This window comes from Cupressus sempervirens, chromosome 10, assembly GCF_028749045.1.
Source record: "Cupressus sempervirens isolate cs-2001-9-10 chromosome 10, ASM2874904v1, whole genome shotgun sequence".
Taxonomy (NCBI): Eukaryota; Viridiplantae; Streptophyta; class Pinopsida; order Cupressales; family Cupressaceae; genus Cupressus; species Cupressus sempervirens.
Genome location: NC_143127.1, coordinates 527,783,023 through 527,927,201, shown reverse-complemented (window position 1 = coordinate 527,927,201; position 144,179 = coordinate 527,783,023).

The window sequence follows — 144,179 nt, the reverse complement described above, 5'->3', positions numbered from 1 at the left end:
ATGGACTTCAATTGAGTATTTTTTTAGATAGGGATGTGAAGTTCATGAGACATTTTTGGAAGATCTTGTGGAGTATACATGGTACAAACCTCTCATTTAGTTTAGCCTACCATGCTCAAGACGATGGACAAACTGAGGTGGTTAATAGGGTGTTGGATAATCTCTTTAGGTTCCTAACAAAGGAATATGGGAAAACATGGAATATTATCATTCTCCAAGTAGAATATGCTTATGATGACAACAAGAACAAAACCATAACAAAAGCCTATTTAAAATTGTGTATGGTATGAATCCAAGGTGTGTATGTGAGTAGAGAAGTGGACATACTAAGGACTTTGCTCAAACTATGAAGGAAATCCAAGATCAGGTGAAGAAGACCATCCAAGATAGAACAAAAAAGTTGAAAGCCAAGGTGGATGAGAAGAGAAGAGACATCTAATTTTCCATAGGGGATTATGTCAGGGTGCACCTAAATGAATCTAGATTGTAGAAAGGTGTACCAACTAAACTATAGATGAAGAGGGTGAGACCTTGTAATATCATAGGAAAATATGGAGCCAATTCATATAAGGTTGATTTTCCATTAGATTTAGGCATTTCTGCTATTTTAAATGTGTAAGACCTAATTCAATTCAAAGGTCCATTACCTAAGATTTCTCACCATAGTCAAGGAGTCAGTGCTAATCTAGAATCCATAGTGGTGCCTTCACTTATCAAGTTGGAAGCTGAAAAGGTATTGGAATCAAGAGTCAAGAAGGCCACTAGACACAAGGTGTACACAAAACACCTCATCAAGTGGAGAAACAAGCTATATTTAGAGGAATCTTGGATTGCTAAGATATATTTTAACAAAGTGGGCATGTCCAAAGATTTCTTGTCCACATGAATGACATAGTTTTTCTTTGTGGGGGAGTATGGTGTAGGGTGTAATGCCCTACCAAGGGATCCAAAAGAATTAACCTAAAATTTTACTAAGTTTGTGAAAGTAATAACAAACATACAACTAAAAACATTCATAAAAAGTTACATTCCTTAAGGATCCCAAGATGTTGAGTCACATTTGATCTAATTAATACTAAGGCTAACCACTACCACATCCACATGAGAGAATAAATAGAAAGTCCAATGTCCATATTACACATTTGTTTCGAGTGCCTCTTGGCAATTAAATTTGAAATGCTCAATCATCCATTGTACATGCCACAAGGTATGAAAGGCTTAAAAGAATGTACATGTGTGAAAATGAAGTACATCATCCTATTCTAATCCATGATGCAAGTGCAATAAAGTAAATGAAACCATTAACATACATGATACATCCATCCATCAATAAATATATAACAACCATTATAAAAGATAACCATCCATCATAAAACACAACTAACTAAGTGCACAGTTCCTCCCAACTATAAATAGCATCATTAGACCATTGTAGGCCCTAACCATCCCCCGCACATAACATCCCAAGTTATCAAAGAGATCATCATTATTATCATAGTAGGAATGTCACTCCTAAAATATACTACATTATATGCAGAAGAAATCTAACATGCTACAACATATGCATAAGAAATCTAATCATGCAAACTAAAGCATAAGATAAGTAAATAACATCATCTATCATATGCTAATCATCAATATAAGGATACGTGTCCATCATCATAAACCAAGAACAAAATGAAGATAGATGCCAATAAAGAATGCTCCAACCACGGTGACTATGGACATATCTCAAATGGTAAGAGTGAAAAAGTACTACCACCCGACTGTGTGGGACCTAAATGGGCCACTCCCATTGCGCTGAGGAGATAATCTCAAGTCCCAAATAGGATATCAAATCACGTAACAAATGTACTCTCTAAGTCTAGGAATCCTAGAAGTATACTAACTGAAAGGTTCCAACACAAACTGACATCTAATCCTAGAGGTACAACAAAGACATGTAGGAAACCTACTATGTAAGCAAGAAAGTATCATCGCATGAATCATGCTAGAGTTACCCTGGTAGTCTCTCAATAGACCCCAACCCCCTAGTGATCCCTATGCAGCCACTAGTATCCTCTTGTATTGATGAGGCATACTATGGAATGTAAGGTCGCAACCAAGTGTTCTCTCTACTCCCATCCTAGTCTGTACTAGCACTCAAGGCATGGGTGAGAACACACAATTATCTTATTAGGTTCATTTAAATCCCCATTTAGTGTAAATTTTTTCACTTATTAAAACAACTTACAATGAGTTACCCTAGCAGCCACTTAGGGCCCTAACCCCCATTGCAAGCCACTTCTTGACACTACAAGTAGATAACCTACCCTAGGCTCAATAAAAGCACAAATCCATAATCACATAAAATCACCCCAATCCTAAACAAGTGACTAGAAATATACCAAAAGATAAACCATAATAAGAACATCAAATCTCCATGAGCAACTGAAAAGCATCCATTGATAATCATGACCACAATAGTTCTCTATTCGCAACTGAAGGTATCAATGATAATCACAATATCCATCAATTCTCAACAAGTAACCGTAAGGAATCTCAAAATAAATCATACTGATCAAAGACTCCAAAATGGTCAAGTCAAATCATTTCACAACATGACAACATCAAGAAATAAATCAACACTTCAGTCTCATCATGGTGACTGGAAAGTAATCCAAGGATAACTGATCGATGACTCAAAAATGGTTAAGTCAAGTGTCTCAAATACATACACCTCAGCTTCACACAAGAAGATTGGAAAGCAATAACAATTAGTAAATACAAACATCTCATAGAGCATGCCATCACATTACCATGGTTGGGTTTTAAAAGAATCGAGACCGAATAATATCAACATGCCATCACATTCACATAACTCCCAAGCCTTTGGTAGACATCCTAATTGGTCAACACTCTAGGACCACCCAAACCCCAAACATGGATAGCATAAAGAACAAGATACAAACACATATTTTAATTTGCTTTTGTAATCACATGGTTAAGCCAAATATTAGGTTTCAATTTTTGTTTTCAAGTACGTTTCAAGTGTATAAGATTCTTGATTTAATGTACAACTCAACCCATTTATTTTTTTGAATAAAATATATAATTATCCCTCCATTATTTTAAAAAAATTCTCTAAAATAATCATAAGATAATTATTTACTAATTTAAATCATTGAACTAGTTCCCATAGACTTTTAGATAAAATCATTCACATTATTCAAAACATTAGAATAATACTTATCAACTTTCAAATAATTAGTTTACAATTTTCTTTAAACACTTCAAGGACAATCATTTATTTAAAATAATCCTCATCGATTTTAAGTAAAATCAATCTCATTAATAATTCAATTATTTAATTCTACTTATTAATATCTCTTTTCTTTTAATTTGCCCTCATTAAAAAATCCATTTACTTAAATTGACTAATAATTAATTACACTTCTTCTACTATTAACTAATCTTAATTAAATTTGATTTAATTAGATTAGTTAATAAATCATATAAAACTAATGCATATTAATAAGATTCTACTTTTATTCGAACCCAAACCCGAATCAATTTCCAAAATTTGATTCTACTAAGGGAAGATTTCAATAATATTTTTAATTCCCATAACTAGATGAAACAATATGCATGCCCAAATTCTAAATTAAAAAATTGAAGATTCATTCATAGAGAATTATTTAGATGCACATAACAGACACGATGAAGATAGGAAAAGAAAGAGTGTAATAAAATATGTGAAATAATCATGAGTGCCTACCTGGACACTGATGCTAATTTGCTATGCCTCAAAAAATTGTAGAGAAGCTCCTCCTTATAGAACCTTCTCCTTTTTAAAAATTCCTTCCTTCTCCAACATTCACAATTCCTCCAAGGACCGAACCCCCCCCCCCCCCCCGAGTGAGTAGGAGTGCTTGTAGAAGCATATGAGAATCACCGTACACACTAGGAGAGCCTCTATATAAAGGCCTCTAAGATGCATCTAGAATGTGTCTAGAAAGAACTAGGAGATAAGCATGACAACGAAGCACATAAATTTCATGATAAGAAGATAAAGATGATGAGGTGTCTAGAATGTTGTAGACACCATGTGCTTAATTAGTACACTAACTCCTGTGTTGTAGACAACACGTGCATAATTAGAGTGCAAACTCCTGTGTTGTCAACATGACAACTCCCAAGAGCTCACATACACCTATGTGAATAAATATTAAAATAATACACTTTAATTTATTAAATTTCTTTATTTAATATTCATTTGACTCCTTTTTAAATTAATTTATTAATTTTAAATCTCATGCACTCACTTTATTAAATCCACTTGTTTTATCTTAATATATTTTAATCACATGCACACATCATGTGATCTAGAATCTTTTAATAATTTTAATATCTTTTCCACTTTTAAATTTTATTTTTGAGACTTAATTGATAAAATAAAAATGAGCTCTAAATATATTATTATTAAATTAATAAATATTTTCACGTTCTAAATTTAAACTTATAACTTTTATCTTCAAATTTAATTATTTTATTTAATTAATAAAATAAAATAAATATCATATTAATTTTCCATTAAATTAAACCATTAATTAAATCTTTTAATTAGGCTTAATTAATAGAAAATACACTAAAGACTCATAAAGTAAAATACAAAAAAACCCATCATAGCAAGACACATACAAAATTAAACCAAAAGGGTTAACATCAAAAATTATGTCATTTGACGTATTCAAAGGGTACTCAACTCAGATACTTGTCCTAATTTTCAATTAGAATAAATGGCATAAAGGGTTGGGATTTGGACTTGAGTATTTATCTCCCCTCTCTTACCATTGAGATAATGCGATAGGGTACGCTCGTCCTAGAAATTTAGGGAAGTTGATACCTAGTACCTACAACCTACATAAAATCCATGCATGTACAAGAACAATATATACTAAGCTAAACAAGCAATGGCAAGAAGTGGTGCATCATGTAGATCCTAACTAGCAGGTGACTATGACTCCCTTCCTTAACCACATCATAAACGCCATACAGAAAGAAAACAAACATGCACACCATACACATGCAAGTATGGGGTACATATCCATAAGAAAACACATATGATAATAAATCATCTAACTAATCATCGTCAACAATTGCAAACACTAAAATAATCATCATCAACAATTGCAAACACTGAAATAATCATCATACATACATGAACTATAAAGTACCAAGTAATCTCGTCATATAATAAACTGAATCTAAAACAATATTTGATAATCTCAAAACTATGCCACTATTAATCATCAACATAAAACTATCCCTAAAAGAGTTCGACAATGATAGCAAAAATGCGAACTAGGGGCAGCTACATAGGGGCATCTAGGTGGGCTCATGAAATATCTAGGGGCACTATGTAGTTTTTTCTTGTAGGGGTACTATCCATACCGCTAGAGTGGTAAAGGAACTAACTTAATCCTAAGTTAAGGTGTGTTAAGTATAGGAAGACTCATTAGGCCTTAGTTGCTCATAGTTGCAAGAATTGTCCATTTGAGGTCAAATAGGGTATTTGTGTGACTTTGAGGAAAGAATGGCCAAACAAGGGATTTAAGGTCCTTTTGAAAAAATTTAAGACCTTATTAGGCTTTTGGTAAAGTTTGGTTGCCTTTGGGACAAGTTTGAGTGCAAAATTCAAAAAGATGTAAAAGTTTCTCAAAATTTGTCAATGTTGTCATTGACAACATTGACAAATTTTTGTTGCATAAGAGAAACTTTATGTATGGGGATTGATAACTTTATGAAATATTTTGTGTTGGAATTTGGGTAAGTATTTAAGGCCATACTTGACTTGATCAAGGAGTTGGAAGATTGTTTTGATTTATGTGTCCAAATTGTATAGTAGGAATAACAATTATAATTCTTGATTTTATGAGTTTTTAGTGTTCCAATAAATTACATGAAGTGTGATAAAAAATAGAAGTGTTATATTAATTAATTTTAAGGTTATTGGTGTTAATAGTTTTTGGTTTTTTAGGTTTGTAGTTAGTTGTGAAAATTCTTTTGTGTTCTGCTAGTTTTCTATCCTAAACTAGGCAACTAGTAAAGATGGGGTCATAGAGCCTCTTCCTATTATAGAATCTACACAAGCTTTTGGGATTAGGAATATGACTCCATATACATATTTTAAAGTGAAGGAGGGCCCCTAGAAAGCAAGGATGATATTTTTAATGTGATGCCCTAGGTGAGCCTGTGTTGCATGGCTAGGGATCACATGAAATTGTAGAGGTGTTAAGAGGGATTAAAAGCATTGATAGCCTCGATCAAAGCTTGGAGTAGGGTATAATCATGAGTGGTGGAGTTCAAACTGAAATGAGAGGCATTGGTGAAGATTAATTGGATGGGAAATCTTTCATCTTGTCTAATGCATGACACTTCTACATCCGAGAGCATCATGCATCATTGTCATATAGGCATAATAAGGAATCACTAGTTGAATGGAGTAGGACCTCATAGATAGGGTCCTAAGGAGAGTGGGGCAATAATAAAACCTATTAGGTCAAGAGAAAGACCTAAGGAGAGACTATAGGAAGCTAGGGTAGGAGCAAGACTAGTGTTACATCACCTAAACTAAATTTGCTCAGCTTACACTGTTTACTTAGACAGGCTTGGTAGACACATTTATTACAAACTCTTCTTCTTGTCTAAGCTTAAGTATCCTTTTAATTTAGCCTTTAGTAGATAAATAGTACATCATATCATCAAAGTCTAGCTTGGTCTTAGTGCTCCTTTTATACACCATATAACTCAACCTTTCTCTAGGTACTCGTGTTATCCTTTCTTTTCAAATTCTCTTCATCAATCAATCAAATGATAGAATTCAGACCAAAAAGAAAATTTTCTTACCAACAATTAGTAGGTTTGACATTAGTGAAAAAATAATAATTATTCCATGATAGGTTCCAACACTTCAACAATCTTCTCATTTTAATAGAAGAGGTCTACATTGAAAAATTTGAAGGATTTACCAACTTAGATGGTAAGAGCAGGGTGTGCAATTCACATAAAGGTTTGTATAGATTTAAATAGACACCAAGGGAATGGTATGAAAGAATACATGTATACTTTATCAAAGATAATATTCATCAAAATAAATAATAATAGTAATATATATTTAAAGGCCGAGAATGATAAAAATCTACAAATTATATAGATATTTGTAAAATGATATCATTTTTAGAGGAAATAATGAGTTGAGAATTGCATTTGTAGATGAGATGAAACATGAATTATCAAATAGATTAAGAGAAAACTTATATCAACTCAAAGGAAGTATCTACATAAGTTAGACTAAGTATGTGAGAGAGATCTTAAAGAGTTTTGGGTTAAAAAACTCAAAACCAATTGGTACTCCTATGGTAAACTAATTGTAAACTATCAAAGAAAAATGACTCTAAAGTGATGGATGGGACACTATATAGATCCATGATTGATAAAATATAGTATATGGTATAAAAAAAATTGGATATAGCACATCAAGTTGCATTAGTGGCTAAATTTTCCTCTAATCCCAAGGAATCACATTTGGTTGCAGTAAAGAGAATCTTCAGATATCTCAAGGGATCTAAAGATTATGGTCTATGGTATGGTCATGAAGAGAATTTCACTTTGAATATGTTTATTGATGTTGATAGGGAAGAACATTAATGGTGGTGTATTCTTTCTCAAGTGATACATATGTATCTTGGATGAGAAAGAAGCAAAATTATACATCTCAATCAATAGATGGCACTGAGTACAAGGTTGTCGTAACTAATTGCACATAAGTAGTTTGGATCAAGAAGATTCTAGAAGAAATTTTTTGGGGAAGGTAATTGAACCAATGGTTAGTCATTGTGATAATACAAGTGTCATTAATATTTTAAAAAACTTTGTGGTGTACTCTAAGACCAAACATATAGCCATAAAGTATCATTTCCTTAGAGATAAGGTTCAGGAAAAGAATGTGAGGTTGAAGCATGTGCCAACTAAGGAACATGTAGTAGAAATATTTACAAAGCCATCACCTAACCTATATATTTGAGTATCTAAAATATAGGTTACGGTTCATTCCCCTACCTAAGATGAACAAAAAGAAGATGTAGTTGCATCAATTCAAAAGTATTCATTGAATATCTTTGTGTTTAAATTGATGTTTGGTGTGTTTGGTACCTTTGGTATTTTTGTCAAAGGGGGAGAATAATGTGTTGACAAAGAGTGGGAATATGCATTATGAAGTACAAATAAGAGAACCCTGGTAAAAGGGAGAAAAATTATTGAAGTAGTGAAAGAAAGAAGAGAAAATATTATGTTTTTTCTAGTGTTAATTGATTATGAACAAGGTTATACAAAAAGTATCACTTTAGGAAAAAAGAAAAGATAGTAGAGAGTGTTTCCATCAATACCAAAGGGGAATATTGTTCAAAAAATTGATATTGTGATGACTTGTAATTTTAGTAGTTTCATGATACAAATTTGATTGCATGACAATTAGTTTTTTTTTGTCAGTGATGTTAACCATTGACCCAAATATTCCTACTATGTTGCTAAGCATAGTTTTTCTTTGAAATTTCATGGTAATGTCAATTATGAGAGAAGTGAGATTCTCTCTAAAATTCTATATTATAATATCTACTATTGAAGTGAAGGTAGGTATGATCGTGTGAGTTGACAATGCAAATGCTAGAACAACTAGTGAGAAGCAATGGGTGATTTGATTTTTTTTTCAAATTTATAATGAGTCAAGTGGAGCGATCATAAGAGATATTAAAAAATACTATTTAGATGATATAGTTACAATTGCAACTCATTAGTGTGATCAATATAGGGATACATGATTGGAAATAGTGAGAGAGTTGTTGAATAGGTTAAAGTGTTTTATGTTGTTAAGTGATAGTGAATGAATTGATGATAGATGATTTTTGCTGAGGTTGTGATGGATTTAGTTGAGTCAATCATAATATGGTGACATGTCTTCATTATTAGAGGTGATGATTGACTAACATCATATTGATGATAGTGTATGGAGAAGATTCAAGAGGAAGCAATTTTTAGTCAAAATATGTTTGACCTCTTGACACAAAATTATATGTAATGCACTATATAGGATGGCACAGTCTTGAAATTTTTTTTTATGGTTTGAGATTAGTCTTGTGGTGTGTCAGATCGCAGTAGGATATTTGACATTCATGTCTATTTCAATATTAGAGCTTGATTGAGGAAGTGGACTTGAAATTTCAATTTGTACTAGTGGAAGATGAATAATGTATGTTTTTTATCATGATTGAACAAGTGTGTTGAAAGATCCAAGTTGTGATCAAGAAAAAGTAGAGTTAGTATGTTATGAAGAGAGTTTGAGCTTTAAAGGATTTGATCAATCATATATAGTGCTATTAGACAAATCATTCTTTCTATTATTCCCTAGCAATTGGAAAAATGAAATTCCTTAATTGGGTTGGCCCTAATAGGTCCTTTATTGAAAATCCTTTAGTAGGGTGACACTTTGATTAGTATTTAAATTCATATAACTAGGCTACTCCTAATAAGACGAAGCTCTAGATAGGTCTAAAGGAAAATCCATTGATCAAGTGGAACCTAAAGGTGTCTTTGTAAATCCTAATAGGATTGAGATCCTTACATGACATACTTTAGAGAGTACACAATTTGCGAAAATTATTTCCCACCTTAATTTTCATCCAAATTGGGTTTTTTTGAAACTAAATCTCAATGTCAATGTCATGGGTGTATTTATGTGTTTAAACTATTCAAATGCTACTATTAAGTTATTCTTGTGATAATGTTTTAAAGGTTGAAAAAATATTTAATCAATTGACTACTTGTTGGTTTTGGAGGATCACAGTAAATATACTTGCATTTCCTCTTGAACATATACTTTCCAAATAGTAGTGATCTCTTATAAAGAAAATAGGTCAAGAAGAGACATTAAAGGGACATGTCTAGTCAATTAATATGAATTAATATAATAATTAATTTACCAGATATAAGCTACCAAATATAAACACTCCCTCTTAACTAGGAAGAATAAACATATGTCCATAGATTACCTCAATATAATATAAGAATATCTTTGATCAAAAGATATTCAACATTTTGGTATCACATTTGATATCATGAGTATTGGCCTCTAGAATATATGATATTCACCTAATACTCCAAGTAATGATATTAAGGGTAATAGCCTCCTGAATGCCAACTCATACAACATTCACCAAGTATGCTTTGAGAAATAGCCTCCTAAACATCAAGTCACACAATACTCACCATGTACTCTATGTAATGGCCTCTTGAACATTAATTTACATAACATTCACCATGTACTCAAAATGTTCATAGCATATGTACACATGTATTCTCATAATTCTTACCATATGAACATTCATGGCCTGTTTAAGGAACTTAATCCACAATGCAAGTAATCTTCTATTGTGATCTACTTGCACATCATAAGATTCCCATTACAATAGAAGGGCATGGTCTATTTAAGGAACTTAATCCACATTGCAAGTAATCTTCTATTGTGATATGCTTAGACATAATAAGATGTCCATCATAATAGAAGGCCATGGTCTGTTTAAGGAACTTAATCTACCATGCAAAATATTTTCTATCATGATATGTTTCGGCCATCATAAGATGTCTATCATAATAGATTAAGTTATTGAAAGATCAACACCTTCCAATAACTTCTAAAAATACAAGTGATAATCATTTGAAAGTCATTACTTCCTAATGATGTACATAGGGAGTGGGCCCATTAAATTGTGCAGTCATACACATGATACCAAAATTTTACATGAGGTCAAGACTCCCTCTGATTCTCATATGATAAAAATATTCAAAAATCAACTAAAACATATCCTCTATCTTCTCCTTTAGATGGATTCGTCAGTCTCCCTTTGAACATCAATATTTTGAGACCTTTGAAGAAGTTCCAAAATCCCTTAGAATCCTATATCAATCCTCCTTTTTTTGCAAGAATATTCTCAAAAAATATCAAGGAAAATAATTCTTATAGTAATAAAAGTTAGTTTTAATAATTATTATCAATAAGAATATTATTGCAGTTTAATTATGAGAACATTAGAAATTTGATCATGTACTTAATTCATTATCAATCAATATTGAATCTATTTATCATAATTTATTTTCATAAACATATTATATATCCATAAATATATTCTAATCACATACATCTACATATAAATTCATTTTAATATAAATATTTCCTTACGATATAAATAATATTCTTAAAAGAAGTCTTCATTCATCACCTTCTTTGATTCTAATACAATGATAACCACTTTTTAAATCAATATTTATAAAATATTTTTCTCTACTCAATCTATCCATAATGTCACCCATCCTAGGTAAAGGACACCTATACTTTATTGTTATCTATGTTATAGCTCTAGATTTTGTACACGCTCTCCATTCTCCATTCTTATTAGGTGCTAATACAATAGGTATTGCAAAAGGACTCAAACTTTCTCTGATCATACCTTTCTCAATAAATTCATGCACCTATCTATTCAATTCTTTAGTTTCACCAAGTGTAAGTCTGTGATGCTTTATTAGGAAAACTAGCTCTAGGTATCAAATCCATACAATGAATTATACTTCTCAAAGGAGGTAATCCATTAGGAACATTACCATAAATGATTTCTTGAAACTCATCCAACAAAGATCTAACCTACAGTGTATGTTCAAGTTCATCTTTTTTCTTAGTCATTCAAGGAATCAAAACAAAGAAAACTTTCAATTTCTTCATATCTTTCACAAACTAAATTCTCTCAACCAAATAAAGTTTTCTATTAGCCAAAATAGTATAGTGATTCAGTCTACCATCACATAAAGCTTTTCCATCATATTGCCAAGATTGTCCCAAAAGGTAATGAAAACAATCCATAGGCATAATAGTTGTCAATCAGGATAGCGACTAATCAAGATGTAAAATCTAGTTATTTTGTTGGAACATGGAAACACTCTTAGGCTATGGATAATCCTATAGTGAAAGTGAATCTTCAATATTGAAATGTCGGTTCCTTTTTTGGTATCACCTAAAACTAAACTTATGCAAGAAAAGGGATCATAAGAAAGTGAATGGAAAAATGAATATTAAATCCTAATGAGATGATACATGAAGGATTTGTATGCAACTCCAATCAAATCGACACAAATTATACAAAATATGAATGATTCATAATACCCAAACAAGCATGTAATTGCAAAAGTGTTTCTATGCAAGGACTCAAAATCTTTTTCTTTGAAAGGAAAACATGGGCTTTACCAATTTTTTGCAAAAAAGAAAAAGGGCACAAATAAAAACCTACAATAACAAGTATCAAGATTTGATAATTCAATAAGGAATATAGCTTGAATAAAGGATAAACACAACATAAAAGAAAATAACCCACAATATTTCACAAGAATATTTGAGAAAGAACTGCAAAATTTGTATAATCAATGCTGAAAAATATTTTCTACAAAGTGTTCTCAATCAACTTGAAAATTTTCAATGTGCAAAAAAGCTGAGCAAGAAAGAAGAGACCTCATAATGAGGTGAAAATACAATAAATAGAGATCAAAACCCTAACTTGGATATGAGAAAAATGCATGCAAAATATTTCTCAAAACTCCTCCAGAGTATAAAGAAACCCATCAAATTTTCCCTCAAGTACCTGTCCAATTGATAGCTACCTCTAATCTACCTCTATCTTTCAAAAAAACATGAAAAAAACCCTTGCTCAAATCCATCAAACAAGACAAAAATACTGCATGTCAACTACTCAATAACTCACCAAAAATAGCACTTAAGTGCTCAATGAGGGCATGAGAAAGTTAAACTACCCTCTAATTGGAAAATTAGTTCATGTAGGATGTATTTAACTGAAAAAGTCTTCCTTTCTTGAAAATGGAACTCTAAGGTCGAACTGGAAGATACTCTAAGTCTCAAAAATAGACTGCCAACTGAACTGATAATAACTTATTCACCTTGCATTTAAAATAATTAATAATATTAAAGGCCTTATAACTTAAGCCATTTAATATATTAATTTTACAAAAGAAATATGCAACTAAATTTAATATTTTTTTCGCATTTTAAGTTATAAATACACTTAAGCATTTTATAACTTTAATGCCTAATATATTAATTTTACAATGAACATGAAAAATATATTGATTATTATATTAATTATCATTATTTAATTATTTAATACACACTAAATAATTGGTAAAACTATTTAGTGAATTATTATATATAGTTAGTAAAATTTATAAATTAATACAAGTCGCTAATATTCTCACTTCATATGCAAATCCAAACTCCTTTTATAAGCTGAAATTTATAATTTATTTTGGGGGCACTAGCAATGAAAAATGGGGATTAAACCCTAAGATATTTTATCTTTCAACCTGGCCACTTCTAGAGACTTTTTCTAGCTATCCTTAGGGTTTGAAGCTCTATGAAATTTTAATTAATTTATTGAAGAAAAAACTTCCAAATTCAATCCATGTGACCTTGGGATCTCTTGGTAAGAGTAACATATATTGATTTATTTCTCTATTTTCCTTAATCACTAGATGAAACAATTACTAATCTTGTTTTGAATTTGATACTTCATTGTATAAACAAAAGAAAATAGTTTTGGGAGGATCTGTATCAGATATTTCTTTACAATAAGTCCTAGCAATGAAGGTCTTTTATTAAAAATGCTTCTTCTAGTAAAAACATGAACATAATGCATATTTTAAGATAAAGAAATCTGTTCTTTAAAAAGGTTTCAATTTAAAGCTTGATTTCTTTGTTTTAGATTTGACTTATTCAAACCTTTGTTTCGAGCAATCATTTTCTCTTTTATCACTTCCATTTTGGATATTCATCTTAGACACTATTCTCATTGAATTTTGAAAAAGTGCCTTAGAAAGGGTTTGACAATGTTGTTTTAACATACTGCCATTTTTGGTTTTTAAATAATGACTATTTTCTTTGCAAAACCCCAAAACTTCCTCTGCTATTTATGAAGCATAGTCTGTAGGAATGATACTTACTAGAAAAGGAGAAGACCTCTGATATTTCTAGTTTGTATTTATAGCTATATACTATTTGTAATGAAGCTCAATATTTGGGCATTAAAAATATTTTTTTTAAAATCTTGCCTCTTTCCTATAAGTGCTGCATAAACAAATTGAAAATCTTATCCTCTATTTTATGTATATCATTTTTTTGACTATTTTCTTACACCTTTAACATCTTTCCATTCTTTCATATTTAATTAAAATATGTATGTCAACTGATTAATTAAAGGGACTCATAAGTTGCATTCATTTCTCTTATATAATGGATAAGATAGCCTTTGGATCAGTGTCTTTGAATCATATGATTCGTTGGAACTCTCTATGTGATTCTTTTAAATAATGGTTATCTTGAATTTACTAAAGCTCAACTTTTTCTCAGATAGACTCATATACAATGAGGATTTTTCCAAATCTAGAATTGGATGTCACTTTAAAAATATACCTCAAATGAAGTTGAGGTAAAACTTGGTCTCTATAGATGAGTTCTATTTTAAATATTTCCAGAACTAGGACTATTGACTGTTTATTTTCTTTGAATTATTTCCTTTGGATTTCTAATAACATATACTTTGAGTTCATTCCTTTTCCTAAGCTCTTCTTTCCTATTTGAATACTGAACATGCTTATGTGGTTTTTCTTTTACTATATTCCATTACGTGGAAATTAATGCATCATTCTTTGCATCTCGATTGTTGATGGTTGTGCATGAATGTTATGCATTAAACTTACTACCTTATCTTTGAACCTAGGCGTTCCTGGCATATGTTTATTTACTTTTATGTTCCCTCCATATCTCATTTCTTTAAATTGACATATAATCTTAAAATTTTGGATGTGCCTATTGTTTCTGTTAGAGATTTCTCATACTTGAGTTACAATACAAGAACATTGTAGAATATAATAACAAATCATTGATAACAATGACAAGATTCATGATAGAAATACTTGATTTAGCACTCTCTATTGTTGGTACATAATATTTTCATGCTAAAATGCAGTATCTATTGTTGTTCACTATTCTTGAATCTATGTACATGGTCATCTTTGTTACTTATGTGTGCAATCATAAAAATTCATGCTATTAAAGTGAAATGCATATATTTAGGTTGCAACCCTTTCCAACTAATGTTGAAAATTGTATCTTTGTAGCTTAGAACATTGCTAGGATTTCTTCATATTTTTCACTCCACTTATCATAGTTATCAATTCATTCTTTTTTGAAATTTTATTGGTGGAATTAAATAGATTTTAAATTTCACCGTGAAGAAATCTTCAAGCCTTTTAAACTATGCTCCAATTACTTCTAAATTGCATCCTTCTTGGATTGAATATGTTTGCTAAGTGTTCATCATGTTTCTTTGTGCCTTATAACCAACAAAATCAAAATTTTCAATAGCTCCTCTCACAAAAATATCCGCTTGAATAACTATGAGTTTATGGTTGATTATGATACTTTTCTTTAACTCGAATTGGGTATGCATTTTATTTTTCTCTATTGTCTAGATGAGTACTTCTTTTTCCTACATATTTAAAATACCATTCATTTTTATACTTTTCTAATGTAGTGTCTTTTCAAGCTATGAATAAATAGAATTGAGCTATATTTGAATGAGTTCTTGTATAGGACATTTATTAACAGAGTTGATTCCATCATACACTAAGAGCTCTTCTATTCATTTGGAGTTCAATCTATTTACTTCCGTATAATTTTCTTGACCTTTTTCCATTCTAAGCTTGTTGATATTATTGTGTTCCCCTACCTCTGACGTAGACTCTTGCTACTTCATTAAAATGATTTTCTGTTTCTACCCAAACATATTCTTGTAAGCTATATAGTGAGATTATAACAATATATAATTAATATATTCTTTCTATGCTGAAATGACTATGTAGAACCATATTCATAATCTCTATATAGATTATTCGCTTTATAAGTCTCTAACCTTGCGTATGTAATATATTCAAAAGGTTGATTGTTTTCCATGATAAATGCTAGTGTATCTCTTGACAACTTATATTAATTTGTATTGAAGATGCAAAACAACAATCTTATGTATTTGATAAATAAAAAAATGTCACATTTAGATAAATATGGATATCTCCTTTCTCTATCATCTTTTGAGAATTCAAATGTGCAAGACTTGAATATCCTTTCTTTGAAAAAACCCAGAAATCATTTTATTAGATTCATTCTTGCAACACAATATGATTGTTTGGATTTTTTTTGTTTTTGAAATAACATCTCTCTTTTATTTTATACTTCCATTAGATGTTCTAATGTCTTTAAGTTGTACTTATTTAACTCATTCTAAAATATATCTCTTTGACACTTGTATGCTTTTCATTTATCTTCTATTCATTTATGTTATGATTTGACACATGCAATCATTTAAACACACTTCCTAAAAATAGATTTAAATTTATTCACCACAACTTCTTTCTTGTTTTTTCCATATTGAAGACCCTATAACTTTATTTTATCTTTTGCAACATGAACTCTCTATGATAAATACTATCATTTTCTTTTTTCTGTTAGAAACATTGAATATCAATTGTTCTGGGCAAATGTCCTAAATAATCATTATGACCTCTTTTTTCTTTTGTACATGTCATTGTTGGATAAATGTGAACCATGTAATTTTTGTGATGTGAATATCAGGATTTAACTGTGTGATTTTGAGTCAAACTCGATGACCCATGTTTCATGAGTAGTGATTCAACATGAATCCATCTCTCATGAGAATAAATGGAACACTTAGCACTCATTGGATCTAGGTGATGCTCACAGGGGTGAAGCACCGGGACTTCCCGGGAGGTCACCCATCCCAGTACTACTCCAGCCTGAGCGCGCTTAACTACGGAGTTTCCTCCACAATTAAACCCAAAGCTTGCAATCCCATTTTTGTTTATGATTCAGCTGATACCAAATCCATATGTTTATGATTTTTTTAATTTATCTCATTCATTGTCTTTGTAAATATATATCATAAACACTTTGGTATATCATTTACAATTGTTTTTTTGATTGAATGCTTATTGGAATGGTAGAATATAATAGCTGTACATAACAATCATTTCTATATGCAAATTTTTGTTAATAATTATTCTCATAATTTATCATAATTCTATAACATTTTATGACTCCTCCTTTGAAGTTTTCTTTTGATTCCTCCAACTATAAAATCATTTTCATGTCTCCTCATTTTGTCATAACATTTATATATTTGATTAATAATTGTAACCCTCTAATGATCCTAAAATATCCGTTTGTTTGAAATTTAAAATTTCCAAAGGCTAAGAATTATATGAACATAGACGAATACCTCAAAGTGTCATGTCTATGCAATTGCTTGAAAAAACATGTATGCACTAGTTGTCTCTTCCTTTAGTATGTTGACCTTTGTGTAAAATAAACACCGTACCTTATCAATAACCTATAACTTTTCTTGTGAATCTGTAATGAGTGAAAGGTTTCACAATGAATGTTGTGTCCCTTAAAAAACCTTACATCCAAATATGTGTTTTTAACCACTCCATGATTCAATTGAATGATTTCATACATGAAACTTGTGTATGTCCCTTTGACCATCTCCTCAAACATTTAGTCTTTGCTTGTCATGCCTCAATTTTTTTACAGGGCAAAAACACCTCAATTTTTTGTTTTTTTTGTTTTTTTTTTGGAATAAATAAATTAGTTAAGACAACATTGAACTTGTCATAAAATAGACATTACATTGAATATAGGAAAGTTGCACTAATTAAGTTTAGACACACCTAGTCAAGTTTGTAGTTACACTATCATCCACTAAACCAATTGAGCTCTAGGTAGCTTTGATTAGTATAATATAGGACAAGATGTTCATAAGATAAGTTAAGACTTCATAAATATTTTCTAGTTAGTCAAAATAGTTAGTGGAAAGGTGCATCCCTATTAGTGGAAGGTTTAACGTCCTGAAGTCACTCACCAAAACCTGTTTTCATTAAAGGATGGGGTAGTACTGACCTACAAATTTCTAAGTGGAGTATCTCATTTATATTGTAGATAGGTCAACTTGATCATCTTGGTATATATATATCAGATGTGTTTGTACTCAATATGTGCCTCGGGTTGAGCTAACCATTATACTACTAGACAATATAAGGTTTTCCATGCATATATACTTATTCGAAGCTATTATATCTTATTTATCAACACATTTATTATCTTCTCTCAATATAGCATTAAAAAAAACCAATATATTGATACAACTAATTTAAATTTTATTATGAGTCCATTTGATTAAATTATCATAATCATATTACTAAGTAATTGCTCGAATATAAGAATATCCTGTTAGTTTACTTTTACGTTTAGTATATATGTTTATAACATTCTTTACATTCTCTTTCCATATATATATATATATATATATATATATATATATATATATATATATATATATATATATATATATATATATATATATATATATATATATATATATGTTGAACTCTAAAGCAGGCAATGTTTATATCATAGCCCTTCAACATCTTGATGCTAAGGGTATCAATTCATGTATGTTATTATATTTTATAGAGATTATTCCTATCATGTATTAGATTTGTGTACGTAGTATTAGTAGTATAGAGACTACTCCTTGAATATATACCCCAAACATAATTGCATCACACCCCTCTGACATCTTTATATTATTCTATTATTTTATTATTATTTTTATCACCCTTGTTACATTTTCTAATCACATAGATTAAGCTATTGATTAAAATCTTTACTAGCTTACTAAAGTGATATATGTCCCTAACACTAATCAAATCTTTAAACATATATCTTCATCTATTTATTTAAACAAAACTTTATTAGGAGTAAGATGGATTATACCATCTTAACAACTACCAATTATTATTATTCTTTTTAAACAAAAATATAATCCTAACCCTAGATACCTAACCCAACACTATCCAACACCTCTTAAATTCTATCCCACACTCTAATTAAATGCACAAACCTTCCTACCCCACTAACTAGCTACCCTAGCAACATATCACTTAGTCATCCCTAAACAATCAAAATCTACATTTTCATACATCAATGCCTACTTTTGTTTACTTTTTTTTTCAAAGGCTTTTTGCTTCCCTTAGCACTTTATTCCATGTCTCAATTTTCTAAGACTTAACTATCTCTATGGGCTAGCGCCTAGGACATGGCAGCCCACCCTCATCATTACCTTTGCTGACCAAATTGCAAACTTAGATGCACTGACTTAAGCTTCTTGGGAAGAGCTTCAACTCCTTTATGAGCTTGGGAGGCGTGAAGGAAAATATGGGTAGGTGGGTCCTTTTCCTACCCCTTTCCCATAAGCCCTCCCTACATTTAGACTAGGTATGAGCGCTTAGTGTCATTGAGGCAACATTTTTTTATGTTTTATTTATTTTTTTGTTTACTATTCTATTGTTGAATGTCCCATCTAGTTGCTAGGTCGACCCTTCCTTGGAAACTCCCATTTTTAATACTGTTTTGACTTCTTATTTGAAATGATAGTGACTGTACCTTAGGTGCTTCTTTTATATTATTTTAATATGTTATGTTTTGCTTGTTACTTAAATAATCTATTATTTTATTTAAAAGATACTATAGTATATTCTCTTATTATTATATTGGTCTGTATTATGAGAAAGGACTTATTTTCCTCTTCCATACAAATTCCAGAGGATTAAAATGAGCACTTCCAACAGTATTTCTTTAATGCTCTTGCATTTTATATTTTCATTTCGATTTCCTTCTCCTTTAGTTTAGGATATCCCTCATAGATTATTGGAGTGAAATATTAGAAGTTATTAGCTTTGTTATTCCAATTTAGATTAATAAGTTTGTTAAATCATGTGAACAGATAACTCTTGAAAAAAAAACATGTATAGAAACCATATGAGTAATCTTAGATGAACCAAACTGAATGATGCAATTCTATGAGTAATGGGAATTGATAATCATTTGCTTAGGAGCCACTATTGTATTCTCCTATAAGAATCCAATTTCTAATATGCATATCCTTAATTATTCAAGAGAATGGAAATAACATTATCATTCTAATACTATTACCTAATCTAACACTTCTGGTTAATTCTATTCTTCCATGATGATTAGAATCAATCTGGCAATCTAAATAGAAAGGAAGAAGCACATTAACTTAAAGCACCAAGCTAACTTAGCTTCACACACACAATATATGTTTCCCATCGATGATTTTTCCTTTACATAAAAAGGTGGTGAGAACTCTTAAGTATGCTACTACAATGAAATACTACTCACTAACTCAGATGTTCCTCCCAATCTTCTCGGCAATGAGAAGCAATCAAATTACTTCTTGCAATGCAATTAACACACACAAGAGAATGGAGTTTTACTCATAGCTTTAACTCAAAATACAACAAGGATAATTTTGTCTCCTATGCACATGGAAAACATTGAGAGCTCCAAGTTGTCAAGAACATCCAAGAAGGATCTGCAGATAAGAAATAAAAATAATGAACCATGGAGGCTCACTTCCCAACCTAGGCATCAAGGAGACCACCCCCGCACTAGGGGAGACAAGGCTCAACTCATGGTACATCCAAACATCATCACAACAACATAAACTAACATGATCACACATTTTGCAACACATTTACAACCCTAACCAAGGTTTGTACAATGATCCACAAATGGAATCATGAACATGGGGTGAAGGTGGGCTTTCAATTAGGAGACTTTCCAAAACATACCAAAGCTATAACGACAATTTTCATGCCCTTTTGGGGCTTTCACAAAAAAACAAGTTTTCATGCCCTTTCGAGGCTTTCACAAACATCCTCTAATCATGCTACCATCAACCAAAGCATACTTCATCAACCTTCTTACCACACCATCATCCTCCTTATTTTCCATAACAAATTATCAAAGAATATGGCATACAATGGAGGCCTTACTCCAAGGTTCTCAACTATATCTCAAGCCCAACTAACCCCTTCACCCAAGGCTTGCTCTTCCCTCCCAAGGGTGAGTGAAGCCTTCACACCCATAAAAAAATTTCAACATCCAAACAAAACAGGAAAATTTAAAAGAAACCCCAAGAAATTTTATGAACAATACACACCCTCACAATACAACACAACACAAGAATCCCAAGAACAATCCTACAAAAAGACACTGTTACAATTTCCAATTTTAGCTATATGATATAAAGAAGGCATGGCATGAAGGACTAACCTGCTTACAAGCTGTGGCAATGGAATGAAGACCTCCTCCTTCTTGGTTTCCAAACTTCCCTTTTCCAATCTCTGTCTGTCTCTAAAATTAGAGAGTGGGTGAATAGTCACTAAGGTTGGCACAAGCTCTCTATAAAGACCTTCCCTTCCATCCTCACCTACCCCTCTTACTTTCTTGTATCTTTCCACCAATGAAAACTTAACCAAGTGGTGTAATGAGGGAAGAAGTCATGTGACGATATGCTTTTCGAATTGGCTTGGAAATGACTATTTTTGAGGGTCCCCTAGGTCCCCTAGACCCACTTATGATTATATTTTGTTGGTAAATAGATTTGTCATAGTAAAATTTTCCCAATGGAGTGTGTGACAAACCGTTCACAATAGTTGGATAAGCCCTTGATATGCGGCCTTCCTTTGTGTTTAGAGGGGCAGCTCCCTCGTATGATATAATTTTGAAGCTTTTTGAATAAAGAATCTAAAACTAAAAGGTGAGAAAGCTCATGATGACAAATGCACCACACGACTCGAAGGCTTTCTCGAACTACTAAATTAAAACCACTAATAACAACAATCAAGATCTATGCTTGAAAACTATTACTAGCACAATGCTGATCCACAGATTCATAAACATCTACACCATACCGTGAGAATGCTCACTACAAAGAGAATCAACATTTCTAACAATTTAGATTTAGAAGAAGAGAACTCAAATTGCACGTTCCTTTATTTTCTTGCATCAAGAACCTAATAGGAATTTTTGATTACAAAGACAAAATCTGTACATACTTTCCAAATATCATCTCCTAACCAAAATTTTAGCATAGTGCTCCCTTTTTCCAAAGCCGAAAAAAGTCCATTTTACAAAGCCAAAAGGTGTCCTTATATAGACATAGAGGTTAATAACTACCTCTTCATGGTTAATTACCACCTCTAAAATATGTAATTTTGGGAGGTTAATTAACCTTAGGAAAATTAACCTATATAAGGAAGACTTTCAAAACAAAACTTTCAGCTAGAATTCCTAAGAATGTATACATATTCAATCATCAATCTTCTAGCTAATAACTCTATCTATCTAGACACAATTGATCTATCTCAAAAAGCCTTGTAAGTATCGAGGATGATCATCATTGATTTATAGTTCAGAATGAAGACATTTTCCATCTTGAGTTTGGCTGTGAAGTATCTATCTTGAATTTCTTCCGACTCTTGTTGATAGGCTAAAATGTTACAATCTTCTAGAGTGACTGCAACTGGCTGAGCTTCATCATAGTTTCAGCATCTAATACATGGTTCTCTATTTCTGAATGAATCTGAACACTGAAGGAATCAAGGAGAAACTGACAATCAACATGCTCAAGGTCACTTACTGGCACCTAACCTGTGATAGTAGAGATTAATTCATCTGTACCTTTTTCTTTTAGTTGTTCGAAAGAAGCTATTAGCTTTTCAAACTTGGTGATCCATTTGCTGATGTTTATCACCTTCCAACCAACACTTTTACTCTAGATATGTGTTTGGTTGTCACTTGGATCAGCAATAATTTTCTCAAGAAGTAAGATACTTGTATCTAACTTGGCCATTTTGTGGAATGCTATCATAGAACTCATTCAATCATTTTATGTTTCATCTTTATATTCACCACACTTTCATTATGAACATTTGATCAAACATATTCCATGTTATCTTTTGATGTCTCAAGTATACGATTTTAGAAGACATTCTATCAAACAGTTTACATACTGGTCATAAAATTACCCATCCTTAGATTGATCCCAGATGGCTTCATAATCAAATGCTTATTTGAATGCTTTGCAAAATATTCAGTCTATTGAGGCACAAAGAGATGACTCTGATGGAAAATTATACATCTAAAACAAAGGTAGATCATGTGGTCTTTTCTCTTTTGTGCATTTGATGCTGAGGCAAAAGATTTTGATTCAATCACAACTGACTGTAAATGTAGGATGACACTTCATAAATCTAAACTAGTCCATTGTTCACTGTGTGGATTATCTTCAATATATTTGCAGATGGAGGTTGTTTCTTTACAAATAGGAAAGAATTTTAATTCATCGGAGCTTTCATTGGATTGACTGCAACAATACGACTTTTTATTATAAGAAAACACTTTCAGGTTAGCTGTATGAACTCTTCAAATCAGCAAAGCTCGTCTCTGAAAATGTAGTACCCCTATTTCTCCTATTCTAACCATCATAGTATTCATGAGCTAGGATGTTGCTGCCATTTGATCTCTCCTTAGACCCCTTTAGCTGCATGCTAGGAAGCACCCACTTCAAACTCCTTCCTACACTAGGTTTGCACTTTCCTTGATCCGTATCAGATATTTTGTAGATAGACTTATCCAATGGCCTAGTCTGAGGACTCTCTAGAGTTTCATAGTTTGGAAGTGAGAGAAAAATTTCAAATGCCTTGACCAAATGCTTTACTCTTCCCTCACCTTGCTCTGGTATGGAAATGATTGCTCCAGCAAGCAACTCATTCACATATTTGACTTCTCAAAGAAGAATTTTAAATATGTTAGAGAAATTTTCAAACAAGTTAATAACTATCTCAAAGAGGTTAAGAAACACACATTTTTGGAGAGGTTAATTAACCTACTCCAAAATGCACTATCATTAACCTATTTGAGAGGTTAAGAAATATGTGTTTTTGGAAGTTATCATTAACCTTTTGAGAGGTTAAGAAAAATGTGTTTTTGGATGTTATCATTAACCTTTTTGAAAGGTTAATGGTTAATGATAGACTTGAAAACACGTATTTTGGGTCTCTCCATTAACCTGCAATAACTTGAGGCTTAGAAGTTAGATTTTAAAAATTTCAAATATTGTGCAAAGCTTGAAACAAGCTAGAGACATGAAGATTTAGAAACTCACAAAAAATTAGAGATAAAATGGCCAATTTAAAGCTTAAAACCAGGCAAGTTTCAAAAATTAATCGAGGCTTATAAAATTGAAACAATTTTATAACTGGGCAATAACTGGCTCTAACTGGGGACAAGGACTATACAGGACAAAGCTTGAATCCATAATGAATAAAATAGTGCCTTATCCATTGGGCTATAAAATAGAGTCATCAGAGGAACCAATTTACAAAAGAGGGAATGAACACCAAAAATGGGACAATAGAAAGAAAAACTAGGCACAACAAAAACTCCTAACTAGACTATATACAAGGCAGGTTTCCCTACCTCCAATGACTCAAGTTATAATTATGCAAATCCATTCACTAGTTGAATAAATACCATGGTGTATCAACATGTAAAAATTCTTAAGCTTCCATGGGTTTGAATATAAGTGTGCTCCTTGAATTCTACCCCTAAAATTCCTAGCATACCCCACATCTTTGGACGACAGAACATATCCAAATAACCAGGCTTCATCAAAAATCTCATACTTCAAAATTTAATCTAGTTCTTGTTGCATGTCATAGATAACTTCATTTTCAAAGAGTTGAAGTATAAGATTCTCAAGTTTTTGAATGCATTTCTGATCTTTTCCTGTGCTTGGCGAACCCTCTTCTTTTTCCATTACCATGATCCTATTTGAATCTTCTATAATATTATTCCAACTTAGATGCACATCTATGTTATATTGAATTTTCTCATGATCTATTTCTTCTTCCTTATCTTCCAAAAGATTATCTTGAAGTCTTAGGTACTGTGAAGCTATACTGATATCATGGTCAACATGGTTGCTCATCACTTCAATTTCCCTTCCATTAATATCAAAATTTTGCTTCTAAAGATCTTTTTGGTGATTAAGGCTCAATGATATCAAACCTTGTATTGTATTGCCTTCATCTAATCTATGACGTGAAGCAACTTGTGAAGTTATCGCCATCAAACCTTGTCTTCGAATACAAACTTGAGAATCATCAACAGAAATGCCTTTCTCTATGAATAGAGTATTTAAGTAAACATTTTCTTCATAGAGAAATTTACCATCCAAATATTTTGAGCACAATCTTGGAGTAAATACATCATAAGAGTTTTCTTCACTGGATTCCTCCATGAGATCCTCTGCTAACTCATTACTTTCTTCATTATGGTTATTCTTCTCATAGAAGTTCTTTGGCATAGAATTTTCTATTTGATGAAAAGACTCAAAAAGAGGATTTCCTTGAACTTTGAATGATCCATAGGAATTTAATTTCACTTCTGTTGGAATAGAAAAACTTGTCTTCATATCCATATAGCTTTTATTTTCAATATGTTCAATGATATCTATCTCCTTTTGAATCATCATTTCTTGTACAAGACATCCTTTATGAAATGTAGAAGTTGGTATGTGTGCTAAAGAATGAAGGCTAGATGGTTCATCTTCTTCTCTTTGAAGCTAATTTTTAAATTTTTTATCAACCAATCTTTTAAACACAAGTTCATTGATGTCATCAAAAGTAAAGGTTTCCATTTCCTCGGGGAAAGTAGATATTTGTAGAAGTTCATTGGTGCTCTTATCTCCATCAATGGTAGTAGTTTTAGATTGTTCTATGACATCTAAAGTATCGATATCATCAATAGATTCATCATCATGAATGGTCATTGAAGGATGATTTAGAAAATTTTCTCCACATAGGAAGTCATCATTTGAAACATCGAGGCACCAAGAAGGAATAAAAGTTGTATGAAATTCACCTTGATCCACATTTTCCTCATCTTCAATCATATGTTGTGTAGTTTCCCGAGATTTCAATATTTCTTTTTCTTTCCCATTAGGATTGAGATGATTGAATAATTTCTTCTGGATTTTGAAATCTTCATAGTCATGTCTTGATACATTTGTAAATCCTTCTTCTCCTATAGACTCTCTTCCTCGACCATCTCCTTCATTATACATAGGATCCTTGTCTTCTTTCAAGCATGAAGATCTGGATGAATCCTTTCTAATATTTGGATTGGAAGATGTTCTACTATCAAGAAAATAATTCTTGCATGGGTCTTCTTTGTCAAGTTCTTGCAGTGTTTGAAGTAAAGAAGGATGTACTTTGTTAGGATCCAAGCGTGCATTTCCATAGAAGCTTTTTAAAAATTCAACTTGATTGGGATCAAAGGAAGTATGACTTTGATGAGCAATAGGTGCAAGTATGGGGACACCTTTTTGACCACCACTATCCATCTTCGCTTGATAAGAATGACTTTTATTATCAAGTTCTTCCTTATGCTCACATGTGGAACTTCCTTCTGAAAATGATTCGGGTTTGTGAGAGAAAAAGTGATTATCTTTACCATCATCTTCATCTATCTTTTTCAAAGTTTGGAGCAAAGATGGATGAATCACTCCTGGGTCAAGCTTTTGTCCACCATAGAAACTTTTCAAGAAGCTTTCCTGCTTAGGATCAATCTGATTTTGCTGAGATATGGGTGCATGAGAGACATTTTTAGTATTCCTCATTGCTGATTTAGATGAAACACATTTTTCAGCAAAGCCTTATTTATCTTTATATGTTGAATCTTTTTCCAAAAAGAATTCTTGATCATGAAAAAGAAAACCATAATTCTTTCCATCCTCTTCTTCAATCTTTTGAAAAACTTGAAGTAAGTGAGGATGAACCATTTTAGGGTCTAACCTCTTGCCGCCATAGAAATTCTTCAAGCATTCAACTTGCAGAGGCTCATCGGGAATCTATTTCTTAGGATATGAAAAGTATTCATCATCACTATCACTATCACTGTCACTTTCAACTTTTCCTTTGTACCAAACCATGATTCTGAGTTTCCACCTTCAATAGAGTCACCAACCTTCATTCTAGGAAAGGTACCTTTTATCAATCATGTTATTGATTATTGTTCAATTGGTTTTGGATATGAGAAAGATTTTTCCTATTTCTTCTTGGGATAACTCAACATCGAATAGACATTACATTGAATATAGGCAAGTTGCACTAATTAAGTTCAAACACACCTAGTCAAGTTTGTAGTTACACTATCATCCACTAAACCAACTGAGCTCTAGGTAGCTTTGATTAGTATAATATAGGACCAAATGTTCATAAGATAAGTTAAGACTTCATAAATATTTTGGATATGAACAAGATTTTTCCTGTTTCTTCTCGAGATAACTACTATTCTTTCAACAATTACAATGTTGTGACCAATAGGAGCTCTTCGTAAGATTTCCCCAAACTCTTCTTCTTCTTCAAGAACTTGATTCACTAGATGATATTATTGAGTACTTCATCTACACCTCTAGGTTAGAGTGTTTAAATCTAAAATAATATCCTCTTGGGTGTCTTGGAAGCCATGGTTTGGTTGGAGAACTGGAAAAATGTTCTCATGTGGTAGCACCATTGTGGTTCATTACAGGCAACTGCCAATCTTTCTCATTTAGTCTCCCCAGTAGAGTTGCCAAAAATCTATTGGTAAATAGATTTGTCACAGTAGAATTTTCCCAATGGAGTGTGTGACAAACCATTCACAACAGTTGGATAGGCCCTTGATATGCGGCCTTCCTCTACGTTTAGAGGGGCACCTCCCTCGTATGATATAATTTTGAAGCTTTTTGAATAAAGAATCTAAAACTAAAAGTTATGAACATCTGGTCCTATATTATACTAATCAAAGCTACCTAGAGCTCAGTTGGTTTAGTGAATGATAGTGTAACTACAAACTTGACTAGGTGTGTCTGAACTTAATTAGTGCAACTTGTCTATATTCAATGTAATGTCTATTCAATGACGAGTTCAATGTTGTCTACTCCTCATCAAATAGACATTACATTGAATATAGGCAAGTTGCACTAATTAAGTTCAGACACACCTAGTCAAGTTTGTAGTTACACTATCATCCACTAAACCAACTGAGCTCTAGGTCACTTTGATTATATAGTATAGGACCAGATGTTCATAAGATAAGTTAAGACTTCATAGATATTTTGGATATGACCAAGATTTTGCCTATTTCTTCTCGGGATAACTACTATTCTTTCAACAATTACAACGTTGTGACCAATAGGAGCTCTTCACAAGATTTCCCCAAACTCTTCTTCTACTTCAAGAACTTGATTCACCAGATGATATTGTTGAGCAGTTCATCTACACCTCTAGGCTAGAGTGTTTAAATCTGAAATAATATCCTCCTGAGTGTCTTGGAAGCCAAGTTTTGGTTAGAGAACTAGAAAAATGTTCTCATGTGGTAGCACCATCGTGGTTCATTACAGGCGACTGCCAATCTTTCTCGTTCAGTCTCCCTAGCGGAGTTGCCAAAAATCTGTTGGTAAATTGATTTGTCATAGTAGAATTTTCCCAATGGAGTGTGTGAAAAACCATTCACAACAGTTGGATAGGCCCTTGATATGCGGCCTTCCTCTGTGTTTAGAGGGGCAGCTCCCTCGTATGATATAATTTTGAAGCTTTTTGAATAAAGAATCTAAAACTAAAAGTTGAGAAAGCTCATGATAATGAATGCACCACACGACTCCAAGGCTTTCTTGAACTACTAAATTAAAATCACTAATAACAACAATCAAGATCTACGCTTGAAAACTATTACTAGCACAATGTTGATCCACAAATTCATAAACATCTACACCATACCGTGAGAATGCTCACTACAAAGAGAATCAACATTTCTAACAATTTAGATTCAGAAAAGAGAACTCAAATTGCACGTTCCTTTATTTTCTTGCACCAAGAACCTAATAGGAATTTTTGATCACAAAGACAAAATCTGTACATACTTTCCAAATATCATCTCCTAACCAAAATTTTAGCATAGTGCTCCCTTTTTCCAAAGCCGAAAAAAGTCCCTTTTACAAAGCCAAAAGGTTTCCTTATATAGACATAGAGGTTAATAACTACCTCTTCATGGTTAATAACCACCTCCAAAATACGTGATTTTGGGAGGTTAATTAACCTCAAGAAAATTAACCTATATAAGGAAGACTTTCAAAACAAAACTTTCAGCTAGAATTCCTAAGAATGTATACATATTCAATCATTGATCTTCTAGCTAATAACTCTATCTATCCGAACACAATTGATCTATCTCAAAAAGCCCTGTAAGCATCTAGGATGATCATCATTGATTCATAGTTTGAAATGAAGACATTTTCCATCTTGAGTTTGGCTGTGAAGTATCTATCTTGAATTTCTTTTTACTCTTGTTGATAGGCTAAAATGTTACAATCTTCGAGAGTGACTGCAACCTAGCTAAGCTTCATCATAGTTTCAGCATCTAATAATACATGGTTCTCTATTTCTAAATGAATTTGAACACTGAAGGAATCAAGGAGAAACTGACAATCAACATGCTGAAGGTCACTTACTGGCACCTCACCTATGATAGAAGAGATTAATTCATCTGTACCTTTTTCTTTCAGTTGTTCCAAAGAAGCTATTAGCTTTTCAAACTTGGTGATCCCTTTGCTGATGTTTATCACCTTCCAACCAACACTTTTACTCTAGATACGTGTTTGGTTGTCACTTGGATCAGCAATAATTTTCTCAAGAAGTAAGATGTTTGTATCTAACTTGGCCATTTTGTGGAATGCTATCATAGACCTCATTCAATCATAATATGTTTCATCTTTATATTCACCACACTTTCATTATGAACATTTGATCAAACATATTCCATGTTATCTTTTGATGTCTCAAGTATACGATTTCAGAAGACATTCTGTCAAACAGTTTACATGCTGGTCATAAAATTACCCATCCTTAGATTGATCCCATATCAGGCTTCATAATCAAATGCTTATTTGAATGCTTTGAAAAATATTTAGTGTGTTGAGGCATGAAGAGATGACTCTGATGGAAAATTAGATGTCTCCAGAGGTAGATCATGTGGTCTTTTCTCTGTTGTGCATTTGATGCCAAGGCAAAAGATTTTGGTTCAATCACAACTAATTGTAATTGTAGGATGGCACTTCATAAATCTAAACTGGTCCATTTTTCACTGTGTAGATTACCTTCAATATATTTGTAGATGGAGGCTATTTCTTTACAAATAGGGAAGAATTTGAATTCATCGAAGCTTTCATTGGATTAGCTGCAACAATATGACTTTTTTTAAGAAAACACTTTCAGGTTGACTATATGAATTCTTCAAATCAGAAAAGCTTGTCTCCAAAAATGTAGTACCCCTATTTCTCCTATTCCAACCATCATAGTATTCATGAACTGGGATGTTGCTGCCATTTGATCTCTCCTCAGACCCCTTTAGCTGCATGCCATTAAGCGCCCACTTCAAACTCTTGCCTATGCTGGGTTTGCACTTTCCTTGATTCGTATAAGATATTTTGTAGATAGACTTATCCAATGGCCTAGTCTAAGGACTCTCTAGAGTTTCATAGTTTGGAAGTGAGAGAAAACTTTGAAATGCCTTGACCAAATGCTTTACTCTTCACCCACCTTGCTCTGGTATGGAACCGATTGCTCCAGCAAGCAACTCATTCACATATTTGACTTCTCAAAGAAGAATTTTAAATATGTTAGAGAAATTTCCAAACAAGTTAATAACCATCTCAAAGAGGTTAAGAAACATGCATTTTTGGAGAGGTTAATTAACCTACTCCAAAATGTGCTATCATTAACTTGTTTGAGAGGTTAAGAAATACGTGTTTTTGGAAGTTATCATTAACCTTTTGAGAGGTTACGAAAAATTTGTTTTTGGATGTTATCATTAACCTTTTTGAGAGGTTAATGGTTAATGATAGACTTAAAAACACATATTTTGGGTCTCTCCATTAACCTACAATAACTTGAGGCTAAGAAGTCAGATTTTAAAAATTTCAAATGCTATGCAGAGCTGGGAACAAGCGGGAGACATGAAGATTTAGAAACTCACAAAAACTTAGAGATAAAATGGCCAATTTAAAGCTTAAAACCAGGCAAGTTTCAAAAATTAATCGAGGCTTATAAAATTGAAACAATTTTGTAACTGGGCAATATATTTAAACCACTAATCCATACTATTACCATGTGGGTAACTTATTTTCACAAAATTAACACTTGGGAAACACTTTAGGTTCTCTAAACTTCCTATCACTTATAACTTGAATGAAGGTGACTCTTCCTAACACTCTTCAAGGTGGGTTAATGGATTTTGTAATGAGGATTAGGCTTAGGTTAAGTGACTTCATGCCAAGGAATCCTATTTGACATGTCATTTATATATAGACAATACAAGTGTCAAATAACTCACACACACACTAAAACACTTTACACATCACGATGACATGTCTCTAATGAGTCATGCTCTCTATCTATAATACTCATGCACAACCAAATTATGAAATAAACACAATACAATGAGGTTTTGAATCTTCCAAAGATTCACCTTGGTTTTATTATGGTCACATAAGAGTGAACCTTGTTTCCCCCAATAATCTCCATGGTTCAACTATCCTGCACACTCAACTTAAACATCAGTAGCTCAGTGAAATAATATAAAAATATGTACAGATAAATGTAGAATGATTCTCTATCACATAATTTGCATTAACATATACAATTAGCTTTCATCTAATTATTTCCTTTAAATATTCAAAACATTAAAACATCAAGGTATGCATAACATTAATCTTTCTAATCACAACAAATTACCGTCCTAAATTTCATCACAATCCTTGTCCATCTTAACAATGAAACATCAAGTCATATCCATTAAATCATTATCAGTAACACAAATTTACATCATGACCTAATTAACTCCTTATCATATTTATTTCATTAGGATCTAGAATAGGGTGCTAGTTTAGGCCTTACATTGCCCCTTCTCAATTTTAGTAGAAGATTCCATGCTTGTTGATGGCATGAAGAAATAGATGTCTTTTTGGCCCTTTTTGTGAACATTTGTCTTTAACATATTGATCTTTATCATCTTTTAAGTATAGTATTTTGAACTTTTGATGTATAAAGTATGAACACATGGCATAAGAATGATAATCAGAATTATATCTAAAAAGGGTTCATTTTGTGATAAAAATCTTTCTTCATGAATGGTTGACATGGGTAGATCTTCTTGCAGCCGAAGAGACTGCAAAAACTGTTAGTTGAATATTTAATGCTTATTCTTTATAAATTAATAAATATAAATAAATGTTTGTAGGAATTTTTGTATGCATTAAATGTTGATAGTAGGAATACAAGCCAAGCTGGAATTAATTAAAAAAAATAGTGAAGGATTAGCGTTGAGGAATTGTTGGTATTAAAGAGAAATATTATGACACTGTTGTAGCTGGAGACTTGGTGGCAAAGTCAGAAGGGACCTGTTTTAATAAATAACAAGCGAGACCTGATAAAGTGGCTGACCGAGAAAGAAAGCATCAAAGTGATTGGTTGAACATGCAAAGAATTGTTGCACGATACCTGGATTCCTAGAAGCTATTTAAGTCAGATAAAAAAGTAGATTTAGCATCCGCTATGCTCTATATTTATGGCAATTTAAGGAGATAACTAATCTCTTTATGACTGCGTGCTTGCATAAGTCTTGAACTGTAACTTACTATCCTTCATGAGGAAGTCATAATTGTAGGAGTCTATTATTTCCTTCCTTTTAAATAAGACCTTGCTTGTATCTACAAGGTTAGGCAGTAAGCAGATTGATAGAGTTGATATACATCTTATTTTCCAAGCTATTGTAATACTACATATTTGAATGAATACATGAATTTGCTGAGTTTCTAAACTTTCGTCTGAGTTGATATTTTCTTCATTCTTTTGTGGGCACCCATGCGGAAGGTGGAGTTTACTTTAGTAATTAGGATTTAGACTCAGTTTTCTAAGTTAAGTTTAGAATTGTTGTTCTTGCAGCCACTAAAAATAGAACCAGTGATAGTTCCTACAATAGCAGGTGCATAGATGTATGGTTAAGTAATTAGAATTTCCTTCCAAGCATTTGATAGTTGTCTTTCCTTTGGATAAACTAGATTTCCTTAATGGTTATTGCATTTAAGGTAGTAGTGACTTTTAGCAAAAACTAGAGCATATACTTTGCAGATATCATCTCAAGTTCATGCTCTTGGATTGATATTTAATGTAGATCAACATATTAATTTGGTAGTAAAGGATGTTCAATCTTGCAATTAAAAAGGTGTTTATTGGCTTGACATTTTTGGCACTGCTGTCGAGGATGGTGTCAGTTTAGTATTCACTATTGAGTCACTTAGTTAGTTTCATTTTTAGTATTTTGCATGCATAGGAGAAGAGACCACCTTGAAAGATTTCTTCCCAACTTCAATTAGGAATATCATTTTTATCCTGACCCTAAAGAAGAAGAAAGAGAAGAAGAAGAACTATTTGAGAACATATTTGTAGAAGTACTAGATCAAGTACAATCACCAACCACATCTAAAGAATCCTTCCATTTGAATAATATTTTTGCTGAGCTAGAATATCAAGATAATCCATTAGCTCTAGTCATTTATTAGCCACCACTAGGAAATCCACAAATCGCAGCTACTCAGCCTACCTTTTCCTTTCCAATCCCTACTCAACAGGGTAACCAAAATCTAAAGAACATACCCTTTGCTGCCTTGCCAAAGTTCTATGGCCTTATTACTGAAGATCCAAAAACCTCTCTCTTTGAGTTTGACATTCTTTGTCGAAGTTATGACTACACCATTGATGCTCATAAATTGAAATTGTTTCCATCAACTCTCAAAGAAGCTGCTTTAAGATGGTTTATGAGTCTAGGTACCAATGCTATGACAGATTGGACAACTATGATTAACCTATTCCTTAATAAATATAAGGAAAATTGCAGAAGCCATGACTTAAAGGAAGATGACATTTTTAAGATGTCACAAAAGGAGGATGAGACTTTGGAGGACTATGTTGTCCAGTTCATGTTTAACTTGCATCACAACATACAACATTAGCATGACAAGAGTATGGAAGCCTTAGAATTAATGGCTAGAGGCAACATTACATAGAAGATGTGGGTTGAAATCCAAAAAAATTGCTTGAACTATTCCAGAGAAACAATAAAAAAGGATAAGGCTTGAGGAACTTCAAAAAACCCTTGGTGCTGGAGTATCTAAGACATAACTATCAAACCTCCTATCAAATTTTAAGCAAGACATCATTAATGATGTTGCTACATAACTAGACACCATGAAAGCATGAAGGAAGAAGGAGAATGCTGATATTATGTTAGCAAAATATTGCCCTCACTACAGAGAAGAAACGTAATTGCCGATGCAAGCCTATTGCTAGTTTGGAATCATAGCATCTGCCTACTAAATTCAAGGTAATTGATGAAGATAGGGAAGCCCTCTATGTCACTCAATGAAGGCTATGGGCTCCAAGATCAGGTATTCTTCAAGACCTACTCCATAATTATGGTGGTAATAGTCAATGGAAACAAAAACATGGTAATTATAATAGTTGGTAACAACCTAACCAAAGGTGACAACAACCTAACCAAGGGTGGCAGCACCCTAACCAAGGGTGGCAACAACCTAACTAAGGATGGCAACAACCTAAGCAGGGTTGGAAGCAACCTCAACAAGGTTGGCAGCAACCCTAGAACTGATAGCAGTAACAACATCAACCAGCCTTGACCTAGCCTCCTCAAAAACAAACCTTAATACCTCCTGCAACCAATACAACCCTTCCAAAATAGCCATAGTTACCTACACAACCTGTGCCTAATCCCAATAGTGCAAAACATTTAGCCTAGCAACAAAGCTATTCCATCACCTTGAATGATATTCATCTATGATCTGGAACAATGCTTACATCACCTCGGCCACCCATTATAATAGAAGTCAATGATACAAATGTTGAGTTAGTTCAAGAACCTACCACCACTATCTCTCCTACAACCAAGAAACCACCATTTCCTAGTAGGTTAATAGAGAAAATTTTTCCAAATGAAAATCAAGCTACACTAGATTTTCTTGAACAACTCAAGAAAATGATGGTAAAAATTTCCTTGCTCGATACAACAAAGGAAGTACCTATTTATTCAAAAGACATCAAATGAGCCTATATTAAAAATCAAGGAAGAAAAAAGAAAGACCCAAAGACTATCCATGTCCTTGGCTAGCTTTTTGATCTTATGCTTGATAACCTCAAGATGCCCAAGTATACAAATCCTAGAAGTCCAGTAGTAACCCTTTCCATTCAAGGAGTGCAAGTGCATAATGTCTTAGTAGACCTAGGAGCATCCATTAATGTAATGACCAAGGAACTAATGTCCAAATTAAACATCATTGGTCTTAGAAAAACACCAAAAATCTTGCAATTAGTAGATAGTTCTACCATTATTCCTAATGGTATGTTAGAAGATGTCATTGTCACATTACATTCATGGGATTATTCGATTGATTTTGTAGTACTCTCTCCAAAAATAAGTATTGGGGGATATCCTATCATTCTAGGATGACCATGGTTAGCAAAAATAGATTCTTTTATTGCATGTTGATTAGGGAAAATGGCTATTTCAAATGGGATGAACACTAAAAACTTAACCTTGTATTCTCCTGCTAAGCCTTTGCTGCATGATGCCCAATTTGTCTAGCCAAATATGGGCGGCTCTGATATGGACATAGATTCTATTAAACAATTGATAATGATCTCAAGGGACTCATTTGTAAGCATTAAAGAAGAGGATGGTATCATTTATTCTATCATACTAAATGAGTATGGAACACAACCTGATACATCTTCTAAACAAGATTGTGTTTTAGAAAGCATTTTGCTTTTATCATCTGAATTTCATTATTCTGAGTTTGCACAACTTCTACATTTACTCCTACCACATGAAATATACTCACAACCAATTGCTTAGATTTCAATGGCTGAAAAAGTAGTCAAAATAACAATTGTTCTAGGGAGAGAACTAAACTTAAGCAAGTCCCTATCTCAAGCACAATGTGATGATATCCTATAGCTATTACAAAAGCACCAAGATGCTTTTTCTTGGGAGTATATAGATATAAAAGATTTGGACCTCACACTCTATACTCATAGGATCTATATAAGTCCTAATTGCAAACCTATGAGACAACCTCAGTGTAGGATAAAACTAGTATTACGGGATATTGTCAAAAATGAACTACAAAAATTACTCAATGTTGGCTTCATATATCCTATTTCAGATAGCCAATGGGTTTCACCATTGGTTATTGTTCCCAAGAAGGGGGGAAAATGGCAAGTCTACATAGATTATAGAGAACTTAACTCAGCTACCAAGAAGGATCATTTTCCATTACCATTTGTTGATCAAGTTCTTGACAATCTTGTAGGAAAGAAGTACATTTCATTCTTGGATGGGTTTAGTGGCTACAACCAAATCTAGATAGCACCAGAGGATCAGGACAAGACTGCATTCACATGTCCATGGGGAACATTTTCTTATGTTGTCCTACCATTTGGTTTGTGCAATGCACCTGCAACTTTCCAAAGAGCTATTATTAGCATTTTTTCTAACATATATGTAGATTGTTTGGAAGTGTATATGGATAAATTCCCCTGTCATGCCCAAAATATAGGGCAAAACACACATAATTTTTTTAATAAAAGTTTGAAAAGATAATTTAGTTATAAAAAAAGATCACTGAGAATGAATACAAACCTCCTAATAAACTATGAGACTACATTTTAGGTAATAACACCTAGAAGACATAGGTTGTTAACCTAAGCGTTTGTTGATAAACCCATTAATTAACTTAAACAACTACAATTTAATTAATTAAAAAAAGACCTATCACAAGATTATTTTCTTAATTTCCAAAGTAAGATCATACATCCTTAGAATAATAGTAACACAAAATCCTCACCAATTATCGAGTTATGAATTCAACACTTAAAGTTAAATCTAATAGTCAACTCAACTTATAACCTGTATTAATCAAAATCAATTTACACTACAATTACACTATCTTTCAATTTAAAGGTAATATGACCACTAATATTAAAATGAACTAATTTACTAATCTACTATTCAACTTTAATTTATACTAAATTTTAACTTAACAAACACTAATAATTATCTCTTTAAACAATTTAAATAAATCGACTAACCTTAAAAGAATGTATTAAACTAATAATAGAAACTAGCTTTTTCAAATTACAACCCATAGCAAAAGATACTAACACTAAAATATTCAATTATTTAAACAAATATAAATCAAATATTATTCTAGCTAACCACTTAAAAATAATTTCCAATATTTACCTATGCTAATTTCCACCAAATTAATACTAACTTAATAACACAAGTTAATAACTAAACTAAATCTATTTAATATTTAAACCTTCATCTACTAGTTTAAACACATTATAACTAATTTTCCATAAATGAGAGTAAAAAAGTCATACCAACTTAAAATAGATTAACCCACTCTAATATTTTTAATGAAAACATATTAATAAGATTATATTAAGAAAACATTCAAGACTAACTAATAAATACACTAACTTATACTAACAATTAACCAAAGACACTAACCTAAGCTCTCACTAACCTACCTACTAACTACCCTTAACTTAATTGACAACTAGACACACCTCCAAGTTGCCTAACCTCTCCATCGTTCCACATCACCCTTCCCTCCTAAGCCCATGCACTAGCATATGGTACTATGAAAGGACGTAGCCACCCACTGCACATATTGACCAAGGAGAAAGATGTGCAGACCAAGGGAAGGTAGGAGGTAAGAGAATTAGTTGCACCTACAAAGAAAATGAAATCTGCAATAAATCAACCTGCACACATTACATTCTACATTCCAAGGCCCACACGTACTACCCTCCACCTCACACTGCCCAACACAAGAAACTCGCAGCCCAAGGAATAAGAAGGAAGCACAAAGGGAGTTCAAAATTGACACCATCCTAGCACCATTCATAAATTGACTTGCTAGGTAGATAGAAGGTGACATGATAGGGGTGCATTGGCCAAGGAAGCCTTGTCAATGCCTGTTGGAAGTGATGGTCAAATTGAGGGTGGCCAAATTATTTTTAAGTTTTATGCACACATTTATAATTCATTATTACTTTGAAGCCATGACTCCCCTATCTTGCAAGACCAACTTGGTGCCCATAGCTGTACTTATGCATAGAGAATTAATGGTTTTCTTTTTTTATGCACTAGGATCATGGAGGTAATGAATAAGATGTCATAGGTGAAGACTTGGAAAGGGTAAAAGGAGTATTAAGAGAAAATATTTTAGTAGGTGAGTTTTAGCATAGAGATATATATCTATTTTTTTTTGCATTATTTATTTGTTTTGAACAAAACCATCTTTTTCTTTATTTACTTAAAGAATTTTGTAATAAAATTTTAAAGAATCAAATGAGAATATTCTCTGTTGCTCCAATGAATTAAATTTTCCTTCTCATACAAATTCCAGAGAGCAATTTTGCTCCTGGGGGTGTATATTTTTTGTAAGGCCATTTCTTTTTTCTATGTGTCAACTTTTGTTTTGCAAATTGATTTTATAACAAGAGGTGTATATTTTTTTTTTCTTATCAATTTGGATTTACCATTTGCATTGTTTAACAAGATGGTTGAACAATTCATTTTATCAACAATGAGAGATTTTTTGTATCTCCTAATACATATGAAATTGGATTGAAATTTCAACATAACAAAATTTCTTTTCCTTAACATAATTGAAACTTGAAGATTGCATAATTTCAAAAACCTCATCATTTAATCTATTTTTCCACACACCTATACATGAATTGAAATAATAGAAGATACAAGGCAAGGAGGTTTTCTCAATCTTTTCTCTCTATTAATCAACTTGGTTCAAGGCTCCATCGAGAAAGAACCAATAAGAAAACCTAATATCCTTGCCAATACATCAAAATTTAAATACATTTTTGCATAATGTTATAATTCAATTGAATTCTCTTCTAGGTCTTTCACAAGAGGTCTTTTCCAATGTCTTCAATGCATTAAGGGAATTCATGAGAAGGACAAGAACTGACTGGGAGGTAAAACAACATATTATGATGAACAATTCAAGCATGCACTCCCAACCCGATTTGCACAATAGGTTCAACATTAAACAAAAATAGGGGGGGGGGGGGAGGTGGATTTTCTCAATAGGAGACATCAATCACCATACCATAACATAACCCTTTCGAGGCTAAAATTTAAGAACTTCTATTCTTCTACAAATGCCCTTTTGAGGCCAATACAAAAAGGATTTTCATTTCTTCCCTTCTTCAAGAATTCAATTTTTCATACAAGGTATGTAATGACAAGTAGGGGCCCATACACCCTACCCTCTTTCCCTCTTCTCACCATGAGAGGAGGCTCTACACTATTGAGGTCTAACTAAGGCCCTTCCCATGTACTTGGCCACTTCTTCCCTATCCAAGGGTGAGTATTGCCAAAAAAATCCCCATGAACTCTCCTCAAAATTTCAAAGCAAAGCATAAGAATGACACCCAAGAACAAGTTAAGATACCTCCCCAAACAACCTCAACACACATGCAAACAATACAAGAACAACACAATGCCTTATGCATGAATCAAAGTATGAACAATATGAAGAACATGATCAAAAGAGTGAAGAACCCTAGCTTCACAAAAAAAGTTATTGTAAAATGACAAGTTGAGAGGAGCTTATCCTTTCTTTTCTTCAATCTTCAAACTTCTCTCTAAAAACTAGAGATTGGGTAACTGTTGGAAATGATTGAAAAGATCATGAATGAAGAATAATGGAACTGATAACAAATTTTTTCAATCATTGTTTTGTCATTGATGTCAAACTTTCTACTTGTAGGAATGAAAATTTCTTAAGTGATCCTAATACTATCAATTGGTTAATTGTCAAGGAGGTGGCAATCAATAAGATGTAACTAAAGTACCTAGAGAAAGGTTGAAGTTATGATGTTTTAATGAAGTATAAGAATCAGCTAAGTCATTGATAAAATAATGTATTGATGACATACTCTAAGAAGATGGACACACTAAGACACAAAAAAGATGTAAGGTTTAACTAAGTCATTTGTAAAGCCTAACTAAGTTCATTAGAGTGAACCGAGCAAGCTAGTTAGAGCCAAGCAAATTCTTAGTTGAAGTCGAGCAAGTTCAACTTCAGTGTAAGTCGAGTGATTATTCAGATGTTAAGTAACACAGAATCCTTTAGGTGTTGAGTGGTAGAAAAAGATAATGGATGCTGAGTAAGTCTTCAAGTGCCGAGCAAAACAAAAAATGCTATAGGTGCCAAGCGCTAGTAAAATAACAATAGAAGCCAAGTAACACAGAAGGAGTTGAGCATCAATAAATCAATGATGCCAAGTTGCTGCATTATTTTTTAAGTCAAAGATTTGCCAGATCAATAGTGATAAATTTGTTACATCAAATTTTGTGAATTAGTTGGATGATAAGGACGATGAGTAAATGTTATAGAATTTTATGTAAAACATGCAAACCAATTCAAGGCGAATGGTAATGGATTTATCATGAAGTTTGTAGAAGAAACAATTTAGAGGGAAAACAATACCAATTTCTCAAGATCAAATTAAGATTTGAGTGGGAAATGAAGAACAAAACTTCTTTATAAGGAGTTATAGGTTAGAGATCAAATGCGCATGTATGAGAGGGAGTTGGTCATAAAGTATGGTCGTGTGAAGAAGCCAAGAGGAGTAAGAACAAAGCATCAAGACTCTGAGTTGATCAAGTGACCATAGAGTGCATTGGCATAATGAGTGGAAGAACTCAAAGAGATAGATCTTGAAGGGTGAACAAGCTGTCTGCAGTACATGGGAGGAAAGCCAAGCAAAGAAAAGAACTGAAGAGTGATCAGAAATCTGCACAGTTAGGGTTGCAATCTTTATCAGTCAAAATTCTTCTAATACTCTCTTATCATTGTATTAGATATTGAAATCCTACATTGCTAGGTTAGCTTAATAGCTAGGTGGATAAGTCTCAAGAAAAGAATAAAGAGATCCCCAAGAGAAGGATAAAGAGATCCTTAGGAGAAGGATAAGAGATCCTTAGGAGAAGGATAGAAGATCCTTAGAGAGGGATGAAAGATTCTTTTGAGAAGGTGACTATAAATCCTATGGACTTGGGTGAGCCTAACAGCTCTATGTAAATCCTTTAATAGGGTGACATTCTAAGTTGAATGTTCTTAAGTCCTTTAACAGGGCACACTCCTAACAGGGTGTAGAAATTCTTTAACAGGGTCACATTTAATAGTGTGTTGTAGCCTTTAATAGGGAAGACCATTTGAAGTGGTTGAAATCAATGGCATAGTTAATTTGTGAGTATCATCCCCACCCTAATTTTACCTTCTTATTCTTGGAGGGTTTCTGGGTCATCAAAATCCTTATTGTTATGGTGTGACGCATGTTTACTTTTCATGGTTGTTTAATGTTTAATTGCATGCATAATAATCTCAGTTATGTGCCATTAAGGATTAGAAGAAAAAAGTTGAATTGGACATCATTGGACCTTGAATAACTAATTCACCCCCCCTCTCAATTATTCTAAAGAATTCTAACAATTGGTATCAGAGCTCACTACTGATTTGTTTCAAGGTACTAGCAGCAAGAAGATCAAGATGTCCAAGAGAGAAGTTTCCAAGCTAAACAAAGACAACTTTGTTGTATGGCAAAGTTTGATGAAGCTACACCCCAGATCAATAGGTGACTATGCATAGACCTCGATCACAGTTGATCATGTAGACTTTGTAGGACCTCTCACTACAGATGACATGAGCAAGAAGAAGGAGCACAATCAAGTGATGTTAGATATTTCTTCAGCACTAAGCTATGCTGAGTATGACGACATCAAAGGATGTGATACTGCACATCAGATGTGGGAAACATTGTCAAGAATCTATGGAGGAGATGAAAATGTCAAGAGAGCCAAAAGAGAGAGCGTAAGAGGAAATTTTGATGACATGAAAATGGAAGAAGGAGAAAATGCTGCTCAATATGGTGCAAGGATGAAGGAAGTGGTAAGTGCCATAAGAAGCCTAGGAGGATAGTTAGCAGAAGAAATAGTATGTAGCAAATACTTGAGAACTTTGCTTCCCATCTATGCTATAAAACTGTCAGCCATCCAAGAGTTAAGGTGTGTACCATGGAACACATTTTCATTTGAAGGAATAATTGGAAGACTCACTACCTTTGACCTATCCAACTTCAACAACTACAAGCCAGAAAACTTTGAATCCACATTCAAAGCCAAGATGACAATAAAAGACAATGATGAGGTGCAAACAAAGAAAAAGAATGAAAAAGGAAAGTATGTATCCAGTGACAACAGCACTGATGAAGATGATGTGGACCAATTGGAGGCATTACTAGCAAGAATATTTCATAGAGGAAGAAGAAAATTCAAAGATAAGCTACCAATCATTTTTTTAATTGTAATGAAGTTGGTCACATTGCAGCCAGATGCAAACAAAACAAAAATTACAAGGATGGAGGCAACTTCAAGAACAAGAAAGAGGACAACAAGGACTACAGAGTTAAAAGCAAAAGATGCTACATTGTTGAAGAAGACTTTGACTAGAATGATGATGAAGTAGTCTATGTGGCTATGAAAGATGAATCAGATGAAGATGAAGCAACTACCCTAGTAACCTACATGAACAAAAATGATAGATGGATCATAGACAGTGGATGCTCTCATCACATGAGTGGAGATGAAAGTAAGTTCATTACCTTTACTCAATATGAAGGAAATAGTGTTAGATTTGGTAAAAGTGCACCATGTCAAATCAAAGGGAAAGGTAGTATCAAGCTTACTAAAAAGATAACATGTGATAATGCATACTATGTTGAAGGCCTAAATTATAACTTGTTAAGTGTCTCACAATTAGGCAACATAGGATACAAGGTTGAATTTGGAAATGGAATTGCGAAGATCTATGATTCTCAAGGAAGTCTAATAGGAAAAGGTGACCAGACTAGGAGTAATTTGTTTTACCTAGACATGGAAGATGCCTCTTGTCTCATTGTTCAAACTGATGATGTATGGTTATGGCACAAGAGGCTATGTCATGTAAATTTTGACAATCTGATAAGCATCAACAAGATGAAGAAAGTTAGAGGTGTACAAAAGTTGAAGAAGCCTAATAACACCATGTGCAAAAAATGCCAACTAGGAAAGATGACCAAGTCAACTTTCAAAATAAATACCTATACTTCTAATGAAGTATTAGAGCTAGCTCATACTGACTTATGTGGTCCTATTGAAATACAAAGCTACAAAGGTGACAAATACATAGTGTTATTTGTAGATAACTATTCAAGGATGATGATAGTCATGTTCCTAAAACTAAAATTAGATGCATTTCAAATGTTCAAATGGTACTTGGCCAGAGTAGAGAAAGAGATTGGGAAGAGCCTAAAATGTCTTAGATTTGATAAAGGAGGTGAATTCACATCAAGAGAATTTGAAGAATTCTGCAATGAAAGAGGAATCAAAAGGTAGACATCAACACCTAGGACTCCACCTCAGAATGGTATAGCAAAAAGAAGGAATAGATCAGTTATTGATTGTGCTAGGACCTTAATGATGGAGAAAAATGTTGCACTCAAGTACTGGAGAGAAGCTGTAAGTACTGCAGTCTACACACTCAACATAGTTCAAGTCAAGAAAGGTACAAATGCAACACCTTTTGAATTATGGTATGGGCATTCTTCTAATGTAAAATATTTCAAAATATTTGGATGCAAATGCTATATATATAAAGAGTCTAGAAATAGAAAGTTTGATGCAAAGAGTGAGGAACTTACATTTTTTGGTTATTCTACTAGAAGCAAAGCTTATAAGTTCTTGAATGTTAACACTAACAAAGTAGTAGAAAGCACAAATGTAAAATTTGATGAGCTTGCAGAAGTTCAAAGTATTGAGAACACCAAGAAAGTAGAAGAATACAAGACCTTTGTATACTTTTATTAAGGTATACCTAATAATGGTGAAGTTGCAACTTAGAATGGCAATTAGCAACAAAATCTAGTATCTTCCAAATCACAGATAGTGAATGCTGAGCATCAGACACATTTAGAAGCCGACCTGTAGAATGCAGAGAATGTTCATTCAGATTTTGAGAATAGCCAATAAGAAGAAAATGAACAAATCCTAATGAAAATATACATGAAGATTTAAATTCTAAAAGAGATAGCATGCAAACAAGGAAAGAACTAGTATTGGCAAAGTATGTGAGAAGAAATCATTCCGTAGATCAAATTATTGGAAATAAAGAGGTAGGAGCAATGACAAGGAATAGACTCAGAAGTGAGACATGCTTGCTCAGAAAAATGGAACCAAGAACAATAAGTGAAGCCATAACAGATGATGACTGGTACAATGCTATGAAAGAAGAAATAGAACGAATTGAGAAGAACAAGACATTTACCTTAGTCTCAAGACTAGTTGACAAGAATGTAATTAGAACCAAGTGGGTGTTTAGAAACAAGTTAAATAAGAATGGTGAAATCACAAGGAACAAGGCAAGACTAGTCTGTAAAGGGTATGGATAAGAAAGACTAGACTATGGAGAAACTTTTGCTCCAGTTGTAAGAATGGAAAGAGTAAGGACCTTACTGGCATATGCAGCCTTCAAAGGATTTAAAGTCTATCAAATGGATGTAAAGTCTACATTTCTGAATGGTATACTTGAAGAAGAAGTCTACATAGAGAAACCAAAAGGTTTTGTTGATGAAAAGAAAAAAAACAAGGTATGCAAATTACATAAGGCTCTATATGGATTAAAGCAAGCCCCTAGAGCTTGGTATGAGGGACTTCACAAGTATCTAGTGCAAATAGGATTTGAAAGAACTGATGATAATAGCAACATGTACATCAAATTAGAAGAAGGTAAGGATATTCTTGTATCTAAAATCTTTGTGGATGATATAATTTTTGGAGGAAAGGAAGCACTTTGCAAAATTTTTGCTGACAAAATGAAACATGAGTTTGAGATGTCAATGTTTGGAGAAATCAAGTTCTTTGTAGGATTGAAAGTACATCAACTAAAACATGGCATATTTGTGACACAATCAAAATACATCAAGGAGATACTCAAGAAGATTGGATTGGAAGACTCCAAACCAGTCAGTACATGAATGGCAATGGGACATAAGCTATCCAAAAATGATGAATCAGCTAAAGTCAATCAAACAATGTATAGATCCATGATTGAAAAACTACAATATGTTGTACATAGCAAACTGGACATAGCATTAGCAATTGGAATAGTGGCTAGATTCTCTGCTAATCCTAGAGAAAATCATCTCATGGCAATAAAAAAGATAATGAGGTATCTCAAAGGAACTGATGATTTTGACCTATACTACAAAAAGAATGAAAAGTTTGAGCTTAATGCATACATAGACACATATTAGGGAGGCAACATTGATGACAGGAAAAGCACAAGTGGAGGAGCATTATTCTTAGGTAAAAGGCTAGTTACTTGGACTAGCAAGAAATAAAAATGCACATCTCAGTCCACTGCAAAAGTAAAATATGTGGTAGCAGTTGTACACTCGAAAGTGTCCCACTCTAAACCATTCTATCCAAATGATTCCATGAGTTTGGAATGCTTGGATGCTGTCTTAGAGCTCCCTATCCACGGAGTGCAAGAGAGTATATTTCAAGAATAAGAAGGCTCTCAGATGAGCCTTAGAGATACTCTTCTTGCTAGTAAACCATGCAATGGGAGGTTCCAAAGACAAGATGCAAGAATGCAAATGTCCCAAGAAGTTCCTCAAGAATGCAATGCAAATGAAGATTAAGCTAGGATGAGAATGCCAAATGCAGCTATGTTAAAACATGTATGAGAGTGTTACAATCCAAATATTAAGCTATGTGAGAGATTAAGCTACATGTAAAAATGAAAGCTAAGCTAAGCTAGAATGCCATGATGCCATGGATGAGAGAATGTAGACAAGAAATAGAAGTTCTCCACAAAGCTCCAAAGAAACCTATTAGAAAACCTGCAGCATAACAATATTCAAAATAGGGATTTATTTGAGGGGGAAAGCTCTCTCCCTTTTAAAGTTGTACGGATGGTAGAGATGAAGATGAATATGGTGGATGATCAATAGTGGAATTTGAAAAGAGGAGTGATCCATGTGCACACACAAATCAACCAATAGAATATAAGTTGACTTGTCATATAAGACAAAAGTCTCACAAGCCTTTTCTTTTAATTGCAAAATAGAAAAAGGACTTTATGTGTGCACTTTAAGTGGGTTAAAAGAATGGGGTCTTTTATTTAATTAAAAGGGGACATGTTCTTTTAATCAAATAATGAACTTAGGATAGCATAGTCAAACTATAGGTTATAATCAAATAAATTGATTATTAGAAATTTGGTCTAGGTAAATGATTAAATTAATTTAGCCAAAATGTTGGAAAGGGGGCTAATAGCCTAGATGACCATTTTTAGGTGATTACATTTGCCCCTCTTTGACTAATTTGTGATCGATCTGGGAACACATTATGTCAAAGAAAATCGAAGCCAAGTAGGTGGTGATAGATATAGATATCTGCTTTCAAAGAATGAAATGTAGAAATAGATAGCAAGTCCTAAATGCACAGCCTAATAGCGGTAGTACTGAACACTAGGAAGATGATGTTAGGATCCGAAAAGAATTCTAACACCTAGCAAAGCAAATAGATCGAGAGAAAATGATAAGGTCAAACAAATGCTCCTAAGAAATAGATAGCTGTAACAATTGGCAATAGAGTATTTCTGCCCCCTCGGGATCGAAATCAAAATGAGGTAAGAGGAAGAAAAAACTAGCTAGACATGAGAAAATTGAGATATAGAAATGTTTGATATGACAGATAAATGATTAGAACCCAAGAATGACTATAAGAAAGTGATTAAATGCCCCAATTTGACTAGAGTTGACCTTGAAGGATATAGCATAAAAATAAGGTTGAAATGAGTAGAAAGGTGATTTTAGACATGAAATAGTGAATTTAAGTAGATATGAAGTATGGAAATGATGAAGACATGAAAAAATGAAGATGCCCCAGTGATGATTCAGAGATTAGACCTCAAAAGGTCAGCTAACTGCTTAGAAGAAAGTAGAATTTTAAAAGACAATTTTGACCATCAAGATGAACTCAAATTTGGATTTCAATCCCGAAAATGAATCTAGGACATCAAAATTATTTAAGAGGTCAAAAATTTATATAATGTGATGACAAGATAGAAAAGAGATGAAGTGAAAGATTAAGAAGGTGAAAAGACATGAACAAGAAGAAAGTAAAGAAATATATGAAAGGAGTTAGCTGATATGTCCACAAAAAGATGAAGAAAGAGAGCTCTCCCCATATGCAAGAATGCAAGACTAAGCTAGAAAATGAACCTAAAATGCAAGCTAATATGCAAAGTGGTTTACCAGAAAGAAGCACATAACATTTAGACTCTTACTTTCATCATTGAGCATTTATTAGGGACATCATGAGATCATACAACCATCACTAGTATAACTATGAGGATATGAATATGATCGATATTAGATAGGTATGTGGAAATCCAATCTAAGCATCAAAGACATGTAAGTCAAGATAACTACACGATTAGATTCCCTAAGTTTAATTTAGCAAGATTACACTTGTATCAAGGCATAAGCGCCAGGATAAACCCTAAGTGCAGTCTTGCAAAATAGTTAAGGATGATACATTTGTAAGTCAACGTGTTGAATAGGACCAACATAAATGCTTACAACACTATAGACAAACAAAGTATAACCACAAGTAGAAATCAAGAAGACATGCCCCATGTCCCCAGTCTTCTAGTCAATGACATCCTCGAAAGACTATTAGGGAGGGAACACATGGCAAAGAAATCATCATAGATAGAAAACAAAGTAGATAAATGTCAGCATAGCTCAGTCGTTTAAGTGTTAAAGTGTGTGTGTGTGTAAGTCACTTGGCCATTTCTTCTAGACTTGATTCTGATAGTGAGAAATATCATGACATCAGAGACCATAGGTAAACTATTTGAAAAGTGTTGAAAAACACTTGATGTCAAGGTCGGGGAAGTGTTGAGAAACACTATTTTGTGAGTTGTCCAAGAAACCCTAATGCACAAGAATACCTCAATAGGCTAAGTAGCTATGCCCTCGAGATGAGGACAAGAAACAATTCCAAGCCAGGAAATGTGTAGCGAAGTGGATGATTGAGACTGATAGACATAGGTGCAAGGATTTCAAGTAGCACCTGTTTCTAAGTTTTCACCACTTGACAGATTTTTTTCAAGACTTTTTTTCAATTTTTTGAATTTTTCAATTTTTTTGGTGATACATGAAAGTGCCTATTGCTAGGTTTTCACTAAGATGATCATTTTTTTAGGACATTTTATGATTTTTAGGATTTTTTCAGCATCATATATGATTTTTTTTGGATTTTTTAGAATAATTTAGAGATCACTAGTTCTCAAGCAAGATCACATCATTTTCTCCCAATGTCTAGCAAGGTATAGGACACGATGGAGAAACAAGCCGATAGATAAGCAAAGATGCATAAGAAAGGAATGTGAAGCAAGTGAAAGTGATCCTCAAGGATTGACTCCTAAAGAGTACCCCAGCTAGGGAAAGAGGTGAAATAGTCATATGAAGCATGTTTTGGATAAACAATGGAATAAATGAGCAAGATAGCATGTAGGATAAGCAGTGAAGCCAACAAGTGAGATAGCATGAAGCATGTAGTCCAAAAGAGTAGACATGTCAAGAGACCTATGAGAACCATGTTTCATTTATTATGATCAAGACCAAGGGGTCAAATAGATAGGATAGCGATGAGATAGAGAAATAAATAAAGCTCAAGATGGAGGCTATGAGGGAATGAGAAAGCACAAATAGAGAATCTCATGGATAAGATAGCCAATATGCAAATATAGCTCAACATTGTCAAGATCAAAGAGAGAAGAGGGAATAGATGGATGGTGGAAGAACTACGCACGACGCCTGTTTGCCAGGTTTTCATCATGGTACTTATCCAAGGTGCCACAAGAAGTAGTTTTCACCATAGGATAAATTTATTTCTCTTTACTTTTGCTACCAAGGTGCCACAAGAAGTGGTTTTCACCAAGGCACATTTTCATATTTTTTTGAATTTTTAGAAAGAGCTCAAGCTTTTTGAATGTAGATAGTGCTCCTATAGGAAAGATAAGTCATGATAAGACAAGACCATAGAAAGGTATGATCAAAGATGTTGATAGGGTGATGAAAGAGAAATGGTAGTAGGAAGAGTATATGGAGGATAAGAGTTCATGTATAGAAAGTAAGTGTAAGCTTTAAAGGATTTCATGAGGGTAGTTGAAATATTGGACAAGATCAACGTTGACACACACCCTTAAGGGTATTGGAATGATGGAGGAATCATGGATGAAATAGCTTGAGATTTAGATCTATGAGGTGGTAGAAGAGATTTCGAAAAAAGTGGAGTGGAAGGCTTTCAAATATTTTTAGGAAGATTTTTGGAAGAATATGGAATGGAAGCCTTTGGAAGCGTGAATGTCAACTTTGAAGTATTTTCAATATTCAAGTCTTTTAAAAGAGACTTGGGAATCCACATAGCTTTAGATTTTCCTCGTTCTTTGGTTGCTTGAGAGTGCATTTCTTCAATGATGGATTTAGGAACCCACATTTTCTTTGATTTAGCTCTCTTAATAGTGGACCTTTGCGGTCTCTTTTGTGCATTCTCCTTCTTAGCATTCACATGTCGATTAGATGGGACATAGTGATATTTCTTTTTCAATGGATTCTTATGTTTATTCTCACTTCGAAAGGACTTGGGATTTGTGGATGAATAAGGATGATATGACTGGTTTAGATGTATAGATGGGTGAAAAGTCATCAAGGATGAGTGTCTTTGTTGATCTTGAGGTAATATAGGAGAGCTAGGGAATGAGCTAGGAGTGAATGTAGGAGATGGAGGAACATAAGGCCCCAAAATGGATGGAAGGTTTGAATGCTTTAGCTTAGATGGATAAGGACCAAGGATAGATTTAGAAGATGCAAAGGGATAGTGGGAAAGGATATCAACATCTTTAGAATGAGCAACATGGTCAAAGCCATCAATAGACTCATGAGTACCTTTGATAGGAACAACATTTTTAATAGTAGCACTTGAAGCTTGAGCACAATTTTGAAGTGGATATGGAGAAGTAGAACATGAGGGGATGCTTTGATCTTGACAAGTAGCTTTGGATAGCATATGAAGAGAAATTTTCTCATAATTTTCAGTAAGCTCAAGGGAGATAATGGAAGTGGTATCTTCATAATACTTAGGAGGTGGACAAGATATAGAATATGGAGGGGAAAAATCTTGAAAGAGATGAAAGGGTGCTTGATCTTGATCTTTCTTGACATTTATAGCTTTTTCTTTTTGAGAGTCCTCTTGACATGGAGCCACTTCTAAGGACAAGGGAGAATGAAGAGAGAATGGAGTAGTGCTTGGATTAGGCATAGTAGTGCATGAAGGTTGAGGATGTTTAGGATTGGTAGCATGGAAAAGGTTTGTAACCAAGTGAAGGTTAGTTTGAGTTTCTTTTAGAGGTAGCCCTTGAGGATACACATAGTCAATGTGGAAAGCATTAGGTTCCTTTTTTGATAGAGGCATGTTGGAAAGCTTTGAAGTTTTGGGAGATGCATGAGTGTTGGAAGAATTGGAAGATGTAATAGAGCTACTAGTAGACATAGGTTCATTAATGTAATCTTGCTCAAGAGAAGTATCTTCACCACATGAGTCACTAGAGGTTCCAAGATCAACAATCTCATCATCAATGAGATATTGGATTTTATGTTTCAGCTCTATACAATCAAAAGTAGCATGGTCATTAGATTGATGATAAGCACAATAATCATCCAAGAAAGGATTTCCATATGAGCTAGACTTAGGTAACATGATGATCTTATTGCCAAGAAGTTTTTGTAGAGTGTCATCATAAGAATCTTCCAAGGGAGAAAAAGTTCTATTAGAAGTATGTCTAGAGTCCTTTTGTTTTTTTTCAAGTGAATGGTATGCATCCATGTCTTCATCATTAGCTTGGTCAAAGATAGGTCCATCATGAAATTTTGGCATAGGCTCAGTGCTTGTTCTCTACAAAGGTCTTTAGATCTAGAAGATGAAGACATTTGATGTCTTGAAGTAGAGCATGTAGACCTAGAAGAAGAGGATGAACTCAAAGAAGGTGACTCACATGCATGTAAAGACCTTAAGGAAGATTCATGTAGTGATGCAATCTTTTCCTCTAACCTTTTCTCAAGTTTAGACTTCATTTCTGTCATGCGCTTAGAGAGATGAAGGTAAGAAAGATCATTTGTCTCTTCTAGCTCTTTGTATTTCACATATAGATCTTGAAACTCTTTAGTGACATGGAGGATATCATGATCATCTAGATTTGGTTGAGGTTTGATAGCACAAGGTTTAGATCCCATAGTTTTAGATGCAAAGCCAAGCATAAAAGAGCCTAGAAGATAACTTGATGTTGAAACTATAGGAGGTAGAGTGTTCACTTGCCAAGATAGTAGAGAGAGATTAAAGTGACTTGTCAAACAATATGTCCAAGAAACTTACGACATGAATGACTCAAGTCAATAGCAAGACAAGATGCCCAAATAGCCAAATAGATAGAGCAAGCGGGGTGACAAGTGAACAACTTTCCCAACCCAAGAGTGTTGTCAAGAAATCAAGGTAACCATTTTAGCAAAACGATAACTAGCAAGCATGCATAGACCATGAAGAAAAAAAGACCAAGAGCACTAAGAGGAAAGAGCCACTTTAAGCATGTTTAAGGACTAGAGACATAACAAATCATAGCCAAATGATGAAACCCCCCTTAGTAAGTAACACAAGAAAATATTTGCACTTGACATTTTGACTTGGTTGACAAAGTTTGACAATAATTGATAGCATAGCAAGTTTGATGTTCAAAAGCAATTTCTTTCCAAGCAAGATAGTGACACATAGAGTAGTATTCAAACAATCAAGCAAGGGACAAAGAAACCTTGCATGATACAAGCATATCTGAGGTCTCAAAAGAATTCTTTAGAATTATCATCATGTGTATGTTCAAAAGATTTTCATAGGTCTAGCACATTCGAGAACACATCAAGAAATATCTACCTAAAAGTCATGGTTCATTACTCAACAACTTGGCCCACGCTTGATGCTCCTTCACCTCACACCAAGTGGTTTCCCACAAGAGATATTGGCTTTTTCATGGAAATTCCATAAGCATAACCAAGGGAACACATATGGTGAGTGTAAAATCTTGGGGTGATCTGGGTAGTCCACTAGGATCGATCCTTGCACCAAGAAGTTGAGCGGCTACAAAAAAAGGTAGTTACTAACTTAGAGTTTTTAGATCGGGCTTCTGTTCATAGTGTTCCTCTTGCTCCCAATTACGGGACACCTCACCTTGCGATGAGTAACCGATCTCGCGATCACAAGAGTACCTTAAGCATTCTTGCCTAGTGATCTCCCTATGGTCGAAATCCCATAAGAAATCACACTAGGCAAAGACAAACACTACGTCTACCAAATTTTTGTGTCTTTGGTAGCCTTGAGTTTATAGTGGGTTGGAAGAGCCAGGTAATCGGCTTGTCCCCACTTGGGTCGTTCTTTTCAGGTTGTCCGAGAGCAGGCCCTCTAAAGGATTCTAACTACACAAAGTGGATCAAATTTTGAAAGTCAAGATGTCTGGTTCACCAGAAGGGTGAAGAGCATACTTTCCTATTCCAATCATTTTCTCCCAAACATGCCAAGAAGATTTAGTTACCCCTTGCTTTTGAAACCAAATGGCAAGTCAAGATTTCTGATTCACCACAAGTGTGAAGAGCATACTCTCCTATTACCAAAAGAATCCAATCACAAGTTTTATGTGCCTATGAAAAATGAACAATTAGTCAATGCCACACATGAAAACAAAAAAGCAAGAAATTTTGTGTTTTTATGCTTTGGGCAGCCCTGCAAACAATGTTAGTAGCCCTTGCGCATTTGAAGCTTTGACATGCGTTCTTTTTATGCAATGTTTCAATTTTTTTTCATAAGGATGGCAACCTGTAATCACAACTTGTTAGCACCAAAAGTTATTATGAAATAACATAAAAATCTGCAATAAAAAGTGGTGAGTTGCCTCAAAAATCCAATTTATCTTCCAACCAAGTACATGCAAAGAAAGTGCAAGTTAATCACAAATGCTCTCATTTTTACTCTTTGGTTTTGACCTAGTCAACAAAATTGGACTTGTTTGCTATGATTTTGTATCAAAAAATAAAAATAAAAAGAAGAGACCTCTGTTAAAAATCAAAAAGCTTTTCAAAAATGCAAGAAATTCAAAAAAATCTCTTCATTTTCTCCCTAGAGATCGATTTTGTCAAAACAGGAAAAATTTATCAAATCAAGTTTATGATCCTTAATACGAACTCAAAATTAAAAATAAAAAGAAAGAACCCCCATTAGAATACAAAAAAATTTCTAAAAATGTAAGTTTTTTCAAAAAATGCACTGATTTGCAATCAGAAACGGCTTTTTATGAAAAACAAAGAAAAACTCATAACTCCCGAAAATCACATCAAAATACTCTAAAAATCGGACTGAGACATTTTGAACATATAACCAACTTGAAAAAAAAATTTCAAAACCAAGCTCAAAGCGGTTTAAAAGATATGATCAAATCTTTAAACCAACTAAGTTTTTGGCCTTCAAACCAATCTACTTATGGGTTGGCCTTAAAACAAAAGTGATAATTCTAAAAAAGCATTTGATTAGATCCAATGTGCTATTGTAAAAAACTAGAGATGAAAAATAAAAGCAAATGGAGCTAAAAACTTGATTCAAGCCCCACGGTGGGCACCAAAAATGTACACTCGAAAGTGTCCCACTCTAAACCATTCTATCCAAACGATTCCATGAATTTGGAATGCTTGGATGCCGGCTTAGAGCTCCTTATCCACGGAGTGCAAGAGAGTATATTTCAAGAATAAGAAGGCTCTCAGATCAGCCTTAGAGATACTCTTCTTGCTAGTAAACCATGCAATGGGAGGTTCCAAAGACAAGATGCAAGAATGCAAATGTCCCAAGAAGTTCCTCAAGAATGCAATGCAAATGAAGATTAAGTTAGGATGAGAATGCCAAATGCAGCTATGTTAAAACATGTATGAGAGTGTTACAATCCAAATATTAAGCTATGTGAGAGATTAAGCTACATGTAAAAATGAAAGCTAAGCTAAGCTAGAATGCCATGATGCCATGGATGAGAGAATGTAGACAAGAAATAGAAGTTCTCCACAAAGCTCCAAAGAAACCTATTAGAAAACCTATAGCATAACAATATTCAAAATAGGGATTTATTTGAGGGGGAAAGCTCTCTCCCTTTTAAAGTTTTACGGATGGTAGAGATGAAGATGAAGATGGTGGATGTTCAATGGTGGAATTTGAAAAGAGGAGTGATCCATGTGCACACACAAATCAACCAATAGAATATAAGTTGACTTGTCATATAAGACAAAAGTCTCACAAGCCTTTTCTTTTAATTGCAAAATAGAAAAAGGACTTTATGTGTGCACTTTAAGTGGGTTAAAAGAATGGGGTCTTTTATTTAATTAAAAGAGGACATGTTCTTTTAATCAAATAATGAACTTAAGATAGCATAGTCAAACTATAGGTTATAATCAAATAAATTGATTATTAGAAATTTGGTCTAGGTAAATGATTAAATTAATTTAGCCAAAATGTTAGAAAGGGGGCTAATAGTCTAGATGACCATTTTTAGGTGATTACAGCAGTATTCAATTGCACAAACATTGTGTGGCTTAAAAATCTATTGAAAGGAATGAAAGAAGAGGTAACAAAACTTGTGACATTGTATTGTGATAATACAAGTACTATAAACATATCCAAGAATCCAGTAATGCATGCAAAACCCAAGCATATTACAATCAAGTATCACTATGTCAGAGAATTGGTGGAAGACAAACAAGTGAAGATGGAGTACATTCACACAAGGGAAAAAATTGCAAATATCTTCACCAAACCATTGCCCAAGAATGCTTATGAATATCTTAGAGGCAAGTTGGGGGTAATGCCCCTAACTCAAGCAGTCTAAAGCATCAAAGAAGCTGCCCTGTATCAACAGAAGTAGATCATTAAAATATCAAAAGAATGATGCAAATGATGGCAATAGGAGCAAAAATTCCAGATCAGTCACAAGCATGGTGACAGAGGGAGAAAACATGAAGATGCAAAGCTTATATTTAGCATGTTGAAGATCCTACATCTTTGGCATTTATGTCAAAGAGGGAGATTTATGAGAAACTGATCAATGAAAGGATTAGATATGGAGATGTATGAGATATGGAGATGTATGAGATTAGTAGTAAGGATGTAGTAGTCAAGAGGGAGAAGTAGAAATGAAGATTCAGTTTCTATCAGCAAAAGAGGGAGTTACATACCAAACAAAAAACATATATAATTTTGATGGTAACTAAGTTGATCAGCTTAATCATTTGATCAGTTTGGTTTGCCATCAATGCCAAAGAGGGAGATTGTTGGAAATGATTGAAAATATCATGAATGAAGAATAATGGAACTGATAAAGAATGTTTTCAATCATTGTTTTGTCATTGATGTCAAACTTGCTACTTGTAGGAATGACAATTGCTTAAGTGATCCTAATACTATCAATTGGTTGATTGTCAAGGAGGTGGCAATCAATAAGATGTAACTAAAGTTTTTAGAGAAAGGTTGAAGTTATGATGTTGTAATGAAGTATAAGGATCAGCTAAGTCATTGATGAAAGAATGTATTGATGACATACTCTAAAAAGATGGACACACAAAGACACAACAAAGATGTAAGGTTTAACTAAGTCATTTGTAAAGCCTAACTAAGTTCATTAGAGTGAACCGAGAAAATTCTTAGTTGAAGTTGAGAAAGTTCAACTTCATTGTAAGTTGAGTGATTATTCAGATGCCAAGTAACACAGAATCCTTCAGGTGTTGAGTAGCAAAAAAAGATAATGGATGTCGAGTAAGTCTTCAAGTATCGAGCAAAACAAAAAATGCTATAGGTGCCAAGTGCCAGTAAAATAACAATAGAAGCCAAGCAACACAAAAGGAGCTGAGCATTAGTAAATCAATGATGCTGAGTTGCTGCATTATATGTTAAGTCAAAGATTCACCAGATTAGTAGCAATAAGTTTGTTACATCAAATTTTGTGAATTAGTTGGATGATAAGTAGATGTCACAAAATTTTATGTAAAACATATAAACCAATTCAAGGTGAATGCTAATGGATTTATCATGAAGTTTCTAGAAAAAACAATTTGGAGGGAAAATAATACCATTTTCTTAAGATCAAATTAAGATTTGAGAGGGAAATGAAGAAAAAAACTTCTTTATAAGGAGTTACAGGTCAGAGATCAAATGCACATGTATGAGAGGGAGTTGGTCATAAAGTATGGTCGTGTGAAGAATCCAAGAGGAGTAAGAACAGAGCATCAAGACTCTGAGTTGATCAAGTGACCATAGAGTGCATTGGTATAATGAGTGGAAGAACTCAAGGAGATAGATCTTGAAGGGTGAACAAGTTTTCTGCACTACAAGGGAGGAGAGCCAAGCAAAGAAAAGAACTGAAGATTGATATGAAATCTGCACAGTTAGGGTTGCAATCTTTATCAGGTCAAAACCCTTCCAATACTCTCTTACCATTGTATTAGATATTAAAATCCTACATTGCTAGGTTAGCTTAACAGCTAGGTGGATAAGCCTCAGGAAAAGAATAAAGATATCCCCAGGAGAAGGATAAAGAGATCCTTAGGAGAAGGATAAGAGATTTTTAGGAGAAGGATAAGAGATCCTTAGGAGGAGGATAGGAGATCCTTAGAGAGGGATGAAAGATCTTTTGAGAAGGTGATTGTAAATCCCATGGACTTGGGTGAGCCTAACAGCTCTATGTAAATCCTTTAACAGGGTGACATTCTAAGTTATATGTTCTTAAGTCCTTTAATAGGGAACACTCCTAACAGGGTCTAGAAATCCTTTAATAGGGTCACATTTAACAGTGTGTTGTAGCCTTTAACAGGGCAGACCATTTGAAGTGGTTGAAATCAATTGCGCAGTTAATTTGTGGGTATCATCCCCACCCTAGTTTTACCTTCTTATTCCTAAAGGGTTTCTGGGTCATCAAAATACTTAGTGTTATGGTGTGATGCATGTTTACTTTTTATGGTTGTTTAATGTTTAATTGCATGCATAATAATCTCAGTTATGTGCCATTAAGGATTAGAAGAAAAAAGTTGAATTGGACATCATTGGACCTTGAATAACTGATTCAACCCCCTTCTCAGTTATTCTAAAGAATTCTAACAATAACTCAAAACTTTTCCAAAATGCATCAAAATATGATCCTAACTCAACTAGACTTTAAGTAACCCCAAGGTGGAGTTTGAGTCACCAACTCATGAAAGAGACAAATCAATTTTCGCAATCAACCAAAAGTAGGGTTTTTGAGTGGCCCTAAAAGTCAACCAAAGAGGCTAAGGGGGTGGAAAGTACTCCCAACCCATACGCTTACCCCTAGGGTACTTAAATTTAATGTTTTTAGGCCTTAAAGACTTAATAGAAACCAAACAAAAGCTAGGAGAATAGTAAGACCCAATAACAACCTTCAAAGAAGACAATGCAAAATAACACAAATTAGCAAGGGGTTCAGTTTCATCTTTCCATTAGATTTCTCGGCTAACTATCCTGCACACTCATTGCACACATCAGTAGCTCAAGAAATGGCATGCATATATGTAAATTATGTATTAGTAAAATCATGTAAATTAAAAAATCCATTTTTCTAATACTTAATTATTCATCTCATTCTACTCATATTTTTGACCATTAAAATTGAAAAATCAAAGTGTTAGTTCTACATTCATTTACTTCATCATCATGTATGTTCATAGAGCATTAAATGATGAAATAAAATATCTAAAAGTAAAACATCACACATCATAAAATAGCATAATAATGTTCAATGCATCAAATAATGTCCCAACATATCGAGTCATGAGTATCAAAATAGTAATGTATCAACTATGCTACGATGGGTCATGGTGAGGCCTCACATCCTCCCCCACTAGGCATGAACTTCCTCCTAGAGTTCATCAAAAAGATATGGGTACTAAGATCACATTTGTGCCACATCCTCCCATGAAGCTATAACCTCAACATAGCAATCCCACTAGACCCCAACCTAGTCTAGCTCTTGACCTCAAAGTGCTAGGGTCTGTCGGGCAATAATATAGATAGGCTCTAGCGCTAACTGGCCATCTGACTCCACCTAAAAAGAATCCTAATCTATAATATGAGACTCATCATAAATGTATCATCTAAGTACTAAAATTTGAAACACATCATGGATGCGTGACAGGCTAGGTGGCAAGGCTAAATGGTAGGCAACTGGTCCTATCCTCTCTAGGATCTCAAATGGGCCAACGAACTAGGGTGCCAACTTAGAGCCCTTTCCAAAATGGATTGGAATCTTGTGTGGCCGCACCCTTAAGAAAACTCTATCACCAACCTGATACTCTCGATCTATCCTCTTCGCATTAGCATACTTCTTCTACCGATCCTGTGCCTCTCTTAGGCGTTGCATAATCAGGGTCACCTGCTACTCCATCATCTTAACTAACTAAGAACCAATAGATACTCAATCCTTGATCCTGTCCCAACTTAAGAGCATCCTGCAAGGTCTTCCATACAAGGCCCCATAAGGCACCATAGCTATGGAGGAAGGGGGCCCATTATTATAGGAAAACTTGACAAGATGTAGGTATTCCTCCCACTTGACCTAATGGTCCATCACGTACATATGTAACATATCCTCCAAAAATTAATTCACTCACTTAGTCTAACCATTGATCTAAGGATGGTACACTATACTAAAATTGAGCCTAGTGCCCAATGCTACCTATAACTCTGTCCAAAAGGATGAAGTGAACAAGGAATCCCTATCAGAGATGATCTTATAGGGAATGCCATGAAGTCTAACAATATCTCACAAAAACACCTGAGCTATGTTCTGTGCTATGAATGTAGTATGCATGGGAGAGAAATAGACAACCTTGGTCAACATGTTGACTGTCACTAAAATGACATCATGGCAATGAGATGATAGAGGGAGACCAACAATAAAGTCCATAGATATAGTGTCCCACTTCCACTCTACAATCTCATGAGGTTGAAGGAGCCCTCTAGGATGACGATGCTCTACCTTCACCCTTTGACACTCGAAGCATCTCACAACTATGTTAGCAATCTGCACTCTCATGCCTGGCCAATGATATAACTTCCTCAAATTTGCATGTAACTTCTTAACACCAGGGTGCACTGCATAAGGTGCTTTGTGAGCCTCAAGTATAATGAGCTCACACAAACCCCCAATGGAAGGTACATACATACGTCCTCTATGATGCAAGATTCCATTAGAATCTAAAGAATACTCTAAATACTTCCCTTCCAAGGGTCTCTGAGCATGCACCACCTGACTAACCTTTGCATAAAGCTCATCTGCTGGCAAGTGCTGAAGAATCTGCTCTCTCAATTTGGTGCTAGCAATCATAGATGAAAGCTCATGGAACTTTCTACTTAAGGCATCTGCAACTACATTCTCCTTTCCCTTGATGTAAATAACATCAAAATCATACTCAAAAAGGAACTTTGTCCACCTTCTCTGCCTAGCATTAAGGTTCAGCTGCATAAATATGTATTGCAAGCTCTGGTGGTAAAAATGAAGCTCAAATCTATGACCTAGAAGGAAGTGTCGCCACCTCACTAAAGCATGAACCACTGCTGCAAGCTCTAGTTCATTTGTAGGGTAATTGAGTTCATGAGTCTTCTACTTCCTAGACCTAAAGGAAATAGGTTAGTTGTCTTGCATAAGAACTACCCCTATACCATCCAAAGATGCATCAGTGCACACCACAAAATCTATAGATGGATTTGGTACTGCAAGAATTGGTGCACTCGTGAGGGCTCTGTTGAGCTCTTGAAAAGCTCTATCACACTTCTCTATCCGCTCATACTTCTTTCCCTTCCTCTGAAGAGATGTGATTGGGTGTGCCAATCTAGAGAATCCTATAATGAAGTGTCGATAGTAACCTGCTAGTCCCATAAAGCTCCTCACCTCAGTAACACTAGTGGGTGTTGGCCAATCCATGATGGCCCTAATCTTTGATGGGTCGACTAAGAACTCATTGCCTAATATGACATGACCCAAATAATGTATCTCAGGCCTATAGAATGCACACTTTGCCAAGCTACCAAACAACTGATTCTCCCTCAACTTCTACAATACCTGTCTTAGGTGCTCTTCATGCTCCTTCTCATTATGAGAATATATAAGGATGTCATCCAGGAAAACAACCACAAACTTATCCAAAAAGGTATGAAATGCTCCATTCATGAATCTCATGAATACAACTAGAGCATTCATGAGGCCAAATGGTACCACGATGAACTCGTAGTGACCATACCTAGTACAGAATGCAGTCTTAGGGATGCCACTATCCATAATCCTCAACTGATGATGACCCAACTTGAGATCAATCTATGAAAATACTTGGGCACCCTACAATTGATTGAAGAGGTCATCAATCCTAGGAAGAGGATATAAATTCTTGATGGTTACTTTTTTCAATTGTTGATAATCAATACACAACCTAAGTGATCCATCCTTCTTCTTAACCAAGATCACTGGTGCACCCCAAGGTGACACACTAGGTCAGACATGCCCCTTCTCTAAGAGTTCCTCCAACTGAATCTTAAGTTCACTAAGCTCATAAGTAGTCATCTTGTATGGTGCTCTTGATACTGGCTCCGCTCTTAGTACAAGATTAATATTGAAATCCACTACTCTAGGTGGAGGCCTACTAGGGAGCTCTGAAGGAAAAACATTTGCAAACTCCTGCAGTATTGCAAAATCATTAAGGGATGGTCCCCCTTTGAATCTTCCTCCCTGTCATTGATGGTGATGGCAAACAACTGACATCCCTTTCGCATGCACCATCTAAGCTGCATAGCGGAAATCATATGAAGGGATATGGGTCTCTTAACCCCTAGGATCACTTTAGAGATACCATCTTCATCCACACATTCTACCATCTTCTGTCGATAATCCATCTTAGCGCTGTGGGCATAAAGACAATCCATTCCAAGAACAACATCATAAGAACCTAGAGGGGTAACAGAGCTCATTCTAGAGCTTGTAAATTGCAGGTCACCATCGCCAGTTTATACACTTCCTAAAAGAGAAAATAATTAATTTTTAATTGTCTCAAATTACTCAGGGGTTGAACCCTTCTTTGCACACTCCCCAAGAATTTTATGCAGCATTTAAATCAGTCTTGATGGCTCTATAAAATCTCCTCTATGAGTTATATGTTCATAACCTTGCTATTCCAGATGATAAGGATTGGAATTCATTCTTATATGTGGGAGATGTATAGTTTAGAGAAATTATTTCATGGATGTAGAATGAGATCAATTGAGAGAATTAGGCTGCTCCTTATGGGGAAAAGGAAATGTTTGAACAATTATACATTTGTCTTAAGGTGCAAAACACTCACAGGGTATTATTTGATTGGCTCTCTATTAACAACAATAAAAGTGTTGCTGCTAAAATTCACCCTATCTGAGAATGGGCTTTTCTAGATTGGGAGCAACATTGTTTTGTAATTGCCCCTAACACCATACGTGTCTCTACTCAAAGATGGATCTAATTATTAGAAGATCTAAAAATAAGGGAATTGCACTCTCCTCAAAATTTGGAGTTGGCTATTAGTAGGATGCCCAAGTATATGATGCTAGGAAAAAATCAAAAAAGTTAGTAGGTTCCTCTTCATTTCCATCCACCAATACTCTTGCGCCATATGCTTGGAAAGTATGATTCATTTGATGAATATAACATGGTTATTGAAGAATAGAAATGGGAAAGGTTAAAAAAAATCATGAATATTTTAATTACAGAGCTCATGAATTAGGGGAGAAGATCACTAATGATTTGAGACTATAGATAAGGATGAGAAATCTATAGATGCTGAAGGTACCAACATTAGGAAAGTTGAGGTGGAAAATGATGTTAGGATAAACCACAGACAGAAATAAAAAACTACATGCAAATATAACCAATAACTGAAAAATAATAATAGATCACATAGAAATGAACACAAAGCACCAATATTTAACGTGGTTCACCCAATCCTTGGGCTATGCCCACCAAACAACAAGTCTGATCTTATTACAATCCAGTGATTACAACCTGATTACAATCCGTAATCCCTTATAGCTCAATATCACCGCAAGAACCAATTTTGCATCACAACATAATGAAAAATACCCAACCCTAAGCCCTTTTATACAAATATTAAACCACTTTAGGGTTATAACATGTCATCCATATGTCAGCCATAATATGTTGGCTACCATGTCGGCCACGGCCTAAATTTTTTTTTTGGGGCGATGCCCCGAACCCCACTATTTATGAAGTATGTACAATAATTTCCTAATCAGTCACCACAATCTAACAAATGATGGCATGAAGAAATAGATGTCTTTTTGGCCCTTTTTGTGAACATTTATCTTTAACATACTGAACTTTATCATCTTTTAAGTATAGTATTTCTAACTTTTGATGTATAAAGTATGAACACATGGCATAAGAATGATAATCAGAAGTATATCTAAAAAGGGTTCATTTTATGGTTAAAATATTTCTTCATGAATGGTCGACATGGGTAGATCTTCCTACAGCCAAAGAGATTGCAAAAATTGTTAGTTGAATATTTAATGTTTCTTCTTTATAAATTAATAAATATAAATAAATGTTTGTAGGAAGTTTTGTGTGCATTAAATTTTGATCACAAGAATACAAGCCAAGCTAGAATTAGTTAAAAACAACTACAAAGGATTAACACTGAGGAATCATTGGTATTAAAGAGAAATATTATTACACTATTGTAGTTGGAGACTTGGCGGCAAAGTTAGAAGGGACCTATTTTAATAAATAACAAGTGGGACTTGATAAAGTGGTTGAGCGGGAAAGCAAGCATCTAAGTGATTGGTTGAACATGTAAAGAACTGTCGCACGATACCTAGATTCCTAGAAACTATTTAAGTCAGATAAAAAAGTAGATCTAGCATCCACTATACTCTGTATTTATGGGAACTTAAGGAGATAACTAATGTCTTTATGACTACATGCTTGCATAAGTCTTGAACTGTAACTAACTATCCTTCATGAGGAAGTCATAATTGTAGGAATTTTTTATTTCCTTCCTTTTAAATAAGACCTTTTCTATATCTACAAGGTTAGATAGTAAGAAAATTGATAGAGTTGATAGACATCTTGTTATCCAAGCTATTGTAATACTGCATATTTGAATAAATACATGACTTTGCTGAGTTTCTACACTTTTGTCTGAGTTGATCTTTTCTTCATTCTTCCATGGGTGCCCAAGTGGAAGGTGGATTTTAGTAATTAGGAGTTAGACTCAGTTTTCTAAGTTAAGTTGAGAATTGTTGTTCCTACAACCACTAGAAATAGAACCAATCAGCATAGATGTATGGTTAAGTAATTAGAATTTCCTTCCAAGAATTTGATAGTTGTCTTTCCTTTGGATAAACTAGATTTACTTAATGGTTGTAGCATTCAAGGTAGTAGTGACTTTTAGCAAAAACTAGAGCATATACTTTGCAGACATCATCTCAAGTTCACACTCCCAGATTGATATTTAATGTAGATCAACATAGTACTTTGGTAGTAAAGGATGTCCAATCCTACAACTAAAAAGGTGTTATATTGCCTTGACACTTGTAGTATATGTGTGTTCCTTCTATCATCTCCTCAATGTCTTTAATCAACTAATTTGGTTCAATAGAAGGTTCCATACATGTAATGAATGTATGCCCCCTCAACAATCTCCCCAAAATCTTCACCTCTACATGATTTAGTTGAAAGGGTTCATGCGCATAACTTATGCATAATCTTTCAATGACCTCAAACCTTCATACTTGTATCTACACATGAAACAAACTTATTAGAAAAAAACTTTCTTTTCTTTCAAATATTTCTCTTTCCTTTGCAACTTTTAAAGAATTTATCCAAATGATCATATTTAAGGAACACTTAGTATTGCAAAGATATTTGGAATGGTTTCCATAATTTAGGTTGTATGAAATGACCCCCCCCCCCCCCAATTTACATTTTGCAAGTCTTTTAAAAGATAGAGATATCGACCCAAGTCTTCTTTAAAATTTAGATCAATGATATTCCATTTCGAAAATGGAGGATCTTCACCTTATCTCTCCAGTACTTTTCTATTTATGAAATTTGTTTATTTAGATAGTGTATTAGGAGCTACTATAGCTTGTGTGGTATCTGAATGCATTGTATCAAAAGTTTCTAACTTGAAAATTTAATTCCTTATACAATAGTTCTAAAACATATTTTATTAAAAGTATATATTTTTTGTACCTGTGTAAATTTGAATGAAAATAATCAAATTTATTGTTGTTTTTTTGCATTCTATACTTTAACTTCTGCATCAAACCATTTTGTAATATGTATGAGAAACAACTAAAAATACATAGCTCAATATATAGGAAAGTTCAACATAGCAATTTAGGAGGTAGGATAATTTGGTAATAATAATATTAGACTCGATTTCATCAAAGTAATTCCCATTCTTAAATTTAACAAGGTGATGTTCACTTACTAGCAATTTACAATCATCCTTGATCCAAGCAATGTGATAAGGGTTAGGGTGCTCTAATATATGCAAGATCAACTTAGTTATCAATTCCTCAAATGTCAAATTTTCAGAACCACCACTGTCAATAATCATTTTGCAACTTTATCTTCAGTTTTATATTTGTTCTTAAAGATAAATTTCCTCAAAATAGGTTCATTATCCAATTTCCCATCCCCCAAAATTCTCCACATTATTATATTTTCTCCTTTGTCAGGTTCATTAGGTGCTTCAATAGATTCTTCATGAATCAAAGCATTTCTATCACTACTTTCCATCTTCTTACTAGAAAATGTACATTCAAAAGTTCCATGTCCTTCTTCCCCACACTTAAAGCAAGTTCCTTTAAAGCAAGATCTATCTTCTCTCTTTCCATTATTATTATTCCTAGAGCAACCAATATATGTTGAAAAGAGATTGTTTAAATTGAGGAACCTATCATGGAACAAATATTATTTTGTCAATGATGTCAAACCTGCTACTTATTGGCAAGACAACTTTTTTTTTGGTTTGAATGCTATCATTTGATTGATTGATGAAGAAGACTTGAAAAGATAAGATAACAAGAGTACATAGAGAAAGGTTGAGTTATATGGTGTGTAAAAGGAGCACTAAGACCAAGTAAGGCATTGGTGACATTATCTATTGTTGATCTACTTAAGGATAAAGTGAATGGTTACTTTAGCTAAGCCAAGAAGAAGTGTTTTCATACAAAATGTTTGCCATGCTTGGCTAAGAAAATAGTGCAAGCTAAGAAAACTTAGTTTAGGTTGGGAAAAATTCAACATGTGCCAAGTGTCAAAAAGTTAGTAGGTGCCCAGCATCAGAGAAATATAGTAAGTGTCAAGCATTAGGAAAATAACAATAGTGACCAAGAAAGGAAGACTTAGTTGATGTCAAGCAACCTAGTGTTGGTTGAGCATCAGAAGACTGTTATTGCTAAGTGAACAATGTGAATACCGAGTAATAGAAAAAAGATTTTATATAAGATTTAAGGAATTTGAGCTAAAAAAGTTGATTTCTTGAATTGTGTGAAGCATGTGGAACATAAGTATGATGATTTGGTGGCACATAATTCAAGATAAACCATTTTGAGGTGAATCTAAGGAATATTGTAAGAGAAGTTTCTAGAGGGAATATAGTGAAATGAGAGAGGATTCAATGAATTTAACCTAACCCTAAAATGGATGATTGTGGTTAAGCAAGAAAAGATCTAATTCTCTTTATAATGGGATACAAGGCCAAAAGCAAATGAGGTTGTTGAGAGTGTGAAGTGAAAAAGAGGTGTTGCTTCATATAGTGGCTGAAGGGATGAATATGCAATTGGCATATTCAGTAAGAAGGCTTAAGGAATTGAAAGCTTGAAGGGTAAATAAGAAATAAAAGATGAAGGGTATGAATGCCAATAAAAATGGAGGACTAAACCAGAGATCTATAATCTACAAGTCATTTTTCCTTTATTATTAGATCAAGTCCTACTTCTACTTTCTAATCATTGTATTAGTCTGGATAAATCCTTTGGATTAAGGTGAACCTAGCAGTCATTTGTAAATCCTTTAACTAGGTAAAATTCTAATGGAATGTTATAAAGTCCTTGTTAGAGTTTAAGGTGACTCTACAACACCCCCAAGATCAGATGAAAGACCAAGATAACTTCCACAAGAGAATGGAAAGACAATTGCATGAAGATGCAAGACTGCTATTATTGATAATGGACTTGATTGACATCTAATGGATTGACTTAAAATGTACATAATAGACCTTCTTATATAGGAAAGGCAATAGGAGACAATGATAAGGAGAAGATAAGCTATCACCCATACAAGGTGGAATCACATTTCTATGAAAGGTGGATCATCCTCCATTATGAAATGAAGTATGTGTGATGATGATGATGATAATGTGATATGTGCAATAAAGGTGGAATGAGATAACAACTATGACCACCTAGAGTGGAATTCACCTACACCATGTGTTTAATTGAGGTGCAAACTCCCAAGTGTCTCAATCATAGACTACTACACACTTCAGTATCCTAAGTAAGCTTAAGTAAGTGTAATTAGTGAATATTTAGTTACACCAACACCCCCCCTTAAGTGCAAATTAGGGGAATGCACTTAAAATCACAATGTAAGATGGGTCCTAGCTACTAGGCCATTTAAGGTACCCATGTACAATATGAAATGCAATACATTAAATATAATCTCTCATAAAGTGGAGAAAGAGAGAAAACCTCATGGGAAATACCCTCCTCCAAAAAGAGAGATGAAAACAAGATGCATAGATGGATGGAGTACTCAAGACCCCCAAAAAACTACATACTTCATGGATATACAAAGAATGATCCCCCCATAGGAAGAAAGTAAGTAGACATGATATCCCCCCATAATGAAGAAGCTCCAATGTAGATGAAGAGTACTTGCAAGAAAAATATAATCCAATGCCTACAAGAAACATTTCTCCCCTTAGGAAGAGATAAATACATCAAAAGATGAAGAAGCCACTCCATGTAAAAAGTAAGGAAGGAGGAAGAAGATCTCCATGTATGCATCTCTGAAGATTGAATAGGTGTCTCCAAGCTCACAGATTCTGTCACACCATCAAGCTGATCTAGGAGATATGAAAAACTAAGAGAACATGAAGAGTTGGGAAATCCAATCTCCAAAGAAGGTAAAGAAGTATCTTGAAGAGAAACCTTCTTAGATGTATTAATCAATTCTATATTTTGAGACTCATTTGAAAGAGCATCTAGGAATTCATCCCACATTGCAAGATCTAAAGCATAAAGATCATCCCATTGAATAGTAGAACTCATGTTTGAAGAAGTAGGAGGTGGAGGAGTAGGAATTTCAACACTTGTCTCAAGAAAAAAATGATTCAAGTGTCCAATGTTCTCCTCAAATGAATTATTCACCCTTGATAAAGGGGTTAAGTACATCATGACTATCATCATCATTACCAAAAAAATGTGCAAAAGAATACAAGCATGATGTATGATTGAAAAATCCTATAGCTATGACATATCTAGTCTCCATGTCCCTAATTTATACATAATTAGGAGTGAACTCAACAATTTTACCTTGTGTCCCATAAGTAATTTGGTAAATGGAAAGGATATTAGTGGTCAAGGATGGTACACAAAGAACATCACTAAATGTACCCTTTCCCATAGGAATAGAACCTTTCCCACAAACCTTCATGTATGTATTATTACCCATCAATATAGGTGGAGAAGTATAAGGCTCAATAGAAGAAAACATATCCATAGAAGATGCCATATGATGTGATGCATCTGAATCAAGAAGACATTTACCTTTCTTATGATGTGTGGAAGCAATGAGTGCTTGTCCTTTGCCTTTGGATGATGATGTAGATGTAGAAGTTTCCAAATATTGAGAATAAGGAGAAGATATTGATGAGGGAAACTAGATATTGTTCTTTTGAATAATGTAAGTGACCTCATCAATCTTCTTATCGAAACATTTATTCTCATCATGTCCTAGCTTTTGTAATAAGAACATATATCTCTCTTTCTTCTAGATGTTTCCTATCTTGAAGAGGACTTGGATTCAATATTATGTTGTGTAGAAGAGTCATTACCTTTGTCATGTTTCTTAGGATCCTTGTGTTGTTTTTTTCCCTTTCCTTTGGGAGCATTTGGAGAGGAGTCACTTGCAACCAATGCTTGATGCTTTAAAGGCTTCAATTGACCCATGTGTGCTAACTTTGCTTGTTTCCTTATGAGCTAAGTTGCAAATTAATCAAGAGAAGGAATTTTGTATGCACTACCAAGAGCATCCATAGTAGCATAGAATGTGGAAACAAAGATTTAATATTCAAGACCTAGCTTGAAAGAATAGATAATATCAATTGCTCGTCATGTTTAGTAATGCCACAATTAGAAAGCTCTAATATAATGGAATTGATCTTAGAGAAAAAGTCTTGAATATTGTGAAAATCACATGGACTTAGACCTATAAGCTCATTCTCCAATTTGTTTTCTTATTCTACCAAGTTTACCAAAGATTCCTTCCAATTTTGTCTAGGCATCATGAGGATGTGTGCAGGATGCAACTTGGTATAGAAAATGAAATGTCCCTTTTCTAATTTTGTATGATATTTCCAACCTCTAATCAGATCTTTAAGATCAAACAACTAATATTACAAAGATCCTCCAAATTTCTCAAGAAACCCCAAATCGGGTATGCCAGAAATTGTGCCAAAAGCTTCACAGCTTCACCAATTATTAATAAATATGAAAGTGGACATTTTTACAGAAATTTCAGCAGCATAACAGCCTACAAAATGAAATTTCCAGATCCGTATAACCTTTACACAATAGTTCTCAAATGTAGGGCAAAAACTATGCTCATCGGGCTCCCGAAATTAACACAAAAATGCCCGGAAACACCACACAACACTAATAAACTATCTCATAATTTTAATCACATCATAATACATATATTCAGCTCTATTTTAACAGCTTAAAGTCTGAAATACAATAGCAACCAAAACTGATATGAAATGCTCAACTGAAAACACCAAACTCATGCAAAAAACACACCCAAAAACCCACAAATCTACACTGTTCAGCACAAAGGCAAACTCTGTATGAGCATGCACATGGAATGGCTTCAAAATCCTGTCCTTAACCTTCCTAGAAACCTGCAAACTCCCGTTCTTGGGTCTCCTTGGAAACTTGCAAACTCCCATTCTTGGGTCTCCTTCTCCACAGGTTTGGCAACCTCTGAAGAATAACAAAGAATGAGCGAAAATCAAGTCTGGAATTAGCCCAAAATGCCTCCAAACCCCTTAAAAGAGGGAATAACTGTAACTCACGTCCAAGAGAGGTTAATGAAACTTATTTTAATAATAATTTTCATTTATTAGTCCAACGGTTTCCAAAGATTAACCCCCTTTTTCCGAAACTTCACTTTCTTGGGCCTGCCTGCCTTAGCAAAGATTTTCTTTTTTAATTATTTGAAAAGGGGACATGACAAGTCCTCCCCTCCCAATCATTGCTTGTCCTCAAGAAATGGCTGAAAAATAAACCAATCAATCCACCTGGATCCCAAATGTAGTCATGAACTATACTACTACCAATTAACACAGGCTCCTGTAATATCCTCTGCAATATGACCAAGAGGAATCCATAATCAAATTGACAATTATAGCTCAACCAAACTCTAAAATCACCACTACCACAATCAAAAACCCATGAGGCACAAACTCTTAGAACATCAGAACCCAAGTAAAGTGGACAAATCAAACTACCAACACAGTAAATACCATCAACGCATCCCACTGGCCTATATGGAATCTACAATCCAACTCTGCAACAATGGTGAACCCTCTCGAATGAAACTGTACCAAGTATGGAGAATTCACACACTGTACAACTCCTGCAGTCAACACAACTCTGCAAATCATCGGCCACTATCTCATAACCATAACTCCCATACACTGCTGATGGTGAAAAGACATTACAAGATAAAGAGTAAGAAATGGAATCCAAACCAAATTTGTCTGCCATCAACTCCTTAGCACAAGGATCAAATGCTAACTGATGTACATACCCTGCAATATAATGTTGATAAAAAAAACCAACCTCAGTCAACAACTCACCATGAAGAAGTGATACAACCCACTGTGACTGATCACCAGCTAAGTCAAGAGATGTCATAGCCAAAGGAGTAGAATCAATAACAACACCTGCTAAAGCATCACTCCAAAACACCTTCTCTAAGTCATGTATTATCAACCTGTCAATTGCAGGACCTATCACCATGTCATGCCCATCAAAACTCTCATCCCGAGGCATCAAACTATCCCATAACTGATGATAAGCACTAGGAACCAAAGTACATCTCTGTATCATCATCTCATCAACATGGTCATCAAAGGTAGATAGATGAGCATACCTCACAGTGTAATGCCGATAGAATGCACCAATCTTAGTCAGTGGCTTAGACTGCAATCCAGATGTAACTAACTGCAATCGATCATTAACCAAGTTGGAACTGACTACTACCTCTGAAGACATTGTGAAGGGAGTAGTATTACTAGTAGGAACCATGCCAACTATCAGCTCACCAACATCACACATGGTCTTTGATACAACATCTCTAGTCTTCATGCCATTAGTACTAGAGGTCACCACCATGTCAGGCACACCACAAAAATCTACTACAGCACCCAACTCAATTGAACCTGACTCTAGTGGGAATGAACCTGATATGCCAATGTTAGTATCAAGGATGGATGCATCCCCATCTCCACTGTCTCTAAAAATCTCGGCCATGGACATCCTCGGATCACCAAACACCATAGCTTGTGACTGTATAGAATCAAGGAAAGACTGTAGTCGCTCTAACTCCATGGTCACCTTAGCCAAATGAAACTGTGACTCCTTGAGAGCCAATTGTGTACTCTCAAGAATCTTAGAAGTCACCTTAAGCTGCTCAGTAAGATCACTCACCTCATCTTCCTTGGCCAAAAATGCATCATATGTTGTACTGCCCCACTCCATAAGATAATCTCTGTCAGCTACCAACTGCATATAATTTTGTCTCAAAATCCGAATAGCCTCCCATAAAGAGTGGATCTCTATCAAGGAAAGATAACTTCCTCCCTGCTCATCACTAGTAGGAGAACCCCATCCATAAATTGCTAACAACTGACGAGCAGCATCAAAATGTTGGCAAGTGATAGCAATGTCTTGGTCACTAACTCTCAACTGATTAGACACATGATGGCACTGGCTTGACTGTCTCCTACAAACCTCCTCTGATGCACTGTCTGAAGGAGTGTCCTCAAAGTTACTAGTCTCTAGAGTATTACCATCCATATCCTGTGAATCAAATCTAAAGCTCATATCAACATACGGAGTATCAAAAACATTAGCATTGCTGTCCAACTCCTCTGTACCCAAGGAAACTAAGTCTTCAAAACTGCACACTACATCCTCCTGGATGTCATCAATGCCAATATGATCCTGGGACTCATCTGTACACACTGCCAAATATGAAATATCATCAACACATTCCAGCAAGTATGGTCGACTAGATATATGAACAAAGTCCAACACCGATGTATAAAAACTAATACAAACATCGGATAAGCTCCTGGCACAAGAAAAGACAACACCGTGCAATCTGCTAATCAAATCCATGGTAGCACCCAAACAATCACTGCTACCAAAAAGTGTTAATGATTTACAGTCAACTGAACCCAAAATGCCAATATAAGAATCTCGAGTCCATATCTGTAAACTAGAATTAGCTGGTAACTCAAGCAAAATCCTGACTTGAGTAATATGACCAATACCAACTAACTCCACATACCTGTCATGATGAGATAATGTAGTAACAATACTGTCTTCACACACCTTCAGCTGGCGAGATAAATCATGTGAAGTAGTACTAGCCTCAACCTCATGTGACGAAGCATCTAACTATGCCTGGTACTCTCTCTCAAAAAAGTCATGAATGCTCAATGTCTGCTTATCTACACCAGGTATCTCACCATCATGCACAACAACATCCTCATAATCATCATCCTTGAGGTCAAATCTATCTATCACTCTTTGACTAAAATCATCAAATGTAGTTACCTGATCATGACCTTGAGTAGTCATTCCATGATACCACGAATCATAGGCTGCATCTTCCAAGTGTAGACTTGCAATTTGAACAAAATCACTCTCCTTCATGGGGTTAAGTGTGAAGAAGGTCTGTAATTTTTGTAGCCATGCTCTAGCTGAAATTTTATTTGTTCCATCAAAAGTAGGTGCTATAAACTTGCATATTTTATTTTTGAGCTCTCTTCCACTTATGTCATGCTCCCTTCTGTACTCTTTCTTGGGCATCAAAGTGTTCATCATATCCACATATTCTCTAAAAGGAACTGAACTACGAAAGTCATCATCTAAGCCATTATAAGTAGCTCTTAATGTAATCAAGTTACCTGTAACCTCTTCCATAGGATTAATGGATGGATTTGGTACTGGTGGCTCATCTGCAGGCAAGAAAATAGTTTTGGTTGATTTAGATGGTGTGGATTTCAAATTTCTTGGCTCCTCTGAAGTGCTCCCTTTCTCATTAATAGATGCAACTCCTTGTAGTTTTTTTGTCAATATTCGCAAAGCCTCTCTAGTTTCTGCCAAACTATCCACTGTTTGCTTCTGAGTATTTTGGATGTCTTGGAAGAATTTCTTTGCCATCTCATTTAGATCAGCCATACTTTTCCCTTCCTTGGATTTTGTACTTTTACTTTCAACTGGAGGTTTGATCAAAATTTCTTTATTCTTTTCTTGCTGCAAATATCTTTTTTCTCTTTCACTTAGTTGCATGCAACCATAAATTTTGACATGCAGCTGATTAGAAGCAACATACAACCACCAAATTCACCAAGAACTAACATGCATATGATTAGAAGTAGAATGCAACCATAAATTTTGACATGCAAGATTTGGGTAGTTATCAAAACTGACATGCAAGATCTGGGTAGTTGTCAAAACTAGCATGCAAGATCTGGGTAGTTGTCAAAACTGACATGCAAGATCTGGGTAGTTGTCAAAACTGACATGCAAACTTCTACAACCACCAAATTCACCAAGAACTAACATGAAAATGATTAGAAGTAGAATGTAACCATAAATTTTAACATGCATCTGATTAGAAGAAACATGCAACCATAAATTATGACATGCAAAATCTGGGTAGTTGTCAAAACTGACATGCAAGATCTGGGTAGTTGTCAAAACTGACCTGCAACTTCTACAAACCCTCAGGCTGGCAAGATCATGGCTCTGATACCACTGAAATGTCCCTTTTCTGATTTTGTATGATATTTCCAACCTCTAATCAGATCTTTAAGATCAAACAACTAATATTACAAAGATCCTCCAAATTTCTCAAGAAACCCCAAATCAGGTATGCCAGAAATTGTGCCAAAAGCTTCACAGCTTCACCAATTATTAATAAATCTGAAAGTGGAAATTTTTATAGAAATTTCAGCAGCATAACATCCTACAAAATTACATTTCTAAATTCATATAACCTTTACACAACAGTTCTCAAATGTAGGGTAAAAACTATGCTCATCGGGCTCCCGAAATTAACACAAAAATGCCCGGAAACACCACACAACACTAATAAACTATCTCAGAAGTTTAATCACATCCCAATACATATATTCAGCTCTATTTTAACAGCTTAAAGTCTGAAATACAACAGCAACCAAAACTGATATGAAATGCTCAACTGAAAACACCAAACTCATGCAAAAAACACACCCAAAAACCCACAAATCTACACTGTTCAGCACAAAGGCAAACTCTGTATGAGCATGCACATGGGATGGCTTCAAAATCCCATCCTTAGCCTTCCTAGAAACCTGCAAACTCCCGTTCTTGGGTCTCCTTGGAAACCTGCAAACTCCCGTTCTTGGGTCTCCTTCTCCACAGGTTTGGCAGCCTCTGAAGAATAACAAAGAATGAGCGAAAATCAAGTCTGAAATGAGCCCAAAATGCCTCCAAACCCCTTAAAAGAGGGCATAACTGTAACTCACGTCCAAGAGAGGTTAATGAAACTTATTTTAATAATAATTTTTATTTATTAGTCCAACAGTTTCCAAAGATTAACCCCCTTTTTTCGAAACTTCACTTTCTTGGGCCTGCCTGCCTTAGCAAAGATTTTCTTTTTTAATTATTTGAAAAGGGGACATGACAAAAAATCATGAGAGATGGTAGATCTAGGAGAGCCAAGTGCTTTATCCCTTCTATCAATCCATTTCCTTCTTTCTGCAACACCTATAGGTAGTTCTAGATCCTTTTCAAGAATCATTCTAAGCAATCCAATACTCATCAATTGATTAGAAACTACTTGTTTCCATTCATGATAGTTATATGGAGTGAGTAATGGAACTTTTGAAAAATCTATAATGAAATAAAATGATGATTGAAATCAATTGATAACTCCTACAAATTACTAACTAAATTAAGAAAATTGAAATCCAATTATTCACCAAGTGCAAATATAGCCAAAAAAGACCTATTTCTAAAAGTGATATGTCCACTCCAAATCACTAAAATCTGATTATAGATCTGGAAAGTAGAGGAAAAATCATGCACTTTCAAAAAAAATTGAACCTGAAAATATTACTGGATGTGCCCAAACAAAGGCTTGAAAGTTGCAAAAAATAGAATTTGCAATTTTTAGAAAAATTTAGAGATAGAGATCCAAAATCACCTATACCACTGTGTAGATTGTGAAATTCTACCCCAAAACAAAAACAATTTCTCGAAAAAGGAGTTCGTATGAGGAAGATATCATTGTTTGAAAACTGCCTTTGGCATTATTTTTTCTGAATCACTGCCACTACACCTTCAAAAATAAAATAACTCTAGATTTGGCCTTAGTTGTCTGAATTGGATGAAACAAAATTTGATTTAGGGGTTTCTAGACCTCCTCTATATGATGCCAACCTCTGATTTACACTAGCAAGCTCCAATTTTCACCTACAATAGAAGTTCACAAAATATGAATCCCAAAATCTCCTCCAAATTGTGATGTCCAAATTAACAAATGCTACACCAACAATAAGTCAAGCCAGTATTGCACTTCTTGAGAAGAGGTCTTCACACCACGAGAGCTCTAATACCATGTTAGAGTTTTAGGTGACTCTACAACACCCCTAAGATCAGATGAAAGACCAAGATAATTTCCACAAGACAATTGCATGAAGATGCAAAAATGCTATTATTGATAATGGACTTGATTGACATCCAATGGACTGATTTGAAATGTACATAGTAGACCTTTTTATATAGGAGAGGTGATAATAGACAATGATAAGGAGAAGATAAGCTATCACCCATACAAGGTGGAATCACATGTTCACAAAAGGTGGATCATCCTCCATTATGCAATGAAGTATGTTTGATGATGAGGATGATAATGTGATATGTGCACTAAAGGTGGAATGAGATAACAATTATGATCACCTAGAGTAGAATTCTCCTACACCATGTGTTTAATTAAGGTGCAAACACCCAAGTATCTCAATCACAAAATAATATGCAATGCATTATCCTAAGTAAGCTTAAGTAAGTGTAATTAGTGAATATTTAATTACACCAATAGTCCTTTAACAAGGCTCACTCCTAATAGGGTGATTGAAATCCTTTAATCAAGGTCACATTTAATAGTGTGCAGTGTAACCTTTAATAGGGTTGGCTCCTCACAAAGCTCACTTCTAAAGAGTGAAAATTGATAGCATGTTATTGTTGATTTTTCCCAAATTAGGTTTCCACATTAAATACTAGTGTCAAATTGTGTGAATGACCTTGCTATATTTTATGTTCACAATATTAGAAAAGTTAGTCGGACCTAAGATAGTGACCTACTAAGTTATGGAGTTATTGGAAGATCTAATTAATGCATGCACTTATATGTTTGGTGAGAACTAAAAAGTTTTATTTGTACATTTGGACCTTGGATAACTAATTCACCCCCCCCCTCTTAGTTATTCTAAATAATGTAACAATATAATTACCTCTAGTGTAGTTACCCCTTCCTCTGATTCCACTATCTTCTTTCCATTTAGATTTACTCTTATCATTAGGTGTGTTATCATATCTACTACTTTTTCCAAAAGTTCTTCCTCTACTTAACTAAAATATTCCACCTCTTTCTCTCTTGTTTCTTCACCAAAATTTCTTGAGCTCTCAAGGCATACAAATATGGTTCTTCAACACTTTCCATCTTTACAAAACTAATCTCATCCTACATAGAAGTCCTCAATCCATTCAAGTATCTAGCAACTCTTTCAACCTCATCATCAATATGTCCAAATCTAATATCCAACTTATAGAATTCTCTAGTATAATCTTTCATAGTCATGTCTTTCAATCTCAAATTTTGCATTCTTCTTAACAAATTAACTTGATAATCAGAAGGAATGAATTTATTTGTCAACTTACCAACCATATTTTCCCAAGTTTTAATATTTTCTTTTCCTCTTCTCTATTTATCAATTTGAAAGTATTCCCACCAAAGAGATGCATCTCCTTTCATCTTTCTAGCTTCTATCCTTACCTTTCTATCCATAGGGATACTTTCATAATAAAAATATAGCTCAATCTTAGAGATTGAATCCAACAAAGCATTAGAATCAATTCTTCCACTATGTGTAGAAATTTTAAAACTATATCTTGCATTCACTCTATTCAATTTTTTTAAGAGTCTTTCTTCATCTTGTTCCACCTCAGGTTCATGATTTGGTACTATTTCTTCTTCTTCATCACTAAAATCTTTAAGATGCACTCCTCATTACTAGACTATATCAACAACTTCAAGTCTAGCTACAATATTTCTCAACATATCCATGATATAATTATCTATATTTTCCCTACCTTAAAACATTTTGACAATATTTTCTATAAGAATCACAACCTTCTACAAGTTATAGGCCAAAAACTAGTTTTTCTACCCTACAACTAATCTTTAGTAAGGTTATATATATGATCCCAAACATTACCAAGAAATAAACTCACTCTGACCACCCAACATAAGGATTGATGGTAGAAAAAGGAACCCTAGCTACTTCTATTAGAGTCACACACATAAGTGATCAAATAGGAGAAACCACATGAAATTATAAGGGAAGCAATGCAACAATGATAGATAATCTTCATTCAACATGCCAAGCATAATTAATACCTAGTTGCAACCATATATAATTAAATTAAAATCAATGAAATTAAGAGCTTAGGCTTCTAGAGCCAATGTTTTGGTCTTTTCCTTCTATTTAACTTTATTTTACTTTTCCTAATCCTATATCTCTACCTTTATAGCTAGCAAGACCACATGTTGGCCTATCAGGAAAGTCATTATAAATTATAGGCCCTGCCCCAAAGGAGAAATCAATGATCTTTCTAGAAAGAAAATAAAATCTCATGGGGCCAAGGAGAGGTTCACACATGGTCCAAGAAGAGATTCCCAAACATGCAAAATACCAAGATACCACACAAAACCTTGCTAAATCAAAACCTATATGTTACTCAAACTACGAGGAAGCCAAAACACCTCAAACAAAGAGAAGGATAACTCTTGCAAATGATGGAATTAAGTTCTACACTCTTAGTAAAAAGATCCACATTAAGGAGATGATATGCAAAAAGATAAAACAAGAACAACAACAACTATTTTCCAAACAACAAACATGAACAAAAGGAAGTAAATCTTTTTGTGTGATGCATGATTTCCAAAGTACCGAAGATGAGCTGCATCACTCTTATAATTACATATTCTTCATAATACACAGTAAAGTCATTTGAAATAAAATCACCTCCTCTATATGATCTAATGTATTTTAGGCTCTTACCAGTTTGCTTTTCTACTTTGGCTTTTAAGATCTTAAACATGTGAAAATCTTCAAATTTTCATTTTAGAAAGACAACCCACATCATTCTTGAATAGTCATAAAAAAACAACACGAAGTATTTTTCACCATAATAACCCTAAGTTCCCATAGGACCACATAGATTAGTATGAACTAGATCTAGAATACTTTCAAAAGAATGACTTTTCTAATAAAACTATCACTAGTTAACTTTCTAAGCTAACATTATTTACACATTACATTGTTTATTTTTAGTAGGTTAGGGGACCTCTCACTATTTTCATATTACCTAATTTGATTAGGTTATCAAATTTAATATAAAAAAAACTCTTATGTCATAACCAACACTTTTCCAACTTAGCAATTATAAAAATCTTAGTAGTAGAACATAGATGGAAAAAATTACCTCTAGTTTTTTTAGTGATTGGAATCAATCTCTTATTTAACCAATATTCCTATACACATCTCCATTGAACTCCAGCCTATATCTTTTTTAATTCAATTGAGAAACAATAAAAAATTATACGTTAGATCATCAACCTAGTAAACATTATCATAGTTTGTTTCATTGTTAGAAGAAATAGATCCTTTATCTTTCACTACACAAAGAATATCATTACCAAATCTTACTGATCCTCCATCACATTCTTCCATATTGATGATTTTTCTTCTTTCACTTGTCATATGATGAGAGAAAGCAATGAAAATTAGCCAATCTCCATTGTGATTCATACTCAAAACTAACTCTTTCTTTCTATCTTCAAAGGTATCTTATTTAACTAAGATGAACAAAAATTATTCTTTATCTCTTTCATCACATTCCTTGTCAAGAACACCTTCCTCAGCTAGGTATCATGCTCTCTTATTTTTATCCTTTAATCTTCTTGGATTCTCCTTCTTGTTATTGTCAAGGAATCTAGATGAAATATGTCTAATCCTGTTATATGACAACATGATGTCTAATATCAAGTCTAGGTGCTTCTTCAATCACTTGAATCACTTATCATTCATTGACATTTTCTTCCAAGTTTTTTTGTAGTATTATGTTCCACTAGTTGCATATATACAAACCATATTTAGGTTCCTTCTCATTGGATTCATTATTCTACTTTGAGTATTCATCAATTTTAATATTTTTTCTTTTAACTATCTTTTTTGTTTTCTTGTTTAGAAATTTATATGCCTTGATTTTTGTAGAATACCTTAGGAATATCCCTTCATTACTTTTTGGGTCAATATTACCTCTATATTCATCTATCTCTATGTAGATTATGTTCCAAAATACTTTGAAATAACTCACACAAGATGAACGACCATGCTATAACTCATAGGGACTTTTGTTTTTACATTTCTTTAACTAAACTTTATATAGTGTGTAAATCATACTACTTAATGCTTCTCTCTATAATGTTTGAGAAACACACTTATGAATCATTAATGTCTTTGAAAAATCAAATGATAGATCTATTTTTTCTTTTAACAACCATATTCTACTAAAGTGTTCTAGGAGCTAGCATTTTTCTTATAATTTCATTTTCTTCATAGTATGTAGTAAATTGATGTGAAGTGAATTCACCTACTTTATATGATCTAATTCATTTTATACTCTTACCAGTCTCCTTTTCTACTCTATCTTTGAAGGTCTTAAAAATGTGTAAAGCTTAAGATTTTCATTTTGGAAAGACAATCCACATCATTCTTGAATAGTCATCAACAAAAAACATAGAGTATTTGTCACCTTAATAACTTTGAGTTTCCACAGGACCAAAAAAATTGGTATGAACTAGATCTGGGATAATTTCAAAAGAATGAATTTTACTATCAATCCTAGCATTAGTTAACTTTCCAAGCTGACATTCTTTATAGATTACACTATCTAGTTGCTCTAGGTTAGAAAAATTCTATCTTTATCTTACTTATTTTGGTTAGGTTATCAAAATTAATTAGACAAAACCTCTTGTGTCATAGCTTACAATCTTCCACATTAGAAATTAAACAACTCTTAATAGTGGAATTTAGGTGAAACAAGTTTTCTCTAGTTTGTTCACAAATTATAATCACATCTCTTATTTTCCCAATAATCCCACACATACCTCCATTGAACTCCAAACTATATCTCTTTTCATTTAGTTGAGAAATAATTAGAAAAATATACTTCAAACCATCAACCTAGTAAACATATCATCGTTTGTCACATTATTTAGAGTAATAGATCATTTATCTTTCACTATTCAAAGACTATCATTACCAAATATTACCATTCCTCCATAAAATTATTCCATATAAATGAATTTTATTCTTTCACTAGTCATATGTTAGAGAATCCATTGAAAAAATCCACTATTCATTGTGATTCATACTTGAAACTAATTATTTCTTACTATCTTTAGAGGGATCTCATTTAACTACAATGAATGCAATTTATTTTTTTATCTCTTTCATCACATTCCTCATCAATAGCACATTTCTTAGCTAGGTAGCACTGTCTCTTATTTTTATCCTTTAATATTCTTGGGTTCTCCCTCTATTTATTGTCAAGGAGCATGTTATAAAGATGTCCAATATTTTTACATGATATTTTTTAAAGGTAATTTATAAACCCTTGTACTTACCAGTTCCTCTAGGTATCTTCCTAGTAATCAATATATCCAACTCTTCTTGTTCCTTTTCCTCACAATAGATAGATTTGTAATCATTAGAACAATGTATCATAATAGAAGATTTATTATAAAATATACTTCCTTTCCTTTTTGGATCAAGAGCCATAGATGCCTTAAATGAAACTTTAATCTTACGCATAATATCAAAGTTATAGAATGTCATGCCCAAAACTTGAAGGCAAAAACACACACACGCAATTTTTTTTTTTGACTTAATAATTAAACATGCCCTAGGTTTGAAAAGATTGATAATAGTTTTAGTACAGGTTCCTTACTTTATGTCTTAAGGTTATAAACATGAAGGCGATTATATTGTTAAGATTTTGAAACTTTTGTTACTAGATTGGTATCAATCTTAAGTTATGCTATTTAATAATTAAACATATCAAAAGATATTAGAGATGTAAGTTACACTTAATTTTGACCAAAAGATAAAGGAAACAATCCAACATTCTCTATTGGTTTTAACATTTACATCAATTTGCAATGATATGCGATCAAATTTACTTACATAACATTGTACATGAATTCGGATCTAAATTTTCTTGCAATAACAAAACAATCAAAAACTACTTTAGAATTTATTCAAATAGCCAATTAATCGATAATTTAACCTACTTAATGATCAACAATTGGAGTACATTTAAATTAAAACTAGCTAATTAGTATTTAAACATAACTAAGTAACAAAAGAAATATTATCAATTACAAACAACGCCCTTAATCAAACATAAGATAACCTTAAACTTTATTAATTCAACTAATTATTCTTTAACAATTTAAAATTTCATTCTAAACTAACTAGATATATATATATATATATATATATATATATATATATATATATATATATATATATATATATATGAAATAATAATGTTAATAAAGAAACTAAGATCAAATAATAAAATAACTAACTAATCTAAGACTAAACCTAAGGTTTAAAACTAACCTAACACTATCACCTAATCTAACTACCACTAAACTACAACTCTTAACACTCTAACACATTTAACAATATTTAAATAAAACACATCTTAACATAATTAATAAACTAACTAAACATACTAATTACACACTAAAAGAAAACTTAAATAAGAAACCACCTACAACTAGCCCCCCCTAGTCTAAGCTTCCCCCCCCCCCCCCCCCCCCTTACACACCTACTAACCCTACCAACCCCCTAACTCCAACCAGCCCCAAACCTAACCACTACCCTTTATCCTAACCCCCCCCCCAAACACATCAACCCCATTCCCCAAGGCACGCGCTTCTCCAAGCGCTTCAACCTGCGCGCTGCACGAGAGAACTAACCTGCGTCAGTAATGTCCAGCGTAGGTGTAAGGAAAGGCAATTCATGCCCAAGTCCTCCACAAAGGAGAAGGAAGAAGGAGCCTACAAGGAGGAAATGGAGGAGATGGGTGATTTGAAAGGGCGACATCATCGCTATGATGAAAAAACAAAATTTCAACCATTTTTAATTCTTCCTTATGTGCTGACGGCTAAAGGAGAAGACAGGGCATTGAAGTTATTAAAGTTTTATGGGTGAGGAAGGATATTAGTTTATATATTGATTTAAATTTTGTTATACAAAACTTTCAAATATCATTATTATTCTATTTTAATTTTACAAGATTCATCATATAATTTAAAAGAGGATATTTAAAGGAATATTCTTTGTTCAACCAAGAGAATGAACAATTTCTTCAATACAATTTCCAGCATCCTGTAGCTGGATGTTTTGAAATTTTTTTTTTTGAATGGTGTTAAAAGTAGATTTAATCCTTTTCAAATTGGGTCAAAATTGAATAGCTACATAATGCAAACATTAAACTTAATACAATGGATATATATATATATACTCCATGATAAGGCTTGATATGAAACTATCTGAATTGTTCTTATCTATGCATTATGAAGTTTTAAAAAAAAACACTTTCTCAAAGATTGACATTATATTCTCATGCAAATTTAAATTTGAATGTACATTCACAGCTACTATATACTAGAATCAAAATGATAATAATAATCAACAAGGATAATCATTTCTATGAATACTATCTCTGCTATGATATCAAATTTAGTTTGGAACATACTTTTTTTTTATCACTCAAACATCAAGTATTCTAAATTCTTGAGAGATGTTTCTATCCAAGACCATGAGACAACCAAATTTTGGCAATGGACTTCTCTTCCTTGATGTTCTTATACTACACAAAGGTGGTGGCCACAATAATGCATGGTAAACTTGATCCCCTAAATAACTTAAATTGCAATAAATCAACCATAACCATTGTTTTCTTTCCTCAATCATAATTTTCATTTTGAACATAAAAAGAACTGGAAAATTTTGCCTACTAAACTATCATCATTTCATCTTAATTTTTGATGTGCATCCATCCAAAAATAATGTGTTACAAAATTAATCACATGACCAATGATTATGCTCAAAACCACCAATTTTATTGGCAAACCTGATTCAAGGCTCAGCAGGGAAAGAATCAGGAAGAAAACCCGGCTTCGTTGCCATTTACAATAAGGTTTGAAAATACAATTTCATAGGATAGCAATCCAAATTACAACAATTTTATCCCATTTTATTCATGATCATAAACAAGGAGTGTGTAATGTTTACTGAATCTCATTTCAAGTACCTTGGAGGAAACCAATATCTGATCGGGTGACAACCAAGCAGAACCAAAAGAACATCAAGCATGCATAATCATACATGGTTTACACAATAGGATTCACAATGAATCAAGACTAGGGAGAGGTGGATTCTTCCAACTGGAGAAGTCAAGCACAACACCAATTCAGATGCCCAATCGGGGCCAATAACCAAGAACTTCCGTTCTTCCATTTAAACTTGCCATACTCATACCAGGCTTGTGTTGACGGGTAGGGGCCCATAACACCCTACCCTTTATCCCTCTTCTCATCTTGAGAAGAGACTCTACACAAGTTGGAGTCCAACTAAATAGACCTCTCCCAAAATTGGTCACTTCTGCCCTCTCCTAGGGTGAGTAATACCAAAACACCCATGCAAGGAAACTCAAAATTTCAAACATAAACAAGAAAGGAAAGCAACCAAAATAACAAGGTTTGCAAAACTTCCCAACATACCCACAACCATACAACAGTAAAACAATAACAAGGTAACAAGAACATGAAACCAATCATAAAAACTGAATAAGGGAAAATGGGAGTTTCCTACCTTCACAAAGAGGTAATGGCAATGAACCAATTTGAGTAGAGTATCCCTCCTTCCTTCAAGCTTCAAGAAATCCTCTCTCAAAGTAGAGATTGGTTAACCCCCCACCACTAAACAAAGGAAGGCCTCTAATAAGCCTCCAACTCAACCACCCAAAAAGAGCAATAACTATCTTCACCCACTTAGCCACTCTAGAAACTCCTAACACAACCTACACCATGGTTAAACCCTAGAAAGGAGGTGGGGTAAGAAAACTCATGACAACCACTTGCAATTTTCGCACAAAGGCAAAAAGGTACTTTTTGAGTGCCCTCAAAAGTCAAAGCTAGGGGCTTAGGGGTTGGAAAAGACCCCTAACCCATACCCACACCCATAGGTTAGAAAAAAAACATGTTTTAAAGCCTTAGGGAAGAGGTTAGAGCCAAAATAAAAATCTAGAAATAAAATAAGTCCATCTAACAACTCTAATTAGCAACTTAAGTACATAAACATTTTACGAGTGTCAAGCGACACTGAAAGAGCACAATTACGAACAATAGGGTTTCCAAATTTTAGCACATGGAGATTAGTTTTGTTCCTCCGTAGGGTTCCTCGGCTAAATATCTGCACACTCATTGCACCCATCAGTAGTCCCGTAAAATCACATGTATATAAACGTATATGTATCAGAATTTTTTCATAATTTAAAACATACATCAATAAAGTTTCTTCATCCTTTATAATTCTTAACCATTTGAAATATCTTAAATCACATCTCAATCCTACATCTACTGATTTTGTCAACATACATATACATGAACTTTAAATGACAATCATCAAATATATCTAAAAATAACATCACACAACATGAAATAATAAAATATGTTCTAAGCATCAGATAATGTCTCGACATCTCGAGTCGCGGATAACAAAATAAGATTAATGTATCACTATGCTACGATGGGTCGGGGGCGAGGCCTCACATAGAACTCAAATGCAATCAAATTGCTTATTAATTCATCAAGATTAAAAAAACCAATACCTAAAGATCATACTTCTTGAATGGATAAAAACCTAATAGAATACTAAGGTAAAAAAATTCTAAGTTTTTTTCTTACCACATCATTTTCTTCAAGAGTTTCAATGACACTTTTGATAGTAGTAACCACATCCTTCACTCTTTGATTATATTGTTCACTATTATCATTCTTCATCATCCTCATCTCATTAAAAATTCCTTTTAAGCTATCAACCTTAGCCTTATATACATGTGAATTTGCACCATTAACTCTCTTCAATTTCTCCCACATGTCATAAGCGGTCTCTAGATCTTGGAAATTGATAAACTCTTCATCATAAAGTGTACTTACAATTCTCTACATAGTATTTGTATGCTTTTGTAGTATTCTCACCTAATATACATCAACAATTCCTATAGATACAATATATCTTGTAACTACATGATTCAAATATTACTCACCCATACCTTTGAGATAAAGCTTCATTCTACACACCATATTAGACAGTTATCCCTCGTGAACTTAGGACCTTCCATTCTCATCATCTTCAGATCTTTGCCTCAAGTTGTTAATTTTTAACACATTAGAGGACCAAATATTTGATACTAATTGTTATTCCTAAGGAATCAGATTACCCAGAGAGGGGTTGAATAAGTAATCAACCAATAAAATAAATTTTCAACCTTTATAACCTTATCACAAGAATACCTTAACTGTAGCGCATGAAACATTCAAAAAAACAAAAAAAAAACATAAAATTGACAAAGATTTGGTATCACAGAAACTCAATTCGGGTGAAAATTATGGTAGGAATTATTACCCACAAATTGTACACTCTTCTAAAGCACACTTGTGAGGAGCTCAACCATGTTTGGAGCTACAAATAAAGTATTATGTGCCATCCAAATAAAGGATTTACCTCTATCCCCATTAGCATCTTTATCCTATTAGGAGTAGCCTAGTTAAATGAATTTAAATACTAATCAAAGTTCCACCTTGTTGAAGGATTTACAATAAAAGACCTATTAGGATCTACCCAATTAAGGGATTTCATTGTTGTCACTATTAGGGAACAATAGAAAGAATGATCCAAAGAATAACACTACTACTTGATCAAATCCACTAAAGCTTAAACTCTCTTTACAAAGTACTCAACTAATCTAGTTTAATCTCAACTTGAACCCTTTACCACATTTGTTAAAAAATAATCAACAACACAAACTGTTCATCTTCTACTAGTATATAGTACACTTTGAAGTCCACCACCTTAAAGAACCCATAATTTCTAAATTGATAGAAATTTCAAATATCTCACTAAGATCAAATGTGCCACAAGACCAATCTCAACCCGTAAAATGTGTTTTTAAACTCACTCCATCCTATACGATGTATTACATAGAATTATGTGTCAAGACATCAAACATATTTTGACCAAACACTTGCTTTCTTAATGGTCTTCTCCATATTTATCAATGTGATGCTAGATAATTAGCTCCAATCATGAAGAAACATCACTAGATCATGATTTACTCAAATGAATCCATCACAACCTCAACACCAAACACTGATCATAAATTCATTGACTATCACTGAAGAATACCAAATAATTAAACTTATTCAACAACTCTGTCATTGTTATTGATTACTTGTCCTTACACTGATCACACTAATGAGTTGCATTTATAACAATATCATCTAAATAGTGTCATTTACCAGTCTCATGTGATCAATCCACTTGATACATTATAAATTTAACAAACTAGTATAATCACTTTCACTTATCACTAATTATTCTAGTGGTTGTAATATTACTTCTCCCAATCATACCTTTCTCCACTTTAATAGTAGTGGTTATACCATAGACCTTTTAGACATTCCCAATTCTCTCATTATAATTAGTATAACTAAAACTTATTGCAACACCTTGTTCATCATATATGTGTTTGGAAACATACTTGGAACACTAGGTCAATGGTTGACATCCATAAAAACACAATTAATGATCATCATGCAATCAAACTTGTATCATGACACTATTGGCATCACCTACCATTATAGTATAAGTTATTCTAATAGTTATTCTAAGGAAATTGGAGTACATTTGGTATATTATGTTGATATGAATATTTTGAGCTTAGACTATCATTATCTTAGTGTAACTAATTACCTCTCATATTTGAGCTTTAATTGCCCTCTGATGGTGCATTTGGTCCTATATTAGAATGTGGAGACAATGCCCCAAGTTCTACTATGCATACATTTTACTCCAACTATTTATTTCTCAAATTTCATGTTATTACTCTTACTCTACATCCTTTAAACATTATTTCATCTTGCATGTTGTGTTGATTGTGAACCTACATTATGATGTTCTCAATGATTTGTTAATAATTTCAAATCTCAAAGAATAACGAGACCTTAAGAAGATCTCAAGTTTTCTAGACTTTTTTCTAACGCACTCAAAATAAATTTTTCTAAATTATATTGGATTAAAAAAAATTCTTCTTGGTACTACAACCCATTGCTCACATACTTTGCATCATTCTCATCATTATTCTCATTTAGGACAACATTTTCATAATTAGTAATTACTAAGAAGGTCTAGCTATCCTTTGTCATATAAATGTAGCATAAAATATCATCCATATTCATATTGGAGGAGTTGATTATGCAACTCCTCCAACATCAGCTATAAAATGAATTCTACCTATTTTTCAATAGGGTAGAATACTAAATAAATACCACACTATTTAAACACAACTCTTCTTATGGCACAAGAATGTATTATAACTTTTCATAGAGATCCATATTTCCCATTTTATGGGACCTTTCTTTCTATTGAAGAGGCTACTTATTTAAGGCATCATTTTTTCACTTCATCATAACATTCTACCTAAAGGTCACATGTCATGGGAGAATAACCATCAAGAGGCAAGGCCTCTACATCATGTAACATATTAGAAGAGGTGAATAGTATAGGAGTTAAATCCTCTATTGCTACCTAATAGCAAATACCTTCCATAATATTATGCACTTCATCTTGAGTTGATCCTACCATTCGTTGGTAATGATCTAAAGCCCCCAACTCATGATTCATTACTAGAAAAAATTGCATGGAAGGATAACTTATTGGGTATGTTGAATGTCTTGACTATAATCACTGTGTGTTTTAGGAAGAATGTTTGTGTGTATAATGTCCACATCATTATGTAACACAACTAGATAACACTCTCTAGTCTTCCATACACTGTACATATCAAGAAAACATTTTTGTCAAAAACCTAGTTCTTGAGCTAATAACCTAGTCAATCCATCATAATTTATACTTTGGTCAAAGATATTCAACAAAATATCAAGGGAATCCTTATCTTCAAGTTTAATCCACACACCATGAACTTTAATGTCTTTTTATTCCAAAATAGCTCCTTTTTCAAAAATAATGTTTTCTTCTTGTAAGGACTTAGTAAAGGATTTTGATATCTTTACAACATTTTAGCTATAGAGACACATTTTTTATCCACATTACTCACCAATCTCTCTATTGGTGAACTGGCAGTGCTACCAAGCATAAGGGACATCTCAGTCACCTTCTCTACCTAATTTTTTTGCACCATCTCAAGCATAAGAAAAATTAAAGTTGCAAGGGCTAACACCATTATTGAAATGATTTTGGTGCTACTTGCATCATATCTTCATTAGCACTATCATCCATCCATCACAATGCCTATTACCATAGGTCTCCTTATTGCATATTGTCTATGGATTAGGCTTGTTTTTGCCCATGTATTCAAAGTCAATGAAGTTATTTTTTTGCCAATTATTCAAAGTCAAAGACTCTTTCTAGTGCTTATTTTTAGGTAATTACTTTCTGCTAAAGAATCCTCATATTTTGTGCTTGACAAGGATATAGTTGTAATATTTAGGCTTCTAACTTATAGACTTTTGGTAGCTAAACTTGGTGAGGGAAACTCATTTTCATATGCCCAATTTTTGGCATGTATGCCTCATTTACATCTTCTTCACATTCATCTTAAACCACTACCAATTATTAGTTCCTTGTCCCCTCTTTGAAAATTGTATCCTCCTCAACTAAGGAGGAAAACCTTTTGTGTTCTTAGAAGTAGAAATCATCTCTACCTTAGGGAAAACCCATATCATAAGACCATCTATTCTTGTGAATATATTTCATAGCTATATCAATACAAAAGAGTGAAATAAACCCAATATTCTCTCTTGAAATGACTCCTCCTTATTTTTCCATCTTACTAGCATACACAATATTTATTTTAACCTTTTAAATAGACAACATTTTTTTTTAAAATTACCAATTAACTCATTGATGACATAATCGATCTCATCATCTTCCATCTCTATTCAACCTCACCTAGGCTCTAATATCAATTGTAAATTTCAAATAAGAAGAGAAACAAAATAAAATATATACAAAAAAGACTAATTTCAACAAAAACTATTTATACTGGTTAGGAAATCACCTACTTCCACTTTCACAATACATAAACTGCACATAACCATTTATAAAAGAGCTCTTCTAATACAAAGAGTTGAGGGAGAGTGAACAATCATGTGACTCTTGGGCTTCACATCCTCACAATTTTACATACTATAATGTATGTTTTATTTATTTATTAGATAAATAGGTTTTACAGGGACCTTGAAATCCAAGAGTTAAAATAATTACAAGGCTGATAATAAGCGTGAAAAGCCCAACCAAAAGAGTTCAAGTTCAAAAGTTGATAATAAGCCCAACGTCCAACCTAGAAACAAAGAACAAAGAAAAGACCAGGAATAGAAACTACATAGAAATGAAAAAGGAAAAATCCTTGACAAAAAGCCAAAAAATAGATTGAGACAAAAGAACAAGCAGTGTATTAGTCCTCGTTCTTTCTCTCCAGGTCTTGCATGGCTTGAGTAGCCTCATAGGCCATCTAGTTCTCCTCAGCCTCTTGCTGGAGCTCCCTTTGATCCTTTTGGTCCTAACCATTTTTGATGTTGTCCTTTGCAATTTCAACCACCAGTCTAGCTTTTTCCTTGTCTTTTCCATCCTCTTCTTCCTTAATAACTCTATCTTTGATCCAGCCAGTTAAAGAAATAATGTTGTTGTTAATGGAGCTTAGTAGCGATATCATCTAGTTTGAGAGATTATGATTTTATATTTCAAAGTTGTTAATCCTTCTCTTCGCCAGAATGAGCCTCTCACCATTTCCATCTCTATTATTAGAATTCACTCCATTCTTGTTATCCTCCATATGACCCCCACCTGCTCTTTGACCTCCTCCAACTCATGGAAAAGCCACTTGATTGATTCGAAGTTATCAATCATATTGTTGTGGGCATTTTTCAAGAGGTTCAGCTCAAATTCCCTAGCATTATTTGAAATAGCCACAATCATCAGTTCTATGAGTTCATCAAGCTGCTCCTCTTCTTGGTTATCCATAAGGACCTACGGGTTCATGGCCTCTCTAAAAATGCCCATTTTTGAGGTCCTAACATTAAAGTTTTTCCAAGCTTTCCTCCTGTCTTTAACTTGCACCTCCCCACCCTCAGTCTCAAGAATCCATTTTTTGCTCCTCAGGTTGGGCTTGAGTATGGATAGGAGAAAGAGGCAGTGAAGACATAATCCATTCTTGCTGCATATTCTCATCCTCCAAACCCTCCCTCTTGCATTTCTTCCCTCCCCGATCTTCCTTATTTACCTCCTACATCTCCTTTTCCTCCTCTTTCATCTCCACATCCTCCTCCTCATCACTTTCAACCCTCACATCCTTCACATGATGCATTTTCCCATGACCCCTAGGGCTTTTCCTACTTGGGGGAATGGAAGAAGGTGAATTCTTACTTAAAGGGTGACAATTTTATCTGTAGAAGAAATCCTGCCATCCTCAAAGCTAAAGCTCTGGATATCATCCGAGTCTGAAGAGAACCTAGAGCTTCCAGAGGTCACATTCTTAGTTTGAGGGGGGGAATTTCGTATGGTTTGAGCCTTAAAGTGCTCATAAATGAGCAGCCAAAGCCCCTCATGCAGAGCAGGGTTATCAGTGGGCTTCTTTTTGAAGCTAACCACCGCCTTGCTCATGGAAGTTAACAAGTAAAAAGGAAAAGAAATTTTACTACTATGTTGAAAATAATTCAAAAGAACAAAGTGGTGGGTATGAGCTTGACCAAAACTAGGGTCCAGAGTAATGTACTCGATAATAACTCTCAGAACATACCTCCACAGTTTCTTCATGGTATCAGGAACATAGTACATGTCAATCTTCTTCAGGGCTTTTAGTTCCTTCGTATCCTTCACAAAATCCCGCACAACATTATAATGTATGTTTTTTGATGAGTGCTCTTTGATTTTATATTTTTTCTTTTTCTTTTTCTTTTCATAATTATAAATCTACATTTTATCTTTTTATATAGGCTACGTCTTAACATAGACCAGACTCATGTTACCCCTTTTAAAAAATAAAATCTTAGGGCTTGTGTTTAGTATAGTAAATTTTAATTTTGATTTTAAATTTTACTAATGTATGCTAGTTTTATTTTTTTGAATTAGTTTTGATTAATGTTCGTTAGTTTTAGTTTTTCTTTAAACAATTATTTTAAATTTTACTCAGCTATTTTTTTAGTTTGATTTTATTCATCTTTATTAGATTTAAATTAAAAAATTTGATTATAGATTTAGATTAATTAAAATATTTAGATTTAGATTTGTTTAGCTCTTAGTTTTTAAAATTAGCTTAGATTATTATTTTTTCCCTAGAAATTTATTAATTTTTCAAAAGATTATATTAAAAAAAATTCCCCATTCAAAGTGCAAGCATCGGGGGAAAAATAGTGAAGAATAAAACCCCTAGTATATCTTAGAATTTTTTTCATGAATATAGATTTATAATTACCTGAGTCATTGCTAAGGATTTTAGAAGGCATATGTTCTTATTACATTGCTAGATATACATTACACTATTTCATTAGTGGAGGATTGATTTACATTTTTATACAATTAATTACATATCCCTCTTAAGAGGCTATTGATTTGAACAAATAAATGCAATTGGAATTCATTTAATGCATTGTAGTCCAACTTCTTCTCGCTTTCCCTTGATTGATTGCACTATTTCTCTTCCTTGCAACCACTAATAAAGATAGAAAAATCCAACCATTTCTAACATATATGTCTAATATTCAAGTGAGATGTCATAATCAAACTCTTTTTTAGTGACCTTGTCATGATCCTTATTAGTTAAATAATAATGACAAATTCATCAAAGCCAACCATAATTGAGATGACACCTACACCATTAAACAAAGCTCAAACATCATATGAATCTAGCTTATCAAGATACATTACTCTAAAGAAATAAAGATCAAAGAAGTTTGATAACATATAAACTCTAATAATGGTAGTCTCTCTATATTTTTGTTAGAGCTACAACATCATTTAATAGTTATGGGAAACTATAACCAGATTATCATTAAAAAGCCACATATCATTTCAACTAAACATGAGACAAATAAATTTAATAAGATATCTACCATTTTATGAACAAATAAGAAAATAGCCTAACTAAAAGCTAAAAAAAAACATAGGAGAGATCGAGGACAAGGAAAGAAACACACAAAATGAAAAGAATGGGGGAAGGAAAAAGGTGAGAGGGAAAAAGAGAAAAAGAGGACCAAAAATGATGGGAAGAAAGGAGGAAAGCACAAGGAGAAACCAAGTAGAAAAGGAATGATATATAAATAAAATAAACATAAATAAATAAATAAAAATAAAAATATGAATGTATCTATTCATATTCATACATGTTTATATATAATCAAAATGTGAAAAAAAACCCCTACACTCAGAAAGAGTAGGAAAAGACAAAAAAAATTAAATAATAGAAAAAATAAACATATAGGAAGACATGCCATGCCAAAACAAAGGGAAAGAAGAGAAGACAAAGATCTCAAACAAAAATGAAACCCCCAGGAAAAGAAAGCCCCCAGAAAGCTCTGAGGACTAACAACAAAAAGAAGAAAAGAGAATACCACGATAATATGCATACAAGAAGGCTAATGATCCAACAATTGAAATCTAAAAACCAAATACAAAATATATCCAAAAACAAGGATTAATAATCATATCAAACACCATGTAGTATGATTATAGTAATGATATAAAGTCTTAGAATTCCTTTAAATAATATTAAAAATATTCTATTCAATACAATTCTTGATAAACATCAAAATAGATGATTGTTTAAAGGATAGATTTATAAGATAAATTTGTACTATAAAAAAAAAAATATGATATCAAATATCTAATCCCCATTTACCAAAATATTTTTCCTTCATCCACATATTCATCCTCACTATGGTCTAGATACCTTATCATCTTTTCATGAACCAGTCCAACCCATGCTACTCTACTTTCACCTAAACATACATAATGCTTAGTAAAGTTTATCCATTTCTTTAAATGGTTGGAAATCTCTTGAAAAATCTTGCATAATTATTAATGATGAGAATAGGAAAATTGTTACTAGACAATTTACTATCCCATATTTACTATATTTAGCAATGCAAATATTATCATCAGTATATTCCAAATGATATCAAGTTTTGGAAGCAAAAAACCTTTAAAAAAGCTCACACAAAGATCATAAACAATTGCCTTGTCATTGTCAATGTGGAGGATGGTTGACACAAACATGGAAATAACCTATGTATTTATTTTTAGACTATCCTCCAACTAGGAAAATTTTTTTCTAACAAATTTGAGCACAACACCGATAGTCAAATTGTGTCTAAACAATATAATTTTCTTCAACCTTCTCTCACTAATTTCTATCCAAAATTCTATCTTAGATTTTACCACTTTCATTTCTATGAAAGTATCCATATTTTTACACACCAAAAGAGTTTTCCTTGTAATCTTATAACAAGCTTCAATTTTTCTAGAGAATTGCACCACTAAAAGTAATAATGGAAACTTATGGCTTTCCTGCAGTCACTAAGTACCAAGCTTGTTATGAAACATACTAGTACTTAAATTTACCTCTATATTAATTAAAATAAAACTTTGGAGTGTGTATCCTATCATTGGGTATAATGCTTATGCTTTCATAATTACCTCCCTTTGATAAATTGATTTGTTAAAATGTAGACATATCTATCATACTTTTCTTAATTACTACAATGTTTAAATGATGTCTCAAACATGGTTTCCATCCGCCCCAATATTTACTAAGGAGTCAAATAAATGATTCCCTTATCTAAATATTTGTAGAAATTAGTTTTGTTATATTTCTTGATTAAAAGTAAAGGAAATTCTAACTTAGAACTCAATACCCAATTCAAAAGATGTCCCACCCTAAAGGCATTGATAATTATCTATGAGTCCCCTTATATTTCAAAAAAAATTATGCCTAGCTTTGTTCCAACTTTTAAACCTTCAATTAAGGAATTTAATTATGCTTTACTAATAGTTATGTCATCCAAAAGCAAAACTAATCTTGCAAGTGGAATCCATTTCACTAAATGGATGATACAACCTAAACTAAATTTACTACGATTGTCTCTCAAGGCTCCATCTAATTTTAATTTATACCACCCTTCAGGAGGGGGACACCACCTACATTCACTTCCAAGTTTATTTTTGTCCTTTCTACTAGATTCATACATTGGTAGAATAATAAGGTGGAACCAATCATTCCTTATTTTGTCATCCCAAGTTGAGAAAGTTCCTTCAATATGATTTAATTTTCTAAGTATGTTATTAGTGACTTTAATTATACCAACCTCAATCTTATACAGAATGCATTACACATCCATGCTTTTCCCTTAAAAAATGTATCTATACATTTCTTTCTAGATTTGCCAAACTAATATTGAAGGGGCAGAAAGCCATATTATATTATATAAATTGTACTTAGGTTTCTTTGGTCAAGGTTTCAAATGATTAAAGATAGTCTTATTGAAAGTTAGTTTCCAATTCAAGTTATGATGAAGCCATTATCAACACTTTAATACATATAGATAATTCAAGAGAAGATGATTAATGGTTTCTTCATGATTTTCACACAAAGAGCATCTCTATGAACCCTCAAAACCAATCTTCTTGAACCATTTAGTAGTAAGTATTCTCTTTTGAAAATATTTCCAGAAGGAAAATTCCTACCTTAGGTAGGCAGTTTTGATCCCAACATAGATGAGTAGGAAGATATATATATTTCCAACCTCTAGAGTTAATTAAAGATTCATATCCATTTTTTACTGACTAGACTCCTTGGCTATAACCTCTCCATTTTAATATATATTTTCTATTTTCAAAGTATTTCCATTATACAAGGGACCTCTCCAAGATCCTATTTTTTAAAGGAGGATAAGGAAGTCACGTGATAATACTTATATTTCTATCCTTCCATTAAAGGATTATTTGGTATGTACAATAATCTTTAACATACCTTCTCTAAGTAGATGCTAGAGTTTCTTTGATGCAAGGAGAAATATTTAGACTATCTAAAGGGGGTAAGCCATCCTAGGAATCCTCCAAGAAGAGTGCCTCCTCCACATTGCAAATATGCTCTATCTAGAATTAAGGTTATACATTCTAACATGAAATTCTATATTGTGGATCCATTAGAAGGGTTCTTGGTCTTGAATAATGATAAAGGATTTGATGGGTTTATATATTTATAATAAATGATTTTATCCCATTTATTGTTTTCTTCCATATATATTCTACAAAAAATTTTACCTCCAAGTGCCTTATTTTTCCAATCTAACTTATTTATCCTTAACCTCCTTCAATTTTAGATTTTCATAGGTTATCTCACTTTATTAGTGCTAAAGTTTTATTTTGAGATATACCTTTCCAAGAAGTTTCCTAAGCTTACTATCTAATTGGTGTAAGAATTTTTGAGGTAAGGGTAGACAAGAAATTTGATAAATAGGTAGAATTGTTAGTACTAATTTGATCATGGTAGCTCTTATAGTATTGATAAGTCATTTACCATTCCATCTTTTTATTTTTTTGTCCATCTTTGTATAATATTACCATAACGTATTTGAGTTGACCCCTTTGTCATAGGAGATATCGAGGTATTTGCATGGAAAGTCTCCCCTTTTATATCCCATGATATTACAGATCTTGGATTCCATATAAGGTTTAGTGTTAATAAATAAAATTTCTAATTTATTTTGGTTTACTTTTTTAATAAAGGCATGCAAATAATTTTTAGTGTTTCTTTTGAAATTCCTTGCTAAATTTTCAGAATTTGTCCCACACAAAATTATATCATAAGGAAAATGCTAATATATGATGTTTTCCATGCCCTCTATAATTTTAACCTCATTTATCATACCTTCATTATTTTCTTTCTAAATTTCCATTCTAAAGGCTTTAGCCATAATGATGAAAAGGAAGGGGGATATAGGACCCCCTTGTATTATTCCTGAGAGAGCTCAAAAAATTCTTTTTGGGGTTCCATTGAGAGGGACAGAGATTTTTACTATGGATATGCATTTAAGTATAAGATTAATCCATTGGGAGGAAAACCTAAAGGCCTTCACAACTTTACAAAAAAAAGTCTAGTCCACTTTATCACATGCCCTTTTGAATATAAATTTGATTAACATGTACACTTCTTTATTTTTTTTTATGAAGTATATTAATTCTTGAATAATGATTATGCGATACAAAATTGATTTGTTACGAAAAAATTCAAAAATTTTTGTCCTCAATGATTTTTGCTAATAGTGTTTATAATCTATTTTCTAGATATTTAGATAAAATCTTATAAATGATGTGACAAAGAGTAATTCATTTAAAGCCTCCTAATTCTCCATAATTTGATATATTGGCTATCAAAGCTATTACAATATTGTTAATCTTTCTTATTATATTACCTAAGTTTTTGGTCACTTCAATGGCTTCCCATAGTTCTTGCCCAAGGAAATGCCAACACTTTAAAAAAAAGAAAGCCTAACCTCGTCTAGCTGAGGAGATGTTTCTAGGTGGAGTTGAAAAAGTGTTATTTTAACTTCCTCCAAAGTAAATTTTATATTTAAAAAATTACTATCTATTTTTGTAATTAGTTTTGGGATAGGTTGCAAAATTTCATTTTAGGCCTTTAAATATGAGGAACCCCAATTTCTCAAAGTAGTAGTGTAAATGGAAACAAATCCTTTTGCTAATAGTTTTGGGATTTTTATTAAATTTCCATCCCTATTCTCAATTTTTAGAACTTTTTTGATGTTGAACTTGTTTAGAGTATTATTATGAAAAAAATTGTGTTTTTGTCTCCCTCCAAAAGCCAAGTTTCCCTTGACCTTTGTTTCCAAAAGCAATCCTCTTTAGCCATTATGTCTTTTTTTTTTTTTCTTTCCAAGAGTTCATTTTCTAGGAGAAATGTTTTGTTATCTATACTATGATTTATAACTGCTTCATTCAAATCATTCAATTGTCATTCTACTTCTTTTTTTTCTGCAAAAAAGTTTTTAATGTGTTCCTTATTCCATTTAAAAGTTTTCCCTTTTAATTCTTTTAATTCATCCATGAAACAAAAGATTTAGATCTAATAAAGGATTCTTCATCCCATTAATATTCTAAGAGCTTGAGAAAGTTTGGGTCATTAAACCACAACTTTTTAAGTTTAAAGGGGTTCTTAGGAGACTTATTTTCCATAAATATTTATAATCCAATTGGGAAGTGATCTGAGCTAGCATTTGGAAATATAATGGAGATAGAAGAGCATTTGAAGCTTGCAATGTCCACCTTAACAATAAATCTATCTAACCTTTCAGCTATATAACTTAAGTCTTTCCATTAATTATTCCAAATATACATTCCATATGGTAGGGGAATATACATGAGATTATTTCTTAAATAAATAGTCTTTATAACATAAATTGGTTGAGAAATTATTTGTGAATCCCCATGCATTTCTTTTGAGTCCAAAATTACACTAGAGTCTCCACCGATAAAGAAAATGTCATTTTTATTGTACTCTATGTTAGAATGATTAAGATAGTTGATTCACCCCCCTCCTCCCTCTCAATTATTATAATAATTATAAGAATTGGTATCAGAGATTTTGGTGCTTGTAAGAAAATTTCAAAGGCACTCAAGATAAAGGTCAAGATGTACAAGAGAGAGGTGCCTAAGTTGAAAAAAAGAGAACTTTTGAGTATGACAATGTCTAATAAAATTGCATCTATCTAGAGTTGGAAACATTACAACATACCATCTATAAAATGAATATATTGAAGTACCTAGAACCATGATAATTGAGAAAATAAAGGAGGATCACAATCTAATGATGATAGGTTTGGCATCTTCACTATGTTATGTTGAATTTGATGATGTGAAGGAATGCAATCCTGCATAGGAAATGTGGGATAAGTTGGAAAAAATTCATAGAGGAGACAAAAATGTCTTAGGAGATAAAGATGAAAATTTGAGAGGTAAGCTTAATGACATCAGAATGAAAGAAGGAGAAAATTTTGCATAGTATTATGGTTGAATAAAGGAAGTGGTGAATGCTATTAGAGGTGTTGAATGAGACTATGATCAAAAAGGTATTAATGAATTTACTCCCTATCTATGCAATCAAATTATCTACAATTCAAGAATAGATATGTACACCATGTAATGATCTATCCTGGATAGTCTGATTGGTAGACTCACTACATTTGAGTTGTTAGATTTTGATAATTACACACCTTCTAGTGTTGAAAGATCTTTCAAATCTCAACTAACCCTTGATGGATCTAAAAGAACGAAAAAGAGTAAGCATGTAGACAATGATAGTGATTCAGATAGATCATGACTTTGATGATCTTGAGCCATTATTGGCAAGAAGACTACCAAGAAGAAAAGGCAAATACAAAGGTAAACTTCCTATTATTTGTTTTACATGTACAAAGTTGGTCTTATTGAAATAATATGTCCTAATAGAGATGATAAGGAGGAAAGGAAAGACAACAAATAGTGAGGAAGGAGAGACAACCGAGACATCAAAGCCACCAAAGACTACAAAGGAAAATGTAAGAAATCTTGTTACATTGTTGAAGAAGATGGTTTTGACAATGATTTTGATAAAAATGATGAAGAATTTTTTTATGTTTCAATGAAATATGAGTCTCATGAAGATGAGAAAACTTATTTAATCTCTCATGTATGTAAGAAATAATTAATAGTGGTTGCTCACATCTTATGACTAGTGATGCAAGTAAGTTTGAAAATCTAGAACATTATAATGAAAGTAGTGTTAATTTTGGAAATGATGCACCATATTATGTGAAAGGTAAAGGACCAATTATACTAAATGATAAGATCAAATGTGACAATGCATATTGGGTGGATGGATTGAAATATAACTTGTTGAGTGTGACATAGTTGGATAGTTTAGCCTACTGAGTTGAATTTCAAAACAAGAAGGCAAAAATATTTGATGCTACTAGTTAACCAATTGGAAGTAGAGAGAAAACAAGAGGTAACTTGTTCTATCTAGACCTATCTAAAGATACTTGTCTATTTGCACAATATGAATATGTTTGGTTATGGCATAAGATACTATGTCAAGAATTTTGATAATTTGGTAAATATTAGTAAGATGAAAAGAGTAAGAGGGTTACCAAGATTGAAGAAACCTGATAAGATGGTGTGCAAGAAATATAAAATGGGGAAAATGACAAAGTCCAATTTCAAGAGAAAGACATATTCTTCTAATGATATTTTGGAGTTGGTTCATACTGATTTATGTGGTCCTATTAAAGTGCAAAGCTATTATGGTGACAAATATTTCATTCTATTTGTTGATGATTTCCCTAGAATGATGAATGTGATATTTCTAAAAGAAAATTTTGATTCTTTTAAAATGTTTAAGTAATATTCAAATAGAGTGGAGAAGGAAATAGGAAATATTTTGAAATGTTCAAGATTAGATAGAGGTGGTGAATTCATATCTAAGGAATTTAATAGATTCTGCAATGACAAAGGAATCAGAAAATAAAAGAGTGCACCAAGGACTCCACCAAAAAATAGGATAATTGAAAGAAGGAATAGACCAACCATGTATTGTGAAAGAATATTGATGATGGAGAAGAATTTTGTCACCAAAGTATTGGAGAGAAGATGTAAGTACTCCTATTTATAGATTAAACTGAGTTCAAGTCAGAAAGGTATAGACAAAACCCCTTTTGAACTTTGGTATGTATATGTATCTAATGCAAATTATTTCAAAGTTTTGGAAGCAAGTGTTACATATTGAAAGATGCAAGGAAAGGAAAAATTGATGCAAAAAAAATCAAGGTATACTTCTAGAATATTCCATCAAAGGAAAGTCATACAAGTGGTTTAATTCTAACACTAACAAAATTGTGGAAAGTGCAAATGTTAGAGTTGATGAATTTTCATAAAACAATGAAGAAGAATACAATAAAGAACCTAAAGATTACATAAAATTTGTCTACAACCATTAAGGTGAACCTAGTACCTTACCTAAACCAGAGAAAGAGGCTATTGAGCATCAACAACAAGGCACTGCTGAGGTTTAGAAGAAAATATCTTCCATGCATCAGGCTATAAAAGCCAAATTACAAAATATAGAAGCCAAACATTAGAATGATGAGGTTGAACCCTAGATAGAAAATGTCAAGGTGTAGCTAGAGATACTTGAATAGGTTGAGCAAGCTGGATCAAGTGAACTACCACAAGAAGGAAGAAGACCTAAACTTGTCTTGGAAAAATATGTAAGGAAGAACCATACACTAGATCAAATCATTGGAGATAAATATTCATGAGTCATGAAAAGAAGTAAGTTGAAGAATGATACATTTTTATTGTGTGAGTTTGAGCTTAAGTCTATTAAAGATGTATTGAATAATGAAGATTGGATTTTAGAAAATGAATGAGAAAATTGATAAAATATAGGAGAACAAGATATGGAAATTGGTACCAAGGCCAAAGGATAAGAATGTGATTGAAACCAACAACATTGATGATATAAAGAGTACAAGTGGAGGTAACTTATTTCTAAGAAAAAGACTGATTTCATGGATAAGAAAAAAAAAACTATAGTTCTCAATCCACAACAGAGGCTGAATATGTTCTTGTAGTAGTTAGTTGTTTAAAGATTGTGTGGATCAAGAAATTGTTGAAAGGTATGAAGGAATAGATTATTGAACCTATGGTGACATACTATGATTACATAAGTTCTCTAAATATATCTAAGAATCCTATGATGCACACAAAGAAAAAATACATTTTTATCAAGTACGATTACTTGAGATAGCTAGTTCAAGAAAAAGAAGTGAAACTAGAATGTGTGAACACAAAGGAGAAGATAACTGATACATTCACAAGCACACTACATAAGAATGCATGTGTGTATCTAAGAGGTAAGCTAGGGGTCATTTAAATATCTAAATAAAACTAAGTAGTGATGCAATATTGCATCAAATGTTATGATCTATATATCTTACAAATTGATGTAGAGGTTACACTTTAGGAGTTGCCTAAAGATATGATAATAGGAACAAGAGTATAAGAAAATGAAGCTGCAAGAAGTTATGAAGAAATATGACAAAGGAAGCAATCTTGCAATATCAGTTAGATAGTGATCAATTAGAATAATGATAAGAAGATGATGTGTATGCTGAAATAAAGAGGGAGAGATGTTATCAATTTACAATCCTATATCTAAAGAGGAAGATACAAGAGGGAGAGATGTATGAAATTTATAATTTTCAAGATGTATATCAAAGAGGGATTCACCAATACAATTGATATTATTATTAGTGTTAGAATGATAAATCTATAAATTAGTATCATAGAGGGAGAAATATACAAGAAGAAAGTGGAAGAATTTTGGAGATTGCATGGATGAAAATCCAAATGAAACTAAGAAGATGAGAATCAGATTGAAACTAAGAATATTAATGAAGATCTAATATAGAACACACAAGGAGTTTCTAGTGACAAATCAATTGATTTATTTCACATTTTCATTGTGGATGACCAAAAAATGGGCTAATATCTAACATACTATGAGCAAATCACAAACTCAATAGACATACATTGATACCCTCTAGTCTACCATGAAAGCCAAATAAATAAAGAAAGCAACACAAAGTAAAAACCCCCTCTTTCATTTGTATCTCCCATGTCCTTATTTCTTCTCAATATGATGGAGCTCCAATTTCCTATAATGCACACAATTAGGAAGAAAAAGTCTGATAATGATAATGATATGAGAGTACTAGAAGAAGTGGTTTGAAGCATAAAGAGACTAAGAAGTTAGGACATCAAGAATTAGGACCTACGCACCCAAAATGAGAGGAAGAATGTTCAATTTATAATTAACACACAAGATGAGAACATTGGACTTGTCACCTTGGATATGCAACTTGGCAAGAGATTCCTTTGAGAATCTATGACACTTATGATACAAGATGCCAAATGTAGGATTGTATGATGCTTGGAAGTCAAACATGGCTAAAAATGGAAGAGGATCTATGACATGTCATCTGACACCTCAAACCCATTTAAAGCCAAGAATCTATGACAATGGAAGCCAAATATAGATATCTATAAGGGAATAAGAATATATGGGTTATGACATATCTTAGCCAAGTGTAAATGGAGAATCCATGATGTGTCATTCCCATGTGTCATGATGACATCAAGATTATGTTAATATTATATGGAATATCTAAATCAAAAAATCATATATCCACACAAATAGAAATTAGTAAAATTGAAATTAATAGTGGATGATATGATTTAAATTTTTTTGAATTACCATGGTTTGCGAATAATGAATAAGCTAATTAATAAAATTAATTAATTGAGGATGTTAGTTAGGAAGAATGATTAGTAATGTGAGATGAAAATTGATTGGAATAATAGGATTAAATTATGGGCTATTTAATCCTATAGAGAAAATTAGTAGATGATTGGCCAATTTGATTAGATAAGTGCAACAATATCATTTGATGAAAATGTGACAATTATGTAGATTAACTAGGATGATGATGGATAGACCAAAGCCATGGTCAAATTGTTTGATTGATTAAAATTTGATAAAATTCCAAGGACACGTGACATGAATTAAGGACACATAACATTTAACTGATATCATAAATGCTATAGGATTGAGATTGATTGATATGGTTGATCATAATAACATCGACAAATTCTATCAATGTTATTAAAATGGTTAAATGATATCATGATCTGACATTGAGGGACTCAACAATGTTGACTATTGAATGACAAGAATGAAGGATTGACCTAGCACTGAGAGCCATGATAGTACTAAGGTTAGATTGATAGGTTTATGAGGCACTGAAAGCCACAACGATGCCTAGGATTGGATAGATGATGATTGATTTAGGATGTTTGACATACTTTTGGTTGGATATGGTTGATTCCAAGTGATTTTGGGTAGATTTTGGGTGATTCTATGTTGATTTGATATGATTTTGATGATGTTGAAATGGTTTTGGGTTAATTAGATATGATTCTGAAATGATATGCAAATGACATACAAGAGGATATGAATATTGTTGAGAGATATAATCAAGTTGACCAAAAGAATAGAATTAGTGAAATGAGGAAATGGTATGAGTTACTACAAAAAATTAGTGAAACTGTAGATGTGACCCATTTTTGAGCAACTACATTTTGCCCCTCTTTGATACAATGTGATTAGAGCATTGTGTAAAAGAACCTTGATGAAAAAGTCAAAAAAGCATGCCCCAATAATGGTGGTATATATTGGTGCCTCCTTGATAAATTGACCAACATGGACATATGATAGGTCAATTTCATCGACAATGAGAAAAAAAATCCATAGCAACTGATGGATCACAAATTGAAGCTCAAATGTGAAAGTTATGAGCTTTAGAGTGTAACACGGCATTGTGACCAACACAAAAAGTGCTTCTTGAACATATATCTATGTAATATATATATATATATGGGCTTGGAGAGGATTTTAAAGTTATTTTCACCCTCACATTTGGTAGAAAAGAGCTCTGGATCAAGCAGAATGCATCGATTACCTAGGGAGCAACACCATGGTGAACAAGTGTGTACCTACCAATGATAGGAAAATATAGGACCTCTAGTGAGTAAATATAAGATGTATTTGTGTGTTTTATGCTTTTCTATGCTTTTTAGGCACTTAGGAGTTAGTCTTGGGTGAAACAGGGTTCAAACGAGGTCTCGAGGCTAATTTAGAGCATCAAAATGCCCCAACTATGTCCAAAATGCAACCAAATTCTTAGTGGGCACACTTGGCATGCCCAAGTGCACATTGAGTGCACTTGGCATGACTAAGTGCACCATGGACACAGTTGGGAGCCCCAACTATGCCCTAGGATGCTTTTAGGCTCTAAATAGGATCTGGATGAGCCCAACTCGACTTGAAACTTGGGGTACACTAGCAAGACCCTAGGATGATGTTAGGAAAGGGTTAAAGCTTAGTCAAATAAGGTCAAATTTTTCAAGATTGGTTAAAATTTAGTAGGTCAAACCCTAGTTGAATGTGATAAAGAGTGGTGTAAAGGGCCAAAAAGGGTGCAAACAGACTTGGAACAACTTAAAACTTGGACTACATAACCCTAGGAAGAGTTGAAAATATAGTTCAAATTAGGTAAACATGGTTAGAAAAAACCAAACATAGTCAAACCTAGCTCAGATGGAGAAAAAAGTTGATAGATGGATATGCAAAGGGTCAAAATGATGTAAATGAGCTTGAAATGAACTGAAACTTGGTAGATATGTTCAAAACCCTAGAAAGAGTTCAAAAAATAAGTCAACTTAGTCAAACATGCTTGGAAAAAGCTAAAATTAGTTAAACCAAAGTCAAACTAGGTCAAACTTGGATCAAATGTAGGTTAAACTAGATACAAAGCCATAGAAGGTTGACATAGGCTGTATGGTTATGTAGGAGAATCTGCCCCTATTTTAGAAAAGAGGTCATAGGGCTCAAAGCCTAATGCTACATCATAAATGACTATAGTGAGTGAGAGATCTTGGTAGGACTTGGTCTATATCATATCACATTTATGTCAGAGGTGAGAGGGAATAGAACCTTACTGACAACACTAATGGAGAGATGTCATTCAAAAACTAGTTCTTTCCATTTGCTGACGAGGGAGGCTACTGTGACCTTGGAGAATGTATGGTGCATCCCTAGGATTTGGATTCATGGGGACTTAGATATTATGAGTTGACTACTGGGTGAGTAGTGCTACACCGATTATTCAGATGTAGAGATATAGATTTGGGGATCTAGGATTATGAGATTAGATGAGAGCTATCACTAGCATGCCATGAGCGACTAATAGCTATGATCTACTAGGTTATTGGTGGACTACTGATACCTAATAGGTGTGGACATGGATTCCTTATTGGATGGGATTGGGTGTTAGAGAGGATGGTAATGGATGGGACCATGTTTTCTTGGGGACCATGCATGTTGGGGATATTGTACTACTATCTACATTAGGTAGCATATAGAGGTGGGCTAACATTTGGTACAGGGGCACACTATTATAAATCTAGATTTATGAGCACATTTCAATATTTAGACCATTCATAGAGAGGGAGCTAGTGGAGTACATATTGTATTTATATAGTTATAGAGGCATACTAGCACAAGGACCATTGGGGTACACACAATTCTTAAAATATCAGTTGGATACCATGACATAGTTTATCTAGAGAGCCTACAAATTGTCTTAGGTGGGACAATAATGAGATCCACCTACCATACTATAGATAGGAACACTATTTGATAGGGTGTACAGTAATTGGTCACTTGATGATAGAGATGTACCTACCAAAGTAGGTATGCAAATAGTTTGGAGAGATATAGGAGGTGCCAACAGGTCTAGTGTTGTTTGCATGGTTCAAAGCAGAGGTCTAGGAGTGGGGAGAACCTATGAGAACATAGGTGGCTTATGCATAGCTAGAGGAGCTGCAATTGAGGGTATGGGGAGTAGTGGTGGATGTAGGCACAATAGTGGCATATGATAGATGGTTTGTGCAGCATTGTCCAAGGCAATTGACAGATCCAATAGTGTTGGTACTATGAGTGAGATCATAGGTAGAGTAGGGTGAGGAGGAGGATGGGGGAGATAATGAAGAGGGAGAAGATGTGGCTGATGATGAGGAGGGAGGAGATGAGGATGATGATGGGGAGAAGGGGGAGGATGGAGAAGATGTCATGATGGGGGATGAGGATGTTGAGGTGGGGGATGATGATGATGAGGACAATAAGGTGGAGGATGAAGGAGATGAGGATGATGGAGATGATGATAAGGAGGGTGGGGATAGTGTGAGTGGGGATGGTGATGAAGGAGAGGATGGAGATGATAGAGGTGTGTATGTGGAAATGATGGATGTCAAGGGGGATGCTAGTACCAGTATAGGGAGGGCCTAGCTAGTTAGAGCTTATGGAGGTGATTAGAGGGCTCCAAAGTTAGCTAGATTAGACTGTAGTGGAGAGGGATGCAGTGGTAGAATGGAGAGATGTAGTGATAGAAGAGAGGGATCAAGCTATGGCAAGGATGGATGCCATAGTGTATAGGGTAGAGAGGGAAGTGCATGAGTCATAGGAGTTCATTAGCAACATTAGAGATTCAAACTTCTAAGAGATGTCTACGATGATGACCAAGGAACATATGGAGACATAGTACTAGAGGGATTAGTATGAGATGGTAGTGCCACTAGGTCATAGGTTAGAGAGCTTTCATGCATCAAGATCTCACTCACAGTAGACACACAAAACATAGAGTAGTGTAGGGGTGATGGGACCGATGAGGTCACCATAGACAATAGAGGGATCATCCTTGAGGTTGGATAGAGGCTGCAAGGCTAGGGACAACACATAGTGACATAGACATGCTCATGTATAGAGGGGCTTTTCTATTTTGGCTTTTTTTTTTCTATTATTCTCTTTTATAGTTCATGCCTATAGGTAGTTAGTATTCATGTAAACCATGGCCATGTACTTAGGTACTTTTATGAGACATTTATGAGATTTACTTATGTTATGATGACTATATGAGATGGACTGCACATATGTTTTATATGGATGTATTTATTCTTTTCTATATGGACTTTGATATGATGACATCATGCATTGATATATCACATGTTATGCTTAGGAAATGACATCTTTATTTTTTCGACATGTTTTTCTCGTGAATGGATATCTAATGAGCTATAAAATGATATGGAATGAATGCAAATGAAATGTAAAATGATATGAATACCATGTTTATGCATATATGTATTACTTTGGGTTGTTCTAGATTTTTGATATATGTAGTAATGTAGGTTGACAATTCTTTTGGTGTATTTGAGTACGAGATCATGGTGGTGGATGAAGGAGATGCAAAAGAAGGAGAGGAGATGAGACAAGGGGTAATTAGTATGAGGTGAGCAATTTTTCTTTTGTAAAGTGCATTATATGCTATTGGAGCTTTATTATGATATGGAAAATGGAATACAACACATCATGGCATAAAGGGCTAGAGTGGCAATGTAACCTTTATAAACAAGCATGATGTAGACAGAAAATGACCTTGTCCTTCTTGATGCATATATAGACATGTCTTAGAATCTCAAAGGTACATTGTTTGAATAGGTAGAAAAGAAAAAAAGATGACCATGAACCATCCTAACCACTCTCATAGATCAATTTATATCATTTAGTAGTATAGGAACATTATCAAAGAAAAATAAATCAAACACAAATCACTCACTAAATAGCGTGAGCCAATAGCTATTATTGTCCATTATTACTTGCCTTTTAGCATTTTAGGTCTATAGATAGTGTTTACTAGGTTGATCATGTGATAGATTTGTTTGTTGACTCAGTTGATAGGTGCATAGTGACATGTTGGATTAATCGTTGGTTCACATTTCTCAGATAGTGTGATTATCATTGAAGTGCAGTGCTTTTGAGTTTCAGTCTACAAAAGTGAAAGTGTTTGAGCCAAAGGGATGGTAATCCACAATGAGTATTTACAAGGTTTATTACAATTTTTTGGTGAGTTTTGTGATTTTTAGGGTTTTTGAGGATATTTGATGTTTTTGTTTTACTCATTTCTTCAGGACATTTTACAATTTTTAGTTTTTATTTTAGGACATTTTATGGTTTTTATCAATTTGTTCAAGACATTTTATGATTTTTAGTTATTTGTTGAGGAGATTTTATGATGTTTATGAGTTTTTTCAGGATATTTTATGATTTTTTTAGGATCATATTTGATTTTTTAGGAGTTTGTTTAGGATCACTTTTGAATTTTTAGGATTTTTTCAAAATCATTTTTGAATTTTTAGGATTTTTTTCAGGTTCATTTTTAAATTTTGAGGATTTCTTTAGGATCATAAAGGATTCCAAGTGTTAACTCCAATATGATATGTGATAAGTCTAATGGATAAGATGTTCTTAAGGAAATGCTCCTAGTTCAAGTTCAAACTCATGCACTATGTAGGTGATATGCCCCCAGACAAGATACAAACTATGTACAAAGGCCAAAGACAGATTATGTAAAGATTGGTGGCACTTGGGTAAGATAACAATGGATATTAACCAATTCATGGGCCATGATCAAGGATTAATGATGTCTTGCAATATAAAGGATATGATCAAGGAATGACAAAAGGGGAAAAACTAGATGTAATCCTAATAGATGGAGGAGCAATAATTGATTACACATGGTGCTTGTTTTCCAAGCTTACACCATGGTACTTGTCCAAAGTGCTTATTTTATAGGTTTTCACTTTTCGAAAAAAAAAATTCTCTTGACTCAAATTTTCATGCCAAGATGCTTGTTTGCCAGGTTTTCATCAAGGCATCCATTTTTTTCATGACTTTTTTTACTTTTTCATGACTTTTTTCTATTTTTCAGGACTTTTTGCCATTTTAAAAATATTTTTAAGGATTTTTAAATAGAACCAAGTATATTACTTATAGAGATGCATGTTGTTGATAGACATAGGCAATGGTTCACCTTTTGGAGTCACAAGTTGATATACCTCAAACCCAAATGCTATAGTAACTACATAAGTTCCTTCCCAATTTGGTTCAAATTTGCTTGGTTTTTCCTTATGCTACCAAGTGTTGTAGTTCATATTCAAGACTAGATCACAGATCTCAAAATGATGACTTCAAAATTTCTTATTATAGCTTCATTTGAGTTAATTTTGGTAATCTTGTAGGTGTGTCAAGGCAGCTCGTCTCCACTCATCAAGCATTTCAAGTTCATGGAGTCTAGATATTCTATAGTTTTCATCATCAACAACATCTTGTAGGGATACTCTGAATGATGGAATTTCAACTTCAATGGGAAGTATGGCCTTAGTGCCATAGACAAGAGAGTATGGTGTTGCACTAGTGGGAGTAGGTACACTTGTTTGGTAGGCCCAAAGAGCTAGATTTAGTTGTAAGTGCCAATCTCAACTAGAATCATTGACAGTCTTTTAGAGAATCTTAACAATGGTCTTATTAGATGCTTCTGCTTGGCCATTGCCCTGTGGATGGTAAATATTAGAATATCCATGGTATATGTTGTATTTCTCATAGAGCTTATCCATGTCTTTGTTTTAAAAATAACTTCCATGATCAATAATAATAGCTAAGGGGATTCCATACTAACATATGATGTAGTTCAAAATAAACCTTGAAATCTACTTTCTAGTGGTGAAAGTTAGAGGGACGGCTTCAACCCATTTGGTAAAATATTTTTTTTTGCTATGATGATGAACTTATGACCATTAGAGGAAGGAGGAGAAATAGCTCCAATAAGATCAAATTCCCACTATGAGAAGGGCCATGGAGATATGATTGGTTGTAATTCTTGTGTTGGTGCATGGATCAAATTGCTATGCATTTGGCACTTATGACATGTTTTGGAAAAATCATATGCATCTTATTCTATGGTGGGCCAATAATATCTAGCTCATACTAGCTTCTTGGCTAGACTCAAACCATTGAAATGACTTCCACATATACTTTCATAAACCTTGTCTAAGGTAGTTTTAGCTTTTTGTAATTCAAGACATCTAAGAAGGGTTTGGTCAAAGGATCTCTTGTAAAGGGTGTTACTGACAATTACATATCTAGTGGCTTGGTGGATAAAGGCTTGACATTCATTCTTGGATAAGTTAGGGTGTAAAATTTGGGCATGTAGGTAATCATATATGTCTTGATACTAGGGGGAATTGGGACCAATCAGTTCATGCAGGAACTTAGATTGAGAGAGTTCAAATTTTGGAATCAAAATTTGTTTGACAAGGAACTCACAATGCTCCACATTTTGAGGTATATTAATCATAGAAGTGATAGTAACCATAGCATCAACTTGTTTTTTTGTGTATTCTTGGTAGTTGACAAAAAGAGTTATTAACAAATTTTAATTTAAGGAAATTTGTCATCTATTTTTAAGGCATTAACTTATCATCTTTTGTTTCGTAGTCATCATTAACTTGGTAGATGACTAACTGGGAATCACCAAAAACTTGTAAATGTTGAATGTTCCATTGGATAGCTAGCTTCAACCCTATAGTCATTGTCTCATATTCTACTATGTTGTTTGTCCAATTGAATGCTATCCAATATGACTTGGGGATTATGTCACCTTGGGGAGTGATAAACATAATGCTAGCTCCTAAACCATTTCTATTATGCAATATATCAAAGTAAAGCTTCCATTCATTAGCTATATCCATGTTAAATATGGCTTCATCCAAAAAGTCTATCAACATGGGATGATCATCTATCTAATCTACTATCACTTTCCCTTTGATTTCCTTTTTGTCTACATATTCAATATCAAATTCACTAAGGATCATAACCCATTTGGCAAAGTGCTTTATGAGAGCAACCTTTCTTAGGAGATACTTTAGTGGGTGAATGTTAGATACAAGCATTGTTTTCTGATGGATCATGAAATGTCTCAATTTTTGGACTACAAAGATGACCACAAGGGAAGTGTGTTCAATGAGTGAATAATTTAGTTCATATCACACAAGTGTTCTACTAATGTAGTAAATCACTTGCTCTCTTCCTTGTTCATCATTTTGTGCTAAGAGAGCTCCTAAAGCTTTTTCTATAGTGGATATGTGTAGAATGAATGTTTTTGCTAGAGTAGGAGCCATTAAAACTGGTGGATGTAGAAGATTATCTTTGAGTTTTTGGAAAGATTCTTCACACTAGTTTTTTCATTGAAAGGATATTCCTTTATGTAATAGATGTTGAAAGGAGTGACACTTATTTGCTATTTGTATGATGAATCTGTGGATAGATGATAATCTCCCTTGTAGACTTCTTAATGTTTTTAAATTTTTTGGAGGCATTTCAAGTATTGCTTTACTTTCTTAGGATCCACTTCAATGCCTCATTGAGAAACAATGTATCCTAGGATTTTTCCAAAAACAATTTGGAATTTACACTTTTTGGGATTTAAATTGAGCTTGTAGCCTTTCATTCCATTGAATATCTTCTCTAGGATGCCCAAATGATCCCTTTGTCTAGGGGATTTACAAAATCATTTGCATAGTCTTCTATAAGGATGTGCATGAAATCATGGAAGATAGTAGTCATTGCCATTTGATATGTTTCCCCAGCATTTTTGAGACCAAATGAAATAACATTCCAGTAGCATGTTCCCCAAGGGCATGTACGAGCTATTTTGAGTTGATCTTTAGGAGCTATTTTGATGTAGTGCATGTCAGGAGAATCCCCAAAGAAGATGTCTTAGCCCCCAACTATACAACCACACAAAAAAAATACAACAACAAAAAGCAATAATGCAAGATCTGATACCAAATTATAATAATTTATTCATAAAATATAACTAATTACATGCAATGTGCCAGGCTATAAGACCTTCCTAGTTATGGTCAAATGTAAAGCAAGTAATAGTTCTTAAAGATCCCTCAAGATCAAATCTAAACACTAGCTAGTTGAGATCAACACTCTAGTAGAAACCCCCAAGGAAGATCTCAACTTGTGCTCGCAAGCCCACCAAGCAATCTCCTTATTTTCCATGTCGTAGCTACTAGATCTTCTCCAAATTTGCTCCTCTACCACCTCCTCTTCTCCATGATGGATAAATAATCCCTAAATAATTCCCCACAACCCCTAATTATATCAATATAAGCTAAAAGTTAGCCTAGAACACAAATTAAATACAAATACATAAATTAAATGCCACAAGTTGGCCTGTAACAACAATTAAATGTCCAAAAATTGATATCTGAGTAAAATAGTGATATATCCTAGCTTCAATTGAATTAGAACTTATGCTTCAAATAATAGGTAGAAATATAAGTCCTCTACAACTCCTTAAATTTTCAAATGCTGATTCCCCAAGGAAATGTGCAAATCCATCCTAAAATTCACACATAATAGACTATCATGCGAAACTGCTAGAAATTGATACTCTAGGAGAATTGCCATATCTCCCAAAATATAATTAATTAGGACTTTTTCTCTTAATAAAAGGAATTAATCTATGCCATATTTAATCCTTGAAGTTTTTAGCCCCTCATTCATTAAAAATAATTAGTTATACATCCTACAATAGGCACCCAAAAACCAGAAAAAAACACAATTTCAGCAGCAAGGTTCAAACAACTCAAACTTCAACTTAATCCATTCAATCTCTATGAAATCATGAGGAAAGGTTTCCCAATGTATCTCCAACACATACCTAACCATGAAAATCATATATCCACCAAAATCCAAGCTCAATTCTCCTGCATCATATTCTTATCTGATTATAGCCAGAAAAGCCATCCATTAGTGATAACATCTCATATCTAGTTGTCATGTCTACAATGATGTCTATATTTGGAAAAGGGAAATCATCCTTAGGACATTACTTGTTAAAATCATGACATTCAGTGCATATCTAGATGTCCCAAAGTGTTTTCTTGCTATTACTAGATTAGATATCCACTCTACATAATCAATGGGTCTTATGAAGTTGGCATTCAATAATTTCTTCAATTTAACTTTGACAAGGAGAGCAACTTGAGGATGAATCTTTCTCAACTTTTTCTTTACTAGTTTCACTCTTAGTTTTAGTGGCAAGTGATGAAGGAATCATTCAAGATTTAATCTTGGAATGTCTACATAAGACCAGATGAAGTTGATCAACCTCTCTAAAAATAATTTGACAAACTCATCTCTTTCTTCTTGTGATAAGGAGGCTACAAAATGTATGATCTTAGGGTTGTTAGGTGTTCCCAAATTTATCTCTTGTATCATTTCCACAAGTAAGGTTGATATTTATTTCAATGGGGGTATGTCCAATATTCTATCCTTAGGCACCTTAGAGAGGTTTTCACCCTTGGATGCATCCTTTATTTTTTCTTTTTCATGGTCTAATGATTCCTTTCAATTTTCACCAAGAGACATACTTTTGTCTTTTTTTGTTATTTTTCAAATTTTGTGATTGGAAGATGGAGTTGACTCCCCAAAATATGCCATGATGTTTAGGTCAATGGAGAATCCTAACTTGTGATCACCTTGTGGTAAATCTTCATAGAGCTCAAAGAATTCTGTGATGGCATCATCATTTTTGAACTTTTCAAATGTTGGTGGTCCTTGTTGGTCCCAATCAATGAGTTTGGAGTGAACTAGGGAAATTCCATCACTGGTGTTGAATAAGCTTGGGTCCCAATGTATTTCATCATAAGATTATCGACAAATTGAAGGGCCAGTAGAATTTCTAGTGATATGCTTATCTTGAATGGGTAGTTCATTAGGATCAAAGATGTGGTCAAGACCAAAGTGGTATCAAGGTCATCAATCTTGGATACAAGTTGGGTGTTCTCAAATGCCTTTTCATCATTTGAAGTGTTCACATTCTTAGATGAGGATAACTCAGTATTAGGGAGACCCAAAATAAATGGTTTGAATCCAAGTCCTAGGCTACAAGGTCGTCCTAATGTAGTAATAATGCCTTTTTTTTGAGGTCCTAGACCACTACATCCATCATATCCCTTCTTCTACATGATGGTCAATCCAATTCCATACTTATCTGAGGATATAGGAGTAGATTATTATTCTACTTTATCCTTTTCAATCCATGTAGATGTGTTTTCATAGACATGTTCTTTGTGTAGTCCACCTCCACTAGTGAAAGCCATGGAAGGTTTCTTTTGAAATGTGAACTTAGGCTTGTTCTACATAAGTTGTGGTTTACCATATGACCTAGGAGAGAGAGAAAGTTTCCCAATGTGAAAGGCATGTGACATGGAATACTCACCACAACCTTGGTCTTCAATTTTGAGCTTTCCTTTGACTGCAAGTGTGAGTGTGGAAGAATCAACTTATTTGGAGGACTTAAGTGGATTTGTTGCATGATTTTTTGGGACTTGGTATGCAATAGTTCCTCTAAAAATGGCATAAAATTGGAATAAGTTTGGATAAACAAGGATGGTAACCTCTACATTGTTATAGGAAAATTTTAAGCATTAGTGGTATGTAGAGGGCACTTCTTTCATAGCATGGATCTAAGGAAATTCTAGTATCATGTTACAATTCATTTCAATATCTAGGACCTAGAATAATTTATTTTTAGTACGTAGACCCACTCTAATGGGTAATATGATGACACCGTTAGAGAAGTGTTTTCCATCATCATAGGCCTTTATCATGATTCTATGAGAAGGATCCACATCATCTTCAGAGTAACCAAAAACCTTGACAACTTTGAGGGTGTAGATGTTCAGTCCTACTCTACCATCTATCTAGATGCATCTAACCTTGGCATTATGGATAAAGATTTTGAGGTGAAGGGGGTCATTGTGGTTGATTCTATCCTTAGGAATACCCTAAGGGGAAAAGGTGATATGTTGTGATGCAGATAGGTTTCCAACCATTGCCTAGAACTAGGCAACATCAATGTTATCTAGGAATACTAACTCTTTAAGGGCATGATCAAAGATCCTTTGATGTTGGGGAGATGCATGTAGTAGGTCCAAGATGGATATTTGCATAGGGGTCTTTCCAAGTTGTTTAATAAGGCTATAATTAGATGAAGTAGGAGCATTAGGTCTACTAGGGGGTGCAAGTCTAGTAGAGGCAGTAGGTCTAGAAGGAGCTCCAAGTAGGATGATCTTGGTACGATGTAGAGTGAAAATGTAATGACGGTCTTTAGCCTTTAAGGTGAATATGTATATGTGGGAGTTGGACTCATTGAAAAAGTTGATGCTGTAGTCATATCCACTACATGTGTAATTAGCCTGTGAGTTAGAGTTTGAACTAGAAGCTTCCCATTTGTCATGATTACCCAAGGGATCTTTAATAATGGTATGATTAGCATTGGATGCTAGCAAGGAAGGATCTACAATAATATACCATCATTGATGAGGTCTTGGATTTCATGTTTGAGCTAAAAACATGAGGTAGTCTTGAGTCCTCTAGTATGGTGATAATCATACAATTTCTTTTCATCCCACCATTCTAATTTTGGTGGCTCATCCTTGATTGGGGGTAATTGCAAGAAGTTATTACTCAGTAATTTTTGAAGTGTGATGTCAAAAGGTATCCCTAAGGGTATGAATTTCCTATCTTTGGTTCTAGGATGTCTTTGAGGTTTCTCCTATGTGGAAGTTTTAGTTTTGTACTATTGAGGTGATGTTTGATTGAGAGTTTGTGAATTCATAGGGTTTGTACTTTTCAAAGTCAGTTGAGGTTGTGTTGTGCTAATTGTTCATGCATCCTTAATGCCATCATTGGTTACATTCTTATTTTTGGAGAAATTGTTTTCCCTATCATTAGATGAGTTTGTGTTGGTATTTTCCTTCTTTGTTTTAAGGATTCCCTTATGGATAAGAGAATCTTCAATACTAGCCCCTTTTTCCATTAGCTTGGAAATGGTGCTTGGACTTTTGATCTTGAGTTTGTGGGACTAGGTTTTCAATGCATAGATAAACTTATTGTTCTTCAAGAATGTTTAATGAGCATTGATTGACTAAGTTTCTCTAGTGTAATAAGAATATGACAAATTTGGTTCTCCCATCTCCTATTTAGTTGAACACAAATTAGAAAGTGTTACCTCATTTGTAATGTTGAAGGCAAAATGGGAGATGAATTTTTTTGATTGTTTTGACCAAGATTTGATGTTACCAGGAAGTTTGGAATACCATTCAAGTGTAGGCACACCCAAAGAATGATGGAACAATCTCATGAGGTAGGTGGGCTCATCACTGAGTTTGGATTAGGAGACATAGAATTCCCTGATGTGATCAATGGGGTTGCCTTTTTCTTGATATTTTTTGAATCTAGTTGCCTCAAAGTGTTTTGGGAATGGAGGCATATACAAAATTTTATCAAATGGATTAGGATGTAAGTCCCTTTCTATATATAGAGCCCATTTCTTCTGGACACCTAATGCCTCAAATTATTTGGAAAGTTGTTTGAATTGTTATAATAACTCTTCATTAGGGTTTTTCATCATAGTCTTCTCTTCAAGTCTTTTGTGTCTATGAGTAGATCATTTACTATGGAGAGAACTATGTCTACTAAGTTTTGACATTTCTATGTTTGAAGAGTTAGGTGATGTGTCACTAGGTGGTGGACATATGTTAAGACCTTGAAGACAAATGGGTCCTTTTTGTGGTACATGTTGTGATATTTGTTGTGGTACTTGTTGCAGTATGGACTATAATTGTTGTACCATGTGTTGTTGTTGCATCAATTGTTGTGGTAGTTGTTGTGTCATTTGCTATGGTTGTTGCTAGTAATTTAGTTAATAGTTTAGGATTTGATACAACCTAAATCTCCATAGTTTTATAAAAATTTAGTTCTAGAATATTTAAAATTGCTCAATAATTTATTTTATTGAAAAAATTAAACTCAAATATTCATTACATGATTAGATTTGAGTCACCTAAATATAATATATTATTGGACAAATTAAATTGAGCTAACCAATAAGTATCATAATTATTAGTTACTTTAAGTATATCACCAATATTTAGTTTTTAGTATTGATTTAAAGTATATGTAACGATCCTCATAATATTCTAGGAGGTGAAGAAATGTCCAATTTTGATTTGTAACATTCCATGGTGATTAATGGACTTGCTATTATTATTGAGATTTGTCAATATCTTATACAAAATAATTATGATTCAAAAATAATAGCCAATATTAATCATATTTAGAATAAAAATTGAAAGATTCTCCAATAGAAATAATTTTTTTTTTCAAAATAATGAAATATTTGCCAATATTTTGTATCTTTTTTTGGAGGCAGCTTTCTTAAAGTTTACCCTAGTTGTTGCTAAGATACATCTATTGGTTGCATGTGAGACCATGTATGTGACTGTTATTGTAGAGGTATCCATTGAGGTTGTTGAGGCATATGTTGTTGTTTAACAAGTGTTGTTGATAGGCAATTTGTTGCTCAAGGCATCTTTGGTATTCCAACTATTGTTTTAGTTGCTCTTATTGTTTAACAAACATGGCTTGTTGTTGTTGGAATTGTTGTTGGTACATTGCGTAAAAGTTAAGTGGATTTACATTGGGTTGTGTGTTAAGGATGTTGGATCCTTGCACCACATAAGGTTTTGTTGTGGTTGATGTTGTTGTTGATATGTTGAATGTGTGTTAAGTAGATTTTGACTTGGTTGTATACTAGAACTGAAAAGTCCTTGTACCACTATAGGTTGGTGTTGTTGTGGGAGTTGGTTATGTCCTTGAGAATTGAACATCATGTTTGGGTTTTTTTTTGATACATTTATGTGTTATATGTTTCTCCTTGGGACATCATATTGATTTAGCAATGAGATGTGTTCCTTTTGAGTATGGGTGAAATGTCAATAAGGCTCTTCCTATGTATGTCAATAGAAGTTGTTGTGATTGATCCTTCACATGGTGTATTCATGGGAGGCTCCATAAAATTTGATGTCATAAAATTTGGTAGGGTATGCTTTGTTGATTTTCCTCCAAAGGAGGTAAGTTTGACATCCATAGAGCACAAGTCCCTTTAGGTATGTCTTGTTGTTGCACTATGTGATTTAGGTCAAGTCTTAACATCCTTTTGGGATATTTAGGAAGTATCTTATTTTCATTTATTGATGGAGGTTTTTCAAACAAGGGATTGATGTTGATGTGTTCAAATGTACTTTGGAGGATTTCAATAGTTGATTCTTGATGGGATCTTATAGGTGTCATCATTGTGTTTGAAAACTCCAAAGGTTTTTTTCCCTTGTCCAAATCCAAATGAATCATGGATTGTATGTTTTCAAGTGTTGGGTTGTTTTGATGTTTAGACTTAGGTCCCTCCGAGTTTGGGTTAAATTTGACAATTTCTTGGGCTGCCAAAAGTTTAAAGTTTTTGCAAAAAGTCTTGTCTTGGAAAGCCCTAACCATTTCTTCATCATTGATGCCATAATCCATGTAAAATTCATTGCTTAGGTGTAAAGTACCTTATATATTTGAGGTGTTTGGGTTGAAGGTACTTTTGTTAGGTTTATTGAATTCAACTGGGTGACTTTCTTCATCCTCAGGAGTTGTTGGTACACTTCCACCTTTGGGTGGTATCAATACAAATATGGGTTCAAAGTTAGGACTCCATTGAACCATTCCATGTGTAGGGGAATTTCTTGAAGGAAACCTCATTGTAGGTGTGTTATTTAGAGTTGGTGGTGTCATTCCTTGATGGTTATAATCTTGTGGATACATGCTGAAGATGTTCACAAGTAGAGGTTGTGATGATTCAATTTGGTCTTTGTCAAATGTTTTTTGGAGTTTCTTACTCTTCTTTGGTCTTGGATGAGGTTTGGGTTGTGTTTGTACCTTAGAAAATAAGGGTTGGTAAAGTGCTTCAGGTCTCTGAGTAGATTGAGTCATTGTAAGTGCTAGCATGATATCTAAGGATGTAGATGAAATGGAAAATGGACACTCTAACTCCCAAGTGTGCACCTAAACTATTGACTATGCTTAGACAATACCAAGTGCACCAAGGGTGCACTTGAGGCCTTGAAGGTAAGCAGTTAGTAAGAAGAAGGTATGCAGTTGGTAAAAATAGATGTTAAGGTGCCTAAAATGTAGAATATGAGTGATTTGAGTCTTTTTGAGTGTTTTCTAAGTTTTAGGGATGTAATGCAAGCTATGAAAGTGAAGATTATGGTTTTGGAACCTAAGATGAAATCCCTAATTACCAAGTGTTCTTTGAAACTACCAACTACACACTTGAAGTGTGCAGTTGGTAAAAATTGGTGCAGTTGGCAAAATAGGGCAAAACTTGGAAATCTAGAAGTAGATGTACATGATATGAGTATTTTTTGGATTTGTAGGTGTTTAGGGATGTTATGAAATGTGATAAAGTGTTAATGATCTAGAGTTATCATATGCAAGGTGAAAATGTCCTAAAGAAACTATGCAAATGCAAATATAAATGGCATTTTGGATTTTGACTAGAGGGGATGAAAATGATTCTATGGCATGCAAAATAAAGACTAGGGTTAGACCTTGGACTTGGTAATGATGTTGGAAGTTGATGTATGCAAGTTGGATCATGAAAAGGGAGGTGTACTAAGGTTGTAATGACATTTAGGACATGCAAAATGAGGATATGTAATCAAGGAGACACGTTAGTTGATAAACAAGTTGATAGGGTTTGATAGTGGAAATGATGCTAGGGTTTTGAACAATGAAAAATGAAGGGGATATACCACTAGGGTAAGTCAAAATGATGTTTAGCTAGACTAAGAATATGATAATGCTATGCCAAGGGTACATGAAAAGGTTTTGAACTTAGGATCAAATCTTTGGAAAGTATTTTGTCTAAGAGTTTGACCTTGTGAAGATGGACTTTGGATCTCGACCAAAAGGAGATAAAAGAAAAAAAAAAGTTGATAAATACAAAAAGGTCAAATCCATCAAGACATAGATAGCTTTTGACCAAATAAAAATGATAAAAATGACAAAAGGACTACTCAAGATCCATCACCCATCAACACTAGGAGATACCCTAAGAATCATAATTTGTTTTGATTTTTTGACTAAGTTCAAAGGTTTTGGGTTCAAAATAATGTTTAGGGGGATCATAACATGGTTATGTTGATCAGATATGCAATATGCAAATTTCCTAAGATGCAAAATGAAGTTTTGGGTGCAAGAGATTATTTTGGCTCATATGTAGAATGAGGACCTATAGAGGCCTCTAGATGTAGTTTTAGGGTCCCAAATGCAGTTTAGAGGTCCAAAGTGGTCATGAAGGTACCTAAGTGCACTCTGATAGTACTAAGTGCACTCTAACAATACCAAATACACCTATGGTGCACTTGGGGCCAGTTTGAGCATAGTTGGGAGATTGGGTTGAATGTTTGTTGTTTTTGAGCTGAGTGATTGCTAAGTTGCTAAACAGAGAGCTAGGATGTTGGGGATGATGCTATGAATGGATAAGAGATTTAGAATGAATGTTATGACCCAAGGAATGAAGCCTTAGGTGAAGATAATGAAGGTTAAAACATGCAAAATGTAGATTAGGACATGCTAAGATAGTGGGGCCTATCCAGGTACCTAATGACACTCCTAAGGTCCCAAAATGATGTATGGAAGCCTAAAATGGGTTCTCAGGCTACCAAGTGTGCTCAAATAGTACCAACTATACCCATGGTGTAGTTGGGGCCAATTAGAGAGTAGTTGGTAGTTTTAAAGCATAGTTGGTAAGCTGGGTTGAAATTAAGGTGATTTTGGGTTCTGTGGTTTCCAGATTGATGTTCATGAGAGCCAAAGTGAAGAGGAAAGTGTTAAGACTAGGATGAAGGTGAAGAATTATGGTTAGGAAAAAAAAATGAGGGTTAAAGTGTTCAAAGTGAAGGTTGGGCATGCAAAGATGCAAGATGCATATTTTTGGGTTGAAATGTGAAGACTAAGAGATGCAAAGTAAACCCTAATGAATGCAATATGAATAATGAGAGATGAAAAATGAGGACTAATAAGATGCAATATGAGGCCTAGAAGATGCAATTATGCTGCTCAAGATATGGTGAATGCAAGTGGATTCTATCCAAAGATGGAATCTAAGTCATGCCAACCATGTCTAAGGTTACAAGTTGTCATGTTTTCAAAGTTTTGAACATTTTGGACCAAAGTTTGCAATATTTTGACAATGTTGTAATGTTTTGAAAATGTGTAATGTTTTGATAAGGTTTTAATAGTATCCAAGGTGTAAATTTGCAAGTTGGCTTTTATCTTGATTAATTTTTTACACACACACACAAGATACAATAAGAAAAGAATAGCTATTATTAAAGTGAAAAGACATAACACAACCTAGGCTTTAAGACTATATCCATTGAATTCCCACTTGAACTAAAGTTCAACCATGCTTATCTAGAGTGGAAAAATTAGAATCTTGGCACCACAAGCTCCCCCTTACAATGCACTCACTTCTTAGGGCTACCAAGATCCACTTCCTAATGGGCATGACTTCCCAAGGGACTATTGTCTCTACTAAGGGCTAGGAGAATGTGGGATGTCTTCATGAGCATGGGTGACCCCCTGAGCCAGTGGATAGTGATATTTTTTGCCTCTAAAAAAAGGTATTTAGTGTGGGCATTTTGTTCAGCAAGTGAATGATAAATTTCCTCACAAGGTCTCCCAGCCCCAAGAATTGGGATTTGACACAACACAAGGGTACTAGAGGAGAGCTATCATGCATCAATACCACTAACACAACATTAACTATATCAAGTTTTATATAGTAGCTAGAATTTTGACCTAGCTTTGGCCTATTACAGCTTTGAGGTTGTCCCCTTGGGCTCACCAAGTGGTGAGTCTTGGGTCCAAGGTAGGCCTCTCTATAAAAATCACATGGATTTCTCTTACACCCAAGATACACAAATGGTGAGGGGAGAGGATACATCCATGTAACTCCTAGGGTTCTAAATAATGCATGGACACCAAGAAGTATAGAAAGTTAATTTTAGTGCACCAAATGAAGTGTTATCTAATCCAAGAAATCCACACACATACTTTAGACAAGCACATAAGGTCTTTGACAACGTCTTGTAAACAAGAATTAGTAGTTTGTAATGATTATGTCTTCATCCAATGATTTCCACATGTTGCAAAAAAATCATTAGTAAAATGAAAACATCTAATCTAGGTCCTAGAAGGAAATAGAAACCCTAGATGCAGATTCTGAGTGAAAGTGGGCTTATTGTGAACCAACTATGCTCTAACAGAGTAGATTGTGCCCTAGAAGACTAGAATGACCCAATATACCCCAAGTGTGCTCAGATAGTGCTAACTATGCCCATGGTGCACTTGAGGCCTAGAAGGGCATAGTTGGTAGTTTTGATGTGAAGTTGTGAGACCAATTGTAGAGTATGGGGAAATGAGCCCTAAACAATACCCAAAAACTAAAATTTTGAAATCTACTTGACCAAGTGCACCCAAATAGTGTATACTATGCCCATAGTGCATTTGGGGCACAAAAAGGTGCAATTGGTTGTTTCTAAGCATAGTTGGGAAGCTGTGAGTAGTAGATGGGGGTTATGATGACTCCTAGGCCTCTAAAACTACTTCATAGAGGTCCTAAGTGTGCCTTTATAGAGCAGAGTGCACCCTAGGACAACAAGCTAATAGAATGCATAAATGAAGCCCTATCATTATGTTACTAGTCCACCTAATTAAAATATATGTGATAAGGAAGTGTATATAGCCATTATACCCTTCCAAGTGAGCTCCTTCCTTGTACCTAAAATCACAAAACACAAGAAACCCAAGTTAGTTAAGCATGATTTTCATGTTAGCTTCACCAATTATAGGACCAAAAAATGGGCTAATATCTAACATACTATGAGAAAATCACAAATTCAATAAACATACATTGATACCCTATAGTCTACCATGAAATCCAAATAAAAAAGAAAGCAACACAAAGTTAAAACTACCTCTTTCATTTGTAGCTCCCATGTCCTTTTTTCTTCATATGATGGAGCTCCAATTGCTTATAATGCACACAATTAGAAAGAAAAAGTCTATGATAATGATAAGGACATGAGAGTACTAGAAGATGTGTTTTGAAGCATAAATAGCTAAGAAGTTAGGACCTCAAGACTTAGGACCCAAGGACCTGAAATGAAAGGAAGAATGCTCAATTTATAATCAACACACAAGATGAGAGCATTGGACTTGTCACCTTGGATATGTAACTTGGCAAGAGATTCCATTGAGAATCCATGACACATATGAAACAAGATGCAAAATGTAGGATTTTATGATTCTTGGAAGTCAAACATGGCTAAAAATGGAAGAGGATCTATAATACGTCATGTGACACTTCAAACTCACTTAAAGCCAATAATCTATGACAATGGAAACCAAATATAGATATGTGTAAGGGAATAAGGATATATGGGTTATGACATATCCTAGCCAAGTGTAAATGGAGAATCCATGATGTGTCATGCCCATGTGTCATGATGATGTCAAGATTATGTCAATATTATTTGGAATATCTAAATAAAAAAATCCATATATCCACACAAATAGAAATTAGTAAAATGGAAATTAATAGTGGATAATATGACTTAGGAAATTTAAAATTTCCATGATTTGCAAATGATGAATCAATTAATTAATTGAGGGTGTTAGTTAGGAAGAATGATTAGTAATGTGAGATGAAAAATGATTGGAATGACAGAATTAAAGTATGGGTTATTTAATCCTATGGAGAAAATTAGTAGATGATTGGCTAATTTGATTAGATAAGTGTGACAATATCCTTTGATGAAAATGAAACAATTATGCATATTGACTAAGATGATGATGGATAGAACAAATCCATGGTCAAATTGATTGATTGATTAAAATTGATAACATGCCAAGGACACATGACATGAATTAAGGACACATAACATTTAACTAATATCATAAATGCTACAAGATCGAGATTGATTGATATGGTTGATCATAATAACATCAATAGATGTTGTAAATGTTATTAAAATGGTTTGATGATGTCATGATCTAACATTGAGGGACTCAATAATGTCAATGATCAAATGACAAGAATGATGGCTTAACCTAGCATTGAGAGCCACGCCAATAGTAAGGTTAGATTGACAGGTTTTTGAGGCACTGCAAGCCACAAAAATACCTAGGATTGGATAGATGATGATTTATTTGGGATGTTTGACATGAATCAAATTCATTATGATTGATTTTAGGTGATTCTAAGTAAATTTAGGGTGATTGTATGTTGATTTGACATGATTTTGATGATGTTGGAATGGTTTTGGGTTGATTAAATATGATTTTGAAATGATATGAAAATGACACACAAGAGGATATGAATGATAAAAAATATTGTTGAGATGTAATCAAGTTAGCCAAAAGATTAGAATTAGCGAAATGAGGAAATGGGATGAGTTAGTACAAAATAGTAAGTAAACCATAAATGTGAACCATTTTTGAGCATCTACATTATTATAGGCAATTGGAGCTACATCATATGGAGAAGAATGAAGGTCATAGGAGCTAAAAATGAAAGAGAGGGTTTTAACTTTGTGTTGCTTTCTTTGTTTATTTTGCTTTCATGGTAGACTAGAGGGTATCAATGTATATTTATTGAGTTTGTGATTTTCTCATAGTATGTTAGATATAAGCCCATTTTTTGGTCCTACACATGGTAACTTAAGGTGTTGTCATCAATGCCAAAGAGGGAGATTGTTGGAAACTAGAATTGGAACAATTGTTATATTATCATTGATATCAAACCTTACTAGTAAGTATATTTTCTAATCATGTAGTGTCATATCAGTTGATTGATGAAGAGGATTTGAAAAGAGAGATAACTAGATGAAATAGTAAAGCTATTGAGAAAAGAGGAGTAAGTATGATGGATTTAAAGTTGGAACATGATCAATTAGCCTTTGTCAAGATAATATGTTGTTTAATCATTAAATGAAGTAAAGAAGTCTATTGAGTTGAAGTGTGGAAGAGATGTTTGAAGTAAGACAAGAAGTTGAGTAAAACACTAAACTTGACTGACTAATAATTTTACAAGGTCAATGAAGGAGATGCATCAGGAGATTAAGGAGCTTAAGAAATTTCTAAGCAGAGCAATATTAGCTTAGTGATAGGTATGGCCGAGAAAGAGAAATGTAATATGGATTAGTGATTGAGTGTAGTAAAGACCAAGAAAGCTATTGTAAGCTGTGTTTTAGACAAAATAATAGAGATCGAGTGATCCATTCATGATTGAGAAGAAGAATATAGTAATGACCAAGTGTGAGAAAAATAATAGTTTGAGAATGAATCAATATTTGAGGCCAAAATAGTTGAAATTATGAGTTAAGCATTGATGAGATGACATATTTAATGCAAGAATTAAGTTTGTTAAGTGATCTATGGTGAGGATTTAAGAAGTGTCAAGAAAGAAGAAGAAGGACAAATGGTGAGTCAAATTCATTAAATATGATCAAACCTTAAGACCTATAGTGATGTTTAAGCTTAAAAAAGATCAAAGATATCTATTTATGGAGGTACAAGAGATGTTTTATGTTGGTTAGTTTATTGTTGATTAGTGAATTTGTGAAGGACAAGTGAATAATAAAGTGGCAGAGGAAACGTGAGAATATTGGTGAAGTCTGATAACTTGAGGGGTTTCTAAGAATATTAGAGATGGAGAATATGATGTTGTCCAATCAATGAACCAACATGAGCTTAATGTAGATCTAAATTTGTAATTCCTTTAATCAAGGCTACATTATAATGGAAGATCTAAAGACCTCTAACTAGGCCACTCCTAATAGGGTGATTAAATCCTTTAAAATAGGGTCACGCCTAATATCATATTTTCTAATCTTTAATAGGGTTGGCTCTTTTCAAGCTCATTTCAGAAGAGTGAAAAATTGGTAGCATGTTACTAGTGGTTTTTCCCAAATAAAAGTTTCCTTGTTAAATCCTGGTGTCATATATATGTGTGAATGTTATGTTCTTCATTAAGAAAATAAGTTTTGAAGGGACCTTAAAACCCTATACAAAAAAAGAACTAGAGATTAAAAATTACAACCCACAAGCAAAAGAGCCATCAACTAAAGGCTACTAAACAAAAGATGATACAAAGATACCAACAAACCAAAAATTCATAGAAAGAGCTAGGGGTAAATTGGGCATTAACCCATTCTTTTGATTATTTTTACTACTTGTTCCTACAACACATCCATCTTCTCAGTGGTAGCTTTGATTTGTTTGATTGTAGAGGAAGCCCCAATCATAATCTTCTTACTAGTAGTCCTAGTCCTTCTACCCATCCCTTCCTTGTTGTTAGCAACTGGTCCAACATCCTTAGTCACAACAACAATGACTTTCTCCCCCAGGCTTCCCTCCATCTTATTAATTATAATCTTGATGTGTTCATTGGAGGCTTTGAGGATATTATAGCTCTATTCAGCTATACTCTAGAGGATACTATCAATACCATTGAAATTGTTATCCAACTCCATCACTTGGACTTTTAACCTGTAGAATGTGACCAAGTCAATTAGGGACCTAGTGGGGGATTGCCATTGTTGTCTCTATCCTACATCTTATTGTCACCAACCTTCTCCTCAACCATGGACATCCTATCCTTTAGACCCAAAATTTAATGAAACATAAATTTTATTGATATGAAGTTATCAAGGAGGTTGTTCCTAGTATTGTTTAGGAGGTCCATGTCTTCCTCTTTATTATTATCACCAAGGATGACCAATGAAGGATCAATAAGAGTCTAGAGGTCTACCTTACCTAGATCCATTTCTCTAACCTCTAAGTTTATTATTTCTCTTGTAATCCCCAACTTCATAGAGTCTAAGGACATGTTTTTCTAGGTAATTTTTTTACCTTTGACTTGTGACTTAGGCTTTTCTTTGCAGATATTTTCAATAGACAAGGGGGTTATCTTTATCCTTAGAGGATAGAGAGTCAATGTACTAGTTATTAATGAGATCCAAGCAGAGTAATCACATTGGTCATCTTTCATGCCTACTTTCCCAATATTTTTCTTCATCAACACTACCTTAGATGACACATCCTCCTAGCCATCAGTATCTATATCATCCCCATCCTCCTCATAATCATAAGAGGAAATGACCACCTTATCCTATTTGTTTGGATTATAGTTTGGGTAGGATTTCTCTTCTTAGGAGTCTCCTTTTGTTGTATCAACTCTTCATCTTCCTCTAACTCTATTGAGTCTTCCTCATAGAACTCCTTTGTTGACTGGACACCTTCTATTTTTTGGAGGCTTATCTACTTTTCCTTCATGATTTACCAATGATGCTTTGAGTGGAATGCTTACCCTTGCCTTTAGAATTTAGACCTAAATACTCATCATAAAAATGTAGCCCTTCATTATCTTTAGTATTAGAAAAACCTCAAGAATTCTTAGTATCACTATCCATAGTTTCCTCCTTGCCCTTTAAGTCGAGAAATTTCTCTATTGAGTAGACTTTAATATGCTCATAAATGAGCAACATGAGGCCCTCATGTAATGGAGGATTTGTGATAGTTTTCTCCCTAATTACCTTTATACTAGCATTTAAAGAAGACAATAGGTAATAAGTAATATAAACCTTGATAATATGTCTAAAATGATTTAACAAGACAAAGTGATGCAAGAAAATTCTAGAAAATCTGGTATCTAGAGTAACATAATAGATAATAGTTCGTAGGACAAACCTCTAAAGTTTCTTGATACATTTTGGTTGAAAGTATGTCTTACCTTCACTTTTCACAAGAGCCTCTCTTTCTCTAGTTTCCTTAGGGAAATCATCAATAGCTATGTTAGAAAACTTATAGTGTCTATGGAAATCCCTCCTATTCATTGATATACTAGTGATAGTACATATGAGCTACTCATTGACGATGCAATTTCTTCCATCTAAGCTCAAGGACCAATCATTCCATTTCTTCTAGAAAATATTGGTAACCTTAGGGTTTCTACCATGAAGTCTCACCATGAAGGTGGTAAGATGCCTGCTCTCTAAAATTCCCAAACTATTGTGTATTTTTTCCATTTTGCACAATTGGATGGTTCACGTCTTTTTTATTCTTTCATCTTAGTTCTATGATTCCTGACTTGTAGAGAAAAGTTGCTAAAAACTAACCAAAACACTGACCTCTAAAAATACAAAAGTGGTTCTCATAAGAACCCATAAAACCTTTTGTATAGGTTTCCTCACACTTCAAAATAAGTGAATCAATCTTTCTTGGTGTGTCCATCTCTATTCATAATTAATCCTACCTTTCCATTGATTAAGTCATAATCAATGCAAGACATGACATTCATAGGGAGACCTTTGTCACCTTGCCAAGTCACAGTCCCTTGAAACCTCTCTACTCATTGGCAATTGTGTTAGCCACCACATTGGATTCATGATGGACATGAGACTATATTATCCTTCCATGAGATTAAGAAGAATTTTTGTTTCCATTATAATGTTTTCAATATTCTAAGAGAGATTAGTTTTTCCTTTAAGGGAATTGATAATTGTCATTGAGTCTCCTTCTAACCAAAGATTGGAAATGCCCTAGTTTTTGGCCAGTTTGGTTATTTGGAGGGTGACCATAGCCTCAGCAACATGGTTGGTCTATGATCCTAAGGGGAGAGCCACTGTTGCAATGCTTTAGCCATAATAGTTTCTAATCATTCCCCCACACCTAGCCAACCCTAGATTTTCATTGGCTACCCCATCAAAGTTAGCTTTGTACCACCCTTCTCGAGGAAAACTTCACCTTCTTTCCAATATGGCCTTTTTAGTAGTGTTATCAATGGAACTCCTCCTATTATCTCTACAAAGATTGAGGTTCTCTATAATTGTACTGATAATTTTAGAAAATGCCACATATGATGTAGCTTCCTTGTCTTTAAAAATTCTATTGTTTGTCTCCTTCTATATAACCTAGAATAGATGAGGTAGAGAAAGATTCCAAAAAGGAGTGGATTTGTAGTGTCCCCCATCTTTTAGGCCCTCATTGGAGTTCTTATTCTTTCATTCTTTGAAGGTTAAGTGGAGAAATAACAAGAAATAAATTAAATTAAAGTCAATAAATAAATAAATCTAAAGGTGACTTTATACTTAATTAATTTATTTTTCTAGAAGAAAAACTAATTATTGTATTGGAAAGGGGGAAGCTTCTAGAGAATGCAATTAAATAATATTATATTTCCTTCTAGAAGGGTGAAGGAAAATAATAAATAGAGGTGATTGCTTCATTTCTAGGAATCCATTATTTTCTTATTTGATTATTGATTTATTTGAGCTCAAAGCAAGGGTTTGAACATTTTCCACTAGAGAATGGATTTCTTTTATTTGCTTCCATTTGAGCTAGTGAAATACCTAGTAAATTTGGTATTGGGAGGACATCATACATGTATTCTATTCATGCATATTGGTGAAAGATCCTCTGAAGGGTTGTAACTATTGGAGAAGACAAATCAGTCTTTTTATTGTGCCAAATTTGTGGCCTAGGGCCAGATTATGGAGTACAATTAAAAGGGATAAGTCTAATATTGCTATAGTAAATTTATATAGTGTTGCCACTCCTATAGTGACTCCCTATAGTAAAATCTAGATTTCTTGAGTGGTCTCCAACTTCCTATCCATTTCACTTTACATTGCATGGAGGATAGATTTGAATATATTAGGGGATGTGTAAGAATTTAGAAAGCAATTATGAGGTATTGTAATCTAATTTATATTATAGTTTTATATTGTTATAAGGGATTATGATATCATAGAACATGATATAAGGCATTTCCTTAATGTCTTATTTCTATAGATGCATATTTTCTCATTTGTAGTAAATGCTTATATATTTCAAAAAAATTAAAAATACTTTCATTTTTATTGTGGGTTGTTTGGAGTTTTGCAAGAGTATTAATTCAAGTTTGGCATTTAGACAAAAAAAAAATAGATTAGTATATATTCCTTGTGTGCAAAGTGTGTGTTGAAATTCTAAGGATTAGAAATAAGGAAATTAAAATAAGAATTGCAAGGGAAATCACAATAGTATTAGAGCTTACTTGCAAAGTGTTTGGCAAAATGTCAAGCAACTAAATTATAAAGTAATTTGGTGCATGAAAAAATTATAAGGGTTATTCTAGTGGTATCAGAGCTTTGATCCTGCCATCCTAGAGGGTTGAAGTTTCATATGAAACCATGGTAAAGAGGTTTCCTTAGGGTTTACACTCATAAGAGAAAATAACAAGAGAAAAATCAGTTTGAGAATATGCCCTTCGAAGAAATGGGTGACAAGGGAGGAGAAGAGATGGACAGAAATAAAGGAAAAGCTGGTGGAGATAAAGAAGTAGGAGAAGAATGAAAGTTTTTTAAACATTTTGTAGCAAAGCAACAATAAGTAGCTGAAGCTTTACAAAAAAATACTGCAACAATAGGATAGATGAACCAACAAATAAAAAAACCAAGTCCAAGATGATGATAGCAGTATAGTACAAAGAGCTTTCTCCTAAACCATTCATAGGCCTACACAGCCTACCTTTTTGAGGGATAAATACAAAGATGATAATGCTAAAGAAGAGACAACATTTGTAGACCATCTTATGGCAATGAATGTTGAATAAGAATCATTGACACTAGAGGTTGGGGAACACCTGAGCTTTGATAAATTTCTAAGTCAAAGGAGATAGCTTTACAAGATCAGACATGTTTGAATATCAAGAGATCAAAACAAAGATCTGAAGCATGCAACCAATAGATTCACATTACCTATGCTTGATGGAAGTGAGAAAGTTATAGTTCAGTCTTGGATCCATAAGCTAGAGACTTTCTAGAATCTTCAATCCATGATAAAGGAGAATGATTTATGTCTTCTAGTTCCAATAAGGTATCTAAAAAATTATATGATGAATTTGATAAACATGCAAATTTGATTTAGGGAAGTAATATGATAGTCTTGGGCGATGATTTTTCTACATCATCCTTACAAGAGGTTTTGTTGGTCTGAATTTTTGTTTGATAGAAGTCTTTTGTCCAATTGTAGAAAAGTCAAAATTTTCATTCTAGTGGATAATAGGGTTTCTAGATAATTCATCTATTTGCTAGACTTTGAAATTTTTTTGTGAAAACCCTATGTTTCTTTCTATTTGTAAATTTTTAGGTGTGAAATATTTGAATTTTCAAATAGGGCAAATATTCTGTTGTCTTTTTATCTTCCGTGCCCCCGAGATACCTTTCCTCTTAGATTCCCCAACCGTCCGATCTAAGTAGATCCATCATTGTCGTTACCTCGCTATGCAAACATGGGCACTTTTTATGTACGGTGAGGTAGCGAGTGCTGAAAAGTTTATAAAATGGGACCACAAAATGAAGATATGGCAGTCGGAGCTTTATTTTTTGGTCGATTTATTAGTCAAGTACACATTGCAAGTACCATCAAAATAGGAAAGGGGAAAGCAGTCTAAAGTCAGTGCTAGAATGATGATTTTTTTGATGTTTTGCTACCTTGCTATAAAAAAAAATTGATATCTTGCCGTTAGTAAAGTAGAGAGGCACCGTAAAATTGAAGAGTTGATAACATTGAAATTCATCAGTACCATGACTAATCTAGGTGGCACGATAAGTAATAATTGCCATTGTCAGAAGCAGTTAATAGTAGTAATAGTAATCTAATGGACCCTTGCATTTTACGGTGCCAAAATTTATTAAAGTTGCCAGAGCTCGCTACTTCGCTATCAGTAAATTCTAGCATCTCGTCATTAGCGAAGTAGTGAGGCATCATAAAATCAACAGTCGGTGGGACCTTTAGTAACATGGGATGATGACTAGGACTAAAGTAAGATCTTAAAGGGTGCCAACTGTGCATAATTCCATACCTCATCAATGCCCTATTGATCAATTGTGTGAGAGATTTTAAGCATCAGATTAAAATAGAATCAATAGTCCTTGCTATCTCACGTTGAAAAGTTGCATGTCATTTAAGCTATTCGACATAGCAAGTATAAGTCAAAATATTGCATGTCGTTTCCCCACCTTTGATTAGGTCTCTGATCAATGACCATCATCTTCTTGCTATGAAGAGTTGCTAGGGAGATATGTATAGCAACATAGCGAATAAGGGCCCACCATCATCTTTCTGAGCAAGCCCAGTAACATATCATTTGTTGAATTAAGATCAAATCGATGGTTGTCGTTGCTTCGCTATGGCAAGGTGCTCATTTTTTATGCATAACAAAGTAACGACCTGCTGACACGTGTCCTCAGTTGCCAGTTGGTCCAGACTAAGCGCCATCAAGGAAAGAGTTATGTACGTGGTAAATTTTCATTCAATAAATTGACCAACATGTCAAGTGCAACACCTAGTTGTTTTCTCTGTATCATATGATCGTAGGATTTTTGAAGATCGACGATGTAGTTTTAAACACAAAATGTGGTGCCACTCTCTGTATTAATTAGACATGAAAGCATCACGCATGAGAAAAATAGAGTATAACATAGAAGATTTCATCAATTTCATCTTACGCGAGCAAAGATTCTGAGCCATTCTTGAGCAGAAGCAATTACTAAAGGAAAGCGTGCTGAAGTTTAGCAGAATTTGTGAAACTGTTTGTTCGCAAAAAGCTTGCAGAAATATAGAGGAAAACAAAGATAGAATTCAACTAAGTAGCACTACCATAATCTCTATAGGATTTTTAGTTCTGTAAAAAATAATCCAAGATGCCTCTGAAGAAGGGATTTTTAGGTCAAATAAATGATTTGGATAGAAATGTGCATGATGACTTGCTTGAGTTGCTCCCTTAGTCTACTATAGAGATAGTGCAAGTTAAAAGGTTAACCTCATTGAACCCTAGGCTAAGGATAGCTGATGGATTGTATGATAAGGGTAATTGGGTCCAGGATTCTCAAACTTCTCAAACTGGTTTGAGTTTGTTCAAAAAATAGTTTACAGAAAGGAAATTATATGCCCCACATGCCAATATATGGAATTTTGATCTAGGAAAGCTAGTTGTTCCCAGTGTGTTTATGGATTATGACCTTCTTGAGGTCGTGGAAAAGAGTTATGATCAAGCCACTAGGGTAGTGAGAAGAGTAGATGGTGAAATTTTAATTACCATCAGTCCAGAAGAGATTAGGGAAGTTTTCAGTTTGGGACCTCTCACTAGGTATCATGTGCCCATTGATTTGATAGAATTAGAAAAAGAATATATGTCAAAAAGGGATGTAGTTAGACAAGGTGCACTGAAGGCCCACATAGGTAGAATTGGAAACCTACCAGCAATAAAATCATCTTCTAAAGAACCTTTCAAGAAATCATGCTTCAATGCCAAGGCAGTAGAGATATATAGGACCCTGTGCAGAGTCTTTGGGGAGGGTGAAGAAGATTTTATTCCTGTGAGCTTCATGTATATGATCACTCAAATATCCTCTTTCGATGTAGAAATAATTTTTGATTTTGCATCTTACCTGGCTAATGAGATTCACAATGGATTTGTGGGGATTGCAAAGGGCAAGGTGGAGAAGGTTTGGGGTCAGTACTCCCTATTAATGCATATGTTTCTATTTAAAGGGGTTACATATTTTGGTAAAGAAATGGTACTAAATAGGGAATAAGAGGGGGAAGCACTACCAGTTCAATTATGGAGTGCAGACATGACTGGGGAAGCAGAAAATGCTAGTTTTGTTAGATTTGATAGGCACTTTGCTTCCAAACTAAGGTGCCTCATACCTAATGCACCTTGTTAGGCCTATGGACAGACCCCATAGTCTAAAAGTTTCACATAATTGGGGAGATATCATCCCATATCTGGTCTCAACTGTCATTAGAGTTTATGGATTCAAAGGGACACCCCATGTACTACCCTATCAGGTTCCTTTAAAGGTAGGAGTAGCTAAATTTTTATGGCAGCTAGGAGGAGTAGAGGAAACCTTTTTGCACAAAAGGGGAACAGGATCAATTTTTCGTACTTGCACTGTAGCTCACCAGTTTGTAATAACTAAGGAAGGGTGGATTTTCCTCTACAAATTTTTGGATCAGTATAAGATGGCAGTATCTCACTCTCATTTTTGTGATGTAGAAGATTTCTTTAATTCTGCTCTTAGGCATAGGATCAAACTTTTCCCAATTCACCATGAATCTCATTTCCCTGAAGATGTAATAAGGAATGAATACTCTCTGCAGGAGCAAGAAACAAAGAAAGAAAAGTGGAGAGTCTATTCAAAAGTTTTGGAGTTTATTAATTATTTTAATAAGGACTACAGTCCTCTTAGTAATGCTGCAACTAATGTAGATAGAATAAATAAGCTTATGAGTACCTTCCCCAAAATAATGGAGGTAATGAATGAGAAGAAACAACATTTTATTGATTCTTTTCCAGATAAATTCGGGGAAGTAATGAGGAAATTGGGTTTCACCCATAACATAGGGGTAGGTCCATTGGTTGTGCAAAAGAGGACAGGATATACTATCATTCGAGATCAGATGCCCATTGTAAACAAAGGAAAGCAGATATTTGAATCTACTAGTACTATTTTTGAAGAAAGACCCCCTGAACCCTCTCCTAAAAGAAGAAAAATAATAAGGGAAGAGGAATCACATGATGAAAGTTACTCACCCTCCCAAACTCCTATGAGAATTGAGGAGGAATAGCTCACCAATGAGCAAATTGAGCAAATGGGATCACAAAGAGGAGTTTTTGTTACTCAGGCTGAAATTGATGAAGGGAACCCCCAGGAGCCTCCTGTGCCTAGTTTTAAACTAACTGTAGAAGATTTCAGGGGAAGGGAATTAGACCCTGTTTTGGAACAAGCCAGTCAATAATTTTTGTCTGATAATAGTTTTTAAAAATCTAGGGCTTTCCTTCAGTTTGCGTGGAGGGAAAACATGCACATTTTTTAGGAAAGATGTAGGAATATGAAAGTAGAGCATCCAGAAATGGATGAAGCATCGATTCAGAATCAAATAAAGGAATGAATGATACAATAGTTCTAGAATATAACCCCTGAAGAGGGTAGACAGATGGTGAAAGATGCAAATATTTTATTATTGCCAAATTGGGACATTGTTGATGCCTTAATTTTTAATTATGTGTGAAATAATTTGGGATTACAGGATCCAAATAAAGATGAATTCTTGGGAACAACATTCAGTAATGACAAAGCTGCTCTTGTTATGTGGTCATTAAGAAGAGGATCCAGGACTACTCCATCACAACCTAATGATTCAGGACTAACAGGGAGTATCATTGTGAATAGAGTCACTGATACTTCACATGTATAGGCAGCCCACATGAATGTGGACTATTCTAAATTTTCCTTGGCCATTGCTGAAAAAGAAGAAAAGGAAATGACTGACCTACAGAGCAAGTATGAGATAGTGGTGGATGCCTACAATAAAGAAGTAAAAAGAGAATTGAGCTTGAGAACAAGCTATTAGGAAAAACCACTAGGCCAAAAATAACATACCCTCACCCCCCAGTTGAACCTTTTAAATCTACCCCTCTCATGGAAATACCAGATACACCTCAAAGGCCACAATACTACACTGTTGAGGATTTTGAAGAAGAAAAAGGAAAACTGTGGGCTTTACATGTAGAATTGGAATCTAAATATGAAGATAAATTGAGAAAAGCTCTCACATATTTGGGGGACAAGATTGAATGGCCTCTAATTTATGATCAGTTAGCCAGGGTGATTAGTATCTGGGAGGATTTGAAGTCTAATGATGAGGCTCTAATGCCTATTTTGAATAAATGGGTGACAAGGGAGAAAGAAATAACACTTTTGTGTTTCTCTGTCATAAATAATTCTTTTGATCAATTTGAAAAAAACATTTGATATTGTTTCTGATCTTACTGATTTTAATAATAAAAAGGTTCATTTACAAAAAGTAGTAGTAGGCTACTTCGAGAAATATAAGAGCCATAAATTCAATTTGTTTCCTTATGCCCTAGACAAAAAGAATAATTTGAAAGGCAAAGATGAATGGGCAAAGGAACTTAATGATTTATTCTGTTTAAGAATGAATCAAGTCATTAATGAATCAGGGCATGCATGGTGGGCCGCCACAACAGAATAAATGGTGAAAGCCCAAATATTCTTCGATTCTTTAAAGCGAGATTTTGTTACCATTAACAAGGATGCTGAGTATGTGCTAAAAATATAGAGGGATATTTTACAGTTCAATTGGCCAGATGATACATTATTTGACAAATGGATGGCAGATATGGCTCCTGTTGAACAATTTGATGAAGATGAAGATGATAGTGATGAAATGCAAGGTGAAAAGATCTGAATCATTGACCCTGTCACTACTCATACCCAATCGAAAGAAGAAGACAAGGATAATTTGTTACCTTTAGTTACAGACCTAGGTCCACAGGATGCCGATACAACTAAATAAAGGGAAAAGATAGAAGTTATTTCCCCCATGCAGGATAAAGATGGTGAAAGTCCATAGGTGGAGGTTGACATGCTATCATCAGAGCAAACTTCATCGTTGGTTAATTTGGCTGCTGCATACAAGGAAGGATCAGAATAGCAACCAACTTAACAACATAGGAGCGTGTAACAAAAGGGCCCGCAAAAAGAATGTCTAATGTAAAACTTTTTTTGTTACTCTCATTTTTTTCATCTTGTTATAAGTGTCTTTTAAAGGACACCTATCATTTGTCTTTAGCCTAAAGCTTGTTGCATCTCACACTATTTAAGTGAGATCCCAAGGCTAAAGAAGGGTCTGAATTCTATTTTTCTAAGTAATATGCTTAGTTTGTTTTTGGTCCAAATGTTGAAAGCAAGTTTATAATGTATTTTCTCTATCAATTCTCTGAGAATACATGATTATAGAATGAGATGTGTTTCTTTCTGAAGGTCATTCTGAGTCTATTGTAAATGATATACCATTTTCAAAGAAGATGAATACAAATTGTGAACTGTCCCCATATTATTCTTCTCTGAATCTTGTCTCCTTCCAATTACTTGGTTGTCTTGATATTGTATAAGTAAAGGCTTGTACAATTGAATGCAATCTAGTTAGGTTGTATATCTATTTATCACTGCTGTTAATTCAATGGATTAAATAAAAGCTTTGATGAATGTGATAAGGTTTCTTTAGTAGTGGAAAGGATTTTGAATGATGGATTCTAATAAGAATTGCTGATAGAATTTGTTGTAAGGCAATAAACTAGATCTGAGAACTTGCTATAGACTTTGAACCCCAATAGATTAGGCACTGATCAAATTTATTCAGCTGAAGGAGAAATATATCATAAATGGTTATCAAGATGCAGCATTAAATCAAATTTTACTTTTATTTCCTATAGATCTTCAAAGGCTGGCTTATACTTGTTTGCATGGAATGTTTTAGCTTCAATTAGCCACTATTGTTAAGAACATCTGTAGATCTATAGAAGAATTCTTGGCCATATCTATTTTACGGGATGTGTTTATCAAGTTAGTAAAGAATTATGTATATGTTTGAGGATTTTTGAAATGAGAATTAGAATGAAACTAAGAATAATCCTCATATAGTTGTTCTAATTTTGAATCATCCCTGCGTATACCCATCCTGGTTTTGCAGATCCAAAAGAGTAGAAAACCATCTATGGTTTTGTTGAAGTTGGGTCTAAATACTTTGCATATGCAATTGTTAATAAGAATTGGCTAGTCTTTAGATTGTGTATGTACTGTCATTCTAGTATTAAGAATTTTGTCTCTTAGTAGTTTTAGTGCATTTTAAAACACCAACAAAATGGCGACTCTACTAGGGAGTTGTCCAACACATCTGTGAAAAGTACTGTAGTTTCTTTGGTCCTGCTGTGTATGTATATGTCATGTTATCTAAGTTTTTCCCATGGTTATAAGGGAATCATTTAGTGACAAATCTTGAGAATTTAAAGAAGATAAAGCCCAAGTACCATTGCTACACACTGACATATCCAGCCTATCCAAGTGTCTTATCTAACAAGCAAGAGTTGCAATCTTACGAAATCAGTGATTGGTTTGTCTGTGCCAGATATTTTTGTTTCTACTTGTGTATTGTTTTCCTTGAGTTAGCAATAAGTGTCATTATATATTTTCTTGAGATAGGGTGGTGACTCAGTCAAGGTTTTGAAGCTAGTGCTTATTGTAAAAAAAGGTGAATATGGCTGACAAGGGAAAAAACACAAGAGCTTACATGAGAGCTAATTCTGATGTATCAATGTATACTGATCTACCCCAAGGTGGTAGGAAGAACCAAAATAAGAAGAAGACAGATCCAAATCCCACTTGGAAACCCATAGGTAATGCATCTGTCAATTCCCATTATCAACTAGTAGTAGGAAGAGAGTCTTCTTCACTTAGTTCTGAATTCAAAACTACAAGACTCTTAGGAGGTATTTTCAATACCCCATTACTAGATGAGAGAGTCTTTCAAGACAAAGATGTGTCTACTATGGGAATTGCTTTGTCAAGGCTAGATCCTATAGCAGATATGAACTATAGGCTAGGATTTAGGAATTCATTTGATAATCCTTTTAATCCCAGATCAGCCCCTTATGTAGAGCCAAATCTTATAGATTTGGATGACCTTGCTGATTCAGAGGCAACCTCTGTAGATCCTAGAGAAGTGCACTCTGAAATAGGATTTTTGAAGAAATGGATTGTTGAGGAAGAAGCTAAACACATTCATCTTGAAAAAGAAAAGAAGCAAGCCACCTTGGATTCCATAATAGAAAGAGATGCTTTGCTAAGAAGGATGGCTGGTTTGAAGGAGCAAAATAAAAAGTTAGAAGAAAATACCACAACCCTCCATAAGGATGTTTTTGGAGATGTTGATAATCTGAGAGCTAAAGTTCAAGAACAAGAGAAATGCCTAAATCAAAGGCAAGAACCAGTTATTGCTCAAATCCAAGCCTATAAACCTATTCAAGTGGATCCTATAGAGCCCACTGCAAAAGCTCTAGATAAAGGGAAAGGCAAGGCTATAGGAATCCAAATAAATGAGCCTCAAGCTATGCCAAGAAAACCTATACAACCCTCCATGTCAAAATTAGATCTAGATCTTGAGAAGGCTCAAAAAGAGAGGGAAGATCTTGCAAAAGAACTTGAGAAGGTTGAGAATGAAGCTCAAGCTGTAGAAACTAGGAGAAAAATCCAATTCATAAAGCCTAATTCTGCATTAGCTTCATGGCCCAATTTTCTATCTCACTTGCAATTCCTGCACCAGCTAGTGGTCCAATAATCTCAACTCAGGGAGTACCCCAATCTGCTCCTACCTCATCTTCCACTATTGGCACCCAAGTCCCATTTGTCCCACCTCAACAATCCCAAGCTGCTCCTTTGAGTCAAGCTAATATAGCTAGTACCTCAAATGTTCCTGGTTTTCAGAAGAAACCTGTATATCTGGAAAAGTATAGAAAAATATCATTTGCTGGTATTCCTGGTGCTCCACATCCCATATCGTTTGATTTAAGAGATAAAGTTGTTAAGTTCTCTAGGAATAATGCTGTTACTAGTGAAGAACATTTGAGAATTTTCATTGATATGTTGAATGATTATGAAGTTGAACATGAAGATATGGTAATGAAATTGATGCAGGAGCATCCAAAGGTATAAGGGCAATCCTGTGTCACCCAAAAAAAAATGTACTTAGACTTAGTTTCTATTTTATGTCTTTACATTTTTGGAGACCCATTTGGCTCAAATAAAGGTTCCAACTCTCATAGTTCAACTATCAGTGCATTTGAAAATCCCGAAAAAATAGGAGCATGCAATTTGACCATCATTTTGGTGATCTAGAAGGTGCAACTTGGCCAGATGAATGTAATCAAGATTTAGAGCATTCCAGAAAAAGAATCAGGTCAAAAGGCCCCACGGTTTGAAAGTTATTGCAGTTTTTTGGGTTTTGGAGACCCCCTAAGAATGCTTCAAAGTTAGGTTTGGGGCATTAAATGACCTCGAAAAGGGTCAAAAAATGGGGGACGAGCAAAGCTAGTCCATAGGGCTATAGAGCTCTTTGAGAGCTTTCCGAAAATGTAAACGGTTCGTCAATCGGAGTTACGATTCAAAAGTTATGCCTCCCGAAAGTTCGGCTACCGTTTCTGGATTCTTCTAGAATTGCACCGACTTCTAACGCAGCTTCCGGAACCTTCTATTTTGTCGGTGGATGCCTACTAGCACTTTCTAGAATGTACTCCTAGTCCTTAACCCTCCGGGGTCTATTTAAGGAGATTTCTGGCATTGTAAAAGGCAGTTTGGATTGGAGCTTGAGAGGAGGTGCTAAAAGGAGAAATATTCTCCAGATTTATGCTATTGTAAGCCCGCAGGGCATGTTTTGAGTTTATTTTCTCTGCACTGTTTGTGCTAGCTTATTCTCTCAGTTAATATAATTCCTCTTTTCTATTGTGTCTATTCTGGTCGTTGGGTTGTGTCCCCATCAAGTGGTATCAGAGCGGGTTTTCCTGAGTGTGTAGACAGAGCGCCGACTGTGAGGCAGTTTGCACCAGGACTGTGTGGTTGTGGGTTTGAGTTAGAAGATGCCTCCACGAAGAGAACATGGTGGAAGGGCCAGAGCTGTTGATCTTGAGGAGGTTAGAGCCCTCCAAAGACAGGTACAAGCATTGCAAGAGGAGCTTCGTAGAGGAGCAAATATTGCCGCAGATGACAATAGTGAGGATGACAATGAAGAGGAAGTAATGAAAGTTGATGGGGAAGTTTTGAATCCTGTAGAAGAAAGGCTTTTTAGGGCCATTTCTAGGTTTGGGAAAAGACCTACAATTGAAGTGGGTATATTTTCGGGAAATTTGAAACCAGATGAGTTGATCGATTGGATCAATGAACTGGATGAATACTTTGAGTATGAAGATATAAGGGACCCAGATAGGGTTAAGTTTGCAAAGGCCAAACTAAAAGGCCATGCCAAAATCTGGTGGCAAGAGATTCAACTGGAAAGACTTAGAAGAGGAAAGGAGAAGATCACAAGATGGGATCGCATGGTGGACAAATTGAAGAAGCAATTCATTCCTGTGGACTACGAGCTTGATCTGTTTAAGAAGATGCATGGGTTAAAGCAAGCAGGAAGATCAGTCCAAGAATATACAGAGGAGTTTTACCGACTCCTGATTAGAGCGGGGCATGCAGAAGAAAATAAGGAGAAGGTTTCTCGTTATATCAGTGGGTTACGACCTAGCATCCAGGAAGAACTAAGTCTGGTAAGAATGACCAGCGTTGAAGAAGCATACCAGTTTGCCCTACGAGTTGAAGAGAAGCTGAGTAAAAGGTTTGAAGGAAGACAAAGAGGGCGCAGTCAAGGAGGAAGGGGAAGCGGTAGATCATCTGGAGGCCGCAATGAAACTCAAAAGAAAAATGAAGATGAGGGTACTAGCAGGAACCAGAGGAATGAGGGTTTCAACCGCTCCCGTGATCAAGACTTTGGAAATCAAAGAGGAAGAGGTAGAGGACATGGGCAAGGAAGAGGAGGCTTTTGTGATACCTGTTTCCATTGCAATGAAGAAGGTCATCGTGCCTTTGAATTCCCTCAATGACAAGGAAGGACAGACAGGAGAGCTGAGGGCCAAGCTAGGGTTGCTCATGTGGATGAGGATGCACAATCATCACATTCAGAGGATGCAGAAAGAGGAGAGACCTTGGTAAATGAAAGAGTCCTACTAAGTGGTGAAAATGAACCAGGACAACGGAGGAGCTTGTTCCGTACCAGATGCAAGTGTGAGGATAAATGTTGTGATGTGATCATTGATGGTGGTAGCACTGATAACTTGGTATCCGAAGAGATGGTCTCTAAGCTGAAGCTCAAGAGGGAGAAACATCCCCAGCCCTATCGGATTTCTTGGGTAAAAGATGATCATAAGGTCCTGGTAAGTGAACAATGTTTAGTAAAATTTAAAATTGGGAGTTACCATGATGAAGTTCTCTGTGATGTTATTTCGATGGATGTTTGCCATCTATTGTTGGGTAGACCATGGCAGTTTGATAGACATGCAATACATGATGGGCATGCAAACACATACTCTCTGACAAAGGATGGAGTTCGCCACAAATTGAAGCCCATGAAAAAGGAAGGTGAAAAGGTATGTAGCAGTGCTAGGATTTGTCTTGTTGATGGAAGGAAGTTTTTAGATGGCATGAAACATCAGCGTATGTGCTATGCTTTGATTCCTAGGAAAGATAAAGAAGGTAGTAGTGAAATACCATTTGAAGTTTCAGATTTACTAGGAGAATTTGGAGATATTATCTCTGATAACATTCCAAATGGATTGCCACTAGTAAGGCAAATCAGTCATCAGATAGATCTGATTCCAGGAGCTAGTTTGCCTAACAAGGCTGCTCACAGGATGACTCCTACTGAAACAGAGGAGCTAAATAGACAGGTTCAGGAGCTATTGAGGAAGGGCTTGATTCGAGAGAGCCTGAGTCCATGTGCAGTACCTGCAGTACTTGCACCAAAAAAGGATGGAGAGTGGAGGATGTGTACAGATTCCTGAGCTATAAATAGGATAACCATCAAGTACCGATTTCCTTTGCCAAGGATGGATGATCTTATGGACTGCTTGAGTGGAGCTGAGTACTTCACAAAGATAGATCTGAAGAGTGGCTATCATCAGATACAGATTTGAGAAGGAGATGAGTGGAAAACAGCCTTCAAGACCAAGGAGGGTCTTTATGAGTGGTTAGTCATGCCCTTTGGATTGACGAACGCCCCAAGCACCTTCATGCGGCTCATGAATGAGGTACTTAAGAAGTTCTTGGGAAAATTTGTTATTGTCTATTTGGATGATATTTTAATTTTCAGCAAGACTTTGGAAGAACATTTACTACATATTCGTAGTGTCCTTGAAAGGCTAAGGGAAGAGAAATTGTTAATTAATCTAAAGAAGTGTGTCTTTGCAAAAAGGGAGTTAGTCTATTTGGGATTTGTTATATCACCTGAAGGTCTCAAAATGGATCCAGAGAAGGTAAAAGCCATCTTGGAATGGCCTACTCCAAGGTCTGCTACTGAGGTAAGATCATTTCATGGTCTGGTTAGTTTTTACAGGAAGTTTATTAAAAATTTCAGTGGCATATGTGCACCCCTAACTGATACAATAAGAGGGGATAGAAAAGAGTTCAAATGGACTGCAGCAGCTGCGAGAAGTTTTGAATTGCTGAAGAAGAAGGTGACTGAACAGCCTGTGTTGGCACTTCCAGATTTCAGAAAAGTATTCCAGGTGGACTGTGATGCTAGTGGTAGTGCTATTAGGGCTGTATTAAGCCAAGAAGGTAAGCCTATTGCATATTTTAGTGAAAAATTGAATGATGCAAAGAAGAAGTATTCTGTTTATGATCAAGAGTTCTATGCGATAGTTCAGGCCTTAAAGAAATGGAGGCATTATTTATTGCCAAAGGAATTTGTTTTGTATACTGATCATCAGGCATTACAGTACCTAAATAGCCAAGGTAAATTGAATCAGAGGCATATGAAGTGGGTAGAATTCTTGCAGAGTTATACATTTGTGTTAAAGCATAGAAGTGGAAAATCTAACAGGGTTGCAGATGCATTAAGTAGGAGACAATTGTTGCTTACAACAATGTAGGTTGAAGTAGTTGGGTTTGATGAACTCAAGAATTTGTACCCCGAGGATCCTGATTTTGCTGAAGCATGGAAATCTTGTAAAGAACCTGTTGCTGTAGATAGAACCAAGTGGTTAGACTATTTGATTCAGGATGGCATGTTGTTCAAAGGTAGTCAATTGTGCATTCCAAGGAGTTCCATGAGGAAAAATCTGATTAAGGAGAAACACAGTGGAGGGATGGCAGGACATTTTGGTCAGGATAAGACCATTGCCATTCTTAGAGAACATTAT